Raw genomic sequence first — 144,179 nt, 5'->3', positions numbered from 1 at the left:
TTCAACGGTCTCCTTGGACTGGACAGAGAGTGCTCACGTCCCAATCATCGGGTACCCGTTCCTACTGCCTTTAACGTCTTCTTTGCAGACAGTATAAACCCAATATCATGCCTTTGACATATTCCATTGGATCTTTGGTGTCTTCGTCATTTTCTTTGGTATTGAATATCAACTTTTTCCATAATTTGAGCTCACTATCTGTATCTGTTATCTGCTAACCTTGATCGTCTCTATAGGAGAATGTGTCTTTACCAAAACCGTCAGTTTGATGTTTCACTCTCAATTTTTACCCACTCCATATCTCACTTTTCTCCCCATGCGTCCTCGGAGCTACGCATAGATTCTGATTGCACAGTAGGACATGCCGCATTCTGCTCTTCGGTAGCTGCACGACACTTCTAGTCACACTGTGTTTTTTTTTTTGCGGAGGCCTCTGGTATCCAATTGTTTGCACCTTCACTGACGTTTATCGGGACGAGGTGTGTGGCTCTAGATCAATCTCCGGTTCCAAGAACGTGGCTGCTTCGATGCTCCTGAGTCGAATAGGTTTTGCAGGGCAGTTGAACGGTGCAACCCTGAAAACACTATGAACCGAAATTTTGGGACAGAGACAATTCCTTTTGGGGATGAAAGTCCTGAGCAACATTTTTGCAGAACATTTCGGAGCTGAAAAAATCATCCCGTGGTACTTTTATAGCGGTTCTTAAAATAAGAGACGAATTGAATTGAAGCGAGGCGAGTTAGAAGGTCGAAATGCACTACGAAAATAATTCTCATTCGATTTGACTGAAGACAAGTCATCTTATAAATAAGCTAAAACAACAGTTAAAAAGATATAACGCTAATTTCATATTACAATTTCAGTTAACAAAGATATAAAACTTACAGGGTCTTTAGCAGAAACTTCATCACACCATAACTCGGAAGTTCGCCATAACTCGGATATGTCCTTCGAGATTCTTAATATATTCACCAAGGGATTTCATCCTCAAAAAGAATTATCTCTGCCTCAAAATGTCGGTTCACAGTGTTATTTGCACCTGCCCCGATATTTATCGGAACGAGGAGTGGACTGGATAAGTTCAGTGGAATATGCAGTGGCTATTTGTTGTGATTGCAGTTCTTCGATGTCCAAACTCCATGGTGTATGCGTGGCTGCTTTAATGGAGTTAGTTGAGTAGGTTTGGCAGGGCAGTTAAAAAGGTGCAGTGTGCTGTGCCGCATGCTGGGCAAATGTTTTGCACCGTGCCATCGGTCCTTGCCCAATAAGAGTTTAGACGGCTGTATTTTCCCTAGCGTAGTTGAGCCATATTTACTCTGGTTTGTCGTGGCAGCTAAGGCTCCTCAGCTGCGATAGATGAGAGATGTGCTCCGAGGACAGTATTCAAACTATAGCTGCTTATGACATATGCAACTGCGTCCGTATGAATGCTATTTAAATCCGCTTGATATGCTTGTTGATGTAGAGGATCTCTCTTGTAACGCTGGAACGCTTCTTCTAGATCATTAAGACTCTCTCTATTCTGCCTGAATGGACGGGGCCTATCAACCATATTGTAATTGAAATGGCTCTCACGGTAACACCCGTGCAGGTAGTGCAATGAAATCAGTAATTGTGTCGCTATACTGGAAGAATCTTTGCCTACTCGTGTAAATGGTCCACTGGAGTCATGAGAAGGCACCCAGTTGCTGTTCTCAGGACAACATTCTGACAAGTTTGAATTTTATTCCATCTCGTGTCACTTAGATTCACGGACCAAACCGGCGCCGCATAGCTTCCCACAGACCGACCTATCGGGTTATATGTGCCCAAGTGTTGCCGGCTAAGGACTTGGGAACCTTATTCCTACATTTCAACTTAGCGAAGATAGCTGCGGCTCGCACGGACGACGAGAACGTGCTGTCGAATGTGACCCCTAAAATTCAGGGGTAGTATGTGGTCAGAATTCTGCTACCATCGACCACGACATTTAAGGGAAGGAATCTAACGCCTGGATCGTGCAATCATCCTCATCTCGATGCCGTCTGGAGGGACGGAATACAGGAGAGGTAGAGGTTAAACAGTTCCGGAGATATCACCCCATCTCGAGGAATTCCCTTTTTCATTTCAATTCCACGACTAGCGTCCACACATATAATTGATTAACCAACGTTTCAAGCTTGACCGGAGGGTTGCCTGCTCAATGTCCTCAAACAGCGTGGAGTGCTTGACAGTATCAAAGGCTTTTTATAAGTCAAGCGCCACCATCACTGTTCTATCACACGGCGGTATCTGGTCGAGATCTTGACAAATATATGTGGAGATGGCGTGCAACGCTAATGTCGTGCTGTGCTACTTACGGAATCCATTCTGATTATCGGCATCTGGATAGCTATTTCTGACGCGGGGGCGGACTAAGGCCTCAAGAGTCTTTGCTACGGGCGACAAAAGCGAAATCCGCCTGGACGTAGCGGGACCACCATGCCCATTTTCCAGACTTCGGCAACGATATGGGTTGGGAACTTTAGTTTACTGTTTCAGCATTCCCGTGGAGCTTTTAAGATTTAGCGTTCCTGATGACATTCGCAACATCATCCATTGTAAACTGTGGTGGTTCATAGTCGGCAGGAAGAAATCTGATGCGACGTAGTACTCTTCTCTTCGCCCTGTCACTCCCGGGGAACTCGACAAACAGTCGATTGAAATAACTTGCGCACCTCGTCGAGTCAGTCAACGTAACGCCGCCAAATGTGACTGAGGTCCTGTCTTCCTTTCATTCCTTCGCCCATAATTCACTTATACCGGCTCCAATGTTGCAATTCTCCAGATGATTTACCCACTTGTTCTGCTTATGATCGCCGACGAACCTGTTAACTTCCAGTATCAGCTCATTGACTTTGAGGTCACTGAGGTTGGCCGGACAAAGCTCATCACGCTCATTTGCTAAAACCGTCGCCTCTGCTGGGAAGTTTGGTATTCGAGCAGCAGGTATTTGGTGAGCGGCTGCAGCTGTGATGATGTCTCGGAACGACCTTTCCGCTACCCGCACATCAGAAAGATTGGGCAGATCTCTTAATCGGTGACTGGTGAACTCTCTGAAACTCGGTCAATCAGCTTTCGCATGATTGGCGTTCATAGGTGATGAGATCGGGCGGTCTACTGATGGAGTCAATTATGGGGAGATGATCTGATCCAAGAGAAATGAAAAGTTGTCAGGTGACGTCATTTGTCAGAACAGGTGTATGGATGGATGTCTGGCAAACTGTGACACTCTCCGATATTTCTGATAGGGGCGTCCTCATTGACAGTACAAATCGTAGAGCTATATGTCTGTTCGGCCAGTGCTGTACCCCTCTGGTCGTTTTCGAGCATCGAATGTCACAACTCATGATGTGCGTTAATGTTCCCCAAGACCAGACAGTTATGACCTACCAAAAACGGCCTAATGCCAGGCTTATAATCTGAGAAACAGCTATTTCTCGGCGGGATGTATACGTTCAGCAACTCTATCTCGGCAGTTCCACACCTGACTGCTACCCCCCTACATTCCATGTACGGGTCGTTAGAGGCAGGCTCAAGCGAGACCGGTCTGTATTGAACAGACTGGTGCAAAAGGAAAGCTAATCCCCCACCTCCACATCTGGTGCAACCCTTCCTTATAACGTCGTAACCATCACAACGTACTGAGCTGTGGTCGTTCAGCATGGTTTCCTGCACCGCCGCGACCTTGATCTTCTTCCGATTCATAAATTCCACTATTTTATCGATCTTACCTCGGAGCCAATTGGGGAGTTTCGCAAACTGACGACGAAGAAGTTTTGTAATCTGACGACGACTCACTAGGACTGTGTTCGCGCAGCATGCAGCAATATAGTCCCTATCATAGTCCCTCGCGTGGACAAGTCCAGAGCAACCCCTTAAATGCACCCACTCCTGATATCTATTGCATCTCACCGAAGATTGGATATGGTTGAAGATGCGGATGTGACAAACCGAGCACAAATATATTGGTCCTGGGTGTTCATCCGTCCCGGCACGGACCAAAATAATCCGAAGCAGACATTCCGGGATATGCTGCTCCCAGCACAGAAAAACGAAACAAATACAAACACATGTACACTGAGGTGGCAGCCGCTGGCCGGAACGCTGATGTTGCGTGGTCCCGGGTCAATCCGGTACAGAGAACCCGCTGGCGTGAGATAGGTTTTGGTCTGTTTGCCATTGTCTTCGGTGTGGCATGGGCAAAGACAAACTTGTTGTTGAAGATTTTAGCTTTTATCCGAATTGTAGCAAGTCTTTAATCCACAGCGGTGAAACTGGAGACCAGTAGGGGAATTCTGTAATTCATTTTTCGAGTTACCGGCAAACATCGGTAAAATTAAAATGTTTATAATTTCGGCAATTAACGAAATTTTTCGGTAAGTTAACACCCAAAATAATGTCGTTGATAAGTCCTACCGACAGCAATAGTGGTGTCAACTTCTATTGATACTTTTCATGCGTTTTAGTTTTACCGATTCCACTAAAGATGTTTAGCCTCCGACAAGATGTTTAAACTACGATTCCGCAACTAATCTAGTGTTATATATTATGACAGCCGTGATACTTTGCGTCATCTTTAGGGGTTGTTGTGTCGTGTTTCCTAATCCATCGGATTTTTCTGTATGACAGTAATGTCGTTCTTGTGGGTGAACACGTGGCACATGCTAGCTCACTACCCTTAACGGATGTTAAAGGCAGTTTTCCGGATTACACCGCAGGGAGGTCAGAGTCCACTTGAGAAGAAAAAGCGACCATGAATAATCATTAACTTTGCCATGTTAAAGCTAGTCAGGACCAGTCCTTGGTAACTTATATATAAATAATAAATATAATATAAAAACATATGTCTGCAAGTCATTTGGAAAGTTCCCATGAATTTGGCTTTGAAGAAAATCCTCTGGAAACCACCGGACTATAGCTCTAATAAAAATTCCGAATCAAACATCATAAAAAGAAACCCCCAATCTTTTTAAACTTTCCAAATTAAAAAAATAAAGTCTAAAAACAAAACTGACATTTAAAACCAATAATTTTTATTAAAATTCATAACTCATTTTATGTAGAAATGTTCATAAAATATATGAATTTCTTTATCGAAGAAAACATGTATAGAGCATGGCGTTTAAATGTGTGTGCGTTTGTCTAATGTAAAGTTTTTTTATCAAAAATACAAATCCACTCAACGGCGCCTTGTATTAGTCATTAAATCGAAAAACTACTGTATAACCTCGATATTTGAGTTCACTCCAGCGCTTTTCCAGGTAAATCGACATTTAAAGTTGACAAACACGAAAAACCCATAAGCAAATTCCATCACTTGTAACTCTTTTGAAGAATAAATTGAACAAAATGTGGGATATAGCGCCCATACAATGAGTTTGTATCTGTATAACAACAATAATTTTCTTTAAGTGATGGCTAGCAAAAAACACACAAAAAATTTAAAACAATTTGCAATGCATACCTATAAAAAACCAGCCAGTAATTGCTTAAACAAAAAACATACTCCTCCTGCCTTCAATTGGTTATCACAAAGACAAAAAAACGGCTTTAAAAAACAAATTACAACAAAAATACAATTTCCACTTTCTATATTCTTTTCCAAAACTATCACCACCACTACCACCCACCACCACCATTCATTTCTATTGAGCGTCAAAAAAACATCACTTTTTCTCTCTCTCTGTCTCAGTCTCTCTAAAAATCTTAATTTCTTCTATAGAGATTTTCTTTATTCCAACTAAGTAGATTTTTTGTTATAACTGTCCTTTCATGTGTAACTCTGTCCTGCTTATCATGTGAATATTTGCTTTCTCTCACACACACATAGTATCACATTTACATAATATCTGCTCACCTAAATGATCGTAATCACTTCATATTCATATTTTTATTTTGCATTTCATACTTCATTTATCGGTTTTCGGTTTGCTTTGTTGTCTTTTATCTACTCTTATTTATGTTGTCTCTATCACATCCTATTTCACTTTTTCGTCACTGCATCAATCTCTCTCTTGTCTTGTAGTTGCATAGAAATTCATTCATACATATCATGCCATGCTTCTTTACATTCTCATTCAGCTTTTTTGTACAATAAATTAGATGAATGTCAAATTAATTTACTTTTTTTGTTTTTTATTAATTCTTTATTGGTATTTGTATTGTAGTATTATAGTTTTTCTCTTTTAGTTTAATTTTCATAAATTCGTTAGTATTTTTTTATGTTTAAATCGTTGTGCTGTAACAAAAGGGGGAACATAATAGAGAACCATTAAAAAATACGGTTTCATCAATCAAATTTCTTTTGGAAACACGACGAGAATTCTTTGCATACTTTTAGAGAGGCACATATATGAGAGTATGCTTAATGTATGTTGAACTAAATAGTAATTAATAGTGAATCATACGTAGCCTTGTTCTTCTTAATCAAGTACGGATAAAATAGGTTAAGGTAGAATTAGACGTGACATAGGCAGAACGCCATAACGCCATGATTTCCATAAGTTTTGTTCAATCAGCTGATTGATATAGCCTTATGGCGTTATGGTTATGTCAATTCTACCTTTAATCGGCAACTAAAAGCGATTATAGTTGATTGGATACCACGATATTTTTAAGGATCGGGAACATATGTTGTATAACTAGTTGTTAGTAAAAATATAACCCTAAGCGGTCTCCCATAAAACAGAAGACGCCTTAAGGGGCCAGCTATAAGCAGCCTCCTTCAGAATTATCAATAGAATTGAAGACGCATATCGTAATCTGTAGGAGACTTTATAAGAGACCGCTAAATCTTATAAAGTCTCCTATAGATTACAATAGGCTTTAAACGGTCTTATGTAGAAATAAATATACTTTAAGTGGTCTCCTTTAAAAGAGAACACACTTTAAGCAGTCTCCTATTCACAGAACCGAAATTGAAGCCTCTGAAGGGCACAATCCCTGTGAAAGACACAAAGTCCAAGCTTTTGTGAGATCTAGAGACCGAAGTATCTGAGCATGACATAATAATATGAGTAACAAAACGCAAATGCCTTTGTAACAGGCAGAACGCCAATCAACGCACCACATAAACTAAATCCACTAACGTTCACTAACCCAGTTCAAACGGTGTTTTTGTAACTTTCCGGTCATCATCGAGGAAAGTACAGAAACGAAATTATAGTGCAGCAACAGATACCACAAAGACAGGTAGTAAAAACACGGACTTAACTACATCTTTAAACGGGTGGTGTAAAAAAGAGTGCCACTAATTCAAGCATATCTAAGATTGGAAGGCACCATGTATGGGCTATAAGAGGTTTTCTATAGAATAGATTAACTCCTGTAGGGGTCTTCTATAGAATTGATGACCCATGTAAGGGGTCTTCTATAGAATAGATTATCCCTGTAGGGGTCTTTTATAGAATAGATGACCCCTGTAGGGGTCTTTTATAGAATAGATGACCCCTGTAGGGGTCTTTTATAGAATAGATGACCCCTGTAGGGGTCTTTTATAGAATAGATGACCCATATATGGGTCTTCTATAGAATAGATGACCCCCGTAGGGGCCTTCTATAGAATCGATGACCCCTGTAGGGGTCTTCTATAGAATAGATGACCTCTGTAGGGGTCTTCTATAGAATCGATGACCCCTGTAGGGGTCTTCTATAGAATTGATGACACCTGTAGGGGTCTTCTATAGAATAGATGACCCCTGTAGGGGTCTTCCATAGAATAGATGACCCCTGTAGGGGTCTTCCATAGAATAGATGACCCCTGTAGGGGTCTTCCATAGAATAGATGACCCCTGTAGGGGTCTTCCATAGAATAGATAACCCCTGTAGGGGTCTTCTATAGAATAGATGACCCTGTTTGGGTCTTCTATAGACTATATGACACCTGTTTAGGTCTTTTCTAGAACAGATGACCTCTGCTGGGTCTTCTATAGAAAAATTTACCATGTAAGGGTCTTCTGTAGAATTGGTGACCCATGTTGGGGTCTTCTATGTAATAAAGGAGCCTGCTGTAGGGGTCTTCTATAGAATAGATGATCCTTGTAGGGGTCTTCTATAGAATAGATGACGCCTGTAGGGGTCTTCTATAGAATAGATGACCCCTGTAGGGGTCTTCCATAGAATAGATGACCTCTGTAGGGGTCTTACATAGAATAGATGACCCCTGTTGGGGTCTTCCATAGAATAGATGACCCCTGTAGGGGTCTTCCATAGAATAGATGACCCCTGTAGGGGTCTTCCATAGAATAGATGACTCCTGTAGGGGTCTTCCATAGAATAGATGACCCCTGTAGGTGTCTTCTATAGAATAGATGACCCCCGTTTGGGTTTTCTATAGAATAGATGACCCCTGTTTGGGTCTTCTATAGACTATATGACACCTGTTTAGGTCTTCTATAGACTATATGACACCTGTTTAGGTCTTTTCTAGAACAGATGACCTCTGCAGGGTCTTCTATAGAAAAATTTACCATGTAAGGGTCTTCTGTAGAATTGGTGACCCATGTTGGGGTCTTCTATGTAATAAAGGAGCCTGCTGTAGGGGTCTTCTATAGAATAGATGACGCCTGTAGGGGTCTTCTATAGAATAGATGACGCCTGTAGGGGTCTTCTATAGAGTAGATGACGCCTGTAGGGGTCTTCTATTGAATATATGACCCCTGTAGGGGTCTTCTATGGAATAGGTGAACCCTGTAGGGGTCTTCTATAGAATAGAATATAGGGGTCTTCTATAGAATAGATGACCCCTGTAGGGGTCTTCTATAGAATAGATGACCCCTGTAAGGGGTCTTCTATAGAATAGATGACCCCTGTAAGGGGTCTTCTATAGAATAGATGACCCCTGTAAGGGGTCTTCTATAGAATAGATGACCCCTGTAAGGGGTCTTCTATAGAATAGATGACCCCTGTAAGGGGTCTTCTATAGAATAGATGACCTCTGTAGAGGTCTTCTATAGAATAGATGACCCGTGTAAGGGGTCTCCTATAGAATAGATGACCCCTATAAGGGGTCTTCTATAGACTTTATGACACCTGTTTAGGTCTTTTCTAGAACAGATGACCTCTGCAGGGTCTTCTATAGAAAAATTTACCATGTAAGGGTCTTCTGTAGAATTGGTGACCCATGTTGGGGTCTTCTATGTAATAAAGGAGCCTGCTGTAGGGGTCTTCTATAGAATAGATGACCCCTGTAGGGGTCTTCTATAGAATAGTTGACCCCTGTAGGTGTCTTCTATAGAATAGATGACCCCCGTTTGGGTTTTCTACAGAATAGATGACCCCTGTTTGGGTCTTCTATAGACTATATGACCCCTGTTTGGGTCTTTTCTAGAACAGATGACCTCTGCTTGGGTTTTCTATAGAAAAATTTACCATGTAAAAGTCTTCTGTGGAATTGTTTACCCACGTTGGGGTCTTCTATGTAATAAAGGAGCCATGTAGGACTCTGCTGTAGGGGTCTTCTATAGAATAGATGGTCCCTGTGGGGGTCTTCTATAGAATAGATGACGCCTGTAGGGGTCTTCTATTGAATATATGACCCCTGTAGGGGTCTTCTATACAATAGGTGAACCCTGTAGGGGTCTTCTATAGAATAGGTGAACCCTGTAGGGGTCTTCTATAGAATAGAATAGAATATAGGGGTCTCCTATAGAATAGATGATCCCTGTAGGGGTCTTCTAAAGAATAGATGACCCCTGTAAGGGGTCTTCTATAGAATAGATGACCCCTGTAAGGGGTCTTCTATAGAATAGATGACCCCTGTAAGGGGTCTTCTATAGAATAGATGACCCCTGTAGAGGTCTACTATAGAATAGATGACCCGTGTAAGGGGTCTCCTATAGAATAGATGACCCCTGTAAGGGGTCTTCTATAGAATAGATGACCCCTGTAGGGTCTTCTATAGAATAGATGACCCCTGTAGGGTTCTTCCTTAGAATAGATGATCCCTGTAGTGGTCTTCTATAGAAAAGATGACCCCTGTAGGGGTCTTCTATAGAATAGATGACCGTTGTAAGGGGTCTTCTGTAGAATAGATGACCCCTGTAAGTGTCTTCTATAGAATAGATGACCCCTGTAGGGGTCTTCTATAGAGTTGATGACCCCTGTAGGGATCTTCTATAGAAGAGATGACCCCTGTGGGGGTCTTCTATAGAATAGATGACCCCTGTAGGGGTCTTCTATAGAATAGATGACCCCTGTATGGGGTCTTCTATAGAAGAGATGGCCCTTGTAGGGGTCTTCTATAGAATAGATGACCCCATACAGGGGTCTTCTACAGTATAGATGAACCCTGTAGTGGTCTTCTACAGTATAGATGAACCCTGTAGTGGTTTTCTAGGGAATAGATGAACCCTGTAGTAGTCTTCTAGGGAATAGATGACCCCTGCAGGGGTCTTCTATAGAATAGATGACCCTGTAGAGATCTTCTATAAAATAGATGGCCCCTGTAGGGGTCTTCTATAGAATCGATAACCCCTGTAGGGGTCTTCTATAGAATAGATGGCCCTTGTAGGGGTCTTCTATAGAATAGATGACCCTCTAGGGGTCTTCTATAGAATAGATGACCCCTGTAGGGGTCTTCTATAGAATAGATGACCCCTGTAGGGGTCTTCTATACAATAGATGACCCCTGTAGGGGTCGTCTATAGAATAGAAGAGCCCTGAATGGGTTTTCTAGAGAATAGATCTATAGAATAGATGACCCCTGTAGGGGTCTTCTATAGAATAGATGACCCCTGTCTTCTATAGAATAGATGAACCCTTTATTGGTCTTCTATAGAATTGGTGACCCCTGTGGAGGTCTTCTATAGAATTGGTGACCCCTGTGGAGGTCTTCTATAGATTAGATAACCCCTGAAGGGGTCTTCTATAGAATTGATGACCCCTGTAGGGGTCTTCTATAGAATAGGTGACCCTTATAGGGGTCTTCAATAGAATAGGTGACCCTTATAGGGGTCTTCAATAGAATAGGTGACCCCTATAGGGGTCTTCTATAGAATTGGAGACCACTGTAGGGGTCTTCTATAGAATAGATGACCCTGTAAGGGTCTTCTATAGAATAGATGACCCCTGTAAGGGTCTTCTATAGAATTTATGACCCCTGTAGGGGTCTTCTGTAGAATTGATGACCCCTGTAGGGGTCTTCTATAGAATAGGTTACCCCTGTAGGGGCCTTCTATAGAATAGATTACCTGTTGGGCATAACACACACGGACATAAGCCCAAAATCATTTTTGGGAGTTACCTATGTATAATCACTGGATAAAGTTTGACCGAAAAAATCTAAATTACAATATATCTTAAATTCACTGCAATATAAAGCAAGGAAATATTCTCTGTTATGTTCCGCCTCAATTTTCATTGAATGTTCAATGTTTTCTTCGTCTTCTTTCTTCTATTTTTTTTCGTTTCAATGTAATTTCTTGGTTTGCTTTTTCTGTTCTTTGTTTTGAACGAGTTAAAACCTATACCTCAATTCGAAGATCATTGTTATTATCTTAATCATTTGTCTTTTTCTTTTCACATTATTTAACAAAACGAACCAAAACCAAAACAAAAAAATTTTGAAAATTTTACCAAACCAAAAACAACCAATCAACGGCTTTTCCCGCAACTCCAAACAAATACCCATAACAAAAAATCTCAAAACAAAACAAATAAAAAAATTGGAAATTTATCAAAATTCAAATCGTTGTTCCTCAACATTTCTCCACACCCCCCGAACATCCAATAATTTTGATTGGTTACCATTATTCAAATGCTGCCTTAAACGATTGATTTATACTCCCAACAATTACAAAACAACAACCCTCCTATTGAATTGAAACAAAAAATATACATTTCAAATTTTCAAAACAAATTCATGAAAAAAAAAATTAACAAAAAATAGAATACGCCACTGTGGGCTATATGGCAAAACGAATTCAAATGCGAAAACAAAGATTTATGACGATCCAAAAGATGGCTGAGCAAAAAAAGCAGCAACAACTTGATGGGGTGCAACCGCCACCCAATCCAAATCCGAATACGGTGGTGGATCATGGCGGACATGGGCATGGTCATGGCCATCACAGCCATGGTCATCCTCATGTACCCAAACAAACAGTGAGTAACCGCCCAATTGGCTTTCAAAATATGCAACAACAAAATATTGGTGGTCGCGGTTGCTCGATAGTGGGACCCTTGTTCCAGGAGGTGAGATTCAAAGTGCACGATCCCAAGGCTCATTCGAAGGGTGGCACCCTTGAGAATACCGTCAACGGTGGACGTGGTGGCCCGCCCGTTGGACCACATGGTCCCGGACCCCAGGGACCCCCCGGTGGACCGCCAGCCGGCGGCGGAGGTGGAGGTGGAGCACCGCCCGAAGGTGGTGATGCTGAGGCAGCGGTACCAGCTCACTTGCTACACCCGGGCAAGGTAAAAAAAGTAATTTTATGTCTACATTTTGCTACCAACCCCAAGATCAGTTGAATTAACTAATGGATTTTTCTTCTCTTCCTCTGCTTCTTTTTGCTCTTTTTTTAATTTTATTATCTGTGTGTGCGTGTGTTTGTGTTTTCTGTTTGAATTTGCTTTTTTATTACCAACATCTCTAGGATATTAACAAGCTCTTGGGCATAACACCATCGGACATTGACAAATACTCCCGTATTGTGTTTCCGGTGTGTTTCGTGTGCTTTAATCTCATGTACTGGATTATCTATCTGCATGTCAGCGACGTGGTGGCCGATGATTTGGTCTTGTTGGGTGAAGAAAAGTAAGGCGGCGAAGCGGCAGAACTGCAGCAAAAATCGAGTGTTTACAGCGACAACACTGCTATCTATCTATACATGGCTAGTGCTACCATCATCACAACAACAACAAAAAGAAGAACAAAATCAGCAACAGTAACAACAACAGCTACTAGCACATTTTGCAAAGTTTCCTCTTGAGTAAGAAACAACATATTGCAGCAGGCTTCAAGGCAGTGAAAATTATCCTCAAAGGATAGTTCTTACCAAAAAAAGGCTCATTACCAACATTACAAGAAGATGAAGAAGAAGCAGAACAACAACAAAACTATACCCAAGAAATACAAGCATTAGTTGTAGTTAAATGAAATTTAATACATATTAAATATAATTTTAGTAAGGAAACCAAGGAAAACCAACAACAACAACAAAAAACCAAAATAGTTATAATTTATTGTTAATGTAAAAAAATCCACAGCCCCCAAAAGAAAAAAGAGGTAAAAACTATAACTACAGTTATGTATGAAATACACACACACATATAAACCAAAAACAGAACAACAACAACAAACAATGTTAATTACCATTAAAGTAAACGCAGATACAACAAACACAGCATATAAACGGATGTAATATGCGGATAATCACAGTTATCACATACACAACAACAACAACACAAATCAACAAAAACAAAAATTATATACTGACATCAAGTAGAATTGTTTATGAAGGTACACCCCCCTCGTCTCCCTGAAAAGAAACCCCTTTAGATTTAAGCAAGAACAACAAAAAACAAGAACAACAAATTAAGACTTAAAATCCAAACACAACTCTTGCGATAAACGGAGTAATAACAAAAAAACTACAGCAAAAATAATTAAGATTAAAAGAGATTATCGCTCTCTCTTTCTCTCAGATATTTATAGATGATCTAAAGTTAAAACAACAACAACACAGCCCATACGATGCCCCAACAAAACAACGTTTTTTCTGATGTCGTCAAAACTTTAATTTTCAAAATTCTCCTCCTTTTTGGGTTATACCTTCTTCACTCAGCACTATCTCTCTAATAGGTTTGCTCTTTTACACTATATGTCCAGTTTTAGCTTTTTTCCGTCTCTCTCTTTCTTGTTAATTGAGGCTTCCCTATATTTAGATATTAACTACCAATAAACAAATATTTTCTCACCTATTTCAGTTAGGAAGAAGAGAAGATTAATATTTTCTTCTCTCTCTCTCTCTCTCTCTCTCTCTTTGCACTCTGCCAAAATGCACAAATCTCTTGGTTTTCTTTTGTATAGAAAAAAAAACCTAAAGAAATTCATTGTCTTCCTTATAAGCAACACTTACTTATGCACTCTCAATTTCTCTCATTTATCTCCTAAACACCATTCAACCAAAATCCAGGATTATTGGGCAAAAATGCTTTGCGAGGCATAGTAGCCCCCAAACATGTCAATTAAAAACAATGAAATGCCAACTCGAAATAATAATAAAATCCCAAGAAAATTTTGGAGACACTTTGCTGCAATACAGCTGAATCTGAGTACCTTCAATAGAACACTTGTCATATACACAGAAAAAAATTTTAGCCATTTGATAAAAAAATTGAATGATTCAATCAAAAATTTATCGATTCTCCGGCGTTAAAAAATTGTTCATATTGACAAAATTCTATAAAATTATTTGATCACAAAGTAGAAATACAACTAATAAAATATTTCACATATTGAAAAAACTATTTATCAAAATATTCCACATTGTGCTTGAAACAAAAAATATATTCTTGATGAAAAAAATTTTATAAAAAATCGATAAATATTTTAGTCAATATGTGAAGTATTTTATCATACAACTTACTTTGTGTGATAAAATATTTCACATATTGACTAAAATATTTATAGATTTTTTATCAAATCAAATAATTTTATCGAATTTCGTCAATATGACAATTTTTTTATCGCCGGATGTTTTTTCTGTTTAAGACGAACTAAGAAAATAATTTAATTCATATCTATTCTTTGCTTTACGTTTCCAATTTGGAATATCGTGTTTTCCCCCTTTTTACTCAATTGAAGCTTTTGCCTTCCATTTCTGCATGTATCGCCATGCGGGTCCATCATTGCCCATTCTTATGACATGGCCTAGCCAACAAAATTGTTGTATCGCGATACTTTTAAATATACCGATGTCTATAATCGACAAGAAGGTGGTAAGTGTCGATCTGCATTTCTAGGGTATTTTCCATGATTTTCTGCAGGGTAAATATCTGGTCAGTGGTGGTATAGCCGCATTGGTATAGCCCAGTTATTTCGTTGATCATTGGCTTTAGTTATTGGCACAATTTCCCTGACACTATTTTATAAGCAACAGGACCAGGTGCTAATAAGCTGATGCAAACACTTTTTCAGCTTATCATCTCCAGTCTTAAACAACAACACGGCTGGTAAACCAACCCCTTCTGCTGCATTATTATTCTTCAGACGGTTTATTGCCGTTTATACCTTCAGCCTTTAGGCTAACGACCACAAACGTGCCTCGTCGAAATAATGGTTTTAGGCCCAAGTATGTTTGGACGAAATCCGTTTCATTTCGAGACGATTTAGCCATGTCCGTCCATCTACTGCCTGGCTGGATGGTGCGCACCATAACTCTCGAACAGATTAACCGATTCGAACAAAATTTTACTTTTAGTTCGAGGATGGGCCATATCGTCTACTTCTTCGGGTGCCTCCCCCACAAAAGTTCGAAGGGAGTAACCGAATTGGTCATAACTTCGAACATTGTAATATTTCTATGAGACATGTTCGAATATGGACAATATCGATCCACTCCTTCGAGTACCCCCCACACAAAATTTCGTCCACTTGGTATGGTAGCAAACACAAAAATTTTCAAAATTTTTGTTTAAGTGCGATTAGTGTGTGTTCAACGATCCTTTGGAAATTTTTACCGAAGGTACTCCTAGTGGCCCCGTCTAGAGCGATATTATGTTTTTCGTGGGCAAGTCCATGTTTCTTGACATAATGGTGCAAAAGCTCTACGATATACATATATCGAGACGAATGACTCCCAAAATAAGACCCATTTCCAAATTGGATTATGTTGTCCATCCTTTAGGTACCTGTCTCGCAAAATTTTTGAGCTTTAATGCAAATCCATATTTTTTGTCGTCAAATTCATGCGGAAATTCGGAATCCTTTTGATTTTTGTTGTAGCAACTTGTATTCGACGGTGCAAGTTTTTTCGGCGGCAAGTCCATACTACCTGAGAAAATAGCTTGAAAGCTGTAAAAAAACCGCTATGGCACCATGTGTTGTGGATGGAGCGCGCGGTAAATCTCGAACGGATAAACCGATTCGATCTAAAATTTGGCAATCGTAATATTTTGCCCCAAGTTAAAACAGGTACTAAGATGCGCCTTATCGGTCCACTCCTTTTAGGTACCTCCCCCACAATAGTGCAAAAGTTTTCGCTAGAATGGTCGCAATGGAAGGTAGTAAACGATTTGGTCCATACTTAGGATATCCTAATATTTCAACGAGACATAGATCAGGTTAGAATATGAACTATATATGTCAACTCCTTCGGATACCTCCCACACCAAATTTTGGAAAAGTGCAGGTGAGAACTTCCTCTCGAATCGTTTTGATTTTTCTTGCAACAGGTTGCAGTCAAGGCCCCCATTACGATGGTACAGGGTTTTTCAGTAAAAAGTCCATACTTCTTGAGATAAAATTCGAAGGTGGTGCTCCTGTTGGCATCTCCCCCACAAAAGTTCAAAAATATACGCTAAAATGGTAAGCGCAATATCTCATAAACGGAACAAACGATTTGGTCCAAACTTTGGATCTGTGCGAGAATTCTATGGAAATTTTTACAGAAGATACTCCTAGTAGCCCTGTTTACAGCTATATGATGTTTTCCGTGGGCAAGCTCACGTTTCCTGATATAATGGTCGTATCGAGAGGAATGACTCCCACAAGAAGACACACTACACCAATGGACTATGTCGGTCCATTCCAATTTGAAGGTGGTAGGTCATCTTCTTCATCCTCCACAAAAGTTCGAAAATATTCGATAAAATGGTATGAGCAATATATCATAAACGGAGCAATAAATTTGGTCCAAACATTGGATCTCGAAATATTTTCTCCAAATTTAGTATATGTTCAAAAGTATCGATAAACTCCTTGGGGTACCAGCCACACACATGTGATCAACATTTTTGTTTAAGTGCGGTTAAGGGTCTGTTTGAGTATCCTTTGTACATTCAACAAAGGTAGTCCAAGTGGCTCTAATTAGGGCGATATTACGTTCTTCGACGTCAAGGCTATGTTCCCTAATACAATGGTCCAAAAGCTCTACCATATAATTTATGGTGACCAACTGGCCGCGGTATCTATCGAGAGGAATGACTCCCAAAAATAAGACCCACTTCCTAGTCTATTTTGGATTTTAGTCTTATATTTGGGAGTCATTCCTCTCGATAGATATCGCGGTCCCCTGCTTTAGCTACCTGAACCGCAAAACTTTTGAGATTTTATGCTAATCCACATCTTTGTCGGTAAGTGCATACGCCTAATCTGAAGGCCCCCTAAATACATATGTTTTTTTTTTTTTTGGGAAAAAGTCTTTCAGTTCACACTGGTTGAGGGTACGCCTCGTTCAGCAAAGCCGATTGATACTTTTTAGCTTGTTCTATCTCGTCTTCCACTTTTTTTACTCCATCGAAGACTTCCATTTCTGCATGAACGGTCATGTGGCCCATATTTAAGCAGTTTATGGGGTTCATCATTGCGCAGTTTTACGACATGGCCTAGGCAACGAAATCGTTGTATTGCAATAGGATTAAATATACTGATGTCGTTGTATAAGCGATAGTCGTGGTTCACCTGGTTCGTACAACGTCTATATTCTCCGTTAACGCATTTTGGCCCGTAGATCTTTGGAAGAATTATTCTCTCAACACACAACAAGCCCTGTCTTATATGTATGCTTGCACAAGTACCCAGGCTAATTTCTATTGACGTTTGCATCTCGTATAACCTTCTCAAACAGGATCACAGAGATCACATCTCCTTATCTGAAACCTCATTTGGTACTGACCTGTTCGGTGAGGTTTATTTTTCAATTTGAACTAAGGGCCGGATATCAGTTATTGTCATCTTACAAAGCCGAATGAGCTTTGTGTGGCTTGGAACGTAAAGGGCTGTCGAAGACTGTTCTATAATCGAGAAAAAGGTGATAAGTGTCGATTTGCATCTCTAGGTTCTTTTACAGGATTTTCCGCAGGGTAAATATCTGGTCAGTGTTGGACTTGCCAGGTCTAAAGTCACATTGGTATGGTCCACTTATTTCATTGAGCATTGGCTTCAGACTTATGTCCGTATAGTTGGAGCACACGGTATCAGTTAGAGTCATTTTACAAAGGCGAATACCAAATTCCGACAAGGCTTGGAATAACTTTGAACGTTAGGGGTTGTGGAATGCTGCTCTATAATCGACACAAAGATGGTAAGTGTCGATTTGCATCCGCTGTGTCTTTTCCGGGATTTTCCGCAGGGTGTCTTATCTCCTTTTTTACGTGATATGTTCGGAGAGGTTCTTTCCATTTTAAGGACCCGGTATCTGTTAGAGTCATTTTACAAAGCCGAATACAAAATTCAGATATGGTTTGGAATATCCTTGGCTGTGGAAGGCTGCTCTATAATCGACAAAAAGGTGGTAAGTGTCGATCTGCATCTCTAGGGTGTTTTCCAGGATTTCCGCAGGGTAAATATCTGATCAGTGCTGGATTTGCCAGGTCTAAAGCCGCATTGCTATGGCCCACTTATTTCGTTGATCATTGGCTTTGGTCGTTCGCATAAAATACCTGATACTATTTTATAAGCAATAGGTAGCAGACTTGTGCCCCAGTTGTTGGAGCACACAGTCATATCTCTTTTTTTGTGTGAACTGTTCGGAAAGGTTCTTTCTATTTTAAGGACCGGGTATCAGTTAGAGTCATTTTACGAATACCAAATTCAGATATGGTTTGAAATATCTTTGGCTGTCGAATGCTGATCTATAATCGACAAAAAGTTGGTAAGTGTCGATTTGCATCCCTTGTGTCTTTTCCAGGATGTGGTGGACTTACCAGGTCTAAAGCTGCATTGCTATGACCCACTTATTGCGTTGATCATTGGCTTTAGTCGTTCGCACAAAATACCTGATACATTTTTTTATGAGCAATAGGTAGCAGACTTATGCCCCTGTTGTTGCAGCACACAGACTTATCTCCTTTCTTGTGGATGAGACAAAGGGTGCTCCGGTTCACCTCGGATTTTAAATTTCGGCTGGTAAGTCATCCTGCTGCCTTATTAATCTTCAACCGGCTTATTGCTATCTTTACCTCATCTTGGCCGGGCAGTATACATGCAATACAAACTTGTGTGATTGCATCTGGGATGGTTTCACATCGTCTTGCCCAGTATTGGATAGCGCAACAGTTTGGAAAAATCCTCTTTCCATATCCTGAGCACACTATCTGTTTGTGTCACTAGATCACCTTGTTCGTCTCTACAGGATAATGGGCCAAAGCAATCAGTTCGATGTTTCACTCTTTGATAGAATTTTCTCCTCCAACTCTTCTCTCTCTTCTTTTCCTATGGAATAGACGCTTTTCTACTCTATTTTTCCCACAATAACATTAGTATTCAACACCTCAAAAAACGCTTTTAAACCCCTCCGATGTAATTTTAGCAGCAAATTCCTGTATATTAGTATTTTCCTCATGAAGTGTGGAGAGCGTATACGTTGTGACAATACTAATACGCAACAAGTGTCACAGGCAAATATCAGGTACATTCCTTACTAGACATAGTCGTCCCTCTGTAAAGTATTTATTCTAGAGTGAAGCGAAAATCGTCGAGCGTGCTACCAGCGATCGATAGATACTCTAAACTAATTATCAAATAATCCACTACGCACACAATAACATAACACTAACACCTAAATTTATGCTTCAGTTGAATCTTCCTGATTTGTTATTCCATAAAGTTCCATTTACATATGTTATGGCATCTCGATCAAGAGCTAAGATCACCATTCAATGGACTCAGTGCAATGGTCAATGTAAATCTACAGGAGAGCTGTATTCAGGCAACTGGAATGAATAGAATGAATTTCTCATTTTCATATGCAGCTTTTTTTACTTCTCCTTCCCTTCAAAGCGGTACTTTTTGTCGGAAACGATATCTATGAAATGATTGACGAATACCCTTCAAGAGTTAGTTGCTCTGATGCTGCTATAAGCCAGTTTCTACGTAAAGAAAAAATTATTTCACTTCCCTGTAACCTACTCGTATACTGAATAAATAAAAAAATATCGAAACGTGTTTAGGGGGAAGCGTATACGTTTGGACAACACTAATACGCAACAAGTACCAGTATATAGACATAATCGTCCCTCTGTACTGAGGTTATTCCTTCTATAACATTCCTGCTTATATCATGGCGTCCTGATCACGGACTAAGGATGCCATGATATCCTGATCACGTACTAAGATCCTATGCAACGAATCCTATATAATGGATAATTTCCATATATTTTTTGGGGATCAGGAGAACTTTGTTCAAGCAAATGGAGTTTATAAACGAGATACTTTGAATTTTTCAGTATCCTATAAAACTTTTTTATACTCTGCTTCACTTCGAAACAATACTTGTTCACGGAATCATTAGATATGAAATGGTGAACTAATTTTTATTCAGCAATTAGTTGTTCTGATGCTACTATACACCAATTCTCGCGCATTGCTACGTAAAGGAACAATTTTTTCACTTCCCTGTAAATTACTCGTATACTGAATAAATAAAAAAATATTGAAAAGTGTTAAGGGGAAGCGTATACATTTTGACAACACTAATGCGCAACAAGAACCAAGTCCTCCCTTTGTATAATGTTTATTCACTCTATAACACCCCTGCTTATATCATGGCATCCTGATCACGGACTAAGATCCTATTAAACGAACGCAATATAATGGATAATTTGCATCTATATTATTGAGAACAGTAGAACTTTGTTCAAGAAAATGGATTTAAATAAACGAGATACTTTGAAATTTTCAGTATCCTATACAGCTTTTTTATACTCTGCTTCATTTCGAAACAATACTTGTTCCCGGAAATGGTGCACGAATGTCATTCAGCAATTAGTTGTTCTGATGCTACTATACACCAATTCTCGCGCATTCCAATGTAAAGAAAAATTATCTCACTTCCCTGCAAATTACTCGTATACTGAATAAATAAAAAAATATTGAAAAGTGTTAAGGGGAAGCGTATACATTTTGACAACACTAATACGTAACAAGTACCACGTACATACATTTCTCACTAGACATAATAGTCCTTTCTTTGTATAGTGTTTATTCCTTCCTGATCACGGACTAAGATCCTATTCAACGAACGCAATATAATGGATAATTTGCATCTACATATATTATTGGGAACAGTGTAACTTTGTTCAAGCAAATGGTTTTTATAAAAGAGATAGTTTGAATTTTTTAGTATCCTATACAGCTTTTTTATTCTCTGCTTCACTTCACGAAACAATACATGTTCCCGGAAATTGTGAACGAATGTCATTCAGCAATTAGTTGTTCTGATTCTACTATGCACCAATTCTCGCGCATTCCTATGTAACCTACTCGTATACTGAATAAATAAAAAAATATTGAAAAGTGTTAAGGGGAAGCGTATACGTTTTGACAACACTAATACGCAACAAGTACCACGTACATACATTTCTCAATAGACATAATCTTCCTTCCATTGTATAGTGCTTATTCCTTCTATAACACCCCTGCTTACATCATGGCATCCTGATCACGGACTAAGATCCTATTCAACGAACGCAATATAATGGATAATTTTAATTTTTCAGTATCCTATACAGCTTTGTTAAACTCTGCTTCACTTCGAAACAATACTTGTTCCCGGAATCATTAGCTATGAAATAGTGAACGAATGTCTTTAAGCAAGCAGTTGTTCTGATGCTACTATAAACCAATTCTCGCGCATTCTTCTGTAAAGGAAAAATTATCTCACTTGCCTGTAAATTACTCGTATACTGAATAAATAAAAAACTATTGAAAAGTGTTAAGGGGGAGCGTATACGTTTTGACAACATTAATACGCAACAAGTACCAAGTACATACATTTCTCACTGGACATAATAGTCCTTACTTTGTATAGAGTTTATTCCTTCTGCAATACTTCTGCATACATTATGATATCTTGAAAATGTTTGCTAAACTTCGAAACCTTTAATTGCTTTAATTGCCTTAATCAAGTTCTGATTCAGTTATACAACAGTTTTTCTGAGTTTTCCCATGGAGGCAAAATTCTGTGACCTGTAGTGATTATTATTGAAAGCGTGACAAGGGAGCGTAAACGTTTCGACAGCACTAATACGCCACAGAAAACTTACATTCCGCTATTTTATAAATCTTAAAATTTTCTGGTTTTCTAAACCAAATTTTTTTGTGATTTTGTTGTTATTTCATGGTCCATGGATTTTGGAATGAGTTTCAGTTTTTTTTTTCTCATACTAACACCTCTTTCTCTTATAAATAAAAAAAAATCACCATATCTTCAACAAACATTTATTTCTATTTTTTGAATACCAAAAAAAAAAAATGGAATAGCGCAAATAGAATAATTAAAATAAATTTAAATAGACAAATATAATTTAAAATAAAAAATAATTTCAGTTTTTCTTTTAAATTAAGCGCTTCCAAAATGAATTGCCAAATTTATATTTTAGGCATTTGAATGAAAGAAATATAAAACTAAAACAAAAAAACCATTAAATCATAGTTGTATTTTTATACTACAATTAATAAGAAACACAAAAACAACATAAAATAAATGGCATCACAATGGACTATGGACTCAATGGGGCATCGGGTCATACTTTGAAATTCATTTATTTTTGCACTAAAAAAATAATAAATAAATAAAATAAAAAAAAATTAAAATAATTTTTTGCACCAGATTGATGAATTGTTGTATTATTTGAAAGTAAATAAAAACCAAAAAACAATAAAAAATAACATAAAACGAAAATTAATGAAAATAAATTACAATACACAAATTACACTGAGAGAAACCCAAAGAAAAATATATGACAAAACAATTTTAAGCACATATAAGTTAAAATATTTTTTATGAATGAGCAAATAATATATTGAAAAAATATTACAAGAAAAAAACGAAAATTAGGTTAATATCTAAAAAATTAAAAAAAAAACACTATTTAAAAAATACAAAAAAACACCCAACCAAATATTAAGTTAAGAGAAAGAAATACTGCCTAAACTAAAACTAAAACCAAAAACAAAAGTAAGAATAAAAAAATTAAACTATTACAAGAAAAAACCGAACTCAAACCAAACAAACATCTTAATAACTAAAACAAATCGGGAAACTTTTTTAATGTATATATTAAAAAAAAAAAATAATAAAACACAAAAAACAACTATAAGATGTACAGAAATAATAAAAATAAATTATGTATTTATAGGAAGCAACGTTTAGTTTTTTAAGAAATGACAAATTGTAAATATTATATAGAAAAAAATCAAAAAACAAAATAAAAATAAAAAAAGTTACAAAGTGAAGACAACAAAGGAAATGCTAGTACATGGTCTGGAAAGAGTTGAAACTAACAATATAATTTCCATTAAGGCAAATATGGATTTCAAACACATTGAAAACATTTTTAAATTTCTATTAATGTTTCTTTAATTTTGAAAATACACTTCGAATATACACTAGATGTATAGTGACTCATTGCGGTTTGAATAACAAAACCCCAAACAATTCTTAAATTTTACCTTTTGTGGTTTTCCATGCAACTCTCCTGGTCATGTATTAGTTTTCTTAGAAATTATTATTATACACACAATATATACATAAGTATACATAATGTGTATTTATATATGTTTGTATTATGTTTTAAGGAAAAAAATAAAAAGATAAAACCAAAGAAATAAACAAACAAAAAAATACCAACCAACCAACAAAGTGAAAGTAGGAATAAAACTTCGCAATCATACTAAACAAAATAAAATTAAAAAAAAATTACAAAACGAATCGATGATATACTATTAATTGTTTATAACAAAAAAAAAAGAATTAAAATAAATAGTTTGTTGTTTTGTACTTACAATAAATAAATTTTAAATATACACTTTATTAAGTTAATTAACTTAATATACATCAAGAAAACTACTAACATACATACCAACCGAAAACAACCAACATTAACAAATACCAAACATTTTAGTTATTATTTTTTTCTTTTATTTGAAATTATTGCCACTACATTACACAACACCTCTATACATACCAAGATATTGTGTTAAATTTTTTTTATTTGTTCAATTTAATAAAGAAAGAAAAACTTTTGTTATTATAGCTATTGCACTCTTTCAAATATTAAACAAGTGAGCCAAGGCTACAGTCGGGTCGGGGCCGACTATGTGATACCCTACACCACTACCCCTGTTCATAAGCTTTTGACTAATAAAATTCAAATTATTAAAATTGGGATAGCTTAGCGCCTTTGCTCTGAATGTCTTCATTAACACAGGTAAATTTTTTTTGAAACGCATTTAAGTGCATCCACAGTACAACCCAAATAAAAAATGGAAAAGTGGGATGTATACCAACCATCAATAGGCTTATTTCTGTGTTAGACCCATCAACCCCCAAAATTTCGTGGAAAAAGGGATGCATTATCGACTATTGCGATATCTCTGTTGTTTGACCACCTATGACAACCTACTTCACATCGTTGTAAAGGTGATATTTTCTACTTTCCTTGACAGGTTTTGCTTTCGATATACCTCCTACAGAAGGGAGACATTAACTTTGAAATAAAACTTTGGCCTTTTTTCCAAATATTTTTTTTTGTCACATTGCGACCCCTGAATAATATCCGACCATTATCAAAAATCAAAAGGTTTTTTCCTCTATGGGACCCCCAATAACACCCAAAATTTCGTGACGATGCAATGCGTATACGTTTTGACAACACTAACACGCAACAAGTGCCACACACAATAAGCAAGTACGTTCCTTACTGGACATACCAGGGCTGCACGAAAACTATTTGGCCTAGATAACACTGTGCAACTTTTTAAGATGATCTTGTGCAAACAATTCGAACTGAGAATTTTTTGAAAGTACAGACCCAAACGACAAGAAACCCTAGTTGGGTTTTGTTGTGTCAGATCCATCTTGGATTTTATGGCCTCATCTAAACATGGTTAAATATTGAGTTTTTAAAGAAATTCGGGGCTATATCTCTGAAACCAATGCGAATCTTCTTCTGACCTCTGAAGCAAATTTGTAGATAAGAACAAGAATACAATATTTGGAGAAATAATGAACTCGAAAAACTACATTTATTACCTCAAATTTCAAAATATATGTAAAAATACCACAATTTTTATACATTTCGCACCGTATCTCCAAAACCGTTAATTTTTTCTGAAAATTTTCTTTTGGAAAAATATTCCCTGGAATATAATACACAACTCTTCAGAACATGTCATTGTTGTAAAATGCCCCTGTGCCGTTGTTTTCATCACATTTTTCAACAACGATTTAATAAAAATGTCAATAATGTAGTGAAATCCGAAATGCGAGAATAAACTGTTGGTGTGAACTGTGTTTGAAATACGTGTTGTAAAAGATATGATGCAAAATACAGCTGAAACAACATGAAGTAAGCATTTTAGAGTTTCATAATGTTCTAAAGAATTGTTGAGAACTTTATTTGGAAGGTTTTTGCAAAAGGTTACTTGGTTCAACTCCCAATAGTTTAGCCGATACTGACCAGAATTTCAGCAATTATGTAAAATTTTCTATATTTTATAGATTTTGATGCCCTAGATGGAGTTTTTCTTATGTGGTTTCTTCAAAAGATAAGTTCTACTAGTTTAGGGCTACAATATTGCTAAAGACAGCAAGGCCAAATTCCTATTCGTTTCTGAGATAAAGGCCTGATAATTGCAAAAAAGTGAAGATTTAGCCCGGATTAGATGAGGCCATAAAATCCGAACTGGATCTGACAGGACAAAACCCAACTAGGGTTTTTGTAGACTAAATATGTACTTTCAAAAAATCCATGCTAGAAGTTGTTTGCATTTTCAGTGTTGCATAGTGTAACACCGCGTGTTGCCAGGCGCAATTTGAAAATTTTTTTGGACAGTTTGACCTTTTTCAGCTTATGCCTACTCAGGACAGTTTGTCATACAACCATGTGTTGTGTTGTTTAGAGTGATTTAAAAAAATCACTTTGCAAAAAATGCAAAAAAAAACAAAAAATTAAGGTTGTGGGGGTTGCCTTTAATCGGATATTGTACCACAAAAACAATAAGCCGTGCCTGGACGGGTAAGGCAAGATCGCCATGTTATACACCGTGAGATAGAGGCATTCTTTGGCATTTCTTCCACCAACTAACATTTGATATTGCATAAAGACCTGGCCGCAAAAATGGATTTTTCTCCTTAGATCCAGCAAAATTGGACAATCGCTCAAAAAGAGACTCTTGTGGACTTGTGCAAAGATATCGTGAATAAAAACGATCGTCGTGCTTCAAAGGACGTTTAAAAGATCGTCACAGACGACGAATCTTGGACCTATGCTTAGGAGCCCGAAACAAAATAGGAATCGACCGTTTAGGTCTTCGAAAGCGAGCCAAATCTAACGAAATTTGTTCATGTAAGAAGCACTTCGAAGCAAATGGTCGCCTGTTTCGTCGACAAAATTGACTGTATGGCGATTATACGGTTTGAGAAATGTAGTACGGTTAATTCTGAGTGGCACACTACCATTTTTTGCCAGAAGTCTCCTGAGAAATTCGAAATTCACATCGATTCAAACCAGCGCACAGTGCGAAATATGGGAAGTTTAGTGGAACTTTAAGGAATTTTGAAAGTACATAAAATTAATTAAATTTTAATTGAATTCGTTAGCTAAGTACTTCACTGCAAATGACCCATACTCAGTTTGGCGATTTACTCCGCGAAATGACTTAAAAATGCACTTAAAGTTGCACTTTTGTTTAATAATTTTTTTTTCTAAAAAATATAATTTGGATTCATTAAAAAAAATAGCGTGGCGTGGACAAATGGTAAGTCAGTATGTCATGATTTATTTTTCTTAATATTTTACAAAACAATTATAATATTTTACTCTTTAAAAAATGCAAAAACTCTTATTGTTTCCGTGCAATCTTAATCGGAAAGAAGTGCTTTTTTTGAAGTCTTCAAAATTATTTTTTTTATTTTCCGTGGATATTTCAAAAGTGAGTCACGTACATTCACGTTTTAAGATATATATGATCTATAAGATTGGGGTCTCCTCTATTCGCAGATCCATAAAACAGCTGCGGTAACGTGCGGTCTTCGGAGAAATTCAAATTTTTTTAAATGACTTCGGAAATTTCATTTAATTGCATTTTCCAAAGTGGAAGGTAAACGCGGCGATTAAAGCCGTTGTTGACTGTGTTTTGGAGAGGTGGACTCACTAATTTTAACAAATGATGATTTCTGTTAAATTAAGAATCCTCTCGCAATTTTTCATAGTTTTGACCTGTAAATATTGGTGATTTATATATAGTGCAACATTTTTGAATGATGTGGTGCAAATACCAATATACCCCAGCAAAAATCCTCATTACAAACCTCCTTTCCCACCCATTATTTTAACAAGGGCATGTCGCGCGAAATATCTGGTTATTTTGTGACCACTGAAATATGTAGTCAGAATCTACTCAGTATCTACTTCTTTCAGTGGTTACCATCTACCTATTTCAGTGGTTACAATAACCAATAACCAGATATTTCGCGCGACATGCCCTTGTTAAAATAATGGGTGGGAAAGGAGGTTTGTAATGAGGATTTTTGCTGGGACGTTAAAAATTGTAATGCAGTTCCAACCTGAACTTGATCTGAGAGATATTATTAATACAATTAATGGTACAGACCTGCTAAATAGCCCAATAAACATTATATATAATAATACGAAAATATCAGAAAGGTCAATCTTGTTGAGAATTTTCACAGCTACAACATTTTATTTAGGTCCATTTACATAGAGCTCACGGTTTTCAAGCAAAATCGTGGAAACCTAAAGAACCCCTAAAAATGTGAACTTAAATCGCGATTTATTTGAAAATCCCTCCGGCGATTTTTTGGTTTCTTGATATTTCTCATCTATAAGCATTGTAGTTTCAGAATCTGCAAAAACTTCCAGGTGTAAGGACCTTCCATTTAAATTTGGTTAAGGCACACCGTGTATAGATACAAATGAAAACAAAAAATTACTGACATTTTAATCTTTAATGGATGTGCAGGGTTGTGAGGCTTCACCCAGAAGTGGACCTATGTTGACAGCTTTTATGTGAGGAGGATTTTTATTCGCTAACATCTTAAAATTTACATTTGCATCAAAATCTGTTGCAATTTTTGTCTTCAACATTTAAAATACCTAATATGAGGGAGCCCGTCATATGGGGGCTATACCAAAAAAACGCGTACCTACGATGTTAATATTTTGCACTGAGGTTCCATAGATCGGTACGTTCAATGGGGTCTATACCAAAACGCGAACCTATATTGAAAATATTTTGTACATAAGTTTTCTATCCGCTGAAAGCTCAATATACCAATTTGAAGCAAAATCGATTCAAAAATGAATGTAAAACGTAAAAAAGACAGGCGCCGTTACATGAACGCTACGGGAAACCGCGGGCCTATGTGGCCCAATTTGAGCCCCACACTATCCACTAATATAAGAAACATTTTTTGCAAAATTTTAGGAATCTACGCCCTTTACTTTAAAAGTTATTAGTAAAGTTCCGCTAAAGTGCTCATATTTCGCACTGTGCAGCGCCTGTTTGACCGGACAAAACGTGGAACTGATAGTTCATTCGTCATACAGCCCTGACTGGGGATCCAATGATTTTATTTGATCCCAGCATATCAGGAAAAAACGGCGTGGTCAACGATTTTCGTAGCCAGAAGATGCTATAAAAGCGTTCAAAAACCATGTTTTAAAGATGTCTAAGTCGGAGTGGAAAAAGGTATTCAACAATTGGTTTAAGCGCATGAAAAAGCATGTAAATCAAGCTGAAAGCTACATAAGAAAACAATAAAACTATTTTTGATGGTAAATATTCGCCTTTTCATTGTTAGGCCAGATAGTTATCGTCCAGCCCTCGTAATCGTCCCTCTATATACTTATTTAGCTGGCCCGTTACAGAACATTTGTTCCATAAGCTGAACTAAGAAAAGATCTCCATTTCTCTCTGTTTGTTGCTTCGATTTTGGGAATACCGCGTTTTTCGATCTTTGTTCCACTAGTTTGCTGCATATTTATACGCCTTTTTGCGGTTTCATCATCGCTCATTCTTATGATATGGCCTAGCCAATGCAGTCGTTGCATCTCGATACGATACGTTTATCTATACTGATGTCGTTGTGTATCAGATACATCTCTTGGTTCATACGACATCGATATTCGCCGTCAACGCAGATTGATCCGAAGATCTTTTGAAGAAATTTTCTCTCAAACACAGCAAGCACGGCCTTGTCTGCATGCGCAAGTAACCAGGCTTCGGCACCATACCTCAGCGCGGGTAGTATCAGTGTTTTGTAAAGGGTTATTTTTGTTCGATGAGATGTGGCTTTGTTTTTAAACTGCTTACTTAAGCCAAAGTAGCATCTGTTGGCCAATACAATTCTTCTTTTTATTTCACAACTGATGTTGTTTGTTATGTTTAAGGCGGCGCCGAGGTGGACGAAGTCTTTTACTAACTCAAAATTATAGGAACCAACTTCAACAGTTGGTCCGAGCTCTACGGACGCATTGGGCGTCGACACCATCAACATGGTCTTCTAGCCGTTTACTGCCAAACCCACCAAACCCAGAATATGCTAAATATTCTCCTTCGACCTTCATGGTATGGCCCAATTATTTCGTTAACCATTGGCATTAGTCGTTGCCACAATATCCCTAACACAATCTGGTAGGCAATAGGAAGAAGACTTATGCCCCTACAGTAAGAGGATACCGTTTTATACTTTTTCTTGAGGGCGAGACACAGGTTCCAATCGACGGGCACACATTTTTCCTGCCAGATGGTGCAAATTAGCTGATGCATACACCTTATCAGTGTGTCGCCTCCGGTTTTGAACAGCTCTTCAATCGGTTTATTGTTGTCTTTACCTCATCTTGGCTGGGTGGCATACATTCAATAGCATCTTCTGGGATTGGGTATGTGGTATCTTGGAAAGGTGCTCTTTCCATATCTTTAGCACACTATCTGTATCAGTTAACCAATTATCTTGTTGGCCTCTACAGGAGGATGTTGGTAGAATTTTCGGACTTCATTTTGTCTCCCGTACATCTCGATTTGTTCACACTCCCGCTTTTCCATCTCTCTCTCTCTCTTTTTCCTGCGGAAAAGACGTTTCTCGTTTTCTCCCGACACCTCTCTCGTGCGCTACCGCACTTATTGTTCGGTAGCAGCACGACTCTTTTGGCCATACCATGGATTCCTTGGTGGAGATCTCTGGTATCCAAGTCTTGTTTGCATAGAGTGGGCACTATTTTGCCATTGTGCTAATATGTTATCGGGACGAGGAGTGCTTTGATTAAGCAGTTGGGTCAGTTGAGTAGAATATGCTGGGGCTATCTGCTGTGATTGCAGCTTAGCAATTTCCAACCTCCGTGTTGCACCTGTTCGTACTTTATTTGCCACATTCTATCTGGTACGTACATTTGCAGCAACAAGGTAGTGTTTGCACCTCGGAACGATCGTACATCCAACACGCTCGATGAATGTCTGCCATCTTTCACTGAATTTGCCGAAAGTTGGGCTAAAGATATTCTCCTTTCCAATTTTTGCATTAAAATCGCATAGAATATTTTTAACGTCATCCTGCCCACGGTTGAAGTGGTGTTTTTTAGAGTTTAAATTCGCAACTGATGGCTTTGGGAATAAAACGGTATATTCCTTCGCGGTGTTAATTATATCGTTCGGATCTGAAGCCTACAAAAAATTCAGAACAGACGAAACTCGTTTTTTGAATATTTTGTTACGACCTTCCCAGTAAGTTAACGCCGAACTACTCGAGAAATTTGGCTATTGTTTTATTTACTACGATAGTCGGTTTCATTCCTCGAACCAAATACTTTCATTGAATATGTTGTTACGATCTTCCCAGGAAGTTCACGCCGATCTACTCGGGAAATATGTCTTATAATCTGTTTCAGTCCCAGAACCAAATGATTTCAATGTGTAAAATGGATATGTTACTACTGCACCACGCCTTTTATTGAGTCTCTCAGATTCATCTTTTTCGGGTTCTTGGAGTCTTAACTATAGCGATAGACTCTCCGTCTAGTTAGTTCAAGGCGTATACGTTGTGACAGTAATTTCACCGTGTTGGACATCGTAAAAATATTCGAATATTTCGAATAAAATTCAATTTTATTGGTATTTATACCTTGTCAGAAATATGAATCCGCTCTTCTTTGGGGCCTTGGAAGAAATAAAAAATTCATGCTTCTTGGTCTTTTGGCCTCTGGTAGAAATACATATATACGCTTCTTGGTTTTTGGGACTCTGGAAGAATTCAAAATCCACGCTTCTTGATCTTTGGGGCCCTGAAAGAAATAAAAATCCACACTGTGGTATCCCTCCAACCAAAATATTTAAAAAATACGCTGTGGTGTCCTTTAAAAAATATTTTTTTACAAAATCCACGTAGCAGCATCCCTTCAATATTTTTACGCTACTGCGTCCTTTCAAAATTTAGAAAAAACAAGCTGCGGCGTCTTTTCAAAGTGTAATTTCTTTTAAACCATTGCTGTGGTCTCCTTAAAAAAATAATTTAAAAAACAAACGCTGAACAGTGGTTCAGAATCGTTTTTTCCTGGTCAAAATTCTGTAACTTTTGAACGGATAGAGATATAATCATAATTTTTTGTTAGACAGATAACACAATCAGCTTTCAGACGAATTATAAGCGGTAAAGTTCGGTCCGGTAGTTGCAGAGAAATTCAAGGTCAAAGTTAAACTTTTAAGTTTTTTAACTACTTTTTATCAAAATATGAGTGTTTTTGTGGTTTTTATATCTTCATATGTATTAAAGATGGTCAAACACCAACAAATAAACAAAATAATTACCAAAAAAACTAAAAAAGAATTCGAAAAAATTTCGAAATTTTTTTTTTCAAAAATATGTTAAAAAAAATTTACGATTTAAATTTTTCAAAAATTAAAAAAATTCTCCTTGGTTTTTAATAAAACTTATATAACTCGTATACAAACTCATATACTCAAAAAAGTTGTAATTTGTGTCAAAAAACTGTAATTCATATGGAAACAGTATAGAAAAACACTCATTTTTACCCATGTAATTTCAATAAATTGAAAAAAGTGTTAAACGGATGGAACGGGACGGGTACAAAAGTATATATGGGCTGGAAGAGGAGACTTTCGGGCATCTTTCTGTGAAAACAGAACATTGTTCCAAGTTGTTCCACAAAAGTTCTAGCCCACTAAATTTGGAATTTCATAAAATTTAGTACCCGAGGAAAAATAAAATAGATCATGTTGTGTAAACGCTACGGTAATTTACTAAAGCGATTTTTAAAGGCCACAATCCTACCTACCTTACAAAAAACAATGAACACAATAACTGTTATAGTTTCAGAGAAATAGCTTCGTCTTTCTCCAGAAATTTGCAAAAATTACGTATTTCCCAAAAAATGGGGAAAATGCTCGTTTTAAGGGGCACGCCACGCCCACACCTTCCAATATTTGGGCCTAGTTTTTTGGTTTCCTTAGTTTCAATATGTTTAATATCGAATCCCATATAGAAATTAAATATCTTCGACAAAACAAAATTTTGATTTTTGGCCAGGAAAATCGATTCCTGAACCATTGTACGTTGTGGCCCCCTTTAAAAAAGAATTCCAAAAACATAAACGCTGTGGCCCCCTTTAAAAAATATTTAAAAAAACAGAAGCTGTAGTCTCCTTTAAAAAAAATATTTTTATAAAAACACGCTGTGGTCTCGTTAAAAAAAAAATATTTTTAAAAATACTCGCTGTGGTCTCCCTCAAAAAAAAAAATATTTTTAAAAATATTTGTAAAAATCTCCATTCAAAAAAATGTTTAAAAATCAATGCTGTGGTCTCCATTTAATAAAATAGTTTTTAAAATCTACTGAGTTGGGTTAGAGTTAAATCCGCAATGCAGTGTTCCTGGAAAAAAATTTAAAAAAACTCCTAGGAGTGGCGTCCCTTAAAAAATATTTTTCTTAAAATCCACGTTTTTGAGTCCATACAAAAATATTATTACAAAAAAAAAACGCTGTGATGTCCATTGAAAAAATATTTCTACAAAATCTAAGCAGTGGTGTTCAGGGTAATTCTTGCAAAAATCTACTTTTTGGGATATTATATGTCTTTTAAAAATCCGCACTGTAGTGTCCTTTGAAAAATATTGCTTTTACAAATTTACACAGAAGTGTCCTTTGAAAAAATATTTCTTTTAAAAATCCACAATGTAGAGTCCTTTGAAAAAATATTTGTTTTAAAAATCAACACAGTAGTGTTCTTTGAAAAAAATATTTCCTTTACAAATCCACACAGTAGTGTCTTTTAAAACATTTCTTTTAAAAATTCACACAGTAGTGTGCTTTAAAAAGACTTCTTAGCCAAATTTTGATCTCTTATCAATTCCTAATAATAAATGTATCAATTTTTTAAAAGTGAATTGTCTAAGACAAATTTTCCCCCTTGACAGTATTTTATACTATTCCGTAGTATTTCCATTAAAGAGTGCAATAGTTTTTGTTATTTATTTATTTTTATTTTATTTTTTATACATCAATTTTATTACCTTCATTTTATACAAGAAAAGACAAAGTCTTCAACAGTTCCTCAAAATGAAAGTAAGAAAGAAACAATGTCTGTCAGTCATGATGTCTCTCTCTCTCTTTATTCACTCATATGTAATTAAGTATTGCTAAGTTGTAAATATGAATATATCACAAAAGAAGAAAATAGCCGTTCATATAGTCACGTCACACAAAGCAAAAATAAAAAACAAAAAATAAACAACACTTGATATTTATTTTTAACAACACCACAGAAAAGAAAAGAAAAACAAAATGATCTCAGTAGTAAAAATATATAAAAATACATATGTATCCTTTGCAAGGATATGTAAAAAGAAACACGATTTTTTCTAGGCCAATTATTTATATATGATTAATAAAATGCATTTAAAAACACACACACACACCTTTTCACATTCTCTCTATTTGCCTATACATCACTAAGAACTCTCTCCACAACAAGCGATAAAATTTCGCTTGACAGCATTTGTGAAAATTTGAGATCATATTCTAAATAATTTAATCTTTAAATGTAAGTTTATCGATTTTCAATAAATGCTTTCAAATGAAATTTTTCGCTTAACTAAAAATTCCAAACACACACAAAAATCCCCTTATTCTTTTTCACAAATTATATTATGTATTTTCATTATCATATCTCCCCATACTCCCTATATTCACACTCTGTCTCTCTCTCTCTCTCAACTATCACTGAAACCAAAACTAAATGAGAAATTACTTTATCAAAGTGTCTATTGCAACACCTTGAAATAAAATAAATAACAACCACGGAAAACTGATAAGAAAATGAAAAAAAAGAAATGTGTTAATCATAAAAATATGCCACAACAAAAAGGACTATTAATAAAAAACAAATAGAAACTCTCTTTAGGCAAAATAAACAAAAGACAAAAAAAACGATTAAAAAATTTACACAAATATTAAGCAAAAAAAGCAATATAACAACAAATCTAATAATATCTAAATAATTTTATACTATGGAATTAAATGACAAGGAAATAAAAATTATTTCAATAAAATGCAACAAAAAAAACAAATTCGAAATTGTACTCAACTCTTCTTCAATTGCCCTCAGTACTCAGCAGTAAGCCCCTTACTTGTGGTTAAAAGGTTCGACATAATATTTATTCCCGGGGGTTAAGGAATGGAAGATTTTTACTTTTGTATGGACATAAAGTGCAACAAGGAAAAAAATATGATTTTTTCAAGATCAGTGAGGAATGGCAGAAGGTAGATGGTGCCGACCACTCAAAATATGGGGTTTCTTGAAGTCAGGTTTAAAGTGCCTTGTGGCAATCATCGCTACATATAGTCGTGCGTAAACCTTGGCTATAACTATGAAATGGTACTCTCCTTAATTCGATGGAAGAATATCTTTTTGTCACTTGTGCAGAATTGTGAAAAGTTTCTCCTGGTCCCTTTTGGTATGTTCTTGAGATATAGTAAAGCTTCCATTACAGTCATTGGAAGCGGTGTGCTTCGTTTTCTTGTGTCCATAACAAATCAGGGTTGGCAGAGCATGCGACGAGATGTCATGTAATGTGATTGGCCACATTTGGACATGTATCTGGGATGCAATGAACGTAAACAAACAAAACGATTCCCGTACCAATCACACAAAGGCACAAACTTTTCGGCTTCTCTGAATCGTTTCATTCTCACAACCAAAATGGAACCACAAACTTTTCAATGTAAGACAATAAAAACCGTACAATTGCTGAAATGTACTTCGGCTATGCTTTGCCGAGTTGTTTTATTCACCACCAAAACAAAAAGAATTTTTGGCAAACGTTTGCTGTGTCTTATGGTCAATGACACACTCAGGCACACACATATGTGATTGCTTAACAACCCTATAAACTAACATCAACATACCACAGTGAATATTTTTATCAGCCACCAAATGTTTTTGATTTATTCACTGGCGTTTAGTACTATTTCGTTTTCTATCAGCTCTTGTGGAGTTGAGTATTTTTCGCTTTTCGTTTCGTTCGTACTCACGAATGTAAACTAAACGAAACTAAAAAGCGAGCTCCGCCAACGTGGGTTATGTTTCGTTTTGTATTGTTCCTATAGAAAATACGAAACGAAACGATTGGAAATGTTATTTAAAGTATTTTCACGTACGCTGCTTGGATGTCAGGGATTAGAGGAGAGAGGTAGCTATTCAGATACCTGAATATACTTGTGATAAGACCGAAATGATCGTCTACTTTCGAACGATGAGGCATGTCTTGATGTATTGGGGGATATAGTTCATTTCTGTTCGAAAGTTTTGCATTATGGGGATAGTTCTTTCACTGGGAGGTATGTTGCAGCTCGTGTGGTATGTGTGATTGGCTTGTATGAATATGATCACCTACTGTTTTGTGAGTAGGGCGCAATGTTCTTTCAGTAATTGCATGTGGGTTTCGTACTGCAGGTATTCTTGTGGTGCTTTTGAATAGCAACCAGTGACTATTCTCGGCGTGTTGTATTAAACAGCATACGATATGTTTGTATGTTCGTGGGCCCGACCATATTTCCAGATCTAGCTGCTTCAATGGGTTGTAACCACAAAACTACCGGAGTTAGTAGAGTAGGTTTGGCAGGGCAGTTGAAAAGAAGCAATATATTTGGCGGTCCTGTTTTTCACTGTGTCACCAATACTTGCCCTATAGTAACTGAAACTGTTGCACTATCCTGAACGTAGTTCAGCCAAAACTTCGTGGCAGCGGACGTTTTTCAGTTGCAATATATGGAAGATGTTTATGGAATCTGAAACTATATCTGTGTTAATGCTATTCAATTCTGTCTGATAGGCTTGCTGGTAAAGGGTTATCCCTTGTAACGTTGGACATCTCTCCATCTCTATATCATGAAGATCCTTCCTGACATGCCCGGAGATGGAGGATTCTATCCACCATATGGTGACTAGGATGACACTCACGGTAACACTCAAGAAAGTACTGCAACGAGTGCATGTCTTTGTGTTGCTGCACAGGAAGGCTTTTCGTCTCCTCATAGGAATAGTCCACCGATAACTTAAAGAGACAGTTCTTCGGGCGGGTTCTGAATGGTTTGAATAATATTCGATTGCGCTGCAGATAAACTTTCGGGCCACACAGGCGCCGCATAGCATACCACAGACAGACCTATCACGTTATATGTGGTAAATAAGGTTACTTTATCTGCACTTCAAGTGCTACAGGCTAGAATCTGGAATACCTTGTTCCTACAAATCGCAGCTAGCTGTCGCATGCACGAACGACGTTAACACTATGTCGAATGTAAGAGGTCGGAACAATCTTCTCAGTGACGATATGGAGGGGATGTAATACAGGAAGGGTAGGCGTAAAACAGTTCCGAAGATGTCATCCCACCTTGGGGGGTTTCGACTTATTTTTACTTAAATCCACGTACAACTGGCGTCCACACATATAATGGATTATCTAACGTTTCAAACTTGGCCGAAGTGTAGTCTGCTCGATGTTCTCAAACAGTGTGAGACTTTTTCTGATTGAGTCCACGATTAATATGTGTACAGGTGGCGTGCAGAACTGTCGTAGTGCTGTGCTACTTACGAAACCGATGCTTATGATCGGCAACTTGATAGCTATTTCTGACACAAACCTAAAGAGTCTTTAATACGGAGGACAAAAGCGATATCAGGCGGTACTACATCCTTGCCACCTGTCGCTTTTCCGACTTCGGCCATGGAAGACTACAGACATATTGAGAACATTGGTAAGATATTCAACTTTCGGTTCTTTGTAGTCGTTCCTCTTCGGCAGGAAGAAATCTAATTCGACGTATTACTCTTTTCTTCATTCTCGCGTGTTCCACATATTGCAGATTGAAATATCTTACACACCTCTTTGTGCCAGCGTAGCATCGTCAAACGTGACGAAGTCCTACCATTCCTTCTTCTTAGGTTTTGAGGGTGACGTAACTGCAGCCGCAATTCACTTATTCCGGCTATGGGGACACTGACGTGGGCTCCAGCATACTCGCTTACTAGTCCCACCTCCTACATTGGGAAATTTGGCATCACTTGGAGTATAGCGAGGGGATTCGAAATCATTTTTAAAAAGGATATATTTTCAGGGATTGGAACAGCAGGGACCGGTGTTAAGTGCTGCGTGTACGGTTGCTATTGGGGGAACTACCAAGGAGTCACGTATTCTGATAACGAAGATGATTACGAATAACTGAGGGTTATGTTCACGCAGCATTCAGCAGCATAGACAATTCCATTGTCTTTCACTTTCTTTTTTCTCTCTTTTCATATCCTGGGTAACCCAAACAACCCCGAGTGTTTGGCTACATATCAAAAGATCGCATGATCAAATCCAGCAGAGAGCAAAACAAAATAAAATAAAAATATGCAGTATTTTGAAATTGAAAACAAATCCCAACTCAACTGTTATAAAAAATAGAACACATGTTTTTAGCTTATTTTCAACTTCTAGTGACAATAGAATAACTAGTTATTCTAGTGGTCGTAGGAGTGCGACATGCCCTTGTTAAAGTAATGGGCTAGTAAGGTGTTTTGTTAGTAGTTACGACTACCAAAAAGTACTATAAAAACCCATTATTTGGTAATGATTTTTTTTACTGGGCCATCAGCATCCTTTACCCGCTTACCTTGCTAGTCCATGCAAAAAGGCATATAGGCGTCAAAGCCATCATTTTGATGTTTCATTTCTTGGTAGTACTTTCGGACTTTATTGTATTTAAAAATTCCGCTTCTCCATTTATCCTCATTTCTTTTGTCCAGATAATTCTCTAGTGTGCTACGTGTTGCTGCTGATTGTAGGGATGTCAAGCTACGTCCAGTCGAGTGCGAACCTCAGCTGCAACAATGTAGTGATCCGTGTCAATATCCTCAAAACGGTCGTATGTCCAACACACTCTTATTTTACGATCTGGTGATCGCCACATGAGCTCGTGTATGTCGAGATGTCAAAACCTTGTGCAGCTAACCACCATGTTGGAGTCCTGGTTACGTCCCAATTGGGATTCTTTCTGAGTGCAGAGCATTCGTAAATGACCGGCGTACTATCAAAAATATCTTTTTTGGACCTATAGACATAGCCAAAGCTGGCAAAAAGAACACATTTCTCTTATTTTGGGAATTACAGTTTTCTCCTGGCCAAAAATATACCGTTTAGTCGGAACACTATGCAATACATTCGATAAATTTTTCAATGCCAGAGTACCAAGTTCAGGCATGCCTTCAGAAACCTTTGGAGATAGAGTAGATATGGAATTTACCAGGTCTAAAGGGGCATTGATATGAGCAAATTATATGGGGCGGAGAAATGCTCCTCATTTTTCCTAATCATCAGTAAGAGTTCCCCTTGCCAGGTGAGCTTATACATACATATTATCAGCGTGTTGCATTCAATCGTAATCAGTTCTGCTGGTAATCCAAAGGCAATTGCTGTCTTATTATCCCTTCAATCTGACTTAGCGGTGTATATTTCAGGTAATATGGATGGGATTTGGGATAAGCTTGGAAAGCCTTTAACTTTTCATGATAAACCACCAGATATTTTATTTTTTGTTTATCGACCGGATATTTTAATTTCAGATGCTCCGATATGGAATTTTAAAATTTGAAAGCATCATCGAGGACTGTGCTCTATAATTTTTTTAAAAAATATTCACGACTGTGGTCCTCTTTAGGTCCTCATTTTTTTTATATATACTGTCCTATTTGTGTCCTCCTTGGATTGTCCAAAAATGTAAAAAGTAAACCTTGTAGTCGCCTTTAGGTCCTGCCAAAACTCTCTAAAAATCCACGCCATTTGTCCTCTTTGGTCCACAGGGTTTTTGTCCTCTTTGGTTCTCAAAGAAAAGGATCCACCAAAAATTATTGAAAAAAAATCCCCGGTTATTGTCGTCTTTAGGTCGTCCAAAAATTCTTTAACAAAACCAAACTTAACGCCCTACTTGGGACCTTCAAAAATTCTTTAAAACATCTATTCTTATTGTCCTCATCGGATCCTCTGAAAATTCTTTAATGAGACCGCACATTATTCATATTATCCCTTCAATCTGTCTTAGCGGGGTATATTTCGGGTCAAATTGATGGAATTTTGGATCAGCTTGGAAAGCCTTTAACTTTTCACGATAATCAATCAGATATTTAACTTTTTTATCCAATTCCAGATTCTCCGATCAGGAATTTTAAAAATTTGCAAGGATCATCGAGGACTGTACTCTATATTTTTTTTAAAAAATTCTCAGAATATTTTTACGCTTATTGTCCACTTTGTGTCCTCCTTGGATTGTCCAAAAATGTAAAAAGTAAACCTTGTAGTCCTCCTTAGGTCCTGCAAAAACTCTCTAAAAATCCAAGCCAATTATCCACTTCGGTCCACAGGGTTTTGTGCTCTATGGTCCTCAAAGAAAAGGATCAACCAAAAATTCTTCAAAAAATTGCCGGTTATTGTCTTTTTTGGGTCATCCAAAAATTCTTATTATTCACATTATTCATATTATCCCTTCAATCTGTCTTAGCGGGGTATATTTCAGGTCATATGGATGGGATTTGGGATCAGCTTGGAAAGTCTTTAACTTTTTACGATAATAAACCCGATATTTTTTTTTTTGTATCCACCAGATATGTTAATTGCAGATTCTCCGATCAGGAATTTTCAAATTTGCAAGGATCATCGAGGACTGTACTCTATAATTTTTTTAAAAAATATTCCTGACTAGGGTCCTCCTTACGTCCTCAGAATTTTTTTACACTTATTGTCCTCTTTGGGTCCTCCTTGGATCGTCCAAAAATGTAAAACGTAAGGTTTTTTACACTTATAGTCCTCCTTGGGTCCTGCAAAAACTCTCTAAAAATCCACGCCATTTGTCCTCTTTGATCCACAGGGTTTTTGTCCTCTTTTGTTCTCAAAGAAAAGGATCCACCAAAAATTCTTGTAAAAAGATCCCCGGTTGTTGTCTTCTTTAGGTCATCCAAAAATTCTTTAACAAAACCAAACTTAACGCCCTATTTGGTCCTTCAAAAACTCTTTAAAACATCTATTCTTATTGTTCTCATCGGATCCTCCGGAAATTCTTTAATGAAACCGCTCATAGGATTCACCAAAAATTCGTCAAAAAATCCCGGGTTATTGCCTTTTTTGGGTCCACCAAAAATTCTTTAATAAAACCAATCCTAACGCCCTATTTGGGTCCTTCAAAAATGTTTTAAAACATCCATGTTTATTGTCCTCATCGGGTCCTCCCGCATTTTTTTAATAAAACCAAACTTATCGTCCTATTTGGGCTCTTTTAAAATTCTTTAAAAAATCGACTCCTCTTGTTCCCCTGGATCTTCCAAAAGTTCTTCAATAAAACCAAATTTATCGTCGTATTTGGGACCTCCAAAAATTCTTTGAAAGATCCACGCTCTTTACAGAAAAACACAATTTCCTATGCCTGCGATCAGCAGAACACCATGCATATACAATCGGCGAAATGCTTAAATGAACCTGGCTACTACCCAATTTGAGGATATTTCAATGTATCAAGATTTTCTCCAACTTGACTATGATCCCTATGAGTTATACCCTGTTTAATGATTCCAATCATATCCCGTGCATATTATCCAACCATAACCTTCAGGTTATCGGTAACCATAGTGCTGTAGAGATTTTTAACTACATGTAAGGGCCATTGATTCATCCATCTGGCAAACTACGAAAAACTTTAAAACTTTTTAACATACAAACCCACACCCACACACATGTATCAATAAAATCCAAAGCAAAAACACTAAAATAGTGAAGAAGAAGAAACCCGAAATGCTTTAGTCTATGTCTCACGACAGTTGTAACTCGTATGTATTTACATAATAATAAAACAAACAAAAACAAAACACATTTACAACAACCGAAAAAAATAACTGCTAGGGAAAAAGGATAACAAATTCAATATAGTTGTGGTTTTTAATTTTTAACGTGGTAAATGCCAACCAAAAAAGAAAACAAAAAACAAAAAATAGGTGACTAGATAACAAACAAAAAATAGATAAAGAATGGACAAGAGGAAGTATAGCAAAGTATATGTATGTAGAAGAGCAAACAATATCCTTAAGAGAGTTGAAATAATAAAAATAAAACACGTTAAGGGTTAAATGTTAAAAAAATAATAATAATAAACACAAGTGATACAATTAATAAAAATATAATATTTATTTTCCAAACAAAAAAAAATAAACTAAAAGAATAGCAACAAATTAACAGAGAAAAAAATACTATTCTAAAAACAACACACAGAAAGTACATAAAGTATTTAAGAACAAAAAAAAATCAAAATTAAAAAACAACAACACAATTTGATAACGCCACAAATCAACAAAAATGAACAGAAATTACAACACGATGACAACAACAAACAAAATGCTCAACGGTTTCGGAGCGTATTTCTAGCATAATACCTTATGTACTTCAAAATCAGAAAGAAAGAAAAACAAAAGCTTTTATTTATAATAAACAAAAAAGAGAAAAACAAAACAATTTTTATTATTTGTAAAACAACAACAACAAAAGAAGACGTAAGAAAAAAATAACTAAGAAAAAATAACTTTATTATGAAAATAATAAAAAATAAATAAAAACAGTGAATTCCTGTTTAAGAAAAGGAATATATAATTTTAACTGTTCCCTCTCTCTCTCGCCCTCTTTTGTAGACAAACTCTCATGCCCCATACAAAAATACATATTATACAAATTTCACTTCTTTAGGTGAAAAAATCGCCATTGTCGCCGAAATTTCCAAAAAAAAGGACTCTCATGCACAGAAAAACTCTGGGTTCTGTTGAAGGTCTTACATAGCGAAGGCCTTCTTTCCATAGAAAATCTTCTAAGCAAAAGAGACCCATAGAAGGTCTTCTATGTATAGAAGACCTGTGGAAGGTGTTCTATGTATAACATCAAAGACGTAATAGAAGGTATTCCACGTATACAAGACCTATAGAAGGTGTTCGATCAATAGAATACTTACAGAAGGTCTTCGATCTATAGAAGACTTATAGAATGTATTAAATGTATAGATGATCTATAGAAGGTTTTCTATGCATATACGACTTATACAAGGTCTTCTATACTTAAATAAGACCTTTAGGTGGTTCCTTTTTTGTGGAAGGCCTACAGGATGTTCTCAATTTATAGAAGTACTTCGATGTATAGAAGACCTAGAGGAGGTCTACGATCTATTGAAGGTCTTCTAAATATAGGAGACTTATAGAAGGTCTTCTATGTATAGAAGACCTCTAGAAGGCTTTCGATATATAGGAGACCTAAAGAAGGACTTCGATCTATAGAAGACTTTTATAAGGTAGTTGATACATAGAAGATCCATAGAACGCCTTCGATGCAGAGAAGACCTACAGAAGGTCTCCGATGTATAGAAGACCTATAGAAAGTCCTCGATCTATAGAAGAGTTATATAAGGCCTTCGATGTATAGAAGACAGAAGGTCTTCGCTGTATAAAAGACCTACAGAAGGTCTTCGATCTATAGAAGACCTATAGAAGGTCTTCTATGTGTAGAAGACCTCTAGAAGGCATGCCATGTGTAGGAGACCTATATAAGGCCTTCGATCTATAAAAGACTTATATAAGGTTTGTGATGTACAAAAGGTCCATAGAAGGCCTTCGATGTATAGAGGACCTACAGAAGGCCTTCGATGCATAAAAGAGCTACAGAGGTTCTTCGATGTTTAGAAGACTTTCGATCTATAGAAGACCTATACAGGGTCTTCGATGTATAGAAAACCTATACAGAGTTTCAATGTATCGAAGACCTATAGAAGATCCTCGATCTATAGAAGACTTACATATATAAGGCCTTCGATATATAGAAGACCTACAGAAGGTCTTCGATTTATAGAAGACCTGTAGAGGTTCTTCGATGTGTAAAAGGCCTATAGAAGCTCTTCGATCTATAGAAGACCTCCAGAACGTCTTCGATGTACAAAAATACCTATAGAGGTTCTTCAATGTATAAAATACCTATAGAAGCTCTTCGATTTATAGAAGACCTATACAGGGTCTTCGATGTATAGAAGACCTACAGAGGTTCTTCGACGTATAGAAGACCTATAGAAGGTCTTCGATCTATAGAAGACCTATACAGGGTCTTCGATGTATAGAAGACATATACAGGGTCTTCGATGCATCCAAGCCCTACAGAAGGTCTTCGATCTATAGAAGACTTATATGAGGTCTTTGGTGTGTAGAATATCCAAGGAAGGCCTTCAATCTATAGAAGACTTATACAAGGTCTTCGATGCATAGAAGACCTATACAGGGTCTTCGATGTATCGAAGACCAACAGAATGTCTTCGATCTGTTGAAGACCTATAGAAGATCCTCGATCTATAGAAGACTTATATAAGGTCTTCAATGTATAAAAGACCTATAGAAGCTCTTCGATCTACAGAAGACCTGTAGACGTTCTTCGATGTATAAAAGGCCTATAGAAGCACTTCGATCTATAGAAGACCTACAGAAGGCCCTCGATGTATAGAAGACCTTCAGAAGGTCTTCGATGTATAGAAGGCCTATAGAAGCACTTCGATCTATAGAAGACCTACAGAAGGTCCTCGATGTATAGAAGACCTTCAGAAGGTCTTCGATGTATAGAAGACCTATAGACGGCCTTCGATCTTTAGAAGACCTACACAGGGTCTTCGATGTAAAGAAGACCTATACAGGGCCTTCGATTTATAGAAGGCCTATACAGGGTCTTCGAAGTATCGAAGACCTACAGAAGGTCTTCGATATATAGAAGGCCTATAAAAGGTCCTCGATCTATAGAAGACTTATATAAGGCCTTCGATGTATAGGAGACCTACAGAAGGTCTTCGATGTATAAAAGATCTATAGAAGCTCTTCGATCTATAGAAGACCTATACAGGGTCTTCGATGTATAGAAGACGTATACAGGGTCGTCGATGCGTCCAAGACTTACAGAAGGTCTTCGATATATAGAAGACCTATAAAAGGTCCTCGATCTATAGAAGACTTATATAAGGTCTTCGATGTATAGGAGACCTACAGAAGCTCTTCGATGTATAAAAGACATATAGAAGGTCTTCTATCTATAGAAGACCTATACAGTGTATTTGACGTATAGAAGACCTATACAGGGTCATAGATGTATCGAAGACCTACGGAATGTCGTCGATGTATGGAAGACCTACAGAGGTTCTTCGATGTATAAAAGACATATAGAAGCTCTTCGATCTATAGAAGACCTATACAGGGTCTTCGATGTATAGAAGACATATACAGGGTCTTTGATGCATCCAAGATCTACAGAAGGTCTTCGATCTATAGAAGACTTACATGAGGTCTTTGATGTGGGGAATATCCAAGGAAGGCCTTCGATCTATAGAAGACCTATACATTGTCTTCGATGCATACAAGACCTATAGAGTTTCTTCGATGTATTGAAGACCAACAGATTCTATAGAAGACCTATAGAAGGCATTCGATCTACCGAAGACTTATATAAGGCCTTCGATGTATAGAAGACCTACAGAAGGTCTTCGATGTATAGAAGACCTATAGAAGCTCTTCGATGTATAAAAGACATATAGAAGCTCTTCGATCTGTAGAAGACCTATACAGGGTCTTCGAGGTGTAGAAGACCTATAGAGGTTCTTCGGTCTATAGAAGACCTATAGAAGGTCTTCGATCTATAAAGGACCTATACAGGGTCTTCGATGTATAGAAGACATATACAGGGTCTTTGATGCATCCAAGATCTACAGAAGGTCTTCGATGTATAGACGACTTATATGAGGTCTTTGATGTGTAGAATATCCCAGGAAGGCCTTCGATCTATAGAAGACCTATACATGGTCTTCGATGCATACAAGACCTATAGAGTTTCTTCGATGTATTGAAGACCTACAGATGTTCTTCGATTGTATAGAAGACCTATAGAAGGCCTTCGATCTACCGAAGACCTATACAGGGTCTTCCATGTACCGAAGACCTACAGAAGATCTTCGATGTATCGAAGACTTTTATAAGGCCTTCGATGTATAGAAGACCAACAGAAGGTCTTCGATGTATAGAAACCTACAGAGGTTCTTCGATGTATAGAAAACCTATAGAAGGTCTTCAATCTATAGAAGACCTATACAGAGTCTTCGATGTATAGAAGGTCTATAGAAGGCATTCGAAGGTCTTCTATGTATAGAAGATCTCTTGAAAGTCTTCTATGTATAGAAGACCTCTTCAAGGTCTTCTATGTACAGAAGACCTCTTGAAGATCTTCTATCTATAGCAGACCTCTTGAAGGTCTTCTGTGTATAAAAGACCTCCTGAAGGTATTCTATGTATAAAAGACCTCTTGAGGGTCTCCTATGTATAGGAAACCCCTGAATGGTCTTCGGCGAATAGAGGATCTTTTGAAGGTCTTCTAGGTATAGAAGACCTTCTAGGTGTAAAAAACCTCTTAAAGATCTTCTATGTATAAAATACATTTCGAAGGTCTTTTACGCATAAAAGACCTATTGAAGGCCTTCAATGTATAAAAGACCTCTTGAGAGTCTCCTTTATATATAGACCTATATAAGGTCTTCAATCTATAGAAGACCTACAGAAGGTCTTCGATCTATAGAAGACTTCTTGAAGGCCTTCTGTGTATAAAAGACCTCTTGGGGGTCTTCTATGTAAAGAAGACTTCTCGATGTTTTTTTGTGTATAGAAGACCTCTTGAAAGTCTTCTTTATATAAAGGAACAAAAGAAGGTCTTCCATCTGTGGAAGACCTATAAGAGATATTCTGTTTTCAAAGAACTCTAGAAGAACTGATTTCTACTGAAGACATCCCAAAGTTGTTCTAAGTTATCATTTATAAAGAAGACCTTCTGTACAAAGACTATCTTCTTCTCTGCATGTTCTTCCCTGGCTATTTCTTTTCTTTATAGCTTATGTGTTCCACATTTTGTACTTCAAACATCATTTTAACATTTATCATCCCCTCCCTAACAAACGCTGCACTGACATCTCACGAACTTGCCCTTAAACTTAGCATATAACAAATTTAGAGAGAATAATAATAAAACAAATAAATGTGTTTTTTATAGAAGAATTGTTTTTATTGAACGGAAAGAAACACATCACTTTTTTATCATCACCACCACCACTACCCACAAATAATCACCTTTCCTTCACAAAACCACTCACACATCTATTTTCACAAAATTAAATAGTGCAATTTAATAAGAAAAACAACAACAACCATACACATAAAATTAATTATAATAATTAAACTAAGAAAAGATGAAGATGAACAGTTAATAAATTTATACAACAACAACAAAAACACACTTCCTCCCTCCTTTCTTCTAAAACGGAATAAGAGAGAGAAAACCACACCCCGAATCCCCTATTCGCTAGAGAAGCAAAATTATTATGTACGTATTTGTAGGATGTAATACAAAAACAAACAAACAACCAATGATCACATTGTTGATCATTAATATTTGACTGTGTTAATTTTCATTATATTTAAAACAAAACAAACAACAACAAACTAAACCAAAAAACAAACATAATATAATTTAACTAATAATGATAATGAAATTATTATTAAATAATAATATAAAACAACAACAAGCATTCTAAAATCAATGAAAAAAAACATAAAAAACATTACCAAATAAATTTAAAAAAACAAATTACAACAATTCTAGTAAAGACATACATACACACGTATGTCAGCAAAACCAAAAAGAAATTAACATAAAAATGCAAAACTTAAAAACAAATGTTACACAAAGACACAAGTGAAAAAATAAATATTATTATTAAGTTATTTACCAAAAAGAAAAACAACAACTGAACAAAATACATAATTCAAAACAACAACAACTAACAAACCAGTACGAAATAATAAAAAATAAGACAAAATAATTTAAAACAAACCAAAAAAGAAAAATTATTACAAAAAATTGATTACCAAGTCAAAGTGAAATGAATAAAAAATGCAAAATTGTATAAAAATTATAAAAAAATGACTTTTCATTTGTGTGTATATGATGAACATGTCTTGGGTAAGTAAACCTTGCAGGTTATGTACTGTATAGTCTCTATGACCCGACCACTTGTTAATCCGGACACTACACAATTTTTTACTCCAATAATCCGGACATATTTGTGTTTTTATACCCTCAGCATTTATGCTAACGAGGGTATATCACCAATATTTTTGAAAATTTAACATAGCTGAAGCCAAGGTTTACCCTTTTAGAATACGCGACTTGTGATTCTATATTATACAAATTAAATATTTTTGGATAAAATGAAATGATTTTGGACGTGGCAAAAAATATTGGCCTTAAAAGTTAATTTGCGTGGAAGCTGTGGCTATATTTATGTTAAAAAATGGGTAAAAATGGGTTGAAGCCACCATGTCTTTTTTTGTTTTCTCTCGATTTGTGAGTAAACCACACTTCTCTCGATTTTCCTGTCAAAGTAAAAGTAGAAGCAAACTAAATAAGGATCATCTCACTTATGTATTACTTTTCAAAATTTGAACTGCTTCTACCATTAAATGATGCTGACATTTTGAAGCCAGATTTACAGTGTTTTTTGAAATTTTCTTCTAATTTCATTCCGCAAATAGGTTTTTCAAAAAATTATATATAGGATTGTAGTACTTGCGATTCTGAGTAATTTGATACGAATAATGTGAATGTAGTCTGCACAGCTTCATAGAAATCTACATCCAAATGCGGAAATTTTGTGCGAACATTTTTGTAAAAAACATATTTTTCGGGCCTAATTTTTACAATTGCCATTCGATTTCCTCGTACTTGATTGCACATTTTAGTTTTTTACGTTCCGGATTTAATAAATCATTCCCCGTAAAAATCCATCTACTAAAACGCGAGTTACAAGAAATTCCAAAGTAGAAAAATCACCTAAAATTGTTTTTGGAAATATCGCGTATCTTATCGCGTTTTCTGCGGTTCGTTTCCACTGCAATGAAACAACTAGTACAGCATCTTCGTTTTAGCGGAAACAGAGATTTGAAAACTTCACTGATAAGGGAGCTACATTCATTTTATCCAAAAAAATAGTGTGTGATGCTACATCCACGGTTCTTAATTGATCGCCTTGAATAGATATGTATCGATATCGATTTTCATGGTGGACACTGAAATCGGATGCGGACAAAAATTGTATGCACTTTGCGCAAATTAGCGATATTTTATAGGTATTTTAATGCTAAGATGCAGCTGATGCTACATCTTAGCCACCAAATTAAATTTCGAAAACTATATTCAAGTTAAAAGATACGGTACTGCTGTACATGAAAATCATATGCGGACAAACTGATTTTGATAATTTCGCGATTTAAACGTATTTTAAAATGCATATAAATTAAAATGGGTTATTTGACCTCTATTTCCATTTCAGAAGCTTTGACATATATCCCCATCAACCCAATTAGCTTCCCTAATGGGAAAGCTTTAATATGAATGTCAATAACACCAATCTGTATGATTGTAGTCTCATTTGATTTGCCGTGAAGTTTGGATCCACAAGAATTTTTAATGTAATTTTATGACCACTAAATGGGCCTTAATTTTGAAAAAAGTAGACTTATATTTAATAATTTATCTATTTTATGTACATTCCGCGAATTCTGTGTAACATTTTGCAGGTATTATGCAATCTACTCGCTGAAGTCACTTCGAGAGAACTTTTTTGTAACAATTGTGCTCATTAAAATAATTAGCGTTTTTATAATATTTTCTTTCTTAAAAAGCGAAATAAAAGAACCATAACTTTTGTCCGCAACAACCAAAAATTGGCTCGCGACCAGATTCGTACTGGGAATTTTTTTCTTAACCTACATATCCAAAAATCGTTGATGTAGCGCGAAAAAAATTTATCCTTTTTTTGACAATATTCGTGATATACACTTTCATACGGGCAAAATGTGCCTCGTCGAAATAATGGTTTTAGGCCCCAAGTATGTTTGGACGAAATGTGTTTCATACAATTTGGAGTTGATTTAGGCATGTCCGTCCGTCTGTCTGTCTGGCTGGAGCACACGATAACTCTGGAACGGTCCAAAATTAGGCTGTCGTGATATTTTGTCCAAACTTAGTTTAAGTTCGAAGATGAGTTAAATCGGTCTACCCCTTTCGGTACCTCCCCCACAAAAGTTCGGAAATGTTCGGAAAATTTGTGCTCATGATAACTCTTAAAGGAAGTAACCGATTTGGTCCATACTTTGCACATCGTGAAATTTCTACCAGACTTAGATGAGGTGTCAATACGGACTCAATCGGTCCACTCTTTCGGGTACCTCCCACACAAAATTTCGAAAAACGTTCAGTTTAGGACCTGCTCTCGAATCGCTTTTTAGTTGCATCATCTTGTATTCACTGCCCCCATGCGACGCTATAAGTTTCATCATCATCATTATCCTGATAAAATAGCCTGAAAGGTACAAAAAACCCCCTATGACACCGTGTGTAGTGGTTGGAGCTCAAGATAACTCTCGAACGAATCTGCCGATTCGGTCCAAAATGTGGCCTTCGTAATATTTTGTGCAAACTTAGTTTAAGTTCGAAGATAAGCCATATCGGAAAATTGTGCGCACGATAACTCTAGATGGGAGTGACCGATTTGGTCCATACTTTACACATCCTAATATATCTACGAGATATAAAAATCAAAGCGATTCGAGAGCAGGTCTTAAAGTGAACTTATCCGAAATATTGTGTTGAAGCAACTTTTGTTGACACAACACGCTGCTTCCATTACAACGGCAAAAGTTTTTTCAAAGACAAGTCCATACTTCTTGAGAAAACGGCCCAATAGGTGTAAAAACCCCGATGGCACCATATGTAGTCGCTGGGGAGCACTATAACACTATATTACTTCGTCATATTTTGTACAAACTTAGTTTCAGTTCGAAGATGTGCAGTATCGGTCTACAGCTTCCGGTACTTCCCCCAATATATAAAAATGCCACTAAAATGGAACGCACGATATCTCTTGAACGGGGCAAACCAATTTGGTCCAACCTTTGGATCTCCTAATATGTTGTCTAAATTTAGTTTAACTTCTAAAATTGCCCATATCTGTCCTCTCCTTAGGGTACCTCCCACAAAAAAATTAAACATTTGTGTCTATGTGCTGTTTAGGGTCTGTTCGAAGATCCTTTGGAAATGTATACCGAGGATGTTCGTTGTGGTCCTGTTTACAACTATATTATGTGGACAAGTCCATGCTTCCTGGCATACTGGTCCAAAAGTTATTCGATGACCCATTAAAATGACCATTTCCATAATGGACTATGTTGGTCCAGTTCTCCAAGTACCTCCTCCACAACACTTTTGAACTTTAATCCTAACCCAAATTTTTGTCGGCAAGTTCAAATGTCCAAAAAGGGCCACAAACTTCTGAAAATACCCTAAATACATTCAATCTGTCCGTAGATGAGAGTTCGATTCACATAGACGGAGGGTATATCTCAGTCGGCAAATCCTGCCTATAATATTTTGGTCGTCGAAAAATGCTTTAAAATCTACCCTGTTCTCTTTGTGTCGTCAAAAAATAAATACAGTCCTCTTTGTTTCTTTAAAAAATACAAGCTGAAATATTCGTGTCTCCAAACTTACATGAAAAATATACGCTGAGTACTTTGAGTTATCATAAAATTTTTAAAAGAATCCACGATGCTCTTTTAGCCAGTCAACCTGTCCTGTTCGAGTTCTCAACAAATTCTTTTAAAAATCCACGCTGTCTTATTTGGGTCGCCCAAGAATTATTTAAACAAGCCTACAGCTCACAGTGGTTCAGAACCGTTTCATCCTGTTCAAAAGTCTGTAACTTTTGAATGGATAGAGATATTTTCATAATTGAGGTCAAAATTTAAGGATTTGAGATTTTTTTCATATTTTGCATCAAAATATGAGTTTTCCATATATTCTAACTATTAAAAAGGCCAGACGCCAATGAACAAACCATAAAAATACAAAAAAATTTAAATGTTTTCCAAAATTAAAAAATACACTCTGGGTTTTCATAAAACCCATAACTCTTAATGGTAGAACCATATAAAGTAACAGCAATACCCCGCTGACGCTGACCTAACTGGGTTGTAATTTTAGTGTCAAATTCCATACGACATTTTATATATTTTTGTCTATATTTGATGTATATTAGGGATATATTTTTTTAGGAAAAAATAAATAATTCAGAAAAAAACAAGTAAAGTATGGACCAAAAAGAGAGATATACCCTCAGCCTGTGAGGATTGAAATACTTCATTTTCCAAAAACAAAAACTTATATATTAAGGGGGATTTCAAAATTTTTAGCGTATGCACCAACAAAAGTAAGGGTAGGATTAAAGCTCAAAAATTTCCGGGGATATCGATAGATAAGACTTTTTTATCACACTAGCCTACATAAAATCCCTGTAAACAGGTCCACTAAGAAAACCTTCGGTAAAAAGTCCAAAGCATCCTCGAACCCCACAAAAATGTTGAACATTTGTGTGGGTGGTACCAGAAGGATTGGACAGATATGGCCCAAATTTGAACATAAACTAAATTTCGACAATATTTAGAGATCCACCGTTTTCACCAAATAGGTGTCGTCTATAAGAAATCCCGCGTACCATTTTAGCGAATATTTTCGAACTTTTGTGAAGGAGGTACCGGAAGGAGGGGACCTATAAGCACCACCTTCGAATTTCATCTAATATTCGAAAAAATATTACAATATCCAAAGTGTGAACGAACGCAGTATTCGGTTCCAGCTCTTCAGCCACTACATATGGTGCCATAAGGTTTATATAACTTTCGGCCTGTTTTCTCAAGAAGTATGGACTTGCGCCTGAAAAAACGTTTACTGCCGCAATTGAGGCAGCGAATGCAAGTGTAACGATCAAAAGTTATCGCCTCGTTTTTGGTTACAAGATGTTTTTATTTATTTCTTACTAGCGGACCCGGCGAACTTCGTCTCGCTATTAAGGAATAAAATTTCATACAAAAACTCAATTTTTCGATTTTTCCAATTTTCCGACTTTTCCAGAGAGATTTTCCAAAATTTTCTTCCGTAAAGACCTTCTCCTCGAAAATACGAATAACTGACAAAAAATTTTACAGAAATCGGCCTAGCCGTTCTCATTTTATGAATTACTATACATTTTTTACACCATTTTTATATATATAGATTTGTATTGAAATAAATAAATTTCAAGTTATCAATTTAAATTAACGGACACCCAAGAGGAATAGGGCGAAAGTAATCAACGGAAAGACAACGAGATGACCCCTGGCGGCCAATAGTATAACTAAACGATGACACCATACTATCAGCTGGGCAAACAACATCACCATATGTACCATCAGCTGGCTTAGCTGTGTCGGTGTGATGGCCAGCCAACCAACGGGTATAAAAGGAGGTTGCAAACAGACAATCTGGACCGTCGGCCGTTGATTGCTAATGTGCTAAGTGGGGTTTATAACGTTCCCTTGGCAAAGTGGAAGTAATGTAGCATTAGTCTGTTGAGTTGAGCGGGGGATTGCCGTGCCCCTGGCTTTAGACATATTTGTGGAACGTGTGTGTGTGTTTAGAGTCAAGAGGGGGATTGCCGTGCCCCTGGCTTTAGACATCTGTGTGTGTGTGTTCAAAGTCAAGTGGGGGATTGCCGTGTCCTTGGCTTTAGACATATTATTTGTGGAGTGTTTGGAGTCATGTGGGGGATTGCCGTGCCCTTGGCCCCAGACATATTTGTGAACGTATAAGTGTGTGTAGAGTCAGGAGGGGGATTGCCGTGCCCCTGGCTTTAGACATATTTGTAGAACGTGTGTGTGTTTTTAGAGCAATGTCGTTCTTTGATATTGTTAAAGTTACGAAGTTTTTCGGTTATTCACACACACATGACCCGAACGCAACGAAAGAGCACACAAAAGAGAGCAAATGTTTTGATTTGTTTTTGTTTTGCAGCATGTGGGCATACAACCTTACTAACACACTGTCAAAAATTGGCAATATTCAGAATTTTGTGTGCTCTCTTCTTGGTCGGCTATGTTTTAGAGTCAGGAGGGGAATTGCCGTGCCCCTGGCTTTAGACACCTGTGTGTGTGTGTGTTCGAAGTCAAGTGGGGGATTGCCGTGTCCTTGGCTTTAGACATATTATTTGTGGAGTTTTTGTGTGTGGAAGTTAAGTGGGGGATTGGCCCCAGACATATTTGTGGAACATGTGTGTGAGTTTAGAGTCAGGAGGGGGATTGCCGTGCCCCTGGCTTTAGGCCTATTTGGGTGGTGTGTGTGTTTGAAGTCAAGTGGGGGATTGCCGTGCCCTTGGCTTCCGACATATACACACTGTAGTTCCATGTCAACGTTATTTGGCATCTGCTGTGCCAAAACGATTACCAACAATTCTATCGTCAGTATTCATCGGGACGCTGCTGCGCCAAAGCCGCTGCCAACTATTCTGTCAGAAACATTGAACGGAGCGCTACCGTGCCAAAGCCATTGCCAACTATTCTACCATCAGCATTCATCTGTCCGCTGCCGTGCCAAAGCCGCTGCCAACTATTCTGCCAACAACATTCATCGGGCCGCTACCGTGCCAAAGCCGTCGCAATCTATTCTGCCATCAACACCCATATGGCCGCTACCGTACCAAATCGCAGCCAATTATTCATCGTCATAATAATGCTCAATACAGTGTTGTGTAAAGTGTATTTTTTAATAATAAATAAAGGAAAGTTTATAAAATTTTAAAGAAAAATCAACTGTGAGCCTTTCCTCTCTCTAATGCCCTATAACAAATAAATTCTTGTGACGACCCTGGCCCCGCTGAACCTACCACAGCTACAAAGTGAAATTACGTCATCACACTAGTTACTTCAACAATAATCAAAGTGATTCGAGAACAGGTCTTAAAGTGAAATTTTGTGTGGGAGGTACCCGAAGGAGTGGACAAATATAGCCCAAATTCGAACCTGATCTGGTAGATATTTTAGGATGTGTAAAGCATGGACCAAATCGGTCACTCCCATCAAGAGTTATCGTCCACACATTTTTTCCGAACATTTTTGAACTTTTTTGAGGGGTGGTACCTGAAGGAGTGGACCGATATGGCTTATCTTCGAACTTAAATTAAGTATGCACAACATATTACGAAGACCAAATTGTGGACCGAATCGGCAGATCCGTTCGAGAGTTATCTTGTGCTCCAACCAATACATACGGTGTCATAGGGCTTTTTTGTAACTTTCACGAAACTTATACCGTTATATAGCGGGCAGTGAATACATGTTGCTACAACAAAAATCAAAGCTAGCCGTGAACAGGTGCTAAACTGAACTTTTCCGAAATTTTGAGTGGGAGGTACCCCAAGGAGTAGACCGATTGAGTCCATATTAGAACCTCATGCGACTCCGGCAGAAATTTCACGATGTGCAATGTATGGACCAAATCGGTTACTCCCTTCAAGAGTTATCGTGCGCACAAATTTTCCGAACGATTCCGAACTTTTGTGAGGGAGGTACCGTCCATCTTCGAACTTAAACTAAGTTTGGACAAAATATTACGAAAGCCAAAGTTTGGACCGAATCGGTTGATCCGTTCGAGAGTTATCGTGCGCTCCAGCCAGACAGACAGACGTCCGTCCCTCTAAATCCGTCCGGCTAAATCAACTCCAAATTATCTGAAACACATTTCGTCCAAACATACTTGGGGTCTAAAACCATTATTTCGATGAAGCATATTTTGCTCGTATGAAAGTGTATATACCCCCGTTATCATAAATACTGAGGGTATAAAAAACTATTCACATAAATACTTATTCATATGTAACCTCCTTCAAGGCCTAACGACGTACCGCACACTAAAACAACGCTTATAGATGTGGTACAACATTTGTTAATATGTGTGGTATTTTGGTAAATTTGTAAAAAAAAAACAATTTTGCAAGAACTCTAAATTCTGGGAGAAATTATGCATGCACGATATGGAAACATTCAAATTGAAATTGTAACGAATTTTCATTCATGGTTTTCAACCAAATGTGAAAAAATATTAGTTTTTTTAAATTCCAATAATTTATAGACATTTCCTTATTTTGTTTACATATACCGGAGACACTAACGTTACAAACAAAAACAAATTTGTCGTTGAGTTGTATTTGTTGTAGTATTTACTTTACTTTATTTGTTGTACCATGATAACTCTTATAAAAACTCATACATTAAAAAATGACCATTTGAACGCTATAATTTATATGGGATATGGTATAGAAAAACACACATTTTTACAATAAATTTAAAAAAAGTTTTAAACGGACGGAAAGGGACTGGCACATACACATATGGGCTGAAAGAGGACACTCTCAGGCATCATTCTGTGAAAACGGAACATTGTTCCATACAGTTCCCTAAAAGTTCTAGTCCACTATCGTCGGAATATCACTAAAGTTAAGTACCTGAGAAAAAATAAAATAGCTCACTTCGTGTAAGCGCCACGCCAATTTATTGAAACTGTTCTTGAAGACAACAATCCTACCTTCCTAAAAAACAATGAACACAACATCTGTTATAGTTTCCAAGACATAGCTATTTTTTTCTGTAGAAATTTGCAAAGATGACGTATTTTCCAAAATTGCGAAAAAATGGTCATGTTGGCCACATCTTCCAAAATTTTGACCCAATTATTTTATTTCCTTACTTTCAGTATGTATAGATGGGATTCTATCCATCAAAAAGCATACCAGAAAAGCGGTTTAACCACGCGGACTATGTCAAATCGGTCGTTGGAGTTGCTTGTGCGAAAAAGTTGACGAAGAATGCAAATGGATGATTTTAGTTTCCGTAGTTTATGCCCACATATTCGATAAATACCTGGGCATTTACCGATTTGTACCCAATTTACCCATTTTAATGGGTATTTAACCATTTCCCATCTCTATCAATATATTCACTATCGAATCTCATATGGAAATTGACAATCGGTGACGACAAACAAATTGGAGTTTTGGCCAGGAAAATCGATTTATGAACCACTGTGCAGTGAAGGTTTTGAGTTATCCAAAAAGCTATTTAAAAAAATCAGGCTGTCATATTTATGTACTCCCAAAACCTCTACTATTGATATCGGAAATCGAAACGCACAAATTTTAGTGATAGTTGTTATAAACAATTTATTTATTTTATATAAACAATTGACAGCTAGTGTAAATTATTTAAATTTTATTTAGGTTAATAGTTTATTTCTGGTTTATGGCTTATATGGATGGTGACAGAGAACAAACATAGGATAGATAAATAAAGAACAATAATAAGATTAGAATTTTATAATAATAATCATAATCATAATAATAATAGGTTTATAGGTATGAACATTAACGAGTTTTATTTGTTTATTTCTATATATTGCAATTTATTTAGTATTTTTATTAATAATATTTGTTTTACATAAGCAGCACATCTAGTGATGAAGTACATTCGTCGTTTGAGTGTTTTTTGTATTTTGTTTTTATAATTTTCCTATAACATTATGTTATTTATTTATTTTTATTTTGCATTAAAGATTCGTTTAATTTAGTTGTTAATTATTATTTACATTAAATATAATAATAATATATATTATTAATAAATTTGAATAATACTTGTTATGCTGTTGTTGTTTGTTTGTTTTTCTTGTGAATTCCCTAATAAAGTAGTTTGTTTTGTTGTATTTGAGATAATTATTTTGTTGTTGTTTTGTTATTCATTGTATAAATATATATGTATGTATGTGTGGTTATAAGAATTATATGAGAGGGGGAGATTGTGTAAATAGGATATTTTTAATATAGGATATTTTAAATTAAAGTAATTTGTAGATGTTTTAAAATCTTTCGCTTCAAGAACTCTCCTAATGCACACCCTACTCACATTTATGGCTGCCCAGCATTGAGGGATTGATGAGAATGTTTTGCGAATGTGAAGGGCACTATTCGAACTAAGAGCCTTATGACTAACTTGGATCGGTTTTATCTTTCGCTCTCTCACTCTCTCTCTCTACTGCATTATATTCACCTTTTTTTGCTTCTCTGAGTACCTCCCGAGTTTCGGAATTTTGAAGGTTGTGACCCCCATATCCCACCGAAGTGGCTGAAATTTGATATTCAGTCTTCGTTGAGGGTAGACAACTTTCTACCTAAAATTTGTCGGGTTAGGTCCTTCATATACCCCCCATAGAACAGTACCTCCTGATTTTCGGTATTTTGCAGGTTGTGGCCTCGATATCCCACCGAAATGGCTGATTTTTTTATAGTTAGTATTCGTTGAGGGTATACAACTTTCCACCTGATATTTGTCGAGATAGGTCCACGCCTTCATATATCCCCCATAGAACAGTACCTCCCGATTTTCGGTATTTTGAAGGTTTTAGCTTCACCGAAATGGCTGAAATTTGGTATTTAGTCTTCGTTGAGGGGTATAAAACTTTCCACCTGAAATTTGTCGGTATAGGTCCTCATCTTCATATAGCCCCCATAGAACGGTACCTCCCGATGTTCGGTATTTTGAAAGTTTTAGCCTCAATACCACACCGAAATAGCTGAAATATGGTACATATTTTTCGTTAGGAGTGCAAAACTTTCCACCTGAATTTGTCAGTATAGGTCCTCATCTTCATATAGTCCCCATAGAACGGTACCTCCCGATTTTCGATATTTTGCAGGTTAAGGCCTCAATATACCACCGAAATAGCTGAAATGTGGTACTTAGTTTTCGTTGAGGGTGTACAACTTTCCAACAGAAATTTGTCGGTATGGGTCCACGCCTTCATATAGCCCCCAGAAAACAGTACCTCCCGACATGGGTGAAATTTGGTATTTAGTCTTCGTTGGGAGTATAAAAGTTTCCACCTAAATTTTGTCAGCATAGGTCCATGCTTTTATATTTCCCCCATAGAAAAGTACCTCCCGGTTTTCTGTATTTTGCAGGTTGTGGCCTCAATATCCCGCCAAAATAGCTGAAATTGGGTTGTTGTTGTCGTTGTTGTTGTAACAATGTTTATTATTATGTTTGTATGTTCGTTCTTCTGTACAATCTGGCTCTGGAGTTAGATGAGTAGGTTTGGCTGGGCAGTGGAAAAGGTGTTTTGTGCCGTGCGGGCCCATGCCTCATACTGGGCAGATGTCTTGTCGATTTCCGCCCAATAAGAATTTAAGCGACTGCAATATCCCGAACGTAGTTGAGCCAAAACTACTATAGTTTGTCATGGAAGCTGACGCTCCTCAGCTGCGATAGATGGGGGATGTATTTCGAGGACTTCATTCACAATATATATGCTTATGGCCTTAGCAACTGCATCGGTGTGAATACAATTTAAACCTGCTTGATATGCCTGCCACTCTAGAGCATGAATATCCTTCCTGATATGCCTGAATGTGTCGGGCCTAGCCAGCAGATGGTTACTGGGATGGTTCTTACGGTAACACCCAAGCAAGAACTGCAACGAAAGCATCTCATTGTGTTGCTTTACTGAAAGAATCTTTGCCTCCTCATGTAGATGGTCCACTGAAGATTTGAGGAGGCACCCTGTTGCTGTTCTCAGGGCGGCATTCTGGCAAGTTTGAATCTTTTTCCAATTCGTATCACATAATCAAGGGGACCAGACTGGAGCCGCATAGCTTACCACAGACCGACCGACCTATCGCGTTATATGTGGTCAGCAAGGTTTCTTTATCTGCACCCCAAGCGCTGCCGGCTAGGGCCTTGAGGACCTTGTTCCTCCTTTTCAGATAGCTGTGGCGTGCTCATACGACTTGAAAGTAGTGTCGTAGTGTAGTTGTGACCCCCAACATTTTGAAACAGTTTGTGGTGGGAATTCTGCAACCGTCGACCACGACATTCAATTATCTTCCAAACGCGCTGTCAATGTTCTGAACAGAGTGGCTGTAGATTTTGTGGCGGAAATCTGCACATTCCTCGCGTGGAAAAAGGTGGTTAAATAGGAGTTCAGTCTCTCACAGATGTCATCAGGGAAGGTACCTGACGCTAGGATCGTGCAATCATCCGCATACGTGACGATCTCGCCGCCGTCTGGAGGGGGCGGAATAAGAAGAGATAGAGGTTAAACAGTTCCGAAGATATCACCCCACCTTGTAGAACTCTCTGTTTCACTCTACGGGGTTTGGACTTCTTGTTCCTGAATTCCATGTACGACTGGCGTCCACACATATAGTTGACTGTCCAACGTTTCAAGCTTGGCCGGGGGGTTGTCTGCTCAATGTAATCAAACAGCATGGAGTGCCTGACTGTATCAAAGACTTTTGATAAGTGAAGCGCCACCATCACTGTTCTATCGCACGGCCGTCTCTGGTTGAGTCCTTGACAAGTATATGTGGTAATGGCGTGCAGCGCAGTTGTCATGCTGAGCTGCCTACGAAATCCATGCTGATGATCGGCAACATGATAGCTATTTCTGATACTGGGGAGGACTAATGCCTCAAGGATCTTTGCTACGGGCGAGAAAAGCGAAATCGGCCTGTACAATACACTTTTGCTGGCATCCCTGCCGGGCTTCCGTAGTGGGATCACCCTGCTCATTTTTCAGACTTCGGGAACAATGAGGGTGGATAGCGACAAGTTGAGAACTTTAGTGAGATACTCCACTCCCGGCTCATCCAGTTGCTTTAGCATTACCATGGAGATTCCAAAGCTTTGGGTGATTTAGCGTTCCTGATGGCATTGGCAACATCATCCATTGTAAACTGTGGTGGTTCCTCCTCGCCAGGAAGAGATCTGATGCGACGAAATACTCTTCTCTTCGCCCTGTCACTCTAGGGGTGCTCGACAAACTGTCGATTGAAATAACTTGCGCACCTCTTCGGATCAGTCAACGTAACGTCGCCAAAAAGTGACTGAGGTCCTATCTTCCCTTATTCCAGGGTTTGAGAGTGACTTAACCGTTGCCCACAATTCACCTATACCGGCTCCAATGTTGCAACTCTTCAGATGATTTAACACCTTGTTCCGCTTATGCTCGCCGACCAGCCTGTTAACCTCCAGTGTCAGTTCCCTGACTCTGTGGTCATTGGGGTTGGTTCGACGAAGCTCATCAAGCTCATTTGCTAATCCCGTCGCCTCTGCTGGAAAGTTTGGTCTTACTTCTGGTATTCGACCAGCAGGGATATGGCGAGCAGCTGCAGCAGTGATGATGTATCGGAACGTCCTTTCCGCTATCCGAACATCAGAAGGATTGGGCAGTTCTCTGAAGCGGTGATTGGTGAACTCTCTGAAACCCGGCCAATCAGCTTTCTTATGATTGACGAATGTGTGCCACGAATGTTCGGAGGTAATGAAATCGGGTGGTTTGCTAATGGAGACCATTATGGGGAGATGGTCTGATCCAAGGAAAACGACGGGTTGCCAGGTAACGTCATTTGTCAGACCAGGTGACACGATGGTTATGTCTGGCGAGCTGTGACACTCTCCTCTAATTCTGATAGGGGCGTCCTCATTGACCGTGCAAAACGTAGAGATGTCAACCTGCTCAGCCAGCGCTGTACTTCTCTGGTTGTTTCCGAGGACCGAAAGCCACATCTCATGATGCGCATTGAAGACCCCCAGGACCAGACCAGCAGGGATATGGCGAGCGGCTACAGCAGTGATGTTGTCTCGGAACGTCCTTTCCGCTACCCGAACATCAGAAGGCTTGGGCAGTTCTCTGAAGCGGTGATTGGTGAACTCTCTGAAACCCGGCCAATTAGCTTTCTTATGATTGACGAATGTGTGCCACGAATGTTCGGAGGTAATGAAATCGGGTGGTTTGCAAATGGAGACAATTATGGGGAGTTGGTCTGATCCAAGGAAAACGACGGGTTGCCAGGTTACTTCATTTGTCAGACCAGGTGACACGATGGTTATGTCTGGCGAGCTGTGACACTCTCCTCTAATTCTGATAGGGGCGTCCTCATTGACCGTGCAAAACGTAGAGATGTCAACCTGCTCAGCCAGCGCTGTACTTCTCTGGTTGTTTCCAAGGACCGAAAACCACATCTCATGATGCGCATTGAAGTCCCCCAGGACCAGACGATTATGATCTTCTAAAAGTGGGCTAATGTTAAGCACGTAATCTGAGATACAGCTATTTCTCGGCAGGATGTATACGTTCAGCAACTCTATCTCGACAGTTCCACACCTGACTGCTACCCCCGTACATATTTAGTCTTCGTTGGGAGCATAAAACTTTCCACCGGAAATTTGTCGGTGTAGGTCCTCATCTTCATATTGCCCCCATAGAACGCTACCCGATAACGGTCGAACTTAACGCCTTTCTTACTTGTTTCTTTCTACTGTGGCATCTTACGGAAGAAGGCATACTAAATGTATTGTTAATTTCCATGAGAATTATTTCCATACATTTTATATTTAAGTTACACTGAAGCCGAAACAACAAAGGAAGCTAGAATGAAGTGGCTTTCCCTTACAATGATTGTTAAGAGGGGAATGTGTGAAATTTAAGAGAGCACATTTGGAATATCGCTAGCTGGATATACATCAGGACGAAGATACTTGTCAACCTAACCCAAGTACGACGTACATGAATTAAATTTTCCAATAAAGCAAAGATGAATATCCATTCTTTTTTGCAAGGAACATTGGTTTAAACTAAAAGGCTTTGAGGAGTCTAATTTACGAGAGATCTAATTTGATCCCTTTTGTTTAAGTATTTTCTTTTTCTATGTGAATATGGAACTGTATTGAAATTTCAATATTCATAATACACTTGTTGTAATTTATGTGTGGTTTTTATGTGTCGATTTGGAATGTTTTTTTCTATATGTATACATATATGTATTTTATATATAAACAGATAGATACTTATTGCACTATATAACTTATTGCTAATGTTATAATTCTCCTTGTTTTTATTCTACTTGTTGTTGTTGTTGTTGTGGTAGCATACACCCTCACATTTAAGCATTAGATTCTTTTAAATTTTGTAATCTTGCCAATTGATTTGAATCTAATTCTTCGGGTATACTGGCCCGACCACCTACAACTTGTTTGGGTGCATCATCGGCCTGTTCATGTCTGGACTCATCTACACTCTGTGGGCCTCCGCCGCCACCGCCTCCGGCATGGGCAAAGGCATCATCGAAATTCGCATCAAAATTGGCTTCGAAATTCGCCTCAAATCCGGCGGATGCCGCCTCACTTGCTGCAGCAGCATTTGCTTTCTCATTAAATGGATCTTCGGCCTCTTCCAGCGGTTGCACTTCAGATGAATCATGTTCCTGATCGGATGAGGGTAAATCCTCTGGATTGGGTGTAGGCGAGGTTAGTGTTATTGTTACACTTTCAGCCTCTAAGACTTCATTACCTTCTATTATTTGTGGTATATCCTTTTGTTTGGTGGCCTGAGCTGGCTTCTTTTTACTGTTGTCCACATCATCATCGTCATCATCATCACCACCGCCACCATCACCGGCACCACCAACTGGCTTAGTTTTATTACTATCATCACCATCAGTGCCCTTGTCTTCTGCTGGAGGGAAAGATTTATCGGATCCGTCTTCAACCATTGGGGTTGCAGCGGTAACAATAATTTGTGCCATACCTAAATTGAGAGTATTCCCTTTGTCCTTTTGGACCTTACCGCCTAATGAGGGTGCAGCAAACGAAGGTGGCGGTTGCGATGGTGGTGGATTACCATCTTCCTCGATATCGTCCTGTAAAATAAGTTGAAATATAGTATATTAATAGGCATATCAATTATAGAACAAAATAAATTATTTCTATGGATTTTTAAAAGACGCCCAAGCCGAGCGGTTGGTAACCCTCCCTTGTAAAATATTCTACTACCATTAAAAAAACTAAGTAAAAGAGAAACAAATCAACCAAATGTTGACGACCCCGTAATAGTTTTATGTATCATGATCTGCGAATCTGGGTGACGTAGGGGATGAAAAATACCAAGGAACGGTCCTGACCGACTTTAACATGGCAAAGTCCAGGATTTATCTTGGTCCCTCTTTCATCTCAAGTGGACACTGACCGCCCCGGGGTGTCACGTGGGGAGCTGCCTTTAACACCCGTTAAAGGTAGTAGGCTAACATGTGCCGCGTGTTCATCCATAAGAACGTTAAAAACTTGGATTTGGGCGTCGGGTTAGTAACCCTCCCCTAGAAAAAGCAGCCTACTATGAAAAAACAAAAGAAAACAAAAACAATACTCTCTAAAGTCGACGACTCCCGCAAACGTTTTAAGGACCATGATCTGCGAATCTGCACCTGGAATGTTCGCACTCTTTATAGAGAAGGTGCAGTCTTCGCATTGGCAGACGTACTTGAAAAGCACAACGCCGATATAACTGTCATACAGGAAATACGACGGATTGGGAAAGATGTTACAACAACATCTAAAGGTGACGCAATGTATTATAGCTGCCATGACACAAAGCATGAGTTTGACTGCGGATTTGTGGTTGGTCGGATGTTAAAACTTCTGATCTCCAGCTTCACTCCAGTGAATGAAAGACTTGCTACCAAAGATACATATATTTTACAAGCGCTTAGAAAAAACGTGACACCGTTGTCTTTCCCATGACGTTAAAATTATTCTAGGCGATTGGAATCTGACAATCCTGTGTCCCGGAAAATAAGACTGTGTATTTTTGGTAAAATTACAAGAAGTCATCTATTCCTGGTCCATACAGAAGCTCTTCAACCGACGATGTAGCTTGTAAAATGGAAATTTGGTGTTGCCTTCGCAACATTCTTTCTTCATGAGTGCACTCGGCCGCACGTCTCTCTGCCAGTGCAATTCGTGCTTGGTCGATTTTTTTTAGCATATCCGTGTGAGTTTTGTCCACAGCTCACTCCGATCGAGCTCAAATAAAATAACAATGATTTTGTACCTTCGTTAAAAAGACCAATCGCAATGTAAGCTGCTAAATTTACGAGTTGCCCAAAAGGGTTTTGGGGCAAATATTCCAAATAAGTTGATTGAAGCTTTCGTTGCTATTTTAATTGAAGACGCCGACGCATCTTTCGAGTAAAGACTCTTTACTTAGCGATTTAAGTATATAGGTCTAATAACATCCAAAACATTTGATGGAAGTGGTCTGTAATCGTGTATGAAAGCCTCTTTTTTTGCCCGAGCCCGTTGATATGAATACCACGAGTCTTCACTGGTTGGACATCTCTCGTGACGTGGATTTGTATCGCTTGAACTGTAATGATCAAATGTCGCCCATTTTGCCTCATGCATATCGTGAATTGAATTTAAATGGCGTCGATTTGCAAGTCCATAGTAGACAGTGAGCTTGTCAATCAATTTTCCTGTCAACATTCGTTTGCCTCCCAGCTGTTTGTTACTTTTTACTAAACTTCGAAGGCGGGACCCCATACGCTTTTGGACGTGTCCGATACATTCCTTCTTTGTGACTTCTACCTCGCCATATGGATTAGAATTTAGTAGGCCAGTGTACGTCTTCGAGTCTCATTTATAGGTTTGAAGTGAATTCATTTCAGGGAATTCCCAGCAGGTAGCCATTGTGAGGTACATTAAAATTATTTTTTCGATTTTTTTGAAATTGACAAGTAAGGTTAACCCCTTAAAGGTAGTTCGACAGACACAAACCCAAAAGAAATTGACACAATACGTGGTCAAAGTGACTACATACGTTGTCGATAGTATACCAACACCGTTTGTGATCGAAATAAGTTTCGACTATTTCGAGAATTGATAACGTACCGTGGTCAATGTGAGCCCGTTTGTGGTCGAAATATTACAAATTGAACACGCATGTGCTCAAACTGACAACATTAGCGGTCAGTAAAAAAACACAAGTAAAAAAGTATCAGTCGGCTTGGCTGACAGAGATATACCCTCAGCCTGTGTATATTGAAATAATTTTTTCCCAAAAAACGTTTTAAAAATTTTGGGCGTATGAAACGACAAAAATGTTGATTAAGATTAAAGAGCAAAAGTTTTGCGGAGGAAATACTTAAAGGAATGTATCGACATTGACCATTATGGAAGTGGATCTCCAGCCACTACATATGGTGCCATAGGAGATTTTTACACTGTTCGGGCTGTTTGCTCAAGAAGTGTGGATTTGCCACCTTCGTAATTGAGGCAGCGAATGCAAGTTGCTTTAACAAAAATCAAAGTGATTCGATAGCAGGTCTTAAAGTGGACTTATCCGAAATTTTGTTTGGGAGGTACTGGATGAAGTGGACAAATATAGTCCATATTTGTACCTGATCTATATCTGGTAGATATATAAGGATGTGTAAAGTATGAACCAATTCGGCCACTCCTTTCAAAAGTTACCGTACGAACAATTTTTCCGAACATTTTTTGAAATTTTGTGGGGGAGGTACCTGAAGGAGTGGACCGATATGGCTTATCTTCGAACTTAAACTATGTTTGGACAAAATATTACCAACACCAAATTTTGGACCCATTCGGCAGATCCGTTCGAGACTTATCTTGCGCTCCAATCACCTCACACGGTGTCATAGGGGTTTTGTGCAACGTTCAGGCTATTTTCTCAGGAAGTATGGACTTGCCCCTGATGAAACTTGTAGCGTCGTATGGGGGGCAGTGAATACAAGTTGCGAGGGAGTGGACCGATACGGCCTATCTTCGAACTTAAACTAAGTTTGGACGAAATATTACGAAACCCAAATTTAGGACCGTTTCGGCTGATCCGTTCGAGAGGGCGATGCAGTCATTACTCATAGTACCGAAGAGTTTTTACAGCTTACGGGCGATTTTCTCAGGAAGTATGGACGTGCCCTTGAAAAAGATTGTACCGTCTTGGTGGAGACAGCGAATACAAGTTGCAACAACAAAAATCAAAACAATTCGAAAAAAGGTCTTAAACTGCCCTTTTGCGAAATTTTGCGTTGGAGGTACCCGAAGGAATGGACCAATAAAGTCCATATTCGAACTTGATCTATGTCTGGTAGAAATATAACGATATGAACTAAATCGGCTGGTCCCTTCGAGAGTTATCGTGCACATAATTTTGGCGAAAAAATTGAACTTTTGTGGGTGAGGTACCCGAGGGGTGGACCGATATGGCCCATCTTCGAACTTAAGATAAGTTTGGATAAAGCATTGCGAAATCCAAACTTTTGATAATGTGTTCGAGAGTTATCGTGCGCTCCAACAAGAAACACAGACGGACGAGCGGAGTACATGACAGTATCAAAGGTTTTTATAACTCAAGCGCCACCATCACTGTTCTATCATACAGCTTGCTCTGGTTGAGTCCTCGTCCACTTGATAGGTTTTTGGAACTTCCGTGTAATTATTGAATGAAATATGGAGAATAACATTTTAGCACTGTAATAGAGACCATACAGACTATCTGCAGTAAAACCCTTGATTTAAATTCACTTTTGGGCTGGTATTTTGGAAGTACTGGTTTCTCACAAAAAATATTTTTTTTATATATTATTAGCCAAATACTACCAACTTTTTATACCCTCCACCATATGATGGGGGTATATTAAGTTTGTCACTACGTTTGTAACTACTCGAAATAATCATTGTAGACCCCACAAAAGATATATATTCTTGATCAGCGTGCAATTCAACATCGATATAGCCATGTCCGTCCGTCTGTGGAAATCACTCTAGCTTCCGAAAGGATTGACGTAGGTTGATGCAATTTTGGGAAAATATGTTATATTTACGTAGGACTTTTGGTATTGAAAACGGGCTATGTAGGTCCACGCTTTCGTATAGCCCCCATACAAAACGACGCGTGACGCGTCGTCGTTTTAAGGAATTTTTAAGATATTTGGCCCATTTTACCACCGAATTGATTGTAATTTGGTACTTTGTGTCTCCAGAGGCCAAAAAATATTCCTACCAAAGTTGGGTTATATAGGTCCACGTTTTGGTATAGCCCCCATATAAGGCCCCATATAAAGTACGCGTCATTTTAATATATATATAGACCCATTTGACCACAGAATTGGTTGTAATTTGGTATTTTGTGTCTTCAGAGGTCAGAAAACATTCCTACCAAAGTTGGGTTATATAGGTCCACGTTTTGGTATAGCCCCCATATAAGGCCCCTTATAAAGTACGCGTCATTTTAATATATTTTGAATGTATTTGACCCATTTGACCAAAGAATCGGTTGTAACTTTGTATTTTGTGTTTCCAGAGGCAAAGAAATATTTCTACCATAAAATGTTTATATATGTAGGTCCACGTGTTGATATAGCCCCCATAATACGATATCTCCCGATTTTCGATATTTTGAACGTTTTAGCCTCATTATCACACCGAGATGGCTGAAATTTGGTATTTAGTCTTCTTTAGACGTATAAAACTTTCCCCCAGAAATTTGTAGGTATAGGTCCACGCCATCATATAGCCCCCATAGAACGGTACCTTCCGAATTTCGGTATTTTGAAGGTTGTGGCCACATTAATCCACCGAAATGGATAAAATTTGTGTTTGGAGGGTATAAAAAATTCGGCCCGACCGAACTTAACGCTTTTCTTACTTGTTAAAATTACTATCCACTATACCAGAAGTGACCTTAAAGTGCATATAACCTGAAGAAATAAGAACCAAGTTGAGAGTTGCATTTTCAGTGCTCTTGGGCCATTATATCAGGAAGTATGGTCTTCCCATTAATCCACAAAAAATGGAAACGATTTTGAAGCAGACCTTAATCTGCACCATCTTCGAAACCTATTTGCCTGTTAAGGCGATGATGATCACATAATTGTTTATTATTTATAATATATATTTTTGCAAACAAAAATCTTTTTGCCATAGGCAGGTCAAGTTCGAAGATGGGTTATATCGGCCTATGTTTAGGTATAGATCCTATATTACGTTACCTCCCGATTTTCGGTATTATGAAGATTTTAGATACAATTTTCGACCAAACTAGTTGTAATTTGACATTTAAGGCTTTTAGGGCTCACACCACTTACCAAAATGTTCAATATAGGTTCATTTTTCGGTATAGACCCCATTTAACGCTACCTCCAGATTTCGATGGTTGTGCCTACATTTTTTGACTGAATTATTCGTAACCTGATATTTGAAATTCCCCGAAGTCACGAAACTTTCCCATCAAAAATTTTCAAAAAAAGGTCCACATTTCAGTCATTTTGGTGGAATATTGAAGCCACAACCTTCAAAATACAGAAAATCTGGAGGTACCGTTCTAAACCGACAAATTTCATATGGAAAGCTGTATACCCCAACTGAAGACTAAATACCAAATTACAGCCATTTCGAAGGAATATTGAGGCCACAACCCTCAAAATACCGAAAAACGGGATATACCGTTCTATGGGGGCTATATGAAGTCGTGGGTCTATGCCGACTAAATGCTGGGGAAAAGTTCTAACCACCAACGAATACTAAGTACAAAATTTCAGCCATTTCGATGTGATGATGAATCTAAAACCTTCAAAATACCGAAAATCAGACGGTATTTTCAATACCAAATATCCTAGGAGTAATAGAAACGTCTATACCAAAGTACATAACTCTATCTTAAAAATTGCGAGCTGTATTTTGATTTCAACAGACGGACATGGTTATATCGACATAGAATTTTACCCTGATCAAGAATATGTACTTTATATGTTCTCCGATGAAATTTTCGATGTATTGCAAACGGAATGACAAATTTAATTATACCCTCCATATTATAATGGAGGATATAAAAAGTCAAGCACAAACCATGTTGATTTTTTTTTAAAGCACTATGAAAACTTTTTCTCAAAAAATTATGTCTTGTTGCATGAATAAATGACCCTTTGGCTTAGTATTGGCTATAATAACATTTATTTCATTTAAATATTGAAAAAAGTCCCGCACAAACCACTTTTAATTGATATGATATATGAAATGAAATTATATATATTATATAAAAAGATATAAATATATGGGCAAAAATTTGTAAAATTGAGTTTTCAAATCTTAAAAAAATTCAAAAAATTGTTGATGCTACATGAATGATTTTTGGTACATATATAAAGAAAAAAATCGACATTCCAAATAAGTTTTTGTAAATAACATTGACCATTTGAGTTTTAATATTAAGAACAAATTCTAAAAAAACTCGCGGCTTGATATAATAAGCTGTTATATCTTATTAATGTTAAGTGAATTTGTACCCTTTGCGATGATGTCAAAATACTCCTGAAATGTCTCAATGTATTCGCGAAAAATCACATTTATTAGAAATTTGTACGTATTTGCAAATACGTTTTTGAAATAATAGCGCTTATGTTTGAACAAAATATGTAAAAAAATACAACAGCATCCAGACATTGTGAGAAATAAAATGAAGCCTATGGCGTGTAGGTCGGAACTATAATACTCATTTTATTTGCAACAAGTAAAGAAGTGTCAGTCGGCTTTGCTTTCATCTACGGCCCTTTTTGAACATTTGAACTTGCCGACAAAAATGTGGATTAGGAATTAACTGCACTAAGATACAAATGTTGAACTTTTGTGGGGGAGGAACCTTTAGGGACGACCGATATGGGCCATTTTAGAAGTTAAACTAAATTTTGACAAAATATTAGGAGAACCAAAGTTTGAACCACATTGGTTGCCCCAGTCAAGTGATATCGTGGCGTGGCCGCCACATATGGTGACATAGGGTTTATTTTTTACATCTTTCGGGCTGTTTTCGCAAGTCGTAATGAAAGTAGCGAATGCAAATCGCTTTAACAAAAATCAAAGTGATTCGAGAGCAGGTCTTAAAGTGAATTTATCCGAAATTTTGTGTGGGAGGTGCCAGAAGGATTAGACAAATATAGTCCATATTCGAACCTGATCTATATCTGGCAGATATATTAGGATGTGCAGAGTATGGATTACATCGGTCACTCCCTTCAAGAATTATCGTGCGCACAATTTTTTCCGAACATTTTTGAACTTTTGTGAGGGAGGTACCTGAAAGAGTGGACCGATATAGCCAATGTTTGAATTTAAACTAAGTTTGGACAAAATATTACGAAGGCCAAATTTTGGACCGAATTGGCAGATCCGAGCGTGATTTATCTTGGGCTCCAACCACTACACACGGTGTCATAGGGATTTTTTGCACCTTTCAGGCTATTTGCTCAGGAAGTATGGATTTGCCCCTGATGAAACTTGTACCGTCGTATGGTGGACAGTCCTAAACTGAACTATTCCAAAATGTTGTGTGGGAAGTACCCGAAGGAGTGGATCGCTTAAGTCCATATTGGAACCTCATCTAAGTCTGGTAGAAATTTCACGATGTACAAAGTATGGGCCAAATCGGTAACTCAATTCAAGGGTTGTCGTGCGCACAAATTTGCCGAACATTTCCGAACTTTTGTGGTGGAGGTACCTGAAGGAGTGGACCGATATGGCTTATCTTCGAATTTATGTTTGGACAAAATATTACGACATTTTGGACCGAATCGGCAGATCCGATCGAGAGTTATTTTGTGCTCCATTTACTTTCAGGCTATTTTCTCAGGAAGTATGTACTTGCCCCTAATGAAACTTGTGAATACAAGTTATTCCAACAAAAATCAGAGCGATTCGAGAGCAGGTCCTAATCTGAACTTATCCGAAATTTTGCGTGGGAGGTACCCGAAGGAGTGGACCAATTGAGTCCATTTCGCGATGTGCAAGGTATGGGTCAAATCGGTGCACACAAATTTCCCGAACATTTTCAAACTTTTGTGGGGGAGGTACCGGAAGGAGTGAACCGATATGGCTTATATTCGAACTTAAACTATGTTTGGACAAAATATTGTGAAGGCCACATTTTGGATCGAATCGGCAGATCCGTTCGAGAGTTATCTAGCGCTCTAACCATTACACACGGTACCAAAGGGATTTTTGCAACTTTCAGGCTATTTTCTCAGGAAATATGGACTTGCCCCTGATGAAACATGTACCACCGTAGGCGGGGCAGTGAGTACAACTTCTTACAACAAAAATGATGGCGATTCGAGAGCATGTCCTAACCTGAACTATTCCGAAATTTTGTGTGGGAGGTACCCGAAAGAGCGAACCGATTGAGTCCATATTGGAACCTCATCTATGTTTGGTAGACCAAATAGGTTACTCCCTTCAAGAGTTATCGGGCGCACAAATTTTCCAAACATTTTCGAACTTTTGTGGGAAAGGTACCGGAAGGAGTGGACAGATATAACCCATCTTCGAACTTAAACTAAGTTTGGACAAAATATTGCGAAAACCAAGTTTTGGACCAAATCGGTTCATCCGTTCGAGAGTTATCGTGCTCACCAGCCAGACAGACAGACGGACGGTCATTGCTTAAACGACTCCAAATTGTCTAAAACACATTTCGTCCAAACATACTTGGGGTCTTGGCACATTTTGCCCGTATGAAAGGGTATACAAATTCTCAAAAATTCCTGTTGCACGAATAAATCACCATTTGGCTTATTATAATAACTTTTATTCCATTTAAATATTGAACAATGTCCCGCACAAACCACTTTTAAATGATGATAAGGTTATGTCATTTCGTGTGGATCCAAAGCTTATTTTCTATTATATCTCTGATTATAGTGACTTCGAAAGTTTATTTGTCATATGGAACAACTTTCAAATGATTTTGTGTGTGAATTATTTTTTACCGATTCACTTTGTAATTAAGATTTTATCTAATTTTCGTATAATTATTGTTGACATTTGATCACTACATATCTTCTTCTGAAGCCAAATGAACAGAAGAAGATTTTAATCTTCTAATCTTATGTAGTAACTCATCAAAATATGATACATGAATACGAGGTTGTAAAAAAGTCAGAACCCTAATGTAAATATGTATGTGTGGGGTCTAAAATCATTTTCCTAAAACCACATACCAATGAGACACATTTCTAATGTACCTAATGTAAACCTGTTCAGATTGACTTTTGAATAGAATATAGCTTTGTGGGTCCCCTTTAGTACTAATTGTCTTTATTTCGTACACAAAGGAAATAACACGTATTTCACATATTTTTTTGTTATCGTTTTTTTTTTAATAGACAGTTTCTGTATGTCGAAAGAAGAATGTGTGCGAATGAAACACGCCCGAACTTTAGTTTTCGAAATAATTTTAGTTTTGCTTTTGTTTCAAAACAAAAAAAAATTGAAAAAACACAAGAGCTTGGACGTGTTTCTTTCGCTAATAAATAGAGCTTGTGTGAAATAAACATTCATATATAAAAACACACATAATTACCTCATCGTCCTGCTCTTGTATGAGCACTAATGTAAGCATTAAATAAAATAGAAAACGATTGATTAAATTACTTAATTTAGACAATAATCTTAAGTGTCTAGAATTATATATAATATATTTTATTTATATAAAATCATTTAGTTATTATTTTTTGTGTTTAGGAAAATAATGAAGAAAAACAGCAAAACAAATTTACAAAATCATTTAGCACTAACTACGAATTAAAACATTTTTTGTTTTTTTCTTTGTATATCTTGAAAAGGGGTTCTTGTGACAGACAGTGGTGTGAAGTATAAAAAAGAAACAACTTGTTGTGTGGTACTGGGGAGAATTGGGGTTTCATTGCAATTGGGAGTATTTGTGTTAAATCACATGCAATTGTTTTAACGTGCTGTGTTTTGTGTGTGTTGTCTTTTCGGTATAAATAAATATTTTTTTTATAATACATAAATAATTAATAAAGATTTATAGAATAAACAAATCCTATTTTGTCAGTAAATATTATACAAATGTATTTTAACAATAAAAGAAATTAATTAAAAAATATATCGCCGACGCAACAAATATACGGAGAAAGACTCTTATATTTTCACAGCTTTGGTTGATGTCTAACTTCCAAATAAAAAAAATTATATTTTTCAAATCAGTTACACAACAGAACCGGCCACAGCAAGATTGTGGTCTCCTGTTATTGAAGTTGGTGTAGGAAGCTTTGGGACCATTATCTCTGAAAGTATAGGACTTGCCCTCGAAAAAATATATCATTGTACTCGGAGCCACAATGACTAACTCACATAATAAAGCAAAGTTTAAACCTAATCCGGTTCTCGATACGAGAGTTATCGTACTCAGCAGTCATTTTATTAACAGCCTGTTTGCTTTTGCTTCCAAACAAAAAACAAATTTGAAAAACACACTCGATTTTGGTAGTGTTTCTTACGAATTCATTTTTTTATCGACATACATAAACAATCTGTTTGTGTCAGCAGGGTTTTTTTAGAGATTATGGGCAATTATCTCAGGAATTTTAAACTTGCCAATAAAAAAGTACATTTATCATTTTGATCAGGAACCCATGACAACCTCCGATAAAAACTCCAAAGTTATGCTCGAGCAGGCCTTAAAGTGTACTTAAGCAAAAAATTTTGAACGTTTGAGAGGGAGGCACCCGAAAGAGCGGAATATTCGGTATTACTTACTTACTTAGCTGGCCCATTACAGAACATTTGTTCTATAGACCGAACTAAGAAAAGATCTCCAATTCTCTATATTTGTTGTTTCGCACTCTGGAATACCGCGCCTTTTCATCTCTTCATCCACTTGTTTGCGCAATATATTCCTTGGCCTGCATGCACCGCCAAGCGGTTCGTATTTATACGCCTTTTTAGCGGGTTCATCTTCGCCCATTCTTATGATATGGCCTAGCCAACGCAATCGCTGCATCTCGATACGTTTAACTATATTGATGTCGTTGTATGGCAGATAAAGCTCGTGGTTCATGCGACGTCGATATTCACCATCAACGCAGATTGGTCCGTAGATCTTTCGAAGAATTTTTCTCTCAAACACACTAAGCACTGCCATGTCTGCTTGCGCAAGTACCCAGGCTTCGGAGCCATACATCAGCACGGGTAGTATCATTGTTTTGTAGAGCGTTATTTTTGTTTGACGAGATGTGGCTTTGTTTTTAAACTGCTTACTTAAACCAAAGTAGCATCTGTAGGCCAACACAATTCTTCTTTTTATTTCACAACTGATGTCGTTTGTTGCGTTTACGGAGGTGCCGAGGTAGACGAAGCCTTTTACTACCTCAAAATTATAGGAACCAACTTCCACAGTTGGTCCGAGCTCAATGGACGCATTGCGCGTCGACACCATCAACTTGGTCTTCTCACCGTTTACAACCAGACCCACTTTAGCAGATTCTCCTTCGACCTTCATAAAGGTATCAGTTACTTGTTTTACTGATCGTCCGATGATGTCTATATCATCAGCATAAGCAAGTAACATGTGGCTATTGGTGTAGATTGTGCCACTTCTTTTGACGTTTGCCTCTCGTATAACCTTTTCCAGCAGGTTGTTGAAGAGATCACACGAAAAGCTGTCTCCTTGTCTGAAACCTCTTTTGGTACAAAACTCTTCGGAGAGGTTCTTTCCTATTTTAACTGAGAATCTCGTGTCAGTTAAAGTCATTTTACAATGCCGGTTGAGCTTTGCGGAGATACCAAATTCAGACATGGCTTGGAATACCTTTGAACGCAGCGGGCTGTCAAAAGCTGCTCTATAATCGACAAAAAAGTGGTAGGTGTCGATCTGCATATTTTGGGTCTTCTCTAGGATTTGTCGCAGGGTAAATATCTGGTCAATGGTGGACTTGTCAGGTCTAAAGCCGCATTGGTATGGTTCAATTATCTCGTTGACCATTGGCTTTAGTCGTTCGTACAATATCCCTGACACGATCTTGTAGGCAATAGGGAGTAGAATTATGCCTCTATATTTACAGCATACAGTCTTATCTCCTTTCTTGTGGACAGGATACTCAGGTTCCAATCGTCGGGTACTCGTTCTTCCTTGCAGATGGTGCTAACTAGTTGATAAATACACCTTATCAGCGTGTCGCCTCCTGTTTTTAACAGCTGGGCTGGTAAGCCATCAGCTCCTGCTACCTTATTATTCTTCAGCCGATTTATAGCTGTCTTTACCTCATCTTGGCTGAGCGGTATACATTCAATACCATCTTCTGGGATTAGGTCCGTGGTATCTTCGTCGTCTTCGCTGCTATTGGATACCAACAGTTTTGAAATATGTTTTTTCCATATCCTGAGCACACTATCTGTATCAGTTACCAAATTACCTTGCTGGTCTCTACAGGAGGATAGAATTTGGTAGAATTTTCGGACTTCATTCTGGTTCGTGTACATCTCGATTTTTTCACACTCCCGCTTTTCCATCTCCGTCTTTTTCCTGCGGAAAAAACGTTTCTCCTCTCTCCTTTTCTCCCGATATCTCTCTCGTGCCGCATTTTTTCTTCGGTAGCAGCACGTGGTGCAATGGTTAGCACGTCCGCCTTGCACTCAGAAGGTCTGCGGTTCGAATCCCAGGCCATGCAACATCAAATTTACAACGGTGGCAAAATTTCCCCTCAGTAATGCTGGCGACATTTCCTGAGTATTTCAGCCATGAAAAACTTCTCTACAAGTGGTGTCTTAAGACACGCCGTTCGGACTCGGCAATAAACAGTAGGTCCCATATCATTGAGCCAATATGAATCGGCGTACACTCGTTGATATGAGAGAAGTCCCCCTTGTCCCTTCGGGGATGCTGTGGGAAAATATGTGTGTATGTAGCAGCACGACACTCCTGATCATACCATGTATTCCTTAATGGAGGTCTCTGATATCCAAGTATGGATTTTGCGGCTAATATGTTATCGTATATATTGCGCTGATATGTTATCGGGATGAGGAGTGCTTTGATTAAGCAATTGGGCTAGTTGAGTGGAATATGCTGTGGCTATCTGTTGTGATTGCACCTTACCGATGTCTAACTTTCGTGTTGTGTCTGTTCGTACTTTGTTTGCTACGTTTAACCGGGTGCGTACCTTTGCTGCAACAAGGTAGTGGTCCGAGTCTATGTTTGCTCCTCTCTGAACGAACGTACATCCAACACGCTCGATGAATGTCTTCCATCTGTCACAACGTGAGCAATTTGATTTCTTGTTTTCTGATCTGGATGTCGAGATGTTGAAATCTGGTGCTGCTAACTACCATGTTTTTTGCCGCTGCGAAGTCTATCAGCCTCATACCATTGTCAGATGTTTCACTGTGGAGACTGAATTTTCCAACTGTTGGGCCAAAGACATTTTTTCCTTTCCAATTTTGGCATTAAAATCTCCTAGAATAATTTTAATGTCATGGGCAGGACAACGGTCATATGTTTCTTCTAAGCGCTCATAAAATATATCTTTGATCAGTTCGTCCTTGTCTTCAGTGGGAGCATGAGCTCAAATAAAGCTGATGTTGAAGAATTTTGCTTTTATTCGAATTGTAGCAAGTCTGTCATTCACGGGTGTGAAGCTGGAGACCAGGTGTTTTAATCTCCAACCAACTACAAATCCGCAACCAAACTCATGCTTTATGTCATGGCAGTTATAATACAGTGTGTCACCTTTAGGTGATGTTGTGACGCCTTTCCCATTCCATCGTATTTCCTGTATGGCAGTAATATCGGCCTTGTACTTTTCAAGCACATCTGCAACTGCATCTTCTCTATAAAGAGTGCGAACATTCCAGGTGCAGATTCGCAGATCAATGTCCTTAAAACGTTTGCGGGGGTCGTCAACTTTTGAGGGATTTTTTTCTTGTCTTTTGTTTTTTCATAGCTTTTTCCAGGGGAGGGTTACTAACTCTGCGCCCAAACTCAAGCTTTCAACGTTCTTATGGGTGAACGGGCAGCACATTTTGGCTCACTACCTTTAACGGGTGTTAAAGGCAGCTACCCCAGGTGACACCAGGGGGAGGTTAGTGAGATGAAAGAGGGACCAAGTTAAATCCTGGACTTTGCCATGTTAAAGCCGGTCAGGACCGTTCTTTGGTATCTTTCATCCCCCACGTCACTGTTGCGATCGGAGCCCGAAAGAAATGAAATTGGAACTCATAAATAAAAAACCCATAAAACCCTACATCTATTTTTTATTGTTCTATATAAAATATTTATAAAAATCAGGAAAATATCTTAATAAAAAATCAAATTAAAACGCTACTCAAACTTTTTATATATTTTGTCGAACACGGGTTTTGACCAACATAAATTATTTCTATTAAATTTTATAAAACATAATAGGTTTTTAGTTCGTAAGCAAATACCCATGTTCGGTTGTCATCGACAAAAATCAAATCTACCAAAGAATGAGAAAAAAAGGAAGTTCATCCAAGTAAAACTAACATTTGAAAAGCAACAAAAAGTAGTACAACAATTACCCTTTTTGGCAGTGCTTGTTTTCGGTGCTTAAAACGGAAAGGAGTAGATAATAAATTGTTGAAAATCAAACCAAAAAAATCGAAAAAATCACACTTAAAGCGTTGGGTAAAGGCAAATCAAAAGAAGAAAGAAAACAAAATTGCAATTTAAAAAGAAATAACAAAACACACGAGGTAAAAACAATTTAATTGTCTTTTCATATTTATATCTTCGTCTTTATCTTTGTTTAACTTCTTTTTCTGCTTTGTGATAAAGGGGATAACAAACAAAACAAGAGAAAAAGAAAACATTTTAACATAACGATGACATTCTTTAAGGCGATGACGTCATCGTATTGTTGTCACTCGTTTTGTTGTAAGATATGCTGCTGTAAAGAAATCAAGACAAAAATATACAGGAAACGGACACACGCATACACACACACATCAAACGAAAAATACACAACCACACACTGAGATTTTAAAAACAAATGGGGATTAGAGAAACTTTTTTTTAACAATTTTCAAACATTTTTCAATTAAAATTTTTAGAAGTTTTAGATAAGAAAGAAAGAACAGATTTGGAGAGATGGAAATATCAGATTTTCATTTAAGATTCATTATTGTTGTTGTTTCAGACTCTTGTCCAACATTACACCAACACGCTTATACACACACAGACACTTGAAATAGAAGAGTTTGAGACACATCGTGTTAAAGGAGAGACAGAGATGGTCTTTTTTTTAAAGAAAGACTTGAGTTTCCTTGAGTCTATTTCTTTTTTGTTTTACCTCTAAAGATATACAGAAGCAAGAGGATTATGATGATAAAATTGTTGTTCTTGTTTTAGTAATAATGAAAATGGGAGAAAAAACTTGTTAAGAGAACAAAATAAAAACGTTGTAAAAGATATGTGAAACTAACAAAAAATTGAAAATAAAAGGAATGGTTTGGTTTCTTTTCTTGATTGGCATCATTCGAAAACGCAAGTAAATGAAAGAAGAAGAATAACTCAAGAAATCTATATGGTTGATTAGACTAAAGGATTTTGAGTGAGAAAGAGACATGAAAAGGTACACAAATCCTCTAAATGGAAAAGAGGTTTTTAGCGGGCAATTACCTGGAGGAGGCATACTGGGTGCAGCACCATTTGGTATATAACCACTGTCGTCATCTGAAAGAGAGATTAAAGAGAAAATGGAATTAATTATTCTCAGTAAGAAAATAAAAATATAAAACAAAAAATAAACAAGTAAAAAGCGGTAAGTTCGACCAGGCCGAACTTTTTCTACTCTCCACCAGAAAATACTCTGATCGGACGGTCGGTACCGTTATATGGGGGCTACAATAAAACGTGGACCTACATATGTCCATAATTGTTGTTGGAGAAGTTTCTTGATCACTGGAAACCCTAAATGACAAATTATAGCTAATCCGGTCTGCAAATGTTGCCAAAAACGTCAAAATACTAGGACCAAAAGGTCCTAGAGGTCCTAAAGGACCTAGAGTGTTGGTCACGTGCTAATTATGTGCCCAACACTGTATTGTAATTTTCAGTGTCAAATGTCAAATTGCAGCTAGTTCGGTTAAAAATTGAAGCTAAAACCCTCAAGATACCTTAAATCGGGAGGTACCATTATATGGGACCTATACCAAAACGTGGGTGAGGTAGGGGATGGAAGATACCAAGGAACGGTCCTGACCGGCTTTAACATGGCAAACCCCAGGATTTATCTTGGTCCCTCTTTAATCTCAAGTGGACACTGACCTCCCCGTGGCGTCACCTGCCTTTAACACCCGTTAAAGGTAGTGAGCTAACATGTCCCGCGCGTTCAACCATAAGAACGTTAAAGACTTGGGTTTGGGCGTCGGGTTTGTAACCCTTCCCTAGAAAAAACAGCCTACTACAAAAAAACGAAAGAAAAGAAAAACAAATTCCTCAAAAGTTGACGACCTCCGCAAACGTTTTAAGGACCCTTATCTGCGAATCTGCACCTGGAATGTTCGCACTCTTTATAGAGAAGATGCAGTTTACGCATTGGCAGATGTGCTTGAAAAATGCAAGGCCGACATTACTACCATACAGGAAATACGATGGAACGGGAAAGGCGTCACAACAACACCTAAAGGTGACGCACTGTATTATAGCTGCCATGGCACAAAGCATGAGTTTTGACATGAGGTTAAAACATCTGGTCTCCAGCTTCACCCCAGTGAATGAGAGACTCGCTGCAATTCGATTAAAAGCTAAATTCTACAACATCAGCTTTATTAGCGCTCATGCTCCCACTGAAGACAAGGACGAACAGACCAAAGATATATTTTACGAGCGCTTAAAAAAAACTTATGACTGTTGCCCTGTCCATGAGATCCAAATTTTAATGCCAAAATTGGAAAGGAGAATATATTTGGCCCAACAGTCGGGAAATTCAGTCTCCACAGTGAAACATCTGACAATGGTATGAGACTGATAGACTTTGCAGCTGCAGAAACATGGTAGTTAGCAGTACCCGATTTAAGCATCTCGATATTCATAAGGGCACCTGGCTGTCGCCAGATCAAAGAACAAGAAATCAAATTGATCACGTTGTGATAGACGGAAGACATGCATCAACCGTGTTGGATGTACGATCGTTCCGAGGTGCAAACATAGACTCGGACCACTACCTTGTTGCAGCAAAGGTACGTACCAGATTAAACGTAGCAAACAAAGTGCGAACAGACACAACACGGAAGTGGGACATCGGTAAGCTGCAATCACAACAGATAGCCACAGCATATTCCACTCAACTGACCCAACTGCTTAATCAAAGCACTCCTCGTCCCGATAACATTTCAGGACAATGGCAAAACATTGCCCACTCCATGCAAACAGCCGCAAAATCAGTACTTGGATACCAGAGACCTCCACCAGGGAATCCATGGTATGACCAGGAGTGTCGTGTTGCTACCGAAGAGAAAAATGCGGTATATAGGGCTACTTTACAATCACAAGCAACGCGATGCGCACGAGAGAGGTATCGGGAGGAAATGAGAGAGGAGAAACGTCTTTTCCGCAGGAAAAAGAGAGAGATGAAAAGGCGGGAGTATGAACAAATCGAGATGTACAGGAGACAGAATGAAGTGCGAAAATTCTACCAAAGAGTGAAACAACAAACTGATGGCTTTAGAACTGGCACATCCTCCTGTAGAGACCAGCAAGGTAATCTGGTAACTGATACAGATAGTGTGCTAAGGATATGGAAAGAGCATTTTTCCAAACTGTTGGTATCCAATAGTAGCGAAGTCGACGAAGATACCACAGATCCAATCCCAGAAGATGGTATTGAATGTATACCACCCGGCCAAGATGAGGTAAAGACAGCAATAAACCGGCTGAAGAATAATAAGGCAGCAGGAGCTGAGCTGTTTAAAACCGGAGGTGACACGCTGATAAGGTGTATGCATCAGCTAGTTAGCTCCATCTGGCAGGAAGAACGCTTACCCAACGATTGGAACCTGAGCATCCTGTGTCCCGTCCATAAGAAAGGAGATAAGATTTTATGTTCCAACTATAGGGGCATAAGTCTTGTCCCCATCGCCTACAAGATAGTGTCAGGGATATTGTGCGAACGACTAAAGTCTATGATCAACGATATAATTGGACCATGCCAATGCGGCTTTAGACCTGGCAAGTCCACCATTGACCAGATATTTACCCTGCGGGAAATCCTGGAGAAGACCCAAGAGATGCAGATCGACAACTACCACCTTTTTGTCGATTATAAAGCAGCCTTCGACAGCCCGCTACGTTTAAAGGTATTCCAAGCAATGTCTGAATTTGGTATCCCCGCAAAGCTCATTCGGGTTTGTAAAATTACTCTAACTGACACAAGATCTTCAGTTAAAATAGGAACGAACCTCTCCGAAGATTTTTGTACCAAAAGAGTTTTCATGCAAGGAGGCAGCCTTTCGTGTGATCTTTTCAACATCCTGCTAGAAAAGGTTATACGAGAGGCAAACGTCAAAAGAATTGGCACAATCTACATCAATAGCCACATGTTACTTGCTTATGCTGATGATATAGACATCATGGGATGATCAGTAAAAGAAGTAACCGATACCTTTATGAAGGTCGAAGGAGAATCTGCTCAAGTGGGTCTGGCGGTAAACGGCGAGAATACCAAGTTGATAGTGTCGACGCGCAATGCGTCCATTGAGATCGGACCAACTGTTGAAGTTGGTTCCTATAATTTTGAGGTAGTAAAAGACTTCGTATACCTCGGCACCGCCTTCAACACAACAAACGACATCAGTTGTGAAATAAAAAGAAGAATTGTATTGGCCAACATATGCTACTTCGGCTTAAGTAAGCACTTCAAAAACAAAGCCACAACTCGTCCAACAAAAATAACGCTTTACAAAACACTGATACTACCCGTGCTGATGTATGGTTCCGAAGCCTGGGTACTTGCGCAAGCAGATAAGCAGTGCTTGGCGTATTTGAGAGAAAAATTTTTCGAAAGATCTACGGACCGATCTGCGTTGACGGTGAATATCGACGTCATATGAACCACGAACAGTATCTGCTATACAACGACATCAATATAGTTAAACGCATCGAGATGCAGCGATTGCGCTGGCTAGGCCATATAATAAGAATGAGCGATGATGAACCCGCTAAAAAAGCGTTTTAATTCGAGCCACATGTCATGCACGCAGAATTGGCAGGCCAAAGAGTAGATGGCACACACAAGTGGATGAAGATATGACAAGGCGCGGTATTCCAAAACACGAAACAGCGAGAATTGAAGATCTTTTCTTAGTTCGGTCTATGGAACAAATGTTCTGTAATGGGCCAGCTAAGTAAGTAATACCAAAACGTGGATCTTTACCATTTTTGGTGCAAAAGTTTTTTGATCTCTTGAAACTCCAAGTGCTAAATAGGATCCAATTTGGAAGGAAAATGTAGCTAAAATCCTGAAAATACCTTAAATTGGGTTGTTCCGTTATATGGGGGCTATACCAAAACGTGGACCTATATAGCCCATCTTCAAATTTGACCTGCCTATGGAAAAAAAAATCTGGTGCAAAATTTTAGCGTTTTATCTCAATTATTGCGGATGCTAGAATGACTACAACAAGCGGAGACGCGGACGGACGGAAATGGCTAGATCGTCTTAGAATTTTATCCTGATCAAGAATATATATATATATATATATATATATATATATATATATATATATATATATATATATATATATATATATATATATATATATTATAGGGTCGCAAATGATTAGTTCGATGTGTCACAAACATAAAAACAAACTTAATATACCCTCCATACTATGGTGCAGGGTATACAAATATGAAAAATAAAATATAAAAGAAATTAAATTTAAAATAACAAATATATAAACTAAACATAAAATGTCTTTTCAGAGAAGACCAATAGGTCATATTTAAGAATTCCGTTTGATATTGTTGTGTCTAAGCTTAATAGGCCGTCATATTGGATATAATAACTTATTACTTATTCTAATTATGTATATTCTATTCAACTTACCAGCTGTATCTTGTGACCCAAACATATCCTCGGTCAATTCATGGGCATACTCTGGCGGTAGTGCGGGGGCAGGAGGTAGTGCAAAACTTGGTGGTGCTGTGGGTGGTGGCGATTCATCACCACCCTCCGTTAATGGTTCACCATTTTCATCGCACTCTTCCACAACCAAAGATGGGAAATTGCCAAATTTACCATCCAATTCACCTTCCCACCAACCATCATCGACACCGTGAGCTGTCTTGGTGACAATCTTAATTATCTGACCCTCCTCAAAGGTAAGCTCATCCTCAGCTGTAGCATCATAATCGTACAAGGCAATACAGTACATAACATCGGATTTCTTTTTCTGTGGTGCCATTATAACCGACACTTGATCGGGTGATTGCATTGAATCCACCGTTTGGTCTTCATTGTCAACTGTATAATCGACAGATGAGAAAGAGATTTGTGAACGCAATTGATTAGCTCCACTACCACCATTAGCAGCTGCCACCGCATCCTGTTCAATGTCCAAATAGTTATGCGGTACATAACCTTCTTCGCCGCGATAATTGCGGGCTCTAAGCCAGCCATCGCCATCACCTTCGCCAATCACTTCCAACTGTTCGTTTTCGACAATTGTTAATTCGTCAGGATTTTGAGCCTTTAAAGGAATGAAAATAAAGTAAATTATTTATGAAGGTTGCAAAGCTTAGTGGTATCTCGGCGGTGGTACTTACAGTGTAACTATATAAAGCGGTACACTTGAATATGGCCTCTTTGGGTTCAGGAACAATGGGTTCTTCAGGCTCTTCTTCCTCTTCTTCACCACCCCAATTAACTTCAGTTGGATCTTCCCAACCGGTACTAGCACTCATAGCAGGTATTTGAGTTGTTGGTTCTGGTATATGTTCTTCGGTTTCTGTAAAAAAGAGGGAAGTGGTGAGATCTTATAAACGCCCAAGGGAAAATGTTGACTGCCAATGGAACTCTCAAAAGATATTTTATATTTTGTGTGACGTAGGGGATGAAAGATACCAAGGAACGGTCCTGACCGCCTTTAACATGGCAAAGCCCAGGATTTATCTTGGTTCCTCTTTCATCTCAAGTGGACACTGACATCCCCGTGTTGTTCCCTGGGTAGCTGCCCTTAACACCCGTTAAAGGTAGTGAGCTAACATGTGCCCCACGTTCACCCATAAAAACGTTAAAAACTTGGGTTTGGGCGTCCGGTTAGTAATTCTCCCCTAGAAAAAACAGCCTACTATGAAAAAACAAAAGAAAAGAAAAACAAACCCATCTAAAGTTAACGAACGCCGCAAACCTTTTAAGGACCATGACCTGCGAATCTGCACCTGGAATGTTCGCACTCTTTATAGAGAAGGTGCAGTTTACGCATTGACAGATGTACTTGAAAAGTACAAGGCCGACATTACAGCCATACAGGAAATACGATGGAACGGGGAAGGCGTCACAACAACACCTAAAGGCGACGCACTGTATTATAGCTGCCACGACACAAAGCATGAGTTTGGTTGCGGATTTGTAGTTGGTTGGAGGTTCAAAACATCCAGCTTCACCCCAGTGAATGAGAGACTCGCTGCTATTCGATTAAAAGCAAAATTCTTCAACAACAGCTTTATTTGCGCTCATGCTCCCACTGAAGACAAGTTCGAACAGACCAAAGACATATTTTACGAGCGCTTAGAAGAAACTTATGACCGTTGCCCTGCCCATGACATTAAAATTATTCTAGGCGATTTTAATGCCAAAATTGGAAAGGAGAATATCTTTGACCCAACAGTCGGGAAATTCAGTCTCCACAGTGAAACATCTGACAATGGTATGAGGCTGATAGACTTTGTAGCTGCAGAAACATGGTAGTTAGCAGTACCAGATTTAAGCATCTCGATATTCATAAGGGCACCTGGCTGTCGCCAGATCAAAGAACAAGAAATCAAATTGATGACGTTCTGATAGATGGAAGACATGCATCAAGCGTGTTGGATGTACGATCGTTTCCAGGTGAAAATATAGGCTCGGACCACTACCTTGTTGCAGTAAAGGTACGCACCAGATTAAACGTAGCGAACAAAGTGCGAACAGACACAAAACGGAAGTTGGACATCGGTAAGCTGCAATCACAACAGATAGCCACTGCATATTCCACTCAACTGGCCCAACTGCTTCATCAAAGCACTCCTTGCCCCGATAACATATCAGGACAATGGCAAAACATTGCCCACTCCATGCAAACAGCCGCAAAATCAGTACTTGGATACCAGAGACCTTCACCAAGGAATCCATGGTATGACCAGGAGTGTCGTGCTGCTACCGAAGAGAAAAATGCGGCACATCGAGCTACTTTAAAAAACAGTAGCAACGCTTAGCGCACCAGAGAGGTATCGGGAGAAAAGGAGAGAGGAGAAGCGTCTTCTCCCCAGGAAAAAGAGAGAGATGGAAAAGCGGGAGTGTGAACAAATCGAGATGTACAGGAGACAGAATGAAATCCGAAAATTCTACCAAAGAGTGAAACATCAAACTGATAGCTTTGGAACTGGCACATCCTACTGTAGAGACCGGCAAGGTAATCTGGTAACTGATACAGATAGTGTGCTAAGGATATGGAAAGAGCATTTTTCCAAACTGTTGGTATCCAATAGTAGCGAAGTCGACGAAGATACCACAGATCCAATCCCAGAAGATGGTATTGAATGTACACCACCCGGCCAAGATGAGGTAAAGACAGCAATAAACAGGCTGAAGAATAATAGGGCAGCAGGAGCTGATGGCCTACCAGCCGAGCTGTTTAAAACCGGAGGCGACACACTGATAAGGTGTATGCATCAGCTAGTTAGCTCCATCTGGCAGGAAGAACGCGTACCCGACGATTGGAATCTGAGCATCCTGTGTCCCATCCACAAGAAAGGAGATAAGACTTTATGCTCCAACTGTAGGGGCATAAGTCTTCTCTCTATCGCCTACAAGATAGAGTCAGGGATATTGTGCGACTAAAGCCCATGGTCAACAAAATAATGGGGCCATACCAATGCGGCTTTAGACCTGGCAAGTCCACCAGTGACCTGATATATACCCTGCGGCAAATCCTGGAGAAGACCTAAGAGATGCAGATCGAAACCTCCCACCTTTTTGTCTATTATAAAGCAGCCTTCGACAGCCCGCTACGTTCAAAGGTATTCCAAGCCATGTCTGTATTTGGTATCCCCGCAAAGCTCATTCGGCTTTGTAAAATGACTCTAACTGACACAAGATCTTCAGTTAAAATAGGAAAGAACCTCTCCGAAGAGTTTTGTACCAAAAGAGGTTTCAGGCAAGGAGACAGCCTTTTGTGTGATCTTTTCAACATCCTCCTGGAAAAGGTTATACGAGAGGCAAACGTCAAAAGAAGTGGCACAAGCTACAACAATAGCCTAATGTTACTTGCTTATACTGATGATATAGACATCATGGGGCGATCAGTAAAAAAGTAACCGATACCTTTATGAAGGTCGAAGGAAAATCTGCTAAAGTGGGTCTGGCGGTAAACGGCAAGAAGACCAAGTTGGTGGTGTCGACGCGCAATGCGTCCATTGAGATCGGACCGACTGTTGAAGTTGATTCCTTTTGAGGTAGTAAAAGAATTCGTATACCTCGGCACCGCCGTAAACACAACAAACGACATCAGTTGTGAAATACAAAGAAGAATTGTATTGGCCAACAGATGCTACTTTGGCTTAAGTAAGCACTTTAAAAGCAAAGCCACAACTCGTCAAACAAAAATAACGCTTTACAAAACACTGATACTACCCGTGCTGTTGTATGGTTCCGAAGCCTGGATACTTGCGCAAGCAGATAAGGCAGTGGTTGGCGTATTTGAGAGAAAAATTCTTCGAAAGATCTAGGGATCAATTTGCGTTGACGGTGAATATCGACGTCGTATGAACCCCGAGCTGTATCTGCTATACAACTATATCAATATACTTAAACGTATCGATATGCAGCGATTGCGTTGGCTAGGCCATATACTAAGAAAGAGCGATGATGATGAACCCGCTAATAGGGCATATATATTCGAGCCACATGGCGGTGCACGCAGAATTGGCAGGCCAAGGAATAGACGGCGCAAACAAGTGGATGAAGAGATGACAAGGCGCGATATTCCAAAAAACGAAGCACTAAACAGAGAGAATTGAAGATCGTTTCTTAGTTTGGTCTATGGAACAAATGTTCTGAAATGGGTCAGCTAAGTAAGTGTTTTATATTTTATAATTTATATTTTATAATTTCAATTTTGTATTTTATACTTTGACTACCAAAGTTCAGTATTTGGATAGGTTCAGGATGCGTAACTGCCATCCTGGCAGCAACTCCACTCGGAGACCTTGAAGTCCATTGTGATAATCCAGTATTTGGATGTTATCTATTAACTTACCATCATCACTATCACTAAATGTATGATCTCTTGTAAGCTGTGGCTCTTCCTTGGTGGTCGGAGCAGCTGCAGCAGTTGCACCACCTGTAGCCTCCTCCTTATCACTGTCGTAGAATGAATCTGAACTTGGATTTTCCTACAAAACGCAAGCATAAAGCAATCATCAGTTAAAAACTTACACTCATTCCCCTGACTTTAACTTACCCCTTGACCCGAAGCATCGGTACGCATTGAAATTGAACTTGCCGATCGGGTAAGTTCCTGAGCACCCATAATTTCAGCCTCCTGCACCCATTCGTCAACATTAATACCACCTTCACGTAAACTTTGCAAACATGCCTCTGCCTTGGCTTTCTCCGTTTCCGAACGTCGTATCTGATCACGGAACTCTTCAATCTTTGTATCAAGATCAGGCCCATTGGGATCGTTTGGATCTGTACGCTGACCAGAATCACGTAGAGCAACACATACCGCCAATTTTTTGGCATTTTCACGTATCGAAACATTTTCCTTCACAACACGACCGGCCAAATTCTTTGCCTCTTTTGTTAGAGTTTCTGCCGCCGATTCATGTTCGGTTGTCACCTTGCGTATCGGATCATTATCGCACGGTTCAAAATCATATTGTATATGTTGCTTAAGCACCGGATAGAATAGATAACAACATTGTAAATTATATTCTCGTGTCAATTGTTGAGCTTGATCTCGGATCTTGCCAAACGAGTTTTGTGTTGCCGAACAGGTTAATAATTCGGTACGACCCATTAGGGTCAAGTACTCGGCTACACGTTCAAAAACATAATTTTCCATTGTGGTCATTGTTGTTTGTAAATCAACGGTGAAATAACGATTCTGATGAGCATTGGCAGCGGCCAAACTTAAGATGTAATCATTGCGAGCTCCGGTAGATTTTTCCTCCAGCAATTCCTTGCGCGATGTTACTCGGGCACTGTTCTTTTGCAGCGAAGTTATTGATTGGAAAAATGAGCCTTTCTTCTTTTTTAGCTTCTCTTCAATATCCCGGGCCTTATCACGTACATCATGGGCACAATGTTCTTCATCGAAATACTGTTTCTTGGCCTTGTCCAAGTCACCAACACTCAAGTGAAGTTCCTTCTGTACGTTCACAATGTAGGAAAGTGACTTTTTGGCAATACCCAATTTATAGTCTCTCAGAACTTTAGCCTCATCGGCAATTTGCTGTTGAAAAACTTCAATGGCAGCAAGGCGAGCACGGGCCAATTTTTCATTTTCTTCCAAGACCGTACGCCAGACACTCCACATGTTCCTGAAAAATGGGGAAGGGGGAGAAAAAACGTTTTTAGTTTATCGGCCAATGAAATTGGGGGTGTATTTGTCAGTTTTTTGCTTGTTTATCTATTAATGGGTGTGTATGGTTGTAGAGATTTCAATGTGCTACATTTGAATTGTTCCAAATTATAATCCACCCCCTAAAAATACTCGTAGTTATAAATGTTTCAAACTGATTAGATTTTTAGAGACAGACACTTACAAAAAATAAATATTGTATGTAGTTCAGTGACCCATATTTTTTGTTGTTTTATTACGTCATGTACATCGAAGTGACGGGTACTTTTTATTTGTATATTTTTATTTGGAAGCCAGTTTAATCCCAGTTTTGTTGTTTTAATTTTAGCAATATTTTATTTTGCATGAGTTATAAGGGACGACATTGAATACTTTCGGGAAAAACAGAAAAGAATATTTGAAACTAAAATAAAAAACTAGATGAACTGAGATTTATTTGCTGCTAATAATCCTCTTTAAGTTAAAAATAGTTTCAAATAAACTTATGGTCCACCAGAGAGGGAATAAGGTGGCTTCGAAATCCGACACAAATTTTTGTAGGATTCCATTTCTAGCCGCAACAATGAACTGGTAAAATTTTTCATTGGTTTGACCATAATTGCGACGTTTTTGTGAATTTTCATGAAAATTCACTTTTAGCCCCATAGCCATTCAATCTTGGATGCAAGTGATCTGGCATGTCATCTTTTTAGCATCTTCATCGATAAAATTTATATGAGCGTGGAGCCCAAAAAATGCTATTCATTTTTGGATCCAAAGCATTTACACCAATGGTTTGACATGTAATTTTCACCAATACTTTGGCATATCACTTCCACCAATGCATTGGCATGTCATTTTCACCAACCCTTTGCAATGACATTATCACGAGAGTTTTAACAACGTTGGTTGTGATTTCGAGTCTCCGACAACATCAAGCCTATTGTAAATAATTAATCTTTTATATTTAGAAAAATGTATATAAATAAAAACACAAAATTCATCTCTATTGGATCGATGGAATGGGTTCAAATGCTGATGAAAATATCGGATCTTTCAAGACTTCCTTTGCATTGGTTCAAATGCTAATGAAAAGATCGGATCTTTCACGACTTCGTTTGAACCAATGCAAAAGATGCCATGAAATCACGTCATCGCATGGAACCCCATACTTCAAATTTTGCTGGGTATGGAAACAAAGATCGCTAGGTTGGCACGGGTTAACGTTAACCAATCGCCATAAAATTTCATTTATAAGGTTTTTGAATCAAATGGACAACAATTAGGGGGTAGGAGTTCCAAAAAATGTTTTTTGGTCGTCTTTCAACCTATGAAAGTAAAATTAAAAGCCATTGCAGACGGATTTGACCATACACCCAATGTTTGAGAATTTTCGACGGGTTGGTAACTCACCCCTATAGAAAACATCCCAGTAGGAAAACAAAGAAAAAGAAACACAAACCCCTCCACAGTTGACGACCCGCGCAAACGTTTGAGGACCATGATCTGGGACCTAAAAAAATTGGTAAAATAAAAATTCTAATAATTTCCGTAATTAACGATATATTTCAGTAAGTTACCGATCAAAAACAAGTAGTCGTAAAATTCTACCGATAGCAAGATTGCTGTCAACTTTTATTTGAACTTTTCGTTCATAATTTTGCGAAGAAACATCGAACTGACTGTGGTACAGGCACATTCTACTATAGACACAAGCAAAGTTATCTGGTAGCTGATGCAGATAATGTACTCAGGTTATGTACTCCAAACTATTTTCGCAGTCAAAGCTCACATTTTTAGGGTTTTTTTTCGATTTTCATGATTTTGCTAACAAAATGTTGTAGAGAATTTTCACAGCTACAACATTTTCTTCTTTCTCATTTCGATAGGGCTTGCTGTTTCCATGCAAAATTCTGAAAAACGCAAAAAAACCATACAAATTTGACCTTTAACCGAGATTTATTTAAAATAACCCTCCGCCGATTTTTTTATACTCTCCACTATAATATAGTTATACCCTAAATTTGTAATTCCGTTTGTAACACATCGAAATATTCATCAGAAAACCTTTAAAGTATATATCGACGCCTCCAAACAATAGTATGCTAAGTCGACTTAGCATGTTTTCAAGTTCTTTACATTTTTATATTTAACGTACTTTTACTTCAATTCTGTCAAATTTTGGTAATAATCGGACAATCCGAACAGAAGTTATAAACAAATATTTACTTAGCATAGTACTGAAGATCAAAGAAATTTCCAAACTTTTAGAATTCGTCCTGCAAAAGTCACTGTTCAGAATTAGCAAACTATTATTTGGAGGTGTCGAATGTCCTTTAACTTAAATTCTGTCAAATTTTGGTAATGATCGGTCAATCCGAACAGAAGTTATAAACAAATATAGACTTAGCATAGTACTGAAGTCCAAAAAAATGTCCACACTTTAAGTGCTTCTCCTGCAAAACTCACTTTTTAGACTTAGCATACTATTATTTGGAGGTGTCGATATATTGTTGATTCTGTTGAAATCGAGACACAGCTCGAAATTTGTTTTTGGTATAGAAGTTTCTATTACTCCTAGGATGTTTGGTATTGCAAATGGTCTATATCGGTCCACGTTCCATAGAACGGTACCTTCCCGAATTACGCTATTTTGAAGGTTCGCCACAATCTAAGCAGCCTTCATTTACAGTTAGTTCAGGAGCATCGAGGTATGCTGTTAATTTTGTATGACCAAATTCCGTCAAACTTTCCAAATTTGTTAAAGTGTCTGTCCAATTCGGGCGAAGCATGGGGACATGTGTCGACATATCAACACTTTGTCTACTATTATGGTGACAAAGTCAACACTTTGTCAACATGTTGTCAACTATTGATGCTTTTATCTTAATAAGAAGAAGCATTGATTATTTTAATAGCTGATATCCAAACGATTGTTTGGTGTAAAATAATTTTGGCGCTTCGTGAAAAAAGTGTTTTTGTGAAAAATCAATAAAATATAGTGAATTTAACGTGTGATTCAGCTTTTAATAACAAGTATGACCAAAAGAAATTATAAAAGACAAGTGAAAAATGGACAATTATGAAAATACAAATTCTGAGGCGGCTGACAACATGTGTGGTGAAACTTCGACAATTTTGTGGAATCTTTAGAGAAGATTATGGACCTGGCGAGTATAATGTTCCGTCTTGCAGGAAATGCGGAACCCAATATACATATTTGAACACGACATAATAATGAGTTATAATGTCCACTGTTTATACACCTGTACATTTTGTTTTTTTTTTTTTTACATGTTTATTCTTTTCAATTCCTAGATGTTATATGAACATTTAGCGAATCGCATGATAAAAGGTTAAATGAAGCAGAAGAAGAAATATTTTGAGCAGACAAGTCGCACCAAGTCTTATGGCAAAGAAAATAAAAGGCGATGATATTTCTGACAATGAAAACGACTTTGTTATTATTTAAATATTCAAATGTTTAGCCAGCCTCGAAAACATTGGCTTTATTTTGAACTTATGTGGAATTTTGGACTTAGCCCTTATTTACTACGCAATTTTTACTTTTTTAGCATTTTCAATAATATGTATTTTTCTTTAATAAAATATGTATATTATTTAAACAAAAGTGTAAGATCATCGTCTTATTAAACGTACCATATAGCTTTTTAATCTATAAAAAGTTCATATAAGCCAAAAAACTTAGTAAGGGAAGTCTGGTACCAATGTCTTCATATGACCCTTTATGAACTATTGACTCACTACCTCCAATGTCTCTACTGACTCACTACCTCCAATGTCTATACTGACTCACTACCTCCAATGTCAACACATGGTTCCTCAGGAACTACTGACTTACTACTGACATACTAGTTCCAATGTCAGTACTGACTTTCGAATGACACGTTCATACAAAATGTCTATAGGAAATTACATTAGTTGTCTACAGTTTGTCAGTAGTACTGTTGACAATGTCAGTAGTAAGTCAGTATAGATTCACTATTGACATTTCCTACAGGGTATGTATGTATATGGGTACTACATTAAATTATTTCTAGACCAAATTCCTTACGTAGCATATTTGGTGCATCCCATACGTGAAATTGGCCTAAAATATATGGAAGCTATATCCTGAACCCGTTCTCACCAAAAGCAATTGTTTACCATTTAAAAATTACCATCCTCAATTTACAGGATACGATAATAAAAATCCATCCTCTCTCTCTAAAGTTAACGGGAAGTAGTTAATGAGAGAAATTTGGAAGTTGATATTAGATATTAGGATTATGGGAGACAAAAACCATGAACAGTTTATTGACACGCATATACATATGCACTAGGGTGGTCTTAAAAAATCGGTGTCGGTGTTTAGTTTTGTTAGATTTTAAGATTGCCAAAATTTGAGCACAATAGGAATATGTTAACACGTGCCACTGGGGCCTCAAAATTTCCATAGTAATTTTTATGGACCAAAGGTGAATTTTTAACGAAATTGCCCTAAAGGCAACATTTATTGTCCAAACGATGAGAAAATTTTACCAGTTTATTATTCAGTGTATTATTCTATAAAAATGTATGTAAATCGGATAAGATTGTGATATTGCTCCAATAGTATACATATTTGGCCAATTGGTGCCCTATAATGTAGCCTTATATTAAAATCCAGCAGATTTTCACAACTTTTCGTAGGATTGAACTACACAGAAATTAACTGGTAAAATTTTCTCTTCGATTGGACATTAAATGTGGGCTTTAGAGCAATTTCGTAAAATTCACCTTTGGCCCTGTACAAATTACACTGTGCAACATTTTCGAGATAATTGTGCGCAAACAATTCCTAATGCGGATTTTATGAAAGTGCAGACCCAGTCGACAAAAACCATATTTGGGTTATGTGTTGTTAGATCGGGTTTAGATTTTATGGTCTCGTCTAAAAATGGCTAAATATTGACTTTTTACAGCAAATCGAGGAAATATTTCTGAAACCAATTAGAATCTTGTTTTGTCAACTCGAAAAACTGCATTTATTGCGTCAATATGCATGATATATCTGAAAACTCCATTATTTTGTATATTTCGCACCATATCTCCAAAACTGTTACATTAGTCGTTGAATTATCTTTGGAAAAATTAGCCGCTGGAATGTTATTCGCAAGTCTTCAGAATATTCCATTCATGTAAAATGCCCATGGTAGAACAAAGCAGGTAAAATAAGTACTACAACAAATACAACTCAACAACAACCACATAGGAATTTGTTTTTGTTTGTACTGTTAGTGTCAAAGATAAATGTAAACAAAATAAGGAAATGTCTATAAATTATTGAAATTTAAAAACTAATATTTTTTCACAATTGATTGAATATTTTGGAAAACATGAATGAAAGCTCGTTAGATTTTCAATTTGAATGTTTCCATATCATTCCACTAAATGCATAATATCTCGCAAAAAGTAGAATTCTTGCAAATAGGTTTGAGGTCGCTGGAAATTCATTGAGAAGCTCTTTCAATCTCTTGTTTTTGAAATCATAAAACACATGTTTATTAGGGCTTTATTTTTTCAAACTTATTAAAATACCACACCGTATTAACAAACGTTGTACTGCCTCTATAAGCGGTGTTTTAGTGTGCGGCAAGTCGTTTGGACTTAGATGAGCTTACATGTCATTTATATGAAGAAGTCTTTATGGGAAATAGGTTTTTTTCTGATGAATATATTTTTTCTTCAAAAAATATACATATATCCCTAACAAACATCGAACATAGAATAACTATAAAAATGTCGTATAGAATTTGACACTAACATTACAGCCCAGTTCAGTCAGCTGGGTATTGCTGTTACCTTTTCTTGTTCTACCATGTAAAATGATTCTATTAGGCTGTTTCTAACATATTTTTATACCCACAGCATTTATGCTAACGAGGGTATATAAACATTCATACGGATAAAATGTACCTCATTGAACCATATCGGTTCACTCCTTCAGGTACCTCCCCCTCAAAAGCTCAAAATTGTTCGGAAAAATTGTGCGCACCATAACTCTTGATGGGAGTGACCGAATTGGTCAATACTTTACACATCCTAATATATCTACCAGATATAGATCAGTTTCGAATATGGACTATATTTGTATACTCCTTCCGGTACATCCCACACAAAATTTTGGATAAATTCACTTTATGACCTGATATCGAATCACTTCGATTTTTGTTGAAGCAACTTGCATTCGCTGCCTCAATTACGGCAGTAAAAGTTTTTTTCAGGGGCATGTCCATACTTCTTGAGAAAACAGCCCGAAAGTTGTAAAAACTCCCCTATGGCACCATATGTAGTGGCTGGAGAACTCGAACCGAATACTGCGTTCGTCCACACTTTGGATATTGCAATATTTCTTCGAATTTTAGATGAAATTCGAATGTGGTGCTTATAAGCCCACTACATCCGGTACCTCCCCCACAAAAGTTCGAAAATATTCGCTAAAATGGTACGCCCGATTTCTCATAGACGTAACAACCCATTTGGTCCAAACTTTGATCCCTAATTATTGTCGAAACTTAGTTTATGTTCATATTTGGCCCTATCTGTCCAATCTTTGTGGTATCACCCACACAAATGTTTAACAGTTTTGTGTGGTTCGAGGATCCTTTGGACATTTTTACCGAAGGTTTTCCTAGTGGCCCTGTTTACAGCGATATTATGTTTTTCGTAGGCTAGTGTGATAAAAAAGTTTTATCTATCGATATCCCCGGAAATGTTTGAGCTTTAATATTATCCATACTTTTGTCGGTTCATACGCCCAACATTTTGAAAACCCCCCTAAATACATACGTTTTTTTGGGAATAAAAGTATTTCAATGCACACATGCTGAGGGTATATCTCTGTCGGCAAAGCCGACTGAAACTTTTTTACTTGTTCAAATACAATTTGATAAATATATCAACAATGCATTGAAATCCCAAATATGAAAATAAACATGCAGTGTGAACATTGTTTGAAATATATTTTGTAGAAAGTACAATATGAAATACCGACTAAACAACATGAAATAAGTATTTTAGAGTTTCAGAATGTTCTGAAGAGATGCTGAGCACATTATTTGGAAAATTTTTGTAAAAGTTACTTGGTTCGACTCCCAATGGTTTAGCTCCGACATCGATTTTTTCCTTTGAGTTTAAACCAGTCTATTTTATTAGTTAGAAGCAACATTGTTTGGGAGCCTAGTGTCTGGGTCCCCATATATAATATTATCAAATTTAAGGTAAAACTCTTTTATGCTCCTCCTCCAACGTGTACAAGTAGCAATTTACAAAAGAAAAAAACTTACCATCTTTCTTCCATGCCTTCCATTTTTATATCCGGTATATTGGGTATCTTCTTATTCAAATAGTGTGAGGATATCTTAAGCAGTGCCTCACTGTACGACTTTTCCACGGCCGAACGCTTAATGGTGAATTGTCGTATATCCTCGAGCAAATCGCATTCATGTTGATTCTTTAACTGCAACTTGGCCACTTGTTCCGTATGTAAATTCTTGAGGAATTTCACATAGTTACCCTAATTAGTCACGAAGGCCAGCAATGAATAGAAGATGGAAATATAAAACAAGACACATATACATAGATAAGTAGTATTCAGGATATAACAACAGGAAATAGGCAATGATTTGAGAATAAAAATAAACGCATAAAGTAAATGGATGAGAGGTGATAGTGGCGATGATGATGGTGATGCATGCGTTATGATGTAAATGATATGTGAGATGAATGTAAAAGTTGGTTGTTAGATGGATTGTCACGTTTGTTGTATGAGTAAATAGCAAAGAAACAGATGAGTTAGTTTTTTGTTTTTAATAAATTATTGGGAGATAGAAAAATACAACAACAAGAAAAAAGACAAACACAAACATTGAATCCACTAAAACAAATTTGTGGATATGCTGGTGGTTTACATTTTTAAAACATATCACAGCTATTTTGGGGGGCTTACCTTACGCGGTGGGGGCTGCATGTTTTCTTATTATTAGTGATTCTAGTATTCTGTTATCCTAATAATAATTTCTATCCAATCTTCAATTTATGGGAATGACAAAAATTTTTGTTTTTTTTTTTTTTTTTTCTTCGTTTTGTTGTTTTTTTTTTATTTCTTCTGGCTGAATATTCTTCTTCTGGTCTTATTTTAGCTCTTCAACGGTACAATGTATAAAATATAAGTGTGTATGTGAGTGTGTGTTTGTGTGTGAAAAAAGGTGTATGCAAATCTTAATGGGAGCACATAGTATGTCCGTTGGTTGGTTAGTCATCCACTTTCGTTATGAGAGTAGTATGTAAGTGTTTTTAGGTGAGTATTGGTGCGTTTAAGCGTTAAGCATTTAGCGGTATTTCTGCTTTCTTTATTATTAGTTTTCTGATTTTTTTTTTCTATTCAACACAAGCACGAACACATGGTCGTTTTATCTAAAAATACAATACAAAAATAGAAGTTAATAAGAGAAATGCAATTGGACAAACAAAAAATAAATGAAAATTATTGACAGGAGGTCAGTATGAATAATTTATTGAGAAAAAATAGGTTTTTTATTTCCACAAGCTAGTGCTTTGAATTGTTTCCAATCGACAGATGTGCAATAAGGTGGTAGTTGTACGATGCATTAGCTGGTTTCATCAATTTAAAAATAAACTTAACCATTACCCCAGGCAAGTGGTCATGTAGTAATGCTAAAGTTAGACGAAAAATAATTGGTTGTGTGTTGTGAAAGCATTTAACTGTAATAATGAAGACCCTCGTTATTGTAATTATTACAAAGAGTTTTGAAAACATTACTGCCTGAATAAATGCAGGTGACGAACTGAAGTTAAACCCACGATCGAGGCCTACTTATAAGGCCATCCATCTGATATCTACATTTCCGATCAAAATATATTGACAACAAAGGTATGTGCAGAGTAATATTTTTGGGGAAATTCTTCTCCTGGATAACCTTATTCTTGAACCTTGCAACATGTAAAGGGCGTTACGTTCGCCCGAGTCACTTTGTATACCCTTCACTCTGAAATACGCGGATCTTATATGGAATAATTAATTGTCTTTGTGTTACGAAATTTCCCATGCCCACATTTTAGGAGCAGACGTTTTTAGACTACTGGAAACCCCAAATATCTAAAAAATCGGTCAGCTAAAATCTTAAAAAACCTAAAATCGGGCGGTACCATAATATGGGGACTATAACACAACGTGGTCCTATGTCAACAATATTTAATCAAGAAGTTTCTAACAACTGGGAACCATAAATGCCAAAGGATAACCAATCTTGCCCGAAAATGATATAAACTAAAAAGAAGTAAGAACGGTGTTAAGTTCGGCCGGGCCGAACTTTTTATACCGTCCACCACGAGTTGTATTGCAGTAAAATGGAACAATTAGTTTCCTTTCTTTTATGAAGAAGACTAAATACCAAATTTAAGCTATTTCAAAATACCGAAATTCGGGAGGTACCGTTCTATAGGGGGCTATATCAAAATTTCGATCTTTACCGACAAATTTCTGGCGGAAAGTTTTTAGACTCAAAGAAGACTAAATAACAAACTTCCGATATTTCGATAAGAAAATATGGGTAAATTTTTCAAAATACCGAAAATCAAGAGGTACGCTTCTATGGGAAATATATGAAGCCGTGGACCTTTACTGATAATTCTCTTCTGGACCTACACCGACGTATTTCAGTCTGAAAAGTTTGACTAAATACAAAATTTCCGCCATTTAGGTGGCTGATTTTTGGTATTTTGAAGGTTATGGTCACAAACCTTCAAAATACCGAAAATAGGGAGGTACTATTCTGGCGTGGTACTATATGAAGGCGTGGACATGTACGGACAAATTTCTGGGGGAAAGTTTTGTTCACCCATCGAAGACTAAATATCAAATTTCAGCCATTTCGGTGGAATATTGAGGCCACATCCTTCAAAATATGGAAAATGTGGATGTATCGTTCAATAGGGCTATATACCGACAAAATTAGAGGGGAAAGTTGAATACCTCAAACGAAGACTAAATACCAACCATTTCGATGGATTATTGTGGCCATAAGCTTCCAAATACCGAAAATCAGGAGGTACCGTTCTATGGGGGGCTATATTAAGGCGTGAACCGGTAACGAAAAATTTCTGGGGGAAAGTTGTGTACCCCCAACGAAGACTAAATACCGAATTTCAGCCATTTTTGTGTGTGAAGACCGATATGGAGCATTTCTGAAGTAAAACTAGATTTGGACAAAACATTCGAAGATCCAAAGTTTGGACGGTTGCTCCGTTCGGATCGTCTTGAAATTTTTTTTCAGCAGGTTGTCCATGCAGCTCGATTTACTACAGTACAATTTCTTTCTAGCACAAGTCGATACTTCCTGAGATATTGGGCAAAATGATCCAAGAAATCCTGACGGCGCCACCCAAAATGGCAAATCCGCAAGATAATTCTCGCAGGGTGTTTCTGATGGGTGCAGACTTTGCACATTATATTATTTCATGCAGTCATATATCAGGTTGGAATATGGACTATGATCCACTCCTTCGGGTACCTCCCACACAAAATTCGAAAAAAGTGTAGTTTAAGAACTCCTCTCGCATCGTATAGATTCTTTTTTCAGTAGGTTGTTCTAGCGGTCTCATTTAAAACGGTACAATCCTTTTCCGGAATAAGTCAATACTTCCTGAGATAATGGTCCAAGCTAAAAAACCCTGCCGGGGCATACTCAAATAGCTATCGTGCAAGATAACTCTAAAACTTTTTTAAAAACATAGTTTATTGTAATTTAATTTAATTAATAGTCTGTCAATGATTTGGTATAGCCCCACATTACGGTACATACAGATTTTAAAGCAAACTCGTGATACAACGGCATATTTATTTTCTTTGTTTTTTTTTTCTTTTTTTGTTTGGGTCAGTGGCTGATGGTATATCTCTGTCAGCACAGCTGACTGATACTTTCTTACTTGTTAACTTTTAGGGGAGAGATACCGGAAGTAGCGCACCGATATTGCCCATTTTCGAACTTAAACAAAGTTTGGAAAAATATTACGAAAGCCAAATTTTGGAACGAATCGGCTGATACGTTCGAGAGTTATCGTGCGCTTCCTTAAAACTGCAGTTTTTCGAAATTTTGTGTGGGAGCCTGATCGAACCTGATCTATGTCTAATCTCTTCGAGAGTTATCGTGAAAAGTTTTGAACATTTGTGGGGAGATATCTAGAGGAGTATACCGATATGGCTCATTTTCGAAAACAAACTAAGTTCGGACAAGATATTACGATAGCCAAATTTTCGATAAAATCTGTTTAACCGTTCGAGGGTTACCGCGCGCTCCATCCACAACGCATGATCACATAACGAGTTTTTGCAGCTTTCAGGCTATTTTCTCAGAAAGTATGGACTTGCCCCTGATGAAAGTTGTACCGTCGTAAGGGCGGCAGTGAATAGAAGTTTTTTCCGAAATATTGTGTGGGAGGTACCCGAAGGAGTGGACCGATTAAGTCCATATTGGAACCTCATCTATGACTGGCAGAAATTTCACGATGTGCAAAGTATAGCCCAAATCGTTTACTCTCTTCAAGAGTTATCGTGCGCAAAATTTTTCGAAGATTTTCGAACTTTTGTAGATGAGGTACCGGAAGGGGTGGATCGATATAACCTATCTTCGCACTTAAACTAAGTTTGGACACCATATTACGAAATCCAAATTTTGGACCGAATCGGTGGATCCGTTCGGGAGTTATCTTGCGCTCCAGCCAGGCAGACAAACGGACGGACATGGCATAAAAAGACATGAAATCGGTGGTACCGTTTGATGGGGGCTCTACCAAAACATTAGAACTATTTTGACAATTTTTGGTGCAGAAGTTTTGTGACCACTGGAAACCTTAAATGTTAAATTACGCAGAAAAAATGCAGCTAAAATCTTCAAAATACCTAAAATCCTGAGGTACCGTTATATCGGAGCTATACCAATAAATGGACCTATGTTTAAAATTTTTGGTGAAGAAGTTTTGTGACCACTGGAAACCTCAACTGTAAACTTACATAGAGGTCGTTGAAAAAATTTAGCAACAATCCTCAAAACAAGTAAAATCCTGAGGTACCTTTATATCGGAGCTATACCAAAACGTGGACCTATGTTGACAATTTTTGGTGCAGAAGTTTTGTGACCACTGGCAGGGACGTACGCAGGGGGGGGGGCACGGGGGGCCCGGGCCCCCCCCGAAATGGTTTGGTCGAACAAAATTTTTTTAGCTACTGTAACTAGTTATTATATTTTTCTCATAAAAATGTTTGTATATTTGAAGATTTCAAATTAAAACTTATATTTTCTTAAGTTTCTTGACAGAAAATGTACATCATTAACAAGTTTTGTAAGAAAATATTTTAAAAATTTTTGTTTGTAAGCTGTTTTTGAGAGAAACTTCCAATAAAATCTGAATTACTTCTTCATGTCATATCATACCACTATCAAATGCTAATTCCTTAATGAATATACCCAATGTCTATTATTTATTCGAACTGTATAGTGCTCTCGAGGCTTAAAACTCATCCGGTTATAACAAAAATAACGAGTTCATTATTATGGGAATGGAAATATATAAAAAAATGTATTGAATAAAATGTATGAAGGGTCGGTCCTTCGTGGACTACATATTGAAAGCCAATTAGAAATTTGTTTTACTGCCATCGCCAAAATTTTGTTATTCTGTTTTAGACAAATTTGCTGTTAAACGGTATGAGAAAATAATGAAGACAAATGAATTTTTGTGCGTCACTTGATTTTTACTTATCATTACCGATGTATAATTGTAACCTCAGTCTTTAGATTAAGAAATTATATACACTAGGATTGTATCGTATAGATTTCATCAAAATAATGATTTAAGACTTCACATGTGTTTGGACGATATTCGTTTCAGACAAGATGGAAGTACTTACCACCGTCCCTCTGTGTCTCTGTTTGTCTGGCAGGTTGGAACTTATGATAACTCTCGTACGGATCAACCGATTTGATTCAAGATATGGATCATATCGGTACCTCTGCCATAAAAGTTAAAAAATATTCACTACAATTGTCGAAGGGACTAACCGATTCAGTCTAAAATCGAACCTAATATGGACTATCTCGTTCCACTCGCAAAATTACTTCCAAAAGTAGATCAAGTTCCAAGAGAATATGTTTGGACAACATCTTCAGGTCCCTCATACAAGTCTAACATAACTGCAGTTTAAAGAATGTTTGAGGATCCTTTGGACATTGTGTAGTCTTGTTTACAGCGATATCCTATTGTTCGTGGACAAGTTCATGCTTCCTGACAAAGCTCTAAATACTACGGTGACCAACTAAAATAACTTATGGGCGCGATAACTATCGAGAGGGGTGTCTCTCAAAATAAGATCCAATTCCAAAATTAATTAGCTTATTACACTATGCAACACTGAAAATGCAAACAACTTCTAGTATTAATTTTTTGAAAGTACATATTTAGACTACAAAAACCCTAGTAGGGTTTTGTCCTGCCAGATCCAGTTCGTATTTTATGGCCTCATCTAAACCGGGCTAAATCTACACTTTTTTGCATTTATCAGGCCTTTATCTCAGAAACGAATAGGAATTTGGCCTTGCTGTCTTTAGCACTGTTGTAACCCTAAACTAGTAGAACTTATCTTTTGAAAAAACCACATAAGAAAAACTTTATCTAGGGCATCAAAATCTATAATATATAGAACATTTTACATAATTACTGAAATTCTGGTCAGTATCGGCTAAACTATTAGGAGTTGAACCAAGCAAATAAAGTTCTCAACAATTCTTCAGAACATTCTGAAACTCTAAAATGCTTACTTCATATTGTTTCAGTGGTATTTTGCATCATATCTTTTACACACGCATTTCAAACACAGTTCACACCAGCAGTTTATTCTCGAATTTCGGACTTCACTACATTATTGACATTTTTATTAAATCGTCTTTGAAAAATGTACTGAAAACAACGGCATAGAGTCATTTTACAACTTTGACATGTTTTGAAGAGTTGTGTATTACATTCCAAGAATATTTTTCCAAAAGAAAATATTCAGAAAAAATTAACGGTTTTGGAGATACGGTGCGAAATGTATAAAAATTTAAGGCAATGCATGTAGTTTTTCGAGTTCATTATTTCTCCAAATATTTTATTCTTGTCCTTATCTATAAATTTGCTTCAGAGGTCAGAAGAAGATTCGCATTGGTTTCAGAGATATAGCCCCGAATTTCTTTAAAAACTCAATATTTAACCATGTTTAGATGGTGCCATAAAATCCGAGCTGGATCTGAAACAACAAAACCCAAATAGGGTTTTTTGTCGTTTGGGTCTGTACTTTCAAAAAATCCTCATTTCGAATTGTTTGCACAAGATCACCTTAAAAATGTTGCATAGTGTTATTAGCGAATATGTGGGGTTCAATAAGGATCTATTGTCCATCAAAGTGTTTGTCATCGAGTCCAAAAACTTCGAATCGTACAATTAAGAAAACAATTATAACGATTCTTTTGTAACATTATATTAAAAGTAAAAATAATCCTGGAATCAGACCCTATCTCTTCAGGTAAATAACACTATGCATAATTTTTAATGTAATCTTGTGCAAACAACGAAATGAGGATTTTGTGAAAGTACAGACCCAAAATACAACAGCCCTAGTTGCGTTTTGTTGAGTCAGATCCAGCTTGGATTTTATGGCCTCATCTAAACATTGCTATATATTGAATTTTTATTGCTTCTGAACTTTGAAGCAAATTTGTAGATAAAGGCCAGAATAAAATATTTGGAGAAATAATGAACTGGAAAAACTACATTTTTTGCCTCAAATGCTATAATATATCTAAAAATTCCATAATTTGTAGACATTTCGCACCATATCTCCAAAACTGTTAAATTTTGCTGAAAGTGTTCTTTTGGAAACATATCAACGACAACGACAGACGAAATTCTTAAAAATTAAGCTAAGATCATCGATATATGCAACGACAACGGCAATTCTTTGTGGTTGTAAAATTCTGTAGCATAAAAACTAAAAACTCATTTTCCTCGAAGAGGCACTTTTGAAAGCGGTGCCCACTGTATGTTTTGTGGGACTCTTTATATGTTTTTGGGGGACTATTATACATATAAAGCATGTGATTAACCGAGAGAGTCTTTAAAAAACTTCTGATGGAGTCCGACAAAAATATCAATTTTCTTACAGTTTTTTTTTGTTAAAATCGAAACTTTGATTTTAACTGTTCAACATTTTTAAAAATTTATTTTTTTACTTCCGCTTCGATAATGGACAAGATTATTAGGTTCGTAATGATCCCACAAAAATATGTGCTGATCGGTTAACTCTTTTTCAAACTACAGTGGTTACAGCAAACTGCTTTAGTAAAAACAGTGCTTTAAAATAATAATAATAGATGGTAACTCAAGGTTTAATAGTTTTCTTATAAAAATGCATGAAAATAGCTTTTCTGATTTTTATAAACGGTCATAACCCATTAAAATAGCTTTACGTAACGCTACACAACATCTGAATTTTTCATGATTTTTGGTCAAGTTGGGCCCCCCCCGAAATGAAATCCTGCGTACGTCCCTGACCACTGGAAACCTCAAATGTTAAATTACGAAGAAACAAGTAAAAAGGTATCAGTCGGCTTTGCCGACAGAGATATACCCTCAGCCTGTGTGGACAGAAATACCTTTTCCCAAAAAAAAATTATGTATTTAGGGGGTTTTCAAAATTTTGGGCGTTTGAACCGACAAAAGTATGGATAGGATTAAAGCTCAAAAATTTGCGGGGATATCGATAGATAGAGCTTTTTTGTCACACTAACCTACGAAAAACAGGGCCACTAGGAAAACCTTCGGTAAAAATATCCAAAGGATCCTCGAACATACCACAATAACTGGACATATAGAGCGCAAATTGGAACATAAACTAAGTTTCGACAATATTTAGAGATCCAAATTTTGGACCAAATCGGTTGGTACGTCTATGAGAAATCGCGCATACCATTTTAGCGAATATTTTCGAATTTTTGTGGGGGAGGACCGGAAGGAGTGAAACTATAAGCACCACCTTCGAATTTCATCTAATATTCGAAGAAATATTACAACATCCAAAGTGTGGACGAACCCAGTATTCGGTTCGAGCGGCAGTGAATACAAGTTTTTTTCCGAAATATTGTGTGGGAGGTACCCGAAGGAGTGGACCGATTGAGTACATATTCGAACCTGATCTATAACTGGTTGATACATTAGGATGTGTAAAGTATGGACCAAATCAGTCACTCCCATCATGAGTTATCGTGCGAACATTTTTTAACTTATGTTGGGGAGGTACCTGAAGGAGTGGACCGATATGACTTACCTTCGAACATAAACTAAGTTTGCACAAAATTTTACAGAGGCCACATTTTGGACTGAATCGGCAGATTCGTTCGAGAGTTATCTTGCGCTCCAACCACTACACACCGTGTCATAGGGATTTTTGTAACTTTCAGGCTATTTTCTCAGAAAGTATGGACTTGCCGCTAATTAAACGTATACCGTCATATGGGGGGCAGTGAATACAAGTTGCTACAACAAAAATCAAAGAGATTCGAGTCCTAAAGAGTCCTAAACTGAACTTTTTCGAAATTTTATGTAGAAGGTACCCGAAGGAGTGGACCGATTGAGTCCATATTGGAACATCATCTAAGTCTGGTAGAAATTTCACGATGTGCAAAGTATGGACCAAATCGGTTAATTCATTCAAGAGTTATCGTGCGCACAAATTTTCCGAACATTTCAGAACTTTTATGGGGGACCGATATGACCCATCTTCTAACTTAAACTAAGTTTGGACAAAATATTCCGACAGCCAAATTTTGGACCGAATCGGTTAATCCGTTCGAGAGTTATCGTGCGCTCCAGCCTGCCAGACAGACGGACGGACATGGCTAAATCGACTCCAAATTCTCTGAAACTGATTTCGTCCAAACATACTTGGGGTCTAAAATCAGTATTTCGATGAGGCACATTTTTCCCGTATGAAAGTGTATATACCCTCGTTAGCATAAATGCTGAGGGTATAAAACAGACCGACATGGCTAGATGGACTCAGAATTTAACTTTGAGTTACCAACAGAAAAACAAACTTAAAATACTCTCCATACTATAGTGGAGGGTATAAAAATCGTCATTACACCTTCACTCTTTAGGCTATCGAGAGTACATTGAGAGTACATATATATATTGATACGATCAAAAATGTGTCTCAGCGAAATAATGGTTATGGACCCAAAGTATGTTTAGACGAAATCTGTTTCAGACAATATGGAGTCGATTTAGCCAGATACGAATGACTGAAGGCCACAATCAAACGATTTTGTACATTTTTTTGTACAATTTCAAATGAAATGCACGCTTTTTGATCAATTAATGTTCCAGCGGAACATCGTTTCACTGAAGCTCAACAATCCTCTTTAGTTATACGGCTGAGGTTATAAGTATGAAGACGATAAAAACACTGTACCTATTATCATTCTTCGAAATTCTATTTACATATATCGCAACAAAATCTCAACTATGCATTATAAAGACATAATTTGATTAAATTTATTTGGATTTAACAATAAATTCGAAAAAAATTTGATAAGCATTTGGATAGAATAAACAATTGTGAGAAACTTGACCCTGAGAATATTTATTATCTATTTCATTTGCTTGGTAAGTGATAAGATTGAAGAATGAATTCAATTGAAAATGCGCCCATTAAACCATTCAAATAGATATTAAATTGAATGGTTTAATGGGCGCATTTTCAAAAGTGTTTTTGTCTAAGACTACTGCCCGAAGTGGCACACTGTGATCCAACTTAAATATTTTTGAACTTTTTTTGTTCAATTAAAATTCGATCTCGAATCGTTTGGAATGTTTCCGAGATCAAGCCTTTAATCTAGGCATGACCGTTTTGCACATTGAATGTCTGGTTTCGGTCCGTAGGTTAGACAACTGCAAACATTTTCGACGGTGGAAACTCCCTTGCTAAAATATGTAAGCCTTGCCAACAGAGATATACTTTCAGATTGTGACATAAAAAAGAAGTAAACCCAAATCTTTTAGACATGACGTCTTCAAACACATTAACTTTTAAAATTTTAAAGAAATCGTTCGAGAACGGATTTTATTTCTTCAAAATTGGATCCTTTAATCACACTTTCCATATGAGACAGAAATTGAGACTTTTATCAAATCCTTTTTGCCCATTTTTTTTTCATTTAGGAGGGTGTTAAGTCGTTTGTGGCTTTGTTGCCGAAAAAATATATGTAGGCCCCACCGTTTTTCCATAGGCAAGTAAAGTTCGAAGATGGGCTATATAAGGGTACAACAGATTTTAGGTATTTACACATTCATACGGGCAAAATGTGCCTTGTTTTAGACCCCAAGTATGTTTGGACGAAATCCGTTTCAGACAATTTAGAGTCGATTTAGCAATGTCCGTCCGTCTGCCTCTCTGACTGACTCGAGCGCACCATAAGTCTCGAACGGATAAACAAAAACAGTGTAAATCCACAAAACGACCATGAAAACGCGACAAAATCGATTGGTTGTCAATGAGAGCCGTACCTAAAATTTTCTGAGCGACATTTTTCCACAACATTTCGAAGGTGAAAAACGTCATCTTGTGGTACTGTTATACCGGCTCTTAAATTAAGGGACGAAAAGTGCATTGAAGGAAGCGAGGTAGAAGGTCGAAGTGCTCTACGAAAATAATCCTCATTCCATTTGACTGAAGACATGTCATCTCAAAAATAAGCTAAAGCAACAGTGAACAAAGATATAACTCTAATTCCTGATGACTTACAGGGTCTCTAGCAAAAACTTCATCACGCCATAACTCGGAAGTTCGACTCACGGCGGATCTGTCCTTCGGTGTTCTTAATGTACTCACCAAGGGCTTCCATCTCCAAAATGAACTATCTCTGCCCCAAAATTTGTGTTCACAGTGTTATCGGACTTAACCGCCCAGTATTTTGAAGGTTGTGGCCTCAATATTCCAACGAAATGACTGAATTTTGGTATTTAGTCTTCATTTGGGGTATAAAATTCCAAATTCCATTTCCATATGAAATTTGTCGTTATAGGTCGACGCCTAAATATAGCCCCCATAGAACGGTACTTCCCAATTTTCGGTATTTTAAAGGTTGTGGCCTCAATATTCCTCCGAAATGGCTGAAATTCGGTACTAATCTTCGTTGGGGGTACTAAACTTTCCCCCAGAAGTTTGTCGGTACAGGTCCACGCCTAAATATACCCGCCATAGAACGGTACTTCCCAATTTTCGGTATTTTGAAGGTTGTGACCTCAATATTCCGCCAAAATGACTGAAATTTGGTATTTAGTCTTCATTGGTGATATAAAACTTTCCCCCAGAAATTTGTCGGTATAGGTCAACGCCTTCATATAGCCCGCATAGAATGGTACCTCACGATTTTCGGTATTTTGAAGGGTTTGGCCACAGCAACCCACTGAAATGGCTGAAATTTAAAATTTAGTCTTTGTTGGAGATAAAATCCTTCCTGACTTAAATTTGTCGGTATATGTCCACACCTTCATATAGCCCCCATAGAACGGTACCTCCTGATTTCCAGTATTTTCAATATTCCAACGAAATTTGGTACTAATCTTCGTTGGGGGTATAAAACTTTCCCCCAGAAGTTTGTCGGTACAGGTCCACGCCTTAATATAGCCCCGATAGAACGGTACATCAAATTTGTCGGTACACGTTTCGATATAGCCCCCATAGAAGGGTACCTACTGATTTTCGTAATTCTGAAGCTTGTGACGCCATTATCTCACCGAAATGACTGAAATTTTTTATTTAGTTTTCCATGGGTTTATAAAATATTCCAGAAAAGAATTGTCAGTTTAGGTCCACATCTTCCTATACCCCCCATACAAACTTACGTCTTGATTTTCGGAATTTTTTAAGTTTTAGCTACGAAATATCGGAAATTTAAGTCTTCTTTGAGTCTAAAAACTTTCCTCCAAATATATGTCGATATATATCAACGTTTTGATATAGCCCCCATAGAACCGTACCTCTCGAATTTCGGTATTCTGAAGGTTAGCCACAATGTAAGCAGCCTTCATTTAAAGTTAGTTCAGGCGCAACGTGGTATGCCAAATTGGCAGTTATTTGGCTTCTTTGGTTCCCATTGGTCAAAAACTTCTCCGCCAAAATGTTTGGACATAGGTGCATGTTTTGGTATTGCCCCCATATAATGGTACTGCCCGATTTTCGGTATTTTGAAGATTTTAGCCAAAATTTCTAACCGAACTAGCTGTAATTTAACATTTGAGAATATCAGTGGCCACGAAACCTTTACACCAAAAATCGTCAATATAGGTCCATGTTTTGGTATAACCCCCATATAACGGTACCTCCCGATTTTCGGTATTTTGAGGGTTGTAGCTACAATTTTTAACCGAACTAGCAGTAATTTGACATATGAGGTTCTCTGTGATCACGAAACTGCTTCACTAAAAATAGTCATCATAGGTCCATATTTTGATATACCTCCCATATATCTGTACCTCTCCATTTTCAGTACTTTGAGGTTCTTAGCTACATTGTATGATGGAACTAGCCGTAATTTGACTTTTGAGCTTCCCTGCAGTTATAAAACTTATCCACCAAAAATTGTAAAGATAGATAGGTCAACACATTGATACAGCCCAGTAGGCAGTACCTTTCACCTGGCTGAACACATTTTTTAGATTATATTAGATAATATAGGCATTTGGGGTATCCATGGTCGAAAAATGTTTCCACCTAAAATTGTGAAAGGGAACTTATTATTCCTTTTTAATTAAGACTATTTTATGATGGAGTATATAAAAACTTCCGCCCGGCCGAATTTAACGACTTTTTACTTGTTTTTTTTTTTCATTTCTTATGAAAAGGGTTGTAACTCTTTATAGTTTTAATAAGTTAGTATTTCCAATTATATTTTCGTTACTTCCACAAACACCACCACTTTTCGCTGCAGTTTCTCAAATTTTCAATTTTCTTTTCAATTTAGGACACTCTGTTGACTTTTTTCTGGTATGAGTATTTTTTATACGTGTGTATGTCCTTTTAAGCCAATTACCCAGTTCTATGGAACTATGGAAACCACTTTTACTTTTTTTTCACTTGCTTGGAATAACAATTTTTTGCAATGCACTTTGACGGTTGATTAATTCAAATATATGCCACATTTTTATAGATAGGAAAAACGTGAAGCGATTTTCTTCGTGAAAAAAGAAACACTTTTCATGTTCACATGTCCCTGAGTCCACAAAAAAAAAAAAACACTTGATAACTTGCCAATTTATTGTACATGAATAGTTAAGAAGTTCGGTACGAAGCTAATGTTATAGATTATCGGAACACAGTTCAGTTTTAGTTACGATTTAAGTTTTTCATGTCCGACCAATGGTGGAGGTTAAAATACACAACATAAAAGGATATCCCCCTTGTGTTTGAATATTTATGCTTTTGTGTAGATGTGTGTATATATTCCTGCTATATTATGTTTTATGTATATACGCGTGTGTGTGTGTGTCTTTTTTGCCTGGGTATTGGTGTCTTATGTACACTTATGTAATGTTTGTATATGAGGAAGAAAAATACATCACATTTTTTTCTTCACTGAATTTAAATTTTTAATTCTTTTCGAATAAATGCAATTTTGCAATGGATAGATTTTCAATTTGTTTTTTTGTTCAAGGACCAGGCGAGCGTATTAAAAGCAAATAGCGTAGGCGTGGGCTATTTACAAGCAATTCTATGGATTTTCTACACAATTTCAAGGTATATTTTTTTCATTGCAAAAAAAGGGCAAAAAGGGATTGTGGTATATAAGAAAATTCAAACTTTTCTAACACTTTTCTTGGTTGCGATTTCCTTTTTGGCCATTGATTGATTTTTCTTCACATGAAGAGCACGATTCGGCCCGTTTAAACAAATTTACACAATTAAGCCACTAACTTTTTAATACCGAAAAAATTTTCTTCCGTTTTTTTTTTTCTTCACTTGCGATTCTTACGTATCGATTTGGACGACGTTGTCGTCGTTGTTGATTAAAATTGCCTGGTTCTGGTTGCTGTCTATGTAGTCTTCTTCTTGTTCTTGCTGCTGTCACGGCTGTTATGTTGTGGTGGCTCTTCGTATATTTGAAAACTGGAATAACCACCAAAACTAACTTTTCAGAGAAATCCCTCAAAAATGCGTGAGTGTAACTTTCCAAAAGTTGTTGTTTTTGCTCCGGCTGTTTGTGTGCTTATCGTTCGTTTGGAGGGTGCAACCGCCGCGAGGGGGGTGGTTAAGTGAAAGGATAACGTAAATGTTTTCATTCATAAATGACATTTATTCCTTTTTTTGGTACTGGAAAGCGAAGGCGGTGCAGTGTTGTATTTGTTGGTCCTGCGCCGTAACAACACCCCCAGCACAATTTTTAAATAAAGAAACACACATTGTTTATTCCGTTACTTTTTTAGATGTTTTAAAAATGCATTCATTCTCTTAACGTTTTGTGGCATCCACTTTATTCACTGTAGTTGTTTCTATGTTTTTAACTTAACAATGGCATTCCCACCTCATTTAATTTGTAGACAAGATAAGATTATTAAAGAAAGCTCTTAATAGTTGAGGGCCATTCTATAGCCAGTATAACGTACAAAGTATAGCGAGCATACTTCCACTTCGTTCAAATACTCTACTAAATTTATTTTTCTATTGATATTTTTTGTAGTTTTCGAACTTGTTGTTTGTGGGCCAATATGCTTTGGTTTTTCGTTATCAGTTCATTCGACAAGTGAGCAAATTTATTGTTTTCGTTCACGGTTTCACTCAATTATCGATTAATTGAGTGAATTTGATGGTGGGAACTCTTGAGTAGGGTAATTGAAGAAGGTGATATATTCGGCGATATCAAACTATTTGTACGAGCACTTAAAGGAAAGAAAGAATAAACCTATAAAGCGAATTGTATTGAAGTAAAATGGAATACAGTCGAAAACACTTATAACATTGCCGTTTATAATGTTATATCGCTTATAACGACGAAATTCCAAAGTCCCGAATTTCTGTCCTTTATACTCCACACAAAAAATATCGTTTATAACGTCATCGCTTATAACGTCATATCGGTTGTAAAGTCCGTTTTTTTTTAATTTTTGAATTTTGCTATCGGTTATAACGTCGAACCATACGAAGAAGAAAAATATCTCTCTATATTTTGTTGTATGTATTTCTTTTTCAAAGTCCAAACAACAACAAAATACCAAACATATGCACAACATGTTTGAAAATGGGTTTGGACAACTGAATTACGACTGACATGTAGGCCTAACCCTGCGTTTACAAATGACAGGACAGTTGACTTCATGTATTGATTGTCAAAGTCCCACAACTTGCCTGTCAGTTGTAAAATTATAAATGAAAATCAACGATTTCTTTTTGTTTTCCGTTCACATATTTTGTTTTGTACATATTCTTTTGTTTTCAGCACATTTGAATTATCATCTCACTTCTTTTTCACAAAAATGTCAAAAATTTGTTAACCCGGCTGTCTGTGAAAAACTGATGGACAGCTGAGAGACAAACGACAAATGTATGCATGTGTTAGTAAATCAGAGTTGTATTTGAAGACAAACTGTCTGGTGTAAACGCCTAGTTAAGGTCTAAAGACAATTAATTTTGAATTTTTGACAATGTCACATCTGTTTTAAAACCAATGGACCAAGGTGTGATAAAATCATTAAAATCGCATTTCCGGAATAGGGAGTATCCACTATCCTGGCAATAATAGAAAGGATGAAAGTACGAAATTAAATGTGCTGGATGCCATGTTCATTCTCATTTCTCTCAACACGTAGAAGTTATTGAGGAATTAGTTGTCATCGATGACAATATTTTCACATCTGACATTTATAATGACGGCGACATAATCTTGGAAGTTTCAGATTAAGGCAATTGTAACGAAGAAATTGAGGATGCTGCAGAAACAGAATTTCAATTATCGTCAGTATCAGAGGCTAGCTGTAGAAACTTTTCAAAAATGTATTTACTCAGAAGATGTTACAAGCAAAGAATGTGTTTTGGAAACCCTTCCAAATCGCAGATCTGTGTTAAATTCAAAACTTATGTTGGAATTCAAAAGCCCAAAATAAAGTAACAGGCTATTTTAAGTAGAACCATATCCTTTATTAACGTAATATACCTGTCGAAGAATGAATTTAATATCGTTATTTTTTATTATTTTGTTGTTAACTCATTTATACATATGTATGTATATAAGATGGAAAAAGTAAAAAAATTGAATTGAATTTAATTAATAAAACAACGTCGCCAAAAGTCACTATACATAATATCATTTCACTTCTTTCATGAATATCGTTTAGAACTACTATCGCTTATAGCGTCCCATTTTGGTCGGTCCCTTGACCGACGTTATATGCTATTTCGACTTTATAACATTCCTTTCGTCTATGAAAGTACCCAGCAAAAAAAGTCCTCCCAAAATCATGGGTTTTGTAAGGGATTTTTGGCAGTCGTAACTACTCGCAAACCCCCTTTCTTCCCCATTATTTTTACAAGGGCATGTCGCACTCAGTTTGTAGTTATTTTATGACCACTAGAATAACTAGTTATTCTGTGGCCACTAGAAGTTGAAAATTCTATTTTTAGAACAGTTGATGTAGAGATTTTTTTTTTTAATTTCATCACACTTCTTACTTTATTTTATTTCGCTCGCTGTGCGAGTTGAACACACGAACCCTCTGATTTCTAGCCAAAGACACAACATACTATGATGCCACGCACACGAACATTAAGGGTTGCTTAAGAACTTAAATGTGCAGTGCACATGTGCACCACGAACTGTTATTTTTTAATTAAAAAAAAACTCGCGTGCCGACAGTAAGCGTTGAACACACAACCCTAGGATTTATAGTCGGACACACACTCACTGTGCCACCGTCCTCATTACTTAGTGAGGAGCAAAGTAGGTAGATTTGCCTTGTAATTTTTTAAGAAGTATCCCATTACTTTTTAGATTACTTGTAATGGGAAAAGAAGCTTGTTTACATTACTTTGTAATGGGTTACGTAATGATTAATGGATTCGAATTTTTGCTGGGTAATAATTAGTAGGAGCTTAGCTCATTTGCCACGTCAAGGCTTATTCATAGGTGTAGAATATGTTATCTGGTACACTGATACAAGATGAGACTTCGATGTTTTTTTTGCCCAAAGGAATTCAAAATACCAAATTATAGTCATTCCGATGTTTAAGCTTCAAAATACGTTAAATCGGGAACTACTGTCATATTAAGTGATGGATCTATATATTGATCGTATTATGCGTCAAAGTTTTCTTATCCATTAAGAATTCGAAATACAATGTAACACCGACTTACAGTGAGTTTACATTTACGAAATCCACTCGATTTCAACTGTCAATTCCATTGTTTAAACGTCAAATAAAATCCAATGGATTTCAGACGAGTTTTCATTTGACGTATACGCAAAGGAATTGACATTTGAAATTGAGTGGATTTCGTAAATGTAAACCATGCATTAAGTAGGAAAATGTGGCAAATCACTTCAAAATAACTCGCATCGGACTATAACGTTTATGGTGTTCCTATCAAAACTTACATCTATGTATGTATATTTCTAATTTTCCGAACTGGTTTTTGCACCCACTGGGACCTGCTATACAAAATTACCGCAATTTCGTTCCGAAAATGAGAAAAAAGACTCCATATATGTTTGAAAACGTGGCAAAATCCTTCAAAAACCGAAAATCGGGTGGCACCGTTCTATGGGGGCAATATCAGAACGTATACCTAGAATTCTCTGAAGAAATGTTTGACACCCCTACTGAAGACTAAAATCCATGGTAAAGCAATATTGTACATGTTAAAAACAAAATTTCTTTTGCAATTCTAAAAAAATTATTTGTGAGCACATTTACGATTTTTGGTATAGAAGTTAAGGACAAATTTTTAGTGTCCGTTCGTAAGGACAAATTTGCCGATGCGCGCAGAAATTATAGCTGGTTTTTCTCATATAAAGAAAAAATAGTTAAAAATGTCTTATTTGTTTTTAGGAGAAAATTTATAAATAAATCGTTAACAGCATTCCATATCTATTGGTAGATGTTTAAATATTTAATAAATTTATTTTTATTTTCATGGAAAATCAACAAATAATAAAAAAATCTTGTAGTAAATCTAAATTATCCTGCCCCAGAGTCCGTAAAAACCTTAAAAAAATAAATGAAAAATATCTACAGAATTTAGAGAGATTGGGTATATAAATTGCATATTATAGCAACAACAAAAGAGATAAATTCTCAAACCAATGAAAATATCAAAATTTTCATATGATTTCATACATATATGTGTGTAGACGTCAATGAAAATTTAAAAGAGAATAACAAAGAATTTTCTAATGAAAATTTTCATACCGCCATTATTACAAGTCTTCTTTTGTTATAGTTTGGATTTTCCGAGCAGATATATGTATAGCGATCCAGTTAACTTAAAGTTAAAAGTGATAATTAAATTTCAGGGAGAAGCTTCTTGGCGTTAACTTTTAATGTGAAAATTATATTTTTAATGCCTCCAAAATGGTTTATTTTGCGTTTTCAAATTCATCCAATAGTAAAAGGAAAGATATAATAATGCCCATAGTCTGGCATAAGACTTACATACATTTGAAAAGAGAAATAAAAAATAATTTAAAAAAATTAAGTTTCAGTGTTTTATTTGAAAATGCACTTAAAACTAAAAAATAATTTGTCGCTTAGCCTCAATATATATATTCTTTCTTATGATAGAATCTCTCAAATAAAACGCTTGCATTTAAATTATGAATGGTGGCAAAATTAAACGCCAAGCGTTTTATTTGAGAGATTCTATCATGAGAAAGAATATATATATTGAGGCTAAGCGACAAATTATTTTTTAGTTTTAAGTGCATTTCCAAATAAAACACTGAAACTTAATTTTTTTTTAAATTATTTTTTATTTTTAACTTTTTAGTAAATACATTTTTTGACCACTGAGATCCCCAAATGCCGAATTACAGTCCATTTGAGCAGAAAATGTAGATTAAAATGCTTGAAATTGGGTGGTACCGTTATATGGAGGCTATATTAAACCTTGACCTACGTCCACAATTTTTAGTGGGGAAGTTCCTGGACCATTGAGAAAACCAAATGCCAAGTTACAGCAAATTCGGGCTAAAAATGAAGACAAAATCCTCAAAATACCAGACGTCGGGTGGTACCGTTATATGGTGGCTATAGGAAAAAATGGACCCATATTGGTTTTGGTTTCATATTCATGTATTGTCATCTAAATCTGAAAAATGTGCAAATTGTTAGTTCGATTGGTCAACTGCAACCATGCTAAAAATCACTTACCAGATTTTAAAAGGGGGTCAAGTTAGACCCCTAGAAACACTGTAAGAATGGACCAATATTAGTTTTGATTTCATATTCATGTATTGTCATCCAAATCTGAAAAGTGTGCAAAGTTTAAGTACGATTGGTCACCTGCAACTGCGTGAAAAACGAGTTACCAGATTTGAAAAGCAAAATACCGGAAATCGGGTGGTACCGTTATATGGGGGCTATAGGAAACAATGGACCCATATTTGTTTTGGTTTCATATTCATGTATTGTCATCTAAATCTGAAAAGTGTGCAAAGTTTTAGTTTGATTGGTCAACTGCAACCGTGTTAAAATTCAGTTACCAGATTTGAAAAGGGGGTCAAGTTAGACACCGTAAAAACACTGTAAGAATGGACCAATATTAGTTTTGATTTCATATTCATGTATTGTCATCCAAATCTAAAAAGTGTGCAAATTTTAAGTTCGATTGGTAAACTGCAACTATGTGAAAAATGAGTTACCAGATTTGAAAAGCAAATTAGATAAAACAGTGTAAAAATGGACCAATATTGGTTTTGATTTCATATTCGTGTATTGTCATCCAAATCTGAGAAGTGTGCAAAGTTTTAGTTCGATTGGTCAACTGCAACCGTGTTAAAAATGAGTTACCAGATTTGAACTAAACACACACCAAGGCAAGTTAAATAAAACACTGTAATAAAAAGTTCGATGACTGAGAAGCCACTCCACAGCCTATACAATTGATGAGCTGCAACCAACAGCGAAATATGTCACATAATCGTGGTTGCGTGGTTTCGAATCTTCGGCTTTCCTTTTTCACTTGCAAAACATCATCTGTCAATAAGCTCGACTCCAATGAGAAATTAATTTAAAATTAATTTTAAAAAGGTTTTCGCCCTAATATGCAAAATTTTCAAAATAAAAAAAATAGTTTAAAGAAAATTCGCGGTTTAGTATTTTTGCATTTTCCTATTTTCAAGGTATCTATGTATATCCGCCGTTTTAGTAGATGGATTCGAAGGAAGGACCCATTATATCCGTTTCGTAAAAACACTAAGTTCACGAGAGGTTCAGAGGAAATTGTAAACTTTACACGCAAAAAAATATATATGTATATATTTTTTATACCCTCAGCATTTATGCTAACGAGGGTATATACACTTTCATAGGGCAATATGTGCCTCATCGAAATAATCAGGGTAATCACGAATGTCAACTCACCGTGAGCTTTGTCTTTCTGCCCTTTCAATTTAAAGGGGAAGGTGAGAAAACTCGCGGGGAGTTGATATTCATGATTGGGCTGAATGGTTTTAGACCCCAAGTATGTTTGGACGAAATGTGTTCCAGACAATTTGGAGTCGATTGAGCAATGTCCGTCCGTCTGTCTGTCTGGCTGGCTAGAGCGAACGATAACTCTCGAACGGATCAACCGATCCGGTCCAAACTTTGGCTTTCGTAATATTTTGTCCAAATTTAGTTTAAGTTCGAAGAAGGGTTATATGGTCCACTCCTTCCGGTACCTCCCCTACAAAAAATCGAAAGTGTTCGGAAAATTTGTACGTACGATAACTCTTGAAGGAAGTAACCGATTTGGTCCATACTTTGCAAATCGTGAAATGTCTACCAGACTTAGATGAGGTTCCAATATGGACTCAATCGGTCCACTTCTTCGGGTACCTTCCACACAAAATTTCGGATAAGTTCAGTTTAGGACCTGCTCTCAAATCGCTTTGATTTTTGTTTTAGCAACTTGTATTCACTGCCCCCCATACGACGGTACAAGTTTCATCAGGCGCAAGTCCATACTTCCTGAGAAAATAGCCTGAAAGTTGCACAAAACCCCTATGCCACCGCGTGAGGTGGTTGGAGCGCAAGATAACTCTCGAACGGATCTGCCGATTGGGTCCAAAATTTGGCCTTAGTAATATTTTGTCCAAACATAGTTTAAGTTCGAAGATAAGCCATATCGGTCCACTCCTTCAGGTACCTCCCCCACAAAAGTTACAAAATGTTCGGGAAAAATTGTTCGTACGTTAACTCTTGAAGGGAGTAGCCGAATTGGTCCATACTTTGCACATCCTAATATATCTACCAGATATAGATCAGGTTCAAATATGGACTAAAGTTGGTAAAATTTTTTTTCAGGGGGCAAGTCCACACTTCATGAGCAAACAGCCCGAAAGGTGTAAAAACCCCCTATGGCACCATATGTAGTGCCTGGAGATCCACTTCCATAATGGTCAATGTCGATCCATTCCTTTAAGTATCTAATCCGCAAAACTTTTGCTCTTTAATCCTTATCAACATTTTTGTCGGTTTATACGCCGAAAATTTTTAAACCCCTCTATATACATATTTTTTTGGGAAAAAAGTGTTTCAATGTTCACAGGCTGAGGGTATATCTCTGTCGGCCAAGCCGACTGATACTTTTTTACTTGTTTAATTTACGCATCAAATTTTGGCCTTTGGAGTTGTAAGGAGTACACTCATGAGATACACTTTAAACCACGTAAAATGGCGATATATGTAATGCTATTGTCAGTTTTGAATATTATCCTGTTGCGCGTCCGGATTATTAAAAAAAAATCAAAAAAAAAACTCCGAAATTAAGGCTTCAAAATATCAGCATTAATTTTAGGTAGATGCAGTGGATATATCGAAAAATCGAACACTAGTATCATGTTGCTCATGGATTTTTCTTTGATTCTTCCTTTGGGCATAGGCCCATGAAATGTAAGGCTAAACCAGAAATCGAAAAGCAACATAAAAAACTTGTTGGCCTCAACCAATTTTTCTACACTGATGCCAAGACAGCTTACACGTAAATTATTATGAGACCCTCATTTTCAATAAATTCAGTCATATTATATAGAATATGTCCACGTGAATTCTGAAAGGTGAAATTCGGATTCATCGTTTGTAAAATTTTTTTGGTTTTTACCATATTGTTACGAATGTAACTGATAGGTTTAAGTTAGTTTAGTTTAATTTCCGTTAATTTAAAAATTTGAATTGTAACGTAAAGTTTTTATTACGCAGTTACTTTATTTAAGCAGCAACAACTACCATGTAGAACTCTCTTCATTATTCTGGATGTTACTTTACCTTTCATTAATGTGCTTTTATTTTGTTTTGCCATAGTCATGTAATTATTGTTTAGTTTGTCACTTCTTTTCTTACATTTATTTGTTGTTGTAATTACGTCATTGATCATCCCCCATGTATGTATGTGAGTATGGTTGTTCGCTTAGTGCGAATGTGCGTCTGTGTGTTCGTTGTACAGATTCGAGGTGTTGCCATATGCTCTAGATATTTCTCGAACAGGGAGACTTTGGGATATAAATGCAGGGGAACTGGCAATGACGGAGGAGTTGTGTTTTAAGCGTTGAACTGAACAGATCGGTAAAAGAAGTGCTGCGTGCTAACTAGATACAAGCTGTGTGCTAGTAATTAAAGTCGGTTCCGAATAAGTGTAATAAAGTAAATAAAGCATTGTAGAAGCGTAATCTAAAACGAACCCTGTTTTATTTGGTACAAATCGTATCGGGGAATAAAACAACGTCTACACGGACATTAGTTAAATCTAATTCCGTAACAATATATTGTATTGTTCTACCATGACTAAATTCCAATTGCTAGCAATTACGGTTGCATAATTCGGTGCAATTCTATATGGGCAATATCGGAACGCGGACCGATAAACCATATTCAATACCAAACATCCTTGGGCTAATAAAAACTTCTGTACCGAATTATTTGGCTCTATCTTAAATAGTGCAAGCCATATCTTGATTTCAACAAACAGTCGGATTGACATCGTTATTTCGACTTGAAATTTTATACTGATCAAGAATATAAACACTTTATAGGGTCTTATGGCGGAGGGTATAATAAAATTATACAAATGGAACATCGAAAACTTGGCCCTTATTTATTATTGGTATATCTCTGAAAGTATTGAGACCCATATATCAGAAAGTATTATCACAAAAATTTCACCCTATTAAAATTTCAGCACGATCGGAGTGACCTTAAAGGGTTTTAAAGCGAAAAAGAGTTGTACTTTTACGAAAGTGGTGTTTAAAAAGGGGTACCGACATAGTCCATCTTGGAATCGGGAGTCGTTCATATCAATAGTTATCAAGAGGCACCAATTTGCAATGTTTAAAATGGTAATTTCAGTTGGTCACCGTATAAGGTAAAGGTTTTGGGCCACTATGGGTGCCACCGTGGTGCAATGGTATGCACACCCGCCTTGCACGCTGAAGGTCGTGGTTTCGATTCCCCGGCTAGGCAACATCAAATTGTCAGCGGTGGCAAAATACCGCTCACTAAAGTTGGCAACATTCCCTTAGTATTTCGGCCATGTAAAACTTTCCTACAAGTGGTGTCTTAGAACACTCCGTTCGGACTTGGCGATATACTGTAGGTCCCACATCATTGCGGTAATATGAATCGGGGTGCACTCATTGATATAGGAGAAGTCTCCCTTGTGCGCCTGGGATGTTTGTGGAACAATTATTATTATGTCAGGAAGCATGGGCTTGTACACTAAAAACATTATATCGCTGTAAACAGAGCCGCAAGGAGTACTTTCCTTGAAAATATCGAAACTTTTAACGAATAGGCCTTAAACTTCTCCCTTCTTAAACTGAACTTTTGCAAAAAAAATGTTGTTGGCGACATTTCTTGAATATTTCAGCCATGTAAAATTTCTCTACAAGTTGTAGTCCATCTTGGAATTGGGAGGTCATTCCTATCAATAGTTATCAGGCGACACCAATTTATAAAGGTTAAAATAATCATTTCAGTTGGTCCCCATATTAGTTAGAAGTTTTAGACCATTATGTCAGCATGGCAACATTTCCTCAGTATTGCACTCATTGATATGGGAGAAGTCTCCCTTGTGCGCCTAGGATGTTTGTGGAACAATTATTATTATGTCAGGAAGCATGGGCTTGTCCACGAAAAACATATCGTTGTAAACGGAGCCGCAAGGAGTACTTTCTGTAAGAATATCAACACTTTTTACTAACCGCCCTTAAACTTCACTTAGTCGAAAATTTTGAACTTTTGTGAGGGAGGTACTGGTGTTGTCAGATATATGTACATACATAGATTTTTTTACATGTAATGTTCATACATATGTATGTATATTTAGAAGAATTTTCACGTTGGGCAAAATTTCGGCCAAATCAGATACTCAATTCGTAAGTTATCGTGCACATCAGCCATTTTCAGTTGGTGACGGCTGAGTATGCTAGAGCTCGTTCAATTATCTCATGATGTATTGTCTTGCCTCGAAAAAAATTGTACCGTAGTAATAGGAGCCGCAAGGCAAATTTAAAATGATCCAAAACTGAACTTTTGCAAAAGAATTCTAATTTTGTGTGGGATATACCCGTAGGATTGGACTATATCCATATTCGAACCTTATTTATATTTTGAACATTTGAGACATTTTTTCATATATTTTGGAATCTTTGTGAAACTGGTATCCGAAGTAGTGGACCAATCTTTCAGTTTGAACCAAATCGGTTGATCCTTTCTTTATTGAACGTGCCCACCAGCCAAGCCAAACCAACGGAGATTACTGAACCAATGATCAGTCAATGAGTAGAAAATTAATGAACAGATTTTACCCAACATTTTCCATGTTTCAGTTATCAGAATAAACGCAAGAAAAGCTAGAATAGCACGAGTTTTCCAGCGTGTATTGTAGATGTTTGGGATATCTATGCAAATATCTTTCCCATCTTTCAATTTGAGCCCACCTAATTTCGGTGGATTAATTCTTGACTCCGATCAAAGTGTTTGCCGTCAATGTGTAGCGAACTTAAAACACACACACCAATAGGCAAAAGTTTATTCATTCCTGCTACAGGTAAAATATTGAGAAAAAAACTCCACATACATAAATTAAATTATCCACAAGTTCAAGTACGGCTGAAGGGATGTCTTTTCTATGTCTTCGAACAGGATACCATGGTTGTTAAATGTAATTGTCGTGCTGTACTTTGTTCCTGTATCCATTCCGATGTTCGGATACTGTGGACCTGCTTTCCATGGAGGGGAGATGTAATCCTTAAATTTTCTTCACCCAGCAGAAGGGAGATCAGTACGATTCATAAATACCTAAGATTCACTTCTGCCGACCTTCTTGGCTGACTTCGGTAACGACACCACCCAAATTACTTTCCAGGCTTTAGGTTGACCACATTCATAAGGTACATAACTTCACCCAGTTGCTTAAGCACTCCTTTTGGACCTGGCACTTACTGGGTGCTCTATGAACTATCATACTTCTGTTATCCCTTTGGGTCTTCAGGCACTGCTATGTTGTTTAAAGTTATGACCGTACCTTTTGTGCAGCTTTCGAGAGCGACTTAGTTGTTGCACAATATTTTCTACATTTTTTCTACACTTGATTTAAGAGAGAGAGAGTTTATTAACTATGGAGTCACAAAGAAACTTATCACATACATATATCATATCACTGCAGCTGATGAAAAATATTACCGCAATTTTAATATCTTAATTAATATCTAAATTATTTCGAATTTTTATGAAATCTCTGCAACATACCACAGTATTAAGTCGATTTTACTAACGAAATTAAAAACGTTTCTTTTATTGCATATTTTTCTTCAATATGTATTACAAAAAAAAAATGAACACTAATAGTAGTTATAACAATGAAAATAGGAGCTTTCTTAGCAACGACTTACAACTAAACATGGTTTATAATAACATCAATTTATAAGGTTCTATATAAACTTTGGTATTATTACCATCTTTCGATTTCAAATTATACGGTTGTGTGGTTTCATCAAAGAAAGCTTCAAGTTTTGAATCAATTTTAGTTTGAGCTTTAATTTCAGCTGGTAAAACAATGTAAAAAACGTCATTGTTATTTGCACATTCTTTATCATTGCATTCCTCACTATCCACTTGTACATGGGCCACATGAATATTGTGCTGAACTTCCAATTTTAGTATACGCAAAATAAGATCATTTCTTAAACCATACTTTTTGTCATGCTTGAAATATTTGGCATCAGTTTTAGCTTTGATCAAGGCGCGATTGTATATTTCCATATAACCTCCGGGTAAACATTTTTTAGAAGATTTTCTTGGGGACTTCTTAGGAGAGTTATTCTTCATTGAATTCTCTTTTTCGATTAACCCAATCATAAGATCAAATTCGGAGGGTCGCTTTCGTGGCGATGGTGTATTCGAAGGGGTATTTATAATCTGGGTAGGTTGGGGTGAACTACAAACAAAAGATCTATCATTTGCGAGACTACTGAAGGGTTCTTCGTCCGATGCCAAAACAGACATATTTAAATCATTGTTCATTGCCTTCGATGTCTGAGATCGTGTTTTTATTTTACTGCTCGATGGTGTTGATGTGCCTGTTCTTTTACGAGGAGACGTCCTTCTTTTTGGTGAAGAACTCATTTTAGTGATAGTAATGTCTAGAGGTTTATATCTAGACATAATTTCTTTTTTCGAACGTTTCGACGAATTCAAGCCACCACTTGATGTAAACGAAGATTTTCTTCTTCTTACAGAATTAGAATGCTGCGATGTATCCTCTTCACCTGATTCAATAGAGGACTCATCAGATGACATTTTTGTTCGTAAGCGTGGAGTTATGCTATTAACGCTGGACACAATTGATGAACTTGAACAGGGCAAAGACAATTGCAACTCTTCACTGGGTTGTGTTAGGGGTTCTTGTTTAATGACAATCGGTCTTGGCATCAAACCATCATCATCATCACTATCATCTTCTGGCGGTGTGCACATAATCTCACCATTTCGTATCCATCGACCGTTAGTGGATTCTTGCTGATGTTGTTGCGGTTGTTGCGGTGTGGAAGAGCTAACATTTTGCTGTAAATTCCTACGTATCTTTGTTAGCTTTAGAGGTAATTTAAAGGATCGTCTTATTTGTACAAACGCATGTTTTCTGGGTGTCAAATTCTCATCATCACTGAAAGTTTCTATAGACTCATCCGGTTCGGTGGCGGAAGATGTATTTAGTCTTGATTTAACGCTGTGTTTAGCCGTCCTCTTGGACTTTTTGGAGACATCTGGTGGTATATTATATTCCTTAAATATATTTCTACAGGCAGAGCGCATAATTACTTTCCTATTAGCTTTTGTTGGCACCTAAAACGTGTTATTTCAATAATACTTTATTTGCCCTAAAAATATAAATAAAACTTTCCAGGGTTCAATTGATTGAAAAATCTTCTTCTCAGGGTTTTGCAGATGGAAAAAACAAACCTTTTCCAAACAGATGTTATAGCTCATTCAGACTAGCCATAAAACCTCAACTGGATTTAATAAATCCAGTACAAATCTCATTGCATTTAGATATACATTTGGAGGATCTAAATGACAGTCAGCTGATTTTTGTTCATAGCACAATTACCAAGGTAGATGCATGAGCCCATCTGATCGAATTTGAAACGTCAAAAGAAGTTGTTGTGAATTGAATTCGTCTCAAAAAAATGTCAATTCCATAGTATATACGTCAAATAAATCGTAGTTCTAAATCCACTGGATTTTATTTGACGTATATTGTAGGGGTTTGACAGTTTAAATCATAGTATAACTTCATAGTCTAATACCCCGGTTACACTATTGAAGGTTAACCCACTGGGTTTAATAGATCCAGTGGGTTAATCTTTGCTGGTTACACTTAGCTTTTTGAGGATATAAACTGTCAGCTGATGTTTGTTTACGTATACATACAAAATAACCAATAAAGTCGTGTGTTAAGGCCTGTGTACATAAGCTGCCTTGCCTGCTTACCTTGCTTACTTCTGATAAAAGAATAAAAATGAAAAGGGCAACCCAGTTCGAAATTTCCTCGGCCTTCTTTATTCTTTTATTTTTATTATGTCAAAAATGAAGCAGGAAAGCAAGGCAATCAGGCAGAGCAGCTTATGTACGCAGGCCTTTACACTTTTACAATTTCTGGTATAAGATATCGTCCCTTCTCTGCTCATATTGGTATATTTTACACACAGGGATACATTTTTGTATCATGGTATCAAGCCATGGTAGAACAAGAAAAGGTAGCAGCAATACCCAGCTGACTGAACTGGGTTGTAGTGTTAGTGTCAAATTCCATACGACATTTTATGTATTTATGTCCCAATTTACATTAGGCGAGTTTACTTGCGGCAATTGTCAGTTTGTTGGTGAGAGAGGGTGCTGAGAGGCAAAGGGTTACCATATGCCTCACCTCTCTCTCCTACAAAATGACAATTGCCGTAAGTAAACTCGCCCAATGTAAATTGGGACTTATTCTATGTTCGATGTATATTAGGGATATATATTTTTGAAGAACAAATTTATTCATCAGAAAAAAAACTATTTCCCATAAAGACGGCTTCATATCATTGACATGTAACCTCTTCCAGATCCGAACGACATGCCGCACACTAAAACACCGCTTAAAGAGGCGGTACAATATTTGTTAATATGTGTGATATTTTGTTAAACTTGAAAAGAATAAAGCCCTAATAAACATGAGATATTTTGTTTTCAAAAGCAAACGATTGAAACAGCTTCTCTTTTTTCAATCAATTACCAGCGACCCGAAACATTTTTGCAAGTATTCTACTTTCTGCGAGAAATTATGCATTTAGTGGAATGATATGGAAACAATCAAACGAGTTTTCATTCATGTTTTTCAAAATATTCAATCAAATGTGAAAAATTATTAGTTTTTTAAATTCCAATAATTTATAGGCATTTCCTTGTTTTGTTTACATGTACGTTGACACTAAGGTTTACAAACAAAAACAAATTTCAATGTGGTTGTTGTTGAGTTGTATTTGTTGTAGTATTGACTTTACCTTATATTTGTTCTACCATGGTATCAAGCGTACTTTTTCTTAAAAAAGTGTCTAATGAAAAAAATAAATAATTTTATGATTTTCAAAAAACTTTAGATTTATTAACTCCATAAAATCGCATGCGACCAATCGTAAACGTGTAAGCCACGACAAACTCAGTTGCAAAAACAGTTGCAACTTTTGGTACTTTTTGAGTAGAGTTGGATTTTTTTGCATAAATACCGAATACAACACTGTATTTTTAGTGGATTTGTGCCGGATTTAAAATAAACCCAGCCACGAGAAGGTTTAATTTTTGTATGGTAAATCTGGTCAAATTTGACCAGATTAAGCAATAAATCCTATTGAAGTGGGTTAACCCGGCAAAAAGCTGTAGTGTAACCGTGCTATAACAGGAGTTTTATTGTTTAAAGGCCTCGTCACAGTAATGTTTGGTTTACATTCGGCGTCTTTTCGTGATTTCGAAGGCGTTCCGTGATTTCGCGCTGAATCATGCAAAATTTATCATGATTTCGCATACAAAAATGAAATCATCTCATTTCGTGATTTCAGCGAAATCAACATCGAAATCACAGTATACATGATAGACAACCCTGTTTTTGCCTAAAAAAGTACCAAAAGTTGCAGCACTTTTCACGTATCACAATAAACAAGGTAGATGGTCAATTGCTGCAACAAAATAATTTGTATCAAAATTTGTAAACAATGTGAAAAAAGTATTAAATTACTTTGTTACAATGCTATTTTTCATTGTGTTCTCGTACTTTTTTAATGGTAATGTTAGAAAAAAGAGCGAATTGTCAAAAACTGCTTCCCAATACAAATTTCTTAAAAAATACGGGAACGAAAAAATGACGGAAATTGCAAAAACTGCAGCAGAAATTTCAAAATCAAAGTATCAGCTATCGTATTTGGATGATAGTGAACATGTTGCTGGTGTCTACTATGCCAAATTGTATGACAGAAAACAGGAAAATAGGGTGTTATTCGGCGCTATTTTTGTTTAAAGAATAGTGCAAATCTTGCTAGATTTCGGAGTACGGGAACGCATTTTTAGCACTAAGCGGGAAAACTGCTGCAAGTATTCATATTTTGCAAGTTCTGAACACAAATTTTGTCTATCAAAATTTATTATTATGATGTATCAACGATAAAATCATTTGTTAGTACTACACAATTTATACGATATATAGATAATTTTACGATAATTTTCGAAATAAAGTTGTAAAGTTCTATATTGTCGTATATTTTTGATGACTAATTCAATTTACAACAACTTGTTTTGAAAATTCATGTTCGATCAACTGCGCATATGCATCTACCTTGATTATTGTATTATGTTCGAAACCAACAAAAAAATAAGTGTAAACACCGGGGTGTATTTCAGGATTTCGTGAAATCCAGTGGATTTTAGAGCGCAAGTGTAAACTTGGCATAAGAGGATTTCTGCGATAATTAATTAAGTTGCATGTTCTTCCGGCTTTAAGTCAAAAGTCAAAGCATACGAAAATTGTGTTTCAGCACACATCCAGCTGCGTAGAGATACGGTTTACATTTACGAAATCCACTGGGTTTCAAATGTCAATTCCTTTCCTTATATTTTAAATAAATCCTCATAAAGAAGCAATTCACCGATGCATCCACCTTGTTTCTTATGTAAGCTTGCAAATTGTTGTATTTTCTAGCAACATGTTGCAGGAAACAGTGTTGTATACGAGGATTAATGCCGGATTTAACCTTCTTTATGAGGATTTATTTGACGTTTGCGCTATGGACATTTGAAATCTAAACCCACTGGGTTAATCCAGTTAAGTGTAACCGGGGTATTACCGCCAAGTTGCATGTCAACGTCTCATCGCCGACGTTTTCATTGAACATTAACCTGTCAATCTGGCAACACCGATTTCCTCTACAGGTGTGTTGTGTTTATGTCTAACAGCTGATCAACGAATTGGAAACCAGATTTTGACAATTTTTAAGCCGTTAAAGAGTTTGCTTGAGTCGAGTTTCACTGTTACAGGTGTTAACATTAACGCGTTTCCGTGTCAAAGTTCCGTTCGTACGAATCTAAAACAAAATATTGCCACAAAGAAGAAAATAAAAAACAAACGATTACATAGTCCACATTACATTATTGCAAAACAAAATGCAGTCAAGCAAAATATTGGTGTCAAATTGGAGAAAATCCATTCAAGTACAAGTGAATAGAAATTTGGCAATCAATAGACATTTGAAATCAAGTCCTGTACTATTTACGAACAAAACTTTCACTTTCGAACAACAACAAGAAGCATTGTCGTCTTCTCAACAGCAAACACAAAAACGTTGGTCAACAACTGTTGCAATCAACAATACCAGCAGCAACTCGGTAAAACCATCTCCACCAAAACATGACTGGGATCGTGCTGTTAGCGAAGCAGAACGTATTGTTGGCTATCCCACATCCTTTTTAAGTTTACGCTGGCTACTAAGCGACGAAATAGCAAATGTGGCATTGTATTTGCGTAAATTAGTTGGTAGCAGTCATCCTCTGTTAAAGACAGCCAAGTAAGTTGGACAGGTTTAGTAAATAACTACCTACCTACCTACTAGTTTAGAGCAGATGAAGATGTGTCTGTTGTTCATATGTAGTACTATATGAATGAACGAACACATGAAGTGTGGTTGATGAGCATGATTGCGACATTCATTTATGTGTGAATGGAATGTAAATGTGCGCATTTAACCATTGTTTACACAAAATCGTCTTCTTTTGTTGTTGTTATTATTTATATAATGTATGAGCTAGACTTTGTGGTATGAAGGTGGCTTAACATTCAACAAAGACAGCGTTTTAAAAAAAATGGCTTTATACCTAGGCTTGGCCAAGATGACATTTATTAAATCTTGTTCGCGATTATTTCGCCTTCCGGGTGCAATTGTGGTTGGTAGAATATAAGCATACTTGAAGTAGAATAAATTCTTGAGAAAAACCTCAAGCTTAGCCTAATTATATTTTCATGTTCCAGGTGCCTCGAGAGAATCTAAATCAGTCGTTGTAAAATTTGTTGATGCGCCAATTGACCTAATTGCAGAAACAAGTTTATAATTTCGAAATCATAATCTTGTAATACAAATCTATGCACTAATACATGCATATGATATTTAAATATCTTAACTTACTTAATCGTTGGGTTGAGCTCTCAAGGTTAATAGAGTCTAAATTTATTCGCTTCTATAATCATACAAAAATGACTGTTGATGTAGTGCTAAGCTTCATTGTTTTGGCGCTATATTTTTTAACAACGTTGACAAATAAAATTATTTGCATGGAAAATTTGAACTGTTTATACTTGTATGTTCCGTCCTTGCATTTTATTGCACATTACAAATAATTGTTGCATTCCACATCACTGAAGGTATAATTTAATAAGATTGTTTTGACCCAAAAACTAAACTATTAATCCATCCAAATATTTATTTTAGAGCCCATTAAAGCCTAGAAAATATTCCTATTACAAAAGTCGTCGGTTGTAATTGTTATTTTGGCTTTATGCCAAAATTTGGACCTGTAGTGAGAACTGTTTACTTAAAAAAATGTATTACATTAGCTTCCTAAAGAGAAACTCCAAACAGAGAATGTAGCTAAGATTTCGAAATACATAGAACCCGGAATATAAACTTACAGGCAAACTCTCTCCCCTACTGGTAACAATATACATAAATATGTATATACACATTCTCCTATCTTCTAACAGAACAAGCACCTTCGGCCTGCTCCCTCACGGCATTGAAGTCAATACAATGCTATTAAAGTCTGGATGTACAATTTATCAGTTTGAACTTTGAAGGTCCATGTCTGGGGAAGTATGGACTTCCGAAACAAGAAATATGTATACTATATAGCTGTAATCAGAGCTCCAAGGTGATGAGTCCCAAATAGAGTTCCTCATCAACAGCAACCACAGTGCCATTTCCTGACTCGGAGATAAGTCAACGAAATAGCGGATTCTAAGAACCCATGCAGGTTAAAATAGTCATGGCAGGTAGACAAAAGTGGAATTCAGAGGAAAGGGCGTATCGCAGGAAGTGTTATCTCTCCCGTTCTAAGTAACTTTTACGTTTATAATTTGCCTGTCCCTTCAGACGGCGTAAAATATAAGCAGATAACTGCACCATTGTGACCAACGAAGTGAGCATCACCGAACTGGTGGCGCTAAAATCTACAGTAACCATCTTCACGTCATGAACAAATGAGGTAAGGAGGATATTGGAAATCAAGGTTAGAGCCAGGTCAATACCAACATTCTCAAAATACCAACAGGTCAATACCAACATTCTCAAAAACTCAAAATTACTTGGAGAAATCTTCTCGAATCATGTTGTCGTTGTAAAATCCAAATTCCAAAAATGAAATAAGGAATTCAAAGCCACCTTGGGCAACACTTGGGGCGAGAACATGGAGATTTTGTTCACTACATATAAAGCTGTTAGCCGCTCAGGACTAAAATATGCAAACACAGTTTGGACCTAAGTGGAAGTCGTTACAAATGCCTACCAGATGTCGAGTTTGACCCTACGCATCACTAGGCAAGGACGCTGCCAGTGCAACAACCAACCACCATATTGCGGGATCGGATTAATCCACTTGGCACATCAGTATGAACATCCAGCTTTAAAGTGGCAACCTTTCTGCAGCTCCGCGTTCAAGTCCCACTATCCCACCAAATAAACAGTACAATCCAGTAATCTAAATCATGCACACATCGGACACACTACGCTCAACAACTTAATATCCTCTATATACATCTTTTTGAAATGCAGGGAAACCAACAAAAACGAACCAGACGAACAAGAACTACGGATCAATTCCCTTGAAGGTAGTTCTATGTATAGGAGTGTTGAGAAGATTCGCGTCAGTGTGCAAAACATCAACCCATCTTGTGTTACATATCGCCACACCACACTGCCCTCTTTAACTGCTCAGTCGAACCTCCTAAACTTCTAAATGTTTGTATTCTGAATTCAGAAAAAATAGATGAATGTTTTTAACTGCTCTAATTAATCATTTAAAAGACTTCTGCCCACAAAATACATACGAAGGGACTTTTATTTCCTGGAAGATCTTTGAAACTGAAGGTCATTACCTGATATAAGAAACCTTTATAATCTTCAAAGGTTTTAAATTAAAGGTAGAAGACATATAGATATTCTGTAAAGACACATATTACTGGACTATACTATGTTGTTATTAGGTCGTTGTAGGCTAGTAGAATCTGCAAGATTTTGTTATCTTCCATATTGATTTTATTCCAAAAATAACATAATTTTCTCCTTCATTCTAGGGGCCTTTTATATAATGGCAAAAATACCATGCAAGCCTGGGGCCTTATAGTCCTACTTATATCCAAAGCTGCCGGTCATGCTCCATCTGTACCAGATATGGAACAAGATAAAAGTGCTGGTGTTTTACATAGTCAAAGAGGTTTAGTTGAGGTAACCGAAATGATACGTATCTCTCATCTGATACACAATGTAAGTTGCATTATTTAAATACACAAAATTACAACAAAAAAACTAACAAATGTTTATTTAATTTTTTTTCCAGAGTTTAGTTAACCTTCAAAGATCAACAAAAGCTAGTCAAGATAGTTCTTCATATGACGACATGACATTTGGCAATAAAATTGGTCTATTGATTGGTGATTATCTTCTAAGTCATTCCAGTGCAGAGATGGCCAATTTGAGAAATCAAGTTGTAGTTGAAATTATTTCATCCACTGTGCGTGACTTTTCCGAATCGGAGTTTATAGGTGAACGAGATGAACAAAATAATCCCTTGCCATCACGGCCTGGCACTAAACCATTACAACAACAAACGAGCAAAACTATAAGCACAACTGATATTGATTTTTGTCGTGAAGATGTTCTAAAGCCAATGAACATTAACAAATATTTGGGTGATCCAGAAAAGGAGTGGGAGGCACGTAACATCTTAAATGTTGGAAGTTTGCTGGGTAAATCTTGTTCGGCTTCGTTGCTGTTGGCTCAACAAAGTGAAGAATTACAAAAGAAGGCATATTTGTTTGGAAAACACTTATCGTTGGCATGGCAGGCTTGCATTGATGCTGAGCCTTTTCAACTATCATCACTTCCATATGGTAAGCATCCACATGTTATTGCAAAACGTATATTCTAACACCTTTCTCATTTTAAATTACATTGCAGACACCACATTCAGCTTAGTAAGTGCCCCGGTATTATTCCATTTGGAATATGATCCAAAACTTTATGACGAAATTGAAAAAGGCAAAGTTTGTGTCGACAATGTTGACTACAACAAAATTCATCAAGCTATTTTACAAGGACCTGGTTTGGAGAAAACAAAGCAATTGCAACGTAAACACACAACGGCAGCTCTAAAAGTACTTGAAAGTTTTCCCAATAACGATGCAAGAAAAGCATTGGAAAACATCATCTTAGCTATGCAGGATTTGTAAACTACCTATAAGATCAACCTTTTTTATTAGTACGTAGTTTTAGTAATTTATAACTGTAAAGACAAAAATTATTTTATTGTTGTGTTTTTGTAATTTATAACGAAATAAACAAAAAGACACATTAGTATTTATTTACAAAACAATTCCACAAATTCACTTTTTCTATGACTTTGTAATTTTCAACAAAACTAAATGCTTACAACGTTCGTATTTGAAATACTGAGGAAAATCTGTTTCTATATATTTAAAAGTCCAGGGTTTGTGCAGAGTTTGTTTAAGAAAATATTCAAACATTGGCGCCACAGCATCCATTTCTGAAAATGTGAAAACATATCGTTTTTCCAGGGCCACAAATATTTCTTTCTTTCTCCCACTTATTTCTTCTCGTTGAAAAATTGCATCAATTACCTTGATGAACGCATTTGTGAGGTCATCATCGTATATAACGTCAGCTGCTACCACAATGTCACTCTCATCAATGGCCATCAATAAGTCTCTTGAATATTCACTCACAGGTTTCATGAAATCATATTCCATCACGTCAATTTTCTTGGTATCACATAATTTTTGATTCAGCTTAACATTGTTTCTAATCAAGTCCAAAATACCGCCAATATCAACATCAGTGCACACAACTTTGTTCACATACAGGGCAGCAGCAAGGCTAGTCAAGCCAACACCTGCACCCAATTCCATAAGGTTTTTATCTTTGAATTCGTAACGCCTGTGAAAGATGTAATCCGCTAATAATAAGGCACCTCTCCATACCTGGAGACCAACAAGTTTTATTTCCGTGGCCTCCGAATGTAGTAATTCAATTATGCCACATTTTTCTCGTTTCCTTGCAACAACCAAATCCCCATCTTTATCCACGGTTGTTGAAACCTTCCCTTCCACCTCCTCTTGTTCATCAGCGGGATAAACAAATTCAAATTTCGATGTTACCTTGCCATCCTTTCCCTTAATAGGTTTGAAATTTGTTTCCTTATATATTTCTGAGGTTACTGTATACATGCTTGTGAACTTGAACTTGGGATGAAGAATTTTATGTAACAATTTCGCCTATGTTTTTGTTTATTAAACATTTTTACATATATTTTTGCCAACGGATGAAGTGAATTGTGTCGTCCTCACAGACAACGAAGCAATCGATTTTAACGTCGACGGCGGCGCTTCACTTGTAAGCAGTGTTGCCAGAAGTACCAATTTATAGTCATTTTGCCGATTTTTAACAAACTTCTTTGTTACGACAAACTATAGGCTGTTTAAATTACAGCTTTTTGCTAGGTTAAAACGGCGTTTCCATTGGATTTGAACTACCAATTCGTTTGTGTATACGTCAAATGATATCTCATCAGAAACTTGTTGCATTTCATTAGTTTAGGCAATCGAGTAGATTTAGCAAATGTAACCTAGCATTAACCTTCTCTCCCCCCCTAAATCCTTCAAAAAAGTTTTGAAAAATTATACTGCTATACAAAAGTTAAAAAAAATTGCAGATGGTCTGATCTACTATTTTTATTTTATAACGGCAAATGAGTGACTAATATTTTTCTATTTTTTTTTTTTTAAAGTAGTTAACCTAACCGTTTGTTAACCACTTTTAAAAAATATAGCTTATGGTTATATAGTTACGGTTATTGAAGTGTAAAAACGCATAAAAACAGGAAAATGCTTTTCCTCGAGTTCTAGGCTCCTCAGAAGATACCAAACAGTATAATTTATTTCTTATTTCATAATATTTAATTTATTATTTGCAAGTATGCTTTCGAAAATTGGAAAAAACCAATGAATTCGGTTGAAATGAAATTATTGTCCAATCGATGAAAACAGTTTACCAGTTCTTTGTAGTGGCTAAACTAGTAATCCTACAAAAAATTTTTAAAATCGGGTCAAATTTTAATATTAGCTATATAAAGGGTCCATGGGAACTTTGAGGCCCCAGTGGCACGTGTTAACATATTCCGATTGAGCTCAAACTTTGGCAATCTTAATTTTTAACTGAACTAACCATTTTAGGAGGTTACCGCATAAAAAATCCGACTTGGATTTTTAAACCACTCTAGTATACATATTTTTGATCAGAATAAAATTCAGAGTCGATACAGTCATGTCAGTCAGTCTGTCGAAATTAAAATCGGTCCAAATTATTATATCGGTCCAAACTTAGTTTAACTTAGAAGAGGACCATATTTTTATTATTATATTACATAAATCGAGTTATAGCTCATTGGACAAAATTTATCTTGTTCTAAGAATTTTTTTGGCTGGGGAGCCAAGATTACGAGAGTATTTCGTGTAAATTGAAAGAATTGTTAGAAAATTTATTATTTGATATAAGTTTTGAATTATATAATATATAAACTCAGGTAGTCTTTGTCATGTATACAAATTATTTGGCCTTTAAGGCTTTATGTTATACAAATATGAATAAATAAATAAATAAATAAATAAATTATTTGTGATGTCAAAATGTGTTACATAGATATTTTTGTGTAAACATTGAAAACGGTTTTATTTAAGAAAGCATAAATGAAATTTTTTAAAGTATGTTTGGACCATGGTACAATCCATGGTACAATGAAGTAGAGGTCAAATCTGACCAGATTTGCCATACAAAAATTAAATCCTCTCACGACAGGGTTTATTTTAAATCCGGCACAAATCCACCAAAAATACAGTGTTGTATTCGGTATTTGTGCAAAAAAATCCAACTCTACTCAAAAAGTACCAAAAGTTGCAACTGTTTTTGCAACAGAGTTTGTCGTGTTTTACACGTTTACGATTGGTCGCATGAGATTTTATGGAGTTAATGAATCTAAAGATATTTGAAAATCATAAAATTATTTATTTTTTTAAATTAGACACTTTTTTAACAAAAAGTACGCTTGATACCATGATACAAAAGTGTATCCCTGTGTGAAAAATATACCAATATGAGCAAAGAGGGGACCATATCTCATACGAGAAATTGTAAAAGTGTAAAACACGACTTTATTATTTATTTTGTATGTATACGTAAACAAACATCAGCTGACAGTTTATATCCTCGAAAAGCTAAGTGTAACTAGCAAAGAATAACCCACTAGATCTATTAGACCCAGTGGGTTAACCTTCAATAGTGTAACCGGAGTATTAGGCCATAAAAAGAAAAAAATGTAATCAGCTGTTAGCTGTGGTCTACCTTTACTTTATTCTACCATGGTACAATCATTACAAGGTAGCATGGTACAATAATACAGGTAGCATTATCATGCCAGCTGATGGTAACATAATGTGTCAACTGCATTGAATTGATGTCAAATTTTGACACCTTATGTTACCAACAATTGCCGATGCGGCTACCTGTGTGTTTGTACCATGCAAGGTAGGCCATAGCAAACAGCTGATTACAATTTTTTCTTGTGGTCCGCCTATTGTGTCAAAACAGTTTTGAAGTTGTTTGTTTGTATACATTGATTGACAAGTAATTCAAAATCAAATAAAAAAGAAAAAGTAAAACACACCAGAAATGTTATTGTGCCTGAAATGGACACTTCTTGGAACTATACCAGAAGCCTTACGACACTCCAATGATTCCTAGTTGATTGGTAAGGCCAAATATTTGTTTTCTGTTTTATTTTTAACCGATTTATATATTTTGCAGATAGTTTGAACTGATGGATAGATGGATGGATCTTACGGATGGATTTCTCCAGGTACAGGTTAGGCCCTTAAGGACATTATGACGTTGGTGGCGGTATAGTTGATGAAGACTATTGCGGCAATTTTGGTGTGGTGCTCTTTAATCATGATGTAGGATTTGAAGTGAAACATTGTGATCGAATTGGGCTGTTAATATGTGGGTGAAGATTTTTACCTGAACTGGAACAAATGGACAAATTGGAAGAGACTAAAGCTGAAAACAGATACAACGTTTGATTAAAGTTTTGCGTTGGGCGTTGACAAAAAAACAACAACAACAACCTGCAAAATATTATTACTTGAAGTAGTTTACCCGTTCAGTGCTAAAAATGATTTCCCGTACTCCGAAATCTAGCAAGACTTGCACTTCTCTTTAAACAATAACAGCGCCGAATAACACTCTATTCTCCTATTTTCTGCTATACAATTTTGGCATATTAGAAACTAGCAGCATGTTCGTCGGCATCTAACTACGATAGCTGATACGTTTATTTTGACATTTCTGCTTGAGTTTTTGCAATTTCCGTCATTTTTCCGTTCCCGTCTTTTTTAAGAAATTCGCTCTTTTTTCTAACATAACCACTAAAAAGTAGGGGAACACAATGAAAAACAGCATTTTAACAAAGTAATTTCATATTTTTTCACATTGCTTACAAATTTTGATAATAAAATTTTTTGTTGCAGCAACTGACCATCTACCTTGTTTATTGTGATACGTGAAAAGTGTTGCAACTTTTGGTACTTTTTCAGGCAAAAGCAGGGTTGTATATCATGTGTACTGTGATTTCGCTGAAATCACGAATTGAGATGATTTCATTTTTGTATGCGAAATCATGATAATTTTTGCTTGATTCCGCGCGAAATCACGAAACGCCTTCGAAATCACGAAAAGACGCCGAATGTAAACCAAACATAATTGTGCCATGGTGGAAACATTCAAATTGAAAATGTTTTCCAAAATATTCAATCAAATGTGAAAAATTATTAGTTTTTTACATGGTATAAGTAAAGAGGTAGATTTAAATGAAAAAAATCTATAGAACCCTTGTTTTTCTTGAATTCCTAAAACTTCAAAATAAAAGCAACAAGTGGGTTTGTTTACAATGTATTTTTTGAGCATTTTATAAAAAACGCGAAAAATGAATGAAGTGTTAAGCTTTCTCCACATAATCGAGTTGTGAATATGATAAACTGATTGTTTCAATGCAAATCTCACCAATTTCTTCCATACAAATGGTCTAAAAACAATTTTAAAAATCATTGAATTCGATTGTTTTTAAAATTGTTTGGCAGATTATTCAAACACCACACAGACATACACAGTTTGTTTATATTGTTTCGAAGTTTTAGGCATACTCGAATGAAAAAATTTAAATTGACATAAAGCTTTGGCTAACCTTTCTTATTAAACCATGGTTTTTTAAATTCAAATAATTTATAGACATTTCCTTATTTTGTTTACATATACGTTTGGCACTAATGCTAAGTTTACATTTACGAAATCCACTCGATTTCATCTGTCAATTCCATAGCTCAAACGTCAAATCAAATCTCATCTGAAATCCATTGGATTTCATTTGACGTTTAACCTATGGATTTGACAGATGAAATCGAGTGGATTTCGTAAATGTAAACATAGCATAACACTATAAACAAAAACAAATTTCTATGTGGTTGTTGTTGAGTTGTATTTGTTACCATTTTTAACCAACAAAGCGTTCTTTAACCCCGAAAAGTGGCAAAGCTGGAAGCAATTTTTAAGAGAGTGAAGCTGAAAACAGATACAACGTTTGATTAAAGTTTTGCGTTGGGCGTCGAGAAAATAACAACAACAACAGGGCGACGACGATACCAAAGTCCAGCGTTTATCTGTTTGTCGGCATATATTTCAAATGAATTTGAATTTTTCGGCATCATGCCCAACAGTGTAAAAACGGCCAAAACGACACAAAACTTTACCCAAACGTTGTATGTGTTTCCAGCTTGAGAGAGAGCGAAAATAGCTTTCTCTTCTACCGAAGGCTACCAGCAAAATTTCTGCAGGTAAAAAATGGCAGAACTGATTTTTCGACTTTTGTTTGACGATTATTTCGCAATGAAGAAGAAAATGGACGAAAAACAGAAGAAAAAGTAGAACGCTGACAAGACTAAATTTAAAACTGTGAAATAAAAGACGAAAATTGATTTTTTATGTCTCGTTTTTGACATTGCTGCCAGATCGACCATTTTCCGTTCCTTTACTTTTTTGGTAAAAATTGCCGATTCGGCCGATTTCAATGTTATCAGTTTGTTCTAAAACACGAACACATTCTAAAAAAACAAATGTTGTTTTACTTTGATAATAATTACCTTTTCCATGATTCTCAGTGTGGGTTTAGAAATAAAAGAAGTGCAGCAACAGTTCTTGCAGGCTTGACTGATGAAATTCGAGCTAATTATGGTGGTACCCGGTTTTGTATTCATGTGTCGCTGGACTTACAATGCATGTATAATTTTTCAGGCAGTGCCTGTTCTTTGTTGTGGTCCTATCTAAATGGTAGGCGTCAGTTGGTTAGTGTGGGTGGCAGGTGTAGTGGCCAGCTTGCGGTGAGTAGTGGAGTGCCCCAAGGGTCTGTTTTGGGACCTCTCCTATTTGTTATTTACATGAACGATCTTTTTGCCAAGTTGGAGAGTTGGCGTGTCCCGTTCGCTTTTGCTGATGATCTTCAGTTAGAGTTTAAAGGAGATTCGAGATTTCCCTCTGTGTTGCAATCTCAGGTAGATCTAGTTATGGATTTGCTGCATAAGTGGATAGATTACAGCAAGCTTAAGGTTAATCCGTTAAAGAGTAAAGCTCTTTTGTTTTCTACGTGTAGTAGTATAAATGTTCATGTAATATATGCTGGTGCGCTTATTGAATATGTTGGGCAGCTTGAATGCCTCGGTGTTATACTAGACAATAAGCTTTCCTTTACGCAGCATATAACTCGTGTGGTATCGAGAGTAAATTGGGCCCTGAGATCTCTTTACAGCACTGATTTGTCTTTGCCATCTTTTGTCAAAGAGCGTTTAGTTAAGGCTCTTGTTCTTCCATCTATACTGTATTGTTTTGAAATTTATTCGGGTAAGGCACAATGTTGTTTGAACTTGGTACAGCTGTCTTTGAACCGAGCGGTGCGGTACATTTATGGTTTGAAAAGCCGTTCACATATATCGCAGTATGTGCACAAATTTCTGGGCTGTTCGTTTTCCTCCATTCTGAACTGTCGGTTGTTGCTCATGTTTTTTAAGCTAATTGTTTCTCAATGTCCGAAATTTCTGGTAAGGTCCTTTGCATGATACAATAAATAGGTAGCAGCATCAGCCCAGCTGATTGGTAACATAATATGTCAAAACAATTGTTGTAATTTGAATTCGCCCTGTAGATACATAACTGAAATTTAAACTTCAAAAAATAAAAAATAATAAAAAAACAATCAAACTCAATAGAAGAATTGTAAAAACGAGTTTTCTGTTTCTGTGATAAAGTGTGAAAACAAGAACAAATGAGAGTGTGCATTCTGTGCAAAAAGAAAGATGTTAAAGGAAATGTAACATTCTTTAGTGTGCCCAGAGACGAAAAGAAGAGGTCGGAATGGAGTTCAATTTGTGGATTGAGTTTGAATCCCAAATCGAAAATTTGTGCCGATCACTTCGACCCGAAATTTATAACCGCTTAAAAGTCAAAAAAGCGGAAGAACGTATAATGGCCAACAAAAAATTAGTAAAAATAAAATTATAAGCAACGTTTAAAGGTAATTTTCGCTATTTTTTCATAATATTAGTACATTAACAATTTTATTTCCCTATTTCAGGTCTGCACTTAACTGCCGATTCCCTCTCCGATTTGAACATATTTGGTCTTAAATCATCAATCCCATATACTTCATCCTCTTTAATTCCTCTAATTTTAATGAAATATCCTGTATTTTTAGTAATTATTTACTGTATGCTTTTACTTATTAATTTTTACCTTATTTGTAATATTATTAGTTAAATGTGCTTATTATGCATTTCCAGAACCTGCAAGAAGCTACTATTTCTAACCACGATTATGTTATCGCAAAAAATAGAAACATTAGTATACTCTTGCAGATGTGAAACACCATTATTATTATTATTATTTTTATTATTAACATATAAAAATTAATAGTTTCAATTTATTTAACCCTAAACTCAGCGAAAATAAAAATTTTTCGACATAATTAAACATTGGTACAAAAACATATCGTCACCATAAATACCCGAAGACGTAACCAACAAGTTTTACAGGAGAAGCAAAAAAACCTTATAAAATTAATAATGGTTTTATAGAATATCAATCTTATGAGGGCGAGTAGTTGAAGTATTATCTATCAAAACCGGGAAAATGATTGGTTTTGGGATCCGTGAATAGGATAGTTATTTTTTGTGAATATATGTCGATATGATTCCTTAATTATTTACAAACATTAGATGAAAACATGGTAAAGCATTCGCTATTTTTTATTGCCATATTTATTTTGATACCGTTTGGCTAACGGGGATATATGTACTTTCATACGATGAAAATATGTTTCCGTCCGTCTGCCCGGCTGTAGCGAGCCGTAGTTCTGTAATGGATGCACCGGTTTTGTTTAAACTTTGGATCTTGTAATATTCTCTTCAAGCTGAACTTAGTTTCAGTCGAAGATGGACCATATCGGTCCATTCCTCCTAAACAAAAATTCAAAATAATTCGTAGTTTGTTGATCTTGTGGCCCATATTACAAATATATATATTTTTTCTAGAGTATGTACATACTTCCTGTCCGGGGTATTTTTGATATTTTCCCTTAATACGCATGTCTAATAATAAGTTAAATTTATAATATAAAGATTAACATTTTAGTTTCCAAACAGTGGTTTTTAATAGTATGATTATTCTTGCAATGTAAGCTAAACACGTCTGGCTAATACATCCCAGCAAAATTTATTTGAAGTTGTTTTATGTGAAGTAGTGCACGCAGTACGCAGAGTCATGAAAAATGCATTCCGTTCTTCACATTTGACAATGTCCGATTTGAATCTACTTCATAAAATGTTCACATTTTAGCAATGTTTACATTTATAATAACTTTTTTTGCAAATAAAATTCTTAAAAACACAAGAAACAATTTATTTTATGGCATTTTAATTACTCAGCAAAATGTTTGTATCCAAAAAGATAATCATGGGTGCAAGAAATGTCAGACTGCATCTTTGTTTGTAGCCAAAAAAGTAGGTGAATCATGAGTGCAAGTGGCTATGTCTTTTTACAGTCATGATTTTACAAGGACATGGTGCAGCTAGAATGCAATATATTTTAGATGACACTATGCAAAAAGCATTTTAAGATGTTTTTGGGTATTTTTGAGTAATAAAAGCTAACTTTCTAGAATAAAAATATTTGATTTTTTGTAATTTTAATTTGTAATTTTTACATATATTTATAGATATTTCAACGCTCACCTGCTGTGATGGCAAGTGAGGCTGCCATCAAAGCAGTTGCGTGTCCTTAAACCTATAAGACTCGAAGGGGAAATGTATCAGTGTGACTTTCGCCTGATAACAAAATATATTTAATATCCAACGTATACTTTCTTAAACAACATTGACCACTGGGAACAGCATTTTTGGTTTTTATATGTATGAAAGAAAACATCAGCATCGGATCGGTCCTTTTATCAAGCTTCAACAATCGCTGCTGTAAAGAAATCATTATCATCTAAAACGAAATTACTTCCTGGACAGATTCATCAATATACCTTAAGGAACACAAAATGACAACATAGATAATTCAACTAATATCTGATAAATTTGCAGTCAAATTTCATCTAGTCATTGAACAAACATTTGATAAAAAAGCTGGATCCCAAAAACCATACGCATTCTGCATTTAAACAAGCAAACTTTTGTTTCCCGCAGACACATGGATCGCCTCAGTGGTATATGGTTGTAGTTTTTTATTTTTCCACGATATAGGATTAAAAATCAAACGAAATCAATTTAATAAAATGCGTCAACAATTTTCAAACTTATAAACATTTCTTTGTTTTGATTAATTAATCAAATTTGCCGTAAAATTAAAAGCTCTGTTCCTTTACGTGCAAGAATCTTCAAGTTTTACAACTTTTTACTCGAAAAGCGTTTCTTTACTTCAGACACCATACAATTCACATGGGAGCAGTTTACAACTTTTGCTACTTTTGCCGGTTTTACCACTTTCAAAAGTAAAGGAACAGACCAAAAGTGTCAGGGCGAATCCAATTTTATTCGCCTTGTTTACAAAATTTGACGTATTATGTTACCAGAAAAGTTACGTTGTTGTAATTTTCGCCGTTGCTGCTACCTATTCATTGTATCATGGTCCTTTGTGTTTTTTCATTCGTCAAGAAGCTTTCAGTTGCAAATTCCCCTAGTTGTTCATTTAATGGATACGTCATTCCTAGTTAGAGTGGCTCGTATATATGTTTTGCCCCCTGCGTTAAAAAATTTTGGTGTTTCGTATACTACGTGCTCCAACAAACTTCTTCAGCATTTCAAATAGTGTTATTGAAACGAATTTTTCTAGTACATATACATTAATTTTCGTTAATGCCTCTGAGAAGGCAGTCATAAAAGAAAAAAAAAATAGTTTTTTGTGGTTATGCCTAATGTGGTGTAGTATTAGTTATCTTGCTTATGCGCATTTTTCCTTGAGGGAGGATAATTACTATTTTTAATAGTTTATTTATATTGTTACGAATGTAACTGATAGGTTTATGTTAGTTTAGTTTTATTTCCGTTAATTTAAAAATTTGAATTATAACGTAAAGTTTGTATTACGCAGTTACTTTATTTAAGCAACAACAACTACCATGTAGAACTCTCTTCATCATTCTAGTCGTTACATTACCTTTTGTTAATATTCTTTTGTTTGTTTTGCCATAATAATGTAATTATCGTTTAGTTCCTACTTCTTGTATTTCGTGTAGTTGTTTGTTGTTGTAATTACGTCATTACTGTGCTTGTCTACTTGTATGTATGTGAGTATGGTTGTTCGCTTAGTGCGAATGTGCGTCTGTGTGTTCGCTGCACAGATTCGAGAGGTTGCCATATTTCTAGATATTTCTAGACCAAGGAGATTTTGGGTATAAATAGAGTTACGAATGGCAACATTGAGTGGAGTTGTGGAGTTGTGTTTTAAGCGTTGAACTGAACAGATCGGTTAAATAAGAGCTGCGTGCTAACTAGAGACTTGCTGTGTGCTTTGTAATTAAAGTCGGTTCTGGATAAGTGTAATAAAGTAAATAAAGCATTGTAGAAACGTAATCTAAAACGAACCCTGTTTTATTTGGTACAAATCGTATCGGGGAATAAAACAGCGTCTACACGGAGATTAGTTAAATCTAATTCCGTAACAATTGGTGTCAGGAAGT

At 36.9% G+C, this 144,179-nt stretch overlaps 4 protein-coding genes across 88 annotated transcripts in view; 2 read left to right on the top strand and 2 right to left on the bottom strand.

Moving 5' to 3' along the window:
* The window catches only part of Rdl (Resistant to dieldrin), a 275,701-nt gene extending 262,655 nt beyond the window's left edge, over window positions 1-13,046 (top strand). For 22 of the 40 annotated variants that reach the window (XM_073983903.1, XM_073983916.1, XM_073983909.1 and 19 more), the window contains 2 exons: window positions 11,910-12,445; window positions 12,616-13,046. In XM_073983903.1, coding sequence (XP_073840004.1) covers window positions 11,910-12,445; window positions 12,616-12,780 — 701 coding nt within the window. In that variant the 3' untranslated portion in view covers window positions 12,781-13,046. The remainder of the gene's footprint in view (window positions 1-11,909; window positions 12,446-12,615) is intronic. The other 18 variants (XM_073983930.1, XM_073983928.1, XM_073983935.1 and 15 more) reach the window with 4 other exon arrangements.
* Window positions 13,047-62,459: 49,413 nt separating this feature from the next.
* On the bottom strand, window positions 62,460-111,995 carry nwk (FCH and double SH3 domains nervous wreck). Of its 46 annotated transcripts, none has more exons than XM_073983887.1 (14): window positions 111,162-111,389; window positions 97,188-97,654; window positions 96,526-96,755; window positions 88,094-89,177; window positions 87,890-88,025; window positions 84,198-84,379; window positions 83,953-84,121; window positions 83,479-83,895; window positions 79,050-79,103; window positions 77,951-77,977; window positions 72,972-72,997; window positions 63,351-63,462; window positions 63,114-63,278; window positions 62,460-63,050 (listed from the first exon to the last, which is right to left on the bottom strand). In XM_073983887.1, exons 2-14 carry the CDS (start codon window positions 97,206-97,208, stop codon window positions 62,707-62,709), a joined length of 2,967 nt encoding a protein of 988 aa, XP_073839988.1. In that variant the 5' UTR covers window positions 97,209-97,654; window positions 111,162-111,389; the 3' UTR covers window positions 62,460-62,706. The 46 variants fall into 46 exon arrangements, with proteins under 46 accessions (XP_073839988.1, XP_073839989.1, XP_073839974.1 ...); XM_073983888.1 differs by having other exon boundaries at window positions 63,114-63,275; XM_073983873.1 differs by having other exon boundaries at window positions 63,114-63,275; window positions 83,479-84,121; window positions 111,325-111,995.
* Window positions 111,996-128,440: 16,445 nt separating this feature from the next.
* Window positions 128,441-133,202, top strand: Pdss2 (Decaprenyl diphosphate synthase subunit 2). The gene is made up of 4 exons (XM_073987883.1): window positions 128,441-129,127; window positions 131,905-132,094; window positions 132,168-132,720; window positions 132,788-133,202. The coding sequence occupies exons 1-4, from the start codon at window positions 128,727-128,729 to the stop codon at window positions 133,057-133,059; spliced, it is 1,416 nt and encodes a 471-aa protein (XP_073843984.1). The 5' UTR covers window positions 128,441-128,726; the 3' UTR covers window positions 133,060-133,202.
* A 52-nt stretch (window positions 133,203-133,254) lies between these two features.
* Window positions 133,255-134,225, bottom strand: LOC141404351 (methyltransferase-like protein 22). The gene is made up of 2 exons (XM_073987884.1): window positions 133,468-134,225; window positions 133,255-133,373 (listed from the first exon to the last, which is right to left on the bottom strand). The coding sequence occupies exons 1-2, from the start codon at window positions 134,071-134,073 to the stop codon at window positions 133,296-133,298; spliced, it is 684 nt and encodes a 227-aa protein (XP_073843985.1). The 5' UTR covers window positions 134,074-134,225; the 3' UTR covers window positions 133,255-133,295.
* Window positions 134,226-144,179: the final 9,954 nt, after the last annotated feature.

Source organism: Musca autumnalis, unplaced genomic scaffold, assembly GCF_047663935.1.
Source record: "Musca autumnalis isolate F117 unplaced genomic scaffold, ASM4766393v1 scaffold_4, whole genome shotgun sequence".
Lineage (NCBI taxonomy): Eukaryota > Metazoa > Arthropoda > Insecta > Diptera > Muscidae > Musca > Musca autumnalis.
This window is presented reverse-complemented; position numbering and strand designations above follow the sequence as displayed.

What these genes read in the sequence shown, in the direction of transcription:
- Pdss2 (XM_073987883.1), top strand. Translation starts at nt 128,727, where the DNA reads ATGCAGTCAAGCAAAATATTGGTGTCAAATTGGAGAAAATCCATTCAA. An exon ending in TCTCTCATCTGATACACAAT is followed by an intron (nt 132,095 to 132,167) that starts GTAAGTTGCATT and finishes TTTTTTTTCCAG; the next exon opens with AGTTTAGTTAACCTTCAAAG. An exon ending in ACTATCATCACTTCCATATG is followed by an intron (nt 132,721 to 132,787) that starts GTAAGCATCCAC and finishes ATTACATTGCAG; the next exon opens with ACACCACATTCAGCTTAGTA.
- nwk (XM_073983843.1), bottom strand. Translation starts at nt 111,194, where the DNA reads ATGGCCAAAAAGGAAATCGCAACCAAGAAAAGT. An exon ending in TGGGTCACAAGATACAGCTG is followed by an intron (nt 79,104 to 83,478) that starts GTAAGTTGAATA and finishes TCTCTCTTTCAG; the next exon opens with ATGACGACAGTGGTTATATA. An exon ending in ACCCAGTATGCCTCCTCCAG is followed by an intron (nt 77,978 to 79,049) that starts GTAATTGCCCGC and finishes TTCCGTTTTAAG; the next exon opens with CACCGAAAACAAGCACTGCC.
- LOC141404351 (XM_073987884.1), bottom strand. Translation starts at nt 134,073, where the DNA reads ATGTATACAGTAACCTCAGAAATATATAAGGAAACAAATTTCAAACCT. An exon ending in TCACAAATGCGTTCATCAAG is followed by an intron (nt 133,374 to 133,467) that starts GTAATTGATGCA and finishes TCACATTTTCAG; the next exon opens with AAATGGATGCTGTGGCGCCA.